This window comes from Eumetopias jubatus, unplaced genomic scaffold (genome assembly GCF_037043125.1).
Source record: "Eumetopias jubatus isolate StellerSeaLion01/CBP00866 unplaced genomic scaffold, mEumJub1_p1.0 scaffold_6, whole genome shotgun sequence".
Taxonomy (NCBI): domain Eukaryota; kingdom Metazoa; phylum Chordata; class Mammalia; order Carnivora; family Otariidae; genus Eumetopias; species Eumetopias jubatus.
This window is the reverse complement of record NW_028274812.1, coordinates 43,696,573-43,840,751: the sequence shown is the minus strand read 5'-3', so window position 1 is coordinate 43,840,751 and position 144,179 is coordinate 43,696,573. Positions and strand designations below refer to the sequence as shown.

At 37.3% G+C, this 144,179-nt stretch overlaps 1 protein-coding gene across 4 annotated transcripts; it reads right to left on the bottom strand.

Annotated features, from left to right (window-relative positions):
• Window positions 1-33,753: 33,753 nt before the first annotated feature.
• On the bottom strand, window positions 33,754-143,819 carry FAM184A (family with sequence similarity 184 member A). Of its 4 annotated transcripts, XM_088024255.1 has the most exons (19): window positions 143,652-143,819; window positions 98,833-99,687; window positions 97,969-98,104; window positions 95,938-96,119; window positions 93,431-93,628; window positions 89,606-89,728; window positions 78,823-78,984; window positions 76,222-76,343; window positions 75,597-75,747; window positions 64,065-64,106; window positions 58,022-58,234; window positions 52,731-52,884; window positions 48,441-48,568; window positions 46,819-47,003; window positions 46,239-46,385; window positions 40,263-40,380; window positions 37,971-38,075; window positions 35,388-35,590; window positions 33,754-33,835 (listed from the first exon to the last, which is right to left on the bottom strand). In XM_088024255.1, the coding sequence occupies exons 1-19, from the start codon at window positions 143,817-143,819 to the stop codon at window positions 33,754-33,756; spliced, it is 3,474 nt and encodes a 1,157-aa protein (XP_087880381.1). The 4 variants fall into 4 exon arrangements, with proteins under 4 accessions (XP_087880381.1, XP_027972896.1, XP_087880382.1 ...); XM_028117095.2 differs by lacking the exon at window positions 64,065-64,106; XM_088024256.1 differs by lacking the exons at window positions 46,239-46,385; window positions 64,065-64,106; window positions 143,652-143,819 and having other exon boundaries at window positions 98,833-99,486.
• Between the last annotated feature and the right edge of the window lie 360 nt (window positions 143,820-144,179).

Sequence of the window (144,179 nt, the reverse complement as noted above, 5' to 3'; positions counted from 1 at the left end):
GGGGTGCTAATATAAATGGTAATATGTTTTTAATTTCAAATTCTACTTGTTCATTGCTTATATATAAGAAAGCAGTTAACTTCCACATATTTGTGTCCTGGAATCTTGCCATAATCACTTATTAGTTCCAGAAGTTTTATATGTAGATTCTTTCAGATTTTCTACATAGATGATCATGTCACCTGCAAATAAATAGTTTTATTTCTTCCTTCCCAATCTCTCTCATTTTTGTTTTCTTTTTTTATTGCATTAACTGGGACTTCTATTATGTTAAAAAGCAGTGATGAAAGGGGACACCCTTGCCTTGTTCCTGATCTTAGTGGGAAAGCAAGTTTCTCACTAATAAATATGTTAGCTGCCAGAATTTTTGGTAGGTGTTCTTTATCAAGTTGAGGAAGTTCTCCTCTATTTCTAGTTTGCTGGGAGTTTTTATCATGAATGAGTGTTAGATTTGTCAAATGCTTTTTCTGCTTCTCTTTATATAATCCCATGATTTTTCCTTCATTAGTCTGTTGATATGATGCATTACAGTAACTGATTTTCAAATGTTGAAACAGTCTTGCCTACCTTGGATAAATCCCACTTGGGTGTGGTGCCTAGTTCTTTTTATATATGATTGGATTCAATTTGCCAATATTTTGTTGAGGATTTTTCCATCTATGTTCATGAAAGATACTGGTCTCTTTTTCTTGTAGTGTCTCTGTCTGATTTTGGCACTAGAGTAATGCTGGCCTGAAAGACTGGGTTAGGAAATATTCCCTCTGCTTCTGTGTTCTAGAAGAGATTGTAGAGAATTGGTATAGTTTCTTTCTTAAATGTTTGGTAGAATTCATAAGTAAACTCAAGAAAGCCTGGTTCTTTCTGTTTTGGAAGCTTATTAATTATTGATTCAATTTCTTTGATATGGACGTATTCAGATTGTCTCTTTCTTCATCTGTGAATTTTGGCAGTTTGTACCTTTCATGGAATTGGTCCATTTCAACTAGGTTATCAAATGTATGGGCATAAAGTTGTTCATAATATTTTACTATTACCCTTTTAATGTCTAGGGGATCCGCAGTGATATCCTCTCTTTCATTTTTTTATATTAGTGATTTATGTCTTCTTTCTTTTTTTCCTTAGTCTGGCTAGAGGCTTATTGATTTTATTAATCTTTTTAAAGAAACAGCGTTTGGTTTTGTTGACTTTATTGTCTTCCTGTTTTTAGTTTCATTGATTTCTGCTCTAATTTTTATTATTTCTTTTCTTTTGTTTACTTTGGATTCAATTTGCTCTTCTTTTCCTGTTTACCTAAGGTTGAAGCTTAGATGATTGATATTAGATCTTTCTTCTTTTCTAATATATGCATTAAGTGCTATAAATTTTGCTATGCTTTTTCTGCTGTGTCCCACAAATTTTGGTAAGTTGTGTTTTCATTTTCACTTAGTTCAAAGTATTTTTTTATAGTTTAAAGTATTTTTAAAATTTCTCTTAAGATTTCTTTTTTGACCCATGTGTCATTTAGAAGTTGCTTGATGTCCAATTATTTTGTGATTTTCCATTCTTTGTTATGAATTTCTAGTTTATTTCATTATATTCTAAGAGCAGACATTGTATGATACCTATTCTTTTAAATGTGTTAAAGTTTGTTTTATGGCTCAGAATGTTCTGTCTTGGTGAACGTTTCATGTAAGTTTGAGAAGAATGTAATCTGCTGCTGGATGAAGTAGTCTATAGCTGTTCATCATATCCATTTGATTGATGGTGTTGTTGAGTTCAACTCTGGCCTTAACTGATTTTCTGCCTGCTGGATCTGTCCATTTCTCTAGAGGGGTGTTGGAGTCTGCAATAGGATACATCTGTTTCTCTTTGCAGTTCTATCAATTTTTGCTTCACATATTCTGAGACCCATCCACATTAAAGATTGTTATGTCTTCTTAGAGGGATGACCCCTTTATCATTATGTAATGCCTCTCTCTGTCCCTGATAACTTCCCTTGCTTTGAAGTCTGCTCTGTCTGAAATTAATATAGTTACTCCTGCTTTCTTCTGCTTAGTGTTTGCATGGTATATCTTTCTCCATCTCTTTACTTTTAATCTTATGTGTCTTTATTTAAAGTAGGTTTCTTATAGATAACATATAGTTGGATCTTTTTTTTCTTAATCTACTCTGACAATCTCTGCCTTTTATTCATGTATTTAGGCCATTGGTGTTCAAAGTGATTATTGATATAATTGGATTAGTATCTACTATATTTGTTAATCTTTTCTGTTTGTAGCCTTTGTTCCTGTTATTGGCTTCTATATTTTTTCTGTCACTTGTGGTTTTAATTGAGAATTTTATATGATTCCATTTTCTTTTCTTTCTTAGCAAATCGATTATGTTTTTTTTTTTTTAACTTTTTTTATTGGTTGCCCTAGGGTTTGCAATATACATTTACGGCTATCCAAGTTCATTTCTAGGGTAGTGCAAGTGCCTTTACAGTGACAAAGTAATCCACATTCTTCCCTCCAATCTCTTGTATCATTGCTAGTCATTCATTTTGCTTATATTAGCTTATAAGACATAAACATACACAAATACATTGTTGCTATTATTATTTTGAACAAACTGTTATCTGTTAGATCAATTAAGAATAAGAAAAATAAAAGTTTTTATTTTACCTTCCTTCAGCCCTTCTTTGGTGCTCTTCCTCTTATAGTTCTGACTTTCTAACCTATATAATTTTCCTTCTTTCTAAAGAACTTTTAACGTTTCTTACAAGATAGGTTGGCTTGCAACATCAACAAATTCCCTTAATTTTTATTTGTCTGAGAAAGTGTTTGTTTCTACTTCACATTAGAAGGATAATTTCTCAAGGTACACAGAATTCTAGGTTGGTTTTTTTCTCAACACCATAAATATTTCACTGCACTCTCTTCTTGCTTGCATGGTTTCTGAGAAGTTGAATTATAATTCTCATCTCTGCTCCTCTCTAGGTGTTTTTCTCCTCTGACTCTTTTCACGAATTTTTCTTTATATTTGATTGTCTACAGTTTGAGAATAGTATGCCTATGTGTAGTTTTTTGACATTTATCCTGGTTACTGTTCTCTGAGCTGTCTGGATCCTTGGTTTAGTGTCTGACATTAATTTGGAGGAAGTTTTCAGTCATTATTGCTTCTAATATTGCTTCTTTTTCTTTCTGTCTTTCTCCTCTTTTTGGTGTTCCCATTACAGGCATGTTACATTTATTGTAGTTGACCTAGGATTCTTGGATATTCTGGGGCTTTTTATTTTTCAGTCTTTTTTGTCTTTTCAGTTTTGGAGTGTCTATTGACATATCCTTAAGTGCAGAGTTTTTTTCCTCAGCTGCATGCCATCTATTGATGAGACCATCAAAGGCCTTCCTCATTTCTGTTAGTGTTTTTAATCTTTAGTGTTTCTTTTTTTGTTCTTATAATTTCAATCTCTCTGCCTATATTTCCTATATGTTCTTGCATGTTATCTATCCATTAGAGCCCTAAGCATATTAATCATAGTTATTTTATATCCCAGTCTGATAACTCAATATCCCTGCCATATCTGAGTCTGGTTTTAATTCTTGTTGTTTTTTTTTTTTTTCAAACTGTGTTTTTTCTTTTAGTATGTTTTCTAATTTCTTGTTGAAAGATGGACATGATGTACTGGGTAAAAGTGCTGTAAGTAGGCTTTAGGAATGTGGTGGTAAGGTGTGGGGGGAGAGGAAGTGTTTTATAGTCCTATGACTAGGTGTCAGGCTCCAGTTAGCTTTTGCCTCTGGACTGTGAACTTCACCTGTTCTCAGTCCCCACCCCCTGTAGGTGGGACAGGATGGTTACAGTGGGTAGGAGTTGTGCATTTCCCTCCCTTCCTCTGAAAGGCTAGAGCCAGCTGGAGTTGAATGTTTTTCTTCCCCCAGAACAAATAGGCTCTGATAAACCCCAGCAGGTTAGGCTCTGCTTAACTAGTTTCACCTGAAGGCAGAACTTTTTGAGAAGAACAAAATGCTCTGGTGTGTTTCAAAATGGTTCCCTTTCCCCAAACCCTGTTGGAAGCACAAAGGGACTTTACTCCAATAGCCACTGTGAGGACCCTGTGAACTCTTAGAGGTAAAACTCTCAGAATTGTGACTGTGCCCCCCTGACATTTTTATCTTTTTGGACTTGCCCACACCAAGCCACCAGTAATTCGTCAATTGCAGTTCAAGTTTACCTACCCTGGCATCCGTTCTTATGGAGGTTTTCAGCTCAGTTTCTGCTCTGGTAAGTTGTGATTCTCTGTATTAGCCTATTATCTCTCCAAGTTGGGGGGCAGTCATTTGCTCTGTGACCTCCCTTCTTTTATTGATCCAAGAAGAGTTGTTGATTTTTTAAGCTTTTCAGGTTCGTTCTTTGTAGGGTGGTGTGGCAACTTTCAGGCTTCCTAAATGCTGACCAGAAACTGGAAGTCTCAATTATCTTTTACTTATTTATTTTTTATTTTTTAAAAGATTTTATTTATTTATTTGACAGAGAGAGACACATCGAGAGAGGAAACACAAGCAGGGGGAGTGGGAGAGGGAGAAACAGGGTTCCCGTGGAGCAGGGAGCCTAATGCAGGGCTGGATCCCGGGATCCTGAGATCTTGACCTGAGCTGAAGGCAGACGCTTAACGACTGAGCCACCCAGGCGCCCCCTCAATTATCTTTTAAAGAGATTTAAATAACCACAAGAAAATAATCATATGTATTTACTCAAGTAGTTGTGATGTCCAGTTCTTCCATTATTTCTTCAAATATGTTCTATACCTCTCCCTTTTGATGACTTTAATTACACATGTATTGTTTTAATGTAATTTTTCTTTTGTCTAATTGTTTGCCATTGATATTTCTTGTAGCACAGGTCTTTTGGTGATGAATGCATACTTTTATATGTCTGAAGATGTTATATATATATTTTTTCTTATTGAGACATAGTTGATATACAGCATTGTATTAGTTCCAAGTATGCTACATAATGATTTGATATTTAGGTATGACATGTATATATTTTTTAATTGAAGCATAGTTGACACAATGTTATATTAGTTCCCGGTGTAAAATATAATGATTCGACAAGGTTATTAATGTTATGCTCACCACAAGTGTAGTTATTGTCACCATACAACACTATTACAATACCATTGACTGTATTCCTTATGCCATACCTTTTATTCTGTGACTCATTCATTCCATAACTGGGAGCCTTTATCTCCCATTCTTCTTCACCCATTTTGTCCATATCCCTCCTCCCTTCCCCATTAGTTTGTTCTCTGTATTTACAGGTCTGTTTCTGCTTTTTGTTTGTTTATTCATTTGTTTTTTTATTCCACATGTAAGTAAAATCATATGGTATTTATCTTTCAGTGACATTTCACTTAGCATAATATCATCTAGGGTTATCCATATTGCTGCAAATGGTAAGATATCATTTTTTCCCTATGGCTGAGTAATATTCCACGGTGTGTGTGTGTGATATATTTATATATATATATCATATCTTTATCCATTTGTCTACCAATGGACACTTAGCTGGCTTCCATGTCTTGGCTATTGTAAATAATGCTGCAATAAACACATGAATGCATGTATCTTTTTGAATTAGTGTTTTTGTTTTCTTTGAGTAAATACTCAGTAGTGGAATTCCTGAATCATATAGCATTTATATTTTTAATTTTTTTTTTTTTAAGTAGGCCCCACACCGAGCGCAGAGCCCAGTGCGGGGCTTGACCTCACGACCCTGAGATCAAGATCTGAATTAAGATCAAGACTCGTTCGCCTGACTGAGACACCCAGGTGCACCTATTTTTAATTTTTTGAGGAACTTCCATACTGTTTTCCATAGTGGCTGCACCCATTTACATTACCATGAACAGTGTATGAGGGTTACTTTTTCTTCACATTTTTACCAACAATTATTTCTTATCTTTCTGATTCTAGCTATTCTGACAGGTGTAAGGTGATATGGCCATGTGGTTTTGATTTGCATTTCCCTGATCATTAGTGATGTTGAGCATATTTTCATGTCTCTGTTGGCCAGCTGTATGTCTTCTTTGGAAAAATGTCTATTCAGGTCCTCTGCCCATTTTCAAATCAGATTATTTGGGGCTTTTTTGCTGTTGAATTGTATAAGTACCATATATATTTTAGTTATTAACTCCCTATCAGATATATCATTTGCAAATATTTTCTCCCATTCAGTAGGTTGCCTTTTCATTTTGTTGATGGTTTCCTTCAATATGTGAAAGCTTTTTATTTTGGTGTAGTCCCAATAGTTTATTTTTCCTTTCATTTTCCTTGCCTGAGGAGACCTATCTAGAAAAAAGTTGCTAAGGATGATGTCAAAGAAGTTACCGCCTATGTTTTCTTTTAGGAATTTTATGGTTTCAGTTTTCACATTTAGGTCTGTAAGCCATTTTGAGTTTATATTTGTGTCTGGTGTGGAAAAAGTGGTCTAGTTTCCTTCTTTTGCATGTAGCTGTCCAGGTTTCCCAGCACGATTTGGGAATATGTATATTTTTGCCTCCTATGTCATAGATTCATTGACTATATAAATTGTGGGTTTATTTCTGGGTTCTCTGTTCTGTTGATCTATGTACTTATTTTTGTGCTGGTACTGTACTGTTTTGATGACCATAGCTTTGTTAGATATAACCTATATTTTTGAAAGATGTTTTTACTGGGCATAAAATTGTAGGTTAACACGTTGTTACTGTTGTTGTTTTTAGTATCTTACCAACCTTGCTTTTTTTATCTTCTGTCTTGCACTATTTCCAGTAAGAGATCTATTGTCATCCTTATTTTGGTTTGTTTATAAATAAGACCCTCCCTCTTGGCTCCTTTAAAACTTTCCTCTTTATCACCTGTTGAGCAGCTTATGATTTGCCTTGATGTATTTTTCTTCATATTTTTTGAACCTTGGATTTGTTGAGTTTCTTAGATCTGTGGGTTTATAGTTTTCATCAAATTTGGAAAATATTTTGGCTTTTATTTCATCTAATATTTTTTTTCTGCCATCCATTCCCCTGTCCTTTGGGAACTCCCAACTATACATATTTTTATGCTATTTGACATTGGCTTACAGAGCTCACTGAGAATTCTGTTAATTTTTTGGACTCTTTTTTCTCTTTCATTTTAAGTAGTTTCTATTTCTGTGTCTACAGATTCACGAATCTTCTGCAATGTTTAATCTGTTAATCCTATTCAATATATTTTACATCTCAGCCATTGTAGTTTTCATCTCTAGAAGTTGAATTTGTGTCTTTAAAAAAATATTTTCTATCATGTCTCTACTTAACGTGTTCCTCTACCACTTGATCCTTCATATTGTTAATTATGTAATTTTGAATCCTTTACCTAGTTTCTGTAAATTTCTAGTCCTGTGGTTGGAAATTACTTTATTACAGTAGATCTTTCTGTTTTTCTATTTTGTATCTTCTTGTATTCCATTTTATCTAATAACTTACATTCTGCTAGAATGTGAGCAGGAATCTTTGTTAGTTTCAAAGCTCTTAAAACACTGTCTTTCACATAGTAGAGACTGAATAATGTTCGTTGTATTGAATTTTTGTCCTAGCACTAAAATATTTGTTTATATAACTTTGCTTTAGCTTTAAATATCTTTTTAAGCTTTTAAAACTTTCATCACTTTATTGTATATCCTACTACTCTCCTCCTCTGCTCACTCCAATATAGCGATAGTGCTGTTCATCAGACATTGGTTCTCTTTTCCCTTAGCACTTTGCATTTGCTGTTACTCCTGCCTGGAATGCTCACCTGCCAATTATCTACCTGGTTCACTCCCTTCATGGCCTACTCCACAGCCCCAGTCCCTGCCTGGTACTCCTTTCTACCCTTCTTTATTTTGCTCCATTGTACTTATTACTTATAATCTGACAATATACATCCATGCTTTTTACTTATTTTTATCTATTATATGTATAAATGTGTATAACATTTTTACACATATGCACACACTCCCACAGCAATATAAGCTAGTGCTTATATGCCCCCCACCCCCACTGGTATATCCCTAATCCTAAAACAGTCCTTGACACATTGTATGTGGGCAGTAAATCATGGAAATTTTACTGTCTTTATCTGACTTTAATATTTTTAACAATTTACTTCACCTTTGACTTTTAGTTTTTATAGTTTTTATTGTGAGACTAGTTCACAAGACCTCTTTTCAATGTTTTCTGCTCTGTCAACTCTATGCTACCTAATAGATTCTAGCTGCCTCCTCAGAAAAGGACAGAACTCTATTTTTTTTAAAGTTTTAATTTTAATTACTGTTAATTAACATACAGTGTTATATTAGTTTCAGGTGTACAATATAGTGATTCAATGTAGTGAACATCACTTGATGCTCATCTTAGCAAGCCCATGCCATAATCCCCATCAGCTATTTAACCCACCCCCCAGCCACCTCCCTTCTGGTAACCATCAGTTTGTTCTCTACAGTTAAGAGTTTGTTTCTTGGTTTGTCTTTCTCTTTTTTCTCCTATGCTCATTGTTTTGTTTCTTAAATTCCACTTATGAGTGAGATCATATGGTGTTTGTCTTTCTCTGATTGACTTGTTTCTCTTAGCATCATATCCTCTAGATCTACCCATGTTGTTGCAAATGGCAAAATTTCATTTTTTTAATGGCTGAGTAATATTCCACTATATATTATGTACCGTCTCTTTTTTATCCATTCATCTATTGGTGGACATTTGGGCTGCTTCCATAATTTGGCTACTGTAAATAATGCTGCAGTAAACTGAGGGGTGCATATATCTTTTTGAATTAGTGTTTTCATTCTTTGGGTAAATACCCAGTAGTGGAATTACTGGGTCATATAATAATTCTACTCTTAATTTTTTGAGGAATCTCCACACTGTTTTCCATAGTGGCTGCACCAGTTTGATTTTCCACCAGCAGTGCTCAAGGGTTCCTTTTTCTCCACATCCTCACCAACATTTGTTGTTTCTTGTGTTTTTGATTTTAGCCATTCTGATAGGTGTTGTCTCATTGTGGTTTTGGTTTGCATTTCCCTGATGATGAGTGATGTTGAACATATTTTCATGTATCTGTTGGCCATCTGTATATCTTTGGAGAAATGTTCATGTCTTCTGCCCATTTTAATCAGATTATTTCCTTTTTGGTGTTGAGTTGGTATAAGTTCTTCATATATTTTGGATGCATGTCAGATATGTCATTTGCAGATATCTTCTATTTAGTAGGTTATCTTTTGTTGATTGATTTTTTGTTTGCTGTGCAGGTTTTATTTTGGTGTGGTATTAATAGTCTATTTTTCTTTTGTTTCTCTTGCCTCCAGAGACATATCTAGAAACATGTTGCTATGGCCCATGTCCAAGAAATTACTGCTTCTCTCTTCTAGGATTTTTATGGCTTCAGGTCTCACACTTGGGTATTTAATCCATTTTGAGTCTATTTTTGTGTATGGTGCAAGTGATCCAGTTCCATTATTTTACATATTGCTGTCCAGTATTCCCAGGGCCATTTATTGAAGAGAATTTTTCCCATTGCATATCCTTTCCTGCTTTGTTGAAAATTAATTGACCATATAATAGTGGGCTTATTTCTGGGCTCTCTATTCTCTGCCATTGATCTATGTGTCTATTGTACTGTTTTGGTTAGTACAGCTTTGTAGTGTAACTTCAAATTTGGAATTGTGATACCTCCAGCTTTATTTTTCTTTCAAGATTGCTTTGGCTATTTAAGAAATTTTATAATTCCATATGCATTTTAGGATTGTTTATTCTAGTTCTGTGAAGAATGCTGTTGGTATTTTGGCAGGAATCGCATTAAATCTGTAGATTGCTTTGGGTAGTATGGACATCTTAGCAAAATTTGTTCCAGTTCATAAGCCTGGAGTATCTTTCCATTTGTTTGTGTTGTCTTCAGTTTCTTTCATCAGTGTTTTATAGTTTTCAGAGTATAGACCTTTTATCTCCTTGGTTAAGTTTATTCCTTGGTGTTTCATTATTTTTGGTGTAATTGTAAATGGGAACTTTTTCTTAAATTCTGCTTCTGTGACTTCATTATTAATGTACAGAAATGCAATAGATTTCTGTACATTGATTTTGTATCTTATGACGTTACTGAATTCACTTATCAATTTAATAGTTTTTAATGGAATCTTTAGGGTTCTCTGTATATTGTATCATGTCATCTGCAAATAGTGAAAGTTTTACCTCTTTCTTACCAGTTTGGATGCGTTTTCTATCTTTTTGTTGTCTGATTGTTGTGGCTAGGACTTCTAATACTGTGGTATGTGGTTTTTGTTCTTTTTTTTTTTAAGATTTTATCAATTCATTTGAGAGAGCGAGCGAGAAAGCAGAAACAGGAGGGAGGGGCAGAGGAAGGGAGAGAAGCAGACTCCCCACTGATCAGGGAGCCTGATACAGGGCTTGATCCCAGGACCCCGGGATCATGACCTGAGCCCAAGGCAGATAGATGCTTAACTGACTGAGCCACCCAGATGCCCCAATACTGTGTTGAATAAAAGTGTTGGGAGTATACATCCAAGTCTTGTTCTTGACCTTAGGAAAAAAGCTCTTTAGTTTTTCACCATTGAATATGATGTTAACTGTGGGTTTTTTCATATATGACCTTTATTATGTTGAGTTATATCCCCTTTAAACCTACTTTGCTGAGGGATTTTTGTCATGGATGGATGTTGTACTTTGTCAAATGTTTTTTCTGCATCTATTGAATTGATAGAATCTTTATCCTTTGCTTTGTTAATGCAGTGTATCCTGTTGATTGATATGCTGTTGAACTGCCCTTGCGTTCCTGGAATAAATCCCACTTAATCATGGTGTATGATTTTTTTTTTTTAAATGTATTGTTGAATTTGGTTTGCTCAAATTTTGTTGAGGATTTTTGCATCTATGTTCATCAGGGATATTAGCCTGTATTTTCCTTTTTTTTTTTTTTTGGTAGTGTCTTTGTCTAGTTTTGGTATCAGGGTAATGCTGGCCTTGTACAATGTATTTGGAAGCTTTTCTTCCTTTTCTAGTTTTTTTGTATTAATTTGTGGAGAATAGGTGTTAACTCTTCTTTAAATGTTTGGTAGAATTCACCTGTGAAGCTGTCTAATCCTGAACTTTTGTTGGGAGCTTTTTGATTACCAATTCAATTTCCTTGTTGGTAATTTGTTCAAATATTCTATTTATTCTTGGTTTAGTTTTGGGCAGTTATATATTTCTAGGAATTTATCCATTTCTTCTAGGTTGTCCAATTTGTTGACATACAATTTTTCATAGTATTCTTATAATCCTTGGTAAGTCTCTGGTGTCTGTTGTTATTTCTCCTCTTTCATTTCTGATTTTGAGTCCTTTCTGTTTTTGATGAATCTGTCTAAACATTTTTCAATTTTTTGATCTTTTCAAAGAACCAGCTCCTGGTTTCATTTATCTGTTCTATTGTTTTTTTTTTTTTTTACACTATTTTATTTCTGTTCTAATCTTTAATTTCCTTCTACTGGTTTTGGAATTTGTTTATTCTTTTTCTAATGCCTTTACATGTAAGTTTAGGTTGTTCATTTGAGATTTTTCTTCTTGAGGTAGGCCTGTATTGCTATAAACTTCTCTCTTAGAACAGCTTTTGCTGCATCCCGGATTTTGGACTGTTGTGTTTTCATTTGTCTGCATGTATTTTTTTTATTTCCTCTTTGATTTAATGGTTGGCCCATTCATTGTAAGTAGTATGTCATTTAACCTCTATGTATTTGTGTTCTTTTCAGATTTTTTCTTGTGGTTGATTCCATGGCTGGAAAAGATGCATGGTATAACTTCAGTCTTCTTCAATTTGTTGAGACTTACTTTGTGGACTAACATGTGATCTCTTCTGGTGAATGTTCCCTGTGCACTTGAAAAGAATCTGTATTCCACTCTTTTTGGATGGAATGTTCTGAATATATCTTTTTAGATCCGTTTGGCCCAATGTGTCATTCAAAGCCACTGTTTCCTTGTTGATTTTCTGTTTGGATGATCTATCCATTGGTGTTAAAGTCCCCTACTATTGTATTACTGTTAACTATGTTCTTTATATTTGTTATGAGCTGCTTTATGTATTAGGGTACTCCCATGTTGAGTGCATAAATATTTACAATTGTATCTTTTTGTCAGATTGTTCCCTTTACAATTATACAGTGTCCTTTTTGTCTCTTGTTGGTCTTCATTTAAAGTCTATTTGTCTGATATAAGTATTACTACCCCAGCTTTCTTTTCACTTCCATTTGCATGATAAATTATTTTCCATCCCTTCACTTTCAATTTGCATATGCCTTTAGGTCTGAAATGAGTCCTTTGTAGGCAGCATATAGATGGGTCTTGCTTTTTATCCCTTCTGTCACACTATGTCTTTTGATTGGAGCTTTTAGTCCATTTACATCCAAAGTAATTATTCATAGATATGTACTTATTGCCATTTTGTCGTTTGTATTCTGGTTGTTTTTGTAGTTCTTCTTTGTACCTTTCTTCTCTTTCTCTGTGTTCTTATGGTTTATTGACTTTCTTTAGTGATATACTTGGATTCCTTTCTCTTTGTTTTTTGCATGTCACTGGTTTTTGATTTGTGGTTACCATTAGGTTCATATGTAGCATCTTATGCAAAGGCACTCTATACTAAGTTTAGTTCATTTAAGTTTGAACCCATTCTTTGCTCCTTCCCACCCCCATACGTTTTAGGTATATGCTGTCATACTTTACATACTTTTATTTTGTAAATTCCTTGACTGATTTTTTTATAGATATATTTAATTTTACTGCTTTTGTCCTTCCTACTTTTCTTACTCTTACTTATGGTCTTTCCACCCAGAGAGTTCCCTTTAATAGTTCTTTTGGACTGGTTTAGTGATGAATTCCTTTAACTTTTGTTTGAGAAACTCTTTATCTCTCCTTCTATTCTGAATGATAGCCTTGCTGGATAGAGTATTCTTGGTTGTAGATTTTTTCCTTTCTGTGCTCTGAATATGTTATGCCACTCTCTTTTGGCCTGCAAACTTTCTGCTAAAATATCCACTGATAGCCTTCTAGGGTTTTCTTTATAGAGAACTGTTTACTTTTTTCTTGCTGCTTTTAAAGTTCTCTCTTTATCCACCACTTTTTGCCAACCTTCTTGGGTTGATTTTTAGGGGTTCTCTGTGTTTTCTGGGCCTGGATTTCTGTTTCGTCCCCCAGGCTCAGGAAGTTTTCGGCTTTTATTCCTTCTGACCCTTTCCTCTCTCTTCTCCTTCTGAAATTTCTATAATGGGAATGTTATTACATTTGATGCTGCCACTGAGTTCCCTAACTCTATTATTTTTTTTTCTCTCTCTTGTTCAGCTTGATTTCTTCTGTTACTTTGTCCTCCAGGTCACCAATCTGTTCAGCTTCCTCTAGTCTATTCCATAGAGTCCATTTTTAGTTTTAGTTATTGAGTTCTTCATCTCTGATTGGTTCTTTTTTATGTTTTCTATATCTTTGTTGAGGGTCTCACTGAGCTCCTCTACTCTTTTCCAGTGCTGTTTTATGAGCATTACTTTAAATTCTCTACAAGACATATTATTTCTGTTTCATTTAGCTCTCTTGCTGTGATTTTGTTCCATTCTTTCATTTGGGACATGTTCCTCTGCCTCCTCATTTTGTCCTAACTCTCCATGTCTGTTTCTCTGTGTTAGGAAATTCAGCTATGTCTCTTGCTTTTGAGGGTAATGACCTTATGAAGAAAAGGTCCTGTAGTGCCTTGCAGTGCAGTGTCCCCTGTTTACCAGAACCTGGTGCTCCAGGGGTGTCTCCTATGTGTGTTCCTTGTGTCCTACTGTTGTGGCTTTGCCACATTTGCCTTCAGTTCAGTCATCTGTGGTGGCTCTCTTTGCCTGTTGTGAGCAGGGTTTGATCCCTGTGTTGGTAGTGGGCCAGTGTGGGTCAGACCAAGTGTTTTCCAGAGATGTTGTAGCAGTGTACTGCAGGGTGCTTTCCCTGTGTTGTTCTCTGAAAAGCTTCCACTGGTGGGTGAGGCCAGTAGTCAGCCTAGATGTCTGTCCTCAACTCACTGCTGGGGCCACAGTCAGGCTGTTGTGTGTGGTTGACTTTCCCTCTCCCCAGGCAGGAGTCACTTTGGAGTGGTGCTGGTCCTTGTCAGGGCTCCTTGCACACTGCCAGGCTTGTGGCTCCACTTTGGATGTGCTCTGGTGAAGGGTTTATTGGAGGGGGCAGGTGTGTAGGAGAATGTGGGGTGGGGACACAGTTCTAGCAAGCTCCATGCTGGTCTTCTGTGGCAGGAAACATGTAGCCCCCTGGGAAAACTGTGGAGGCCAGCTAGGTTGGAGGGGGCAGATCTGCGGAAGCCATGGAGTAGTGTATGCTATTAACCAGTTAAGTGGATGGTGTTGTGCTGCACTGGTTCCTTCAGGTCTCCGTGTTTCTAGGTTGGGGGCTGAGAGAGGGAAATGGCAGTGCCTGCTTTTGTGTTCTTGAAGAGGTGTCTCAATGATCCCCACCCTTCTGGCTGAGGCTCGGAGATTAGTAAGCAATTCTCCTTCCATATACCCCAGGTATTTGTTAAACTGTTATTTCTATGCTGTATCTCCGCTGTGCTGTCTCCTTAAGGGTGGGGAATCTGCCCTTCTGGCTCTCCTAGAGCTGAGCCTGCTGATTTTTAAATTTCCAGGTGTTAAGCCCCACTGATTGTTAGGCCCTTCTGGTTTTCAGGGCCAAATGTTATGGGATTCATTTCCCCACGCCTGGGATGCTGGGTGTGCCAATCTGCTCCTCTCCCCTCTCTGCACTGACTGGTCCCTCTTTCTCACAGAGAGTCCCGTGGGTCCTTTTAGTTCCTGACTGCCTCTCTGACCCTCCTACCCTCTTGGCTGTGGCCTCTTGTTTACATTTAACTATGGAGAGTCTGTTCTGCCAGCCTTTGGCTCATTTTCTGGGTTATTTACACTGACGTGGGTGTTGTATCCATGGGACAAGGTGAGCTTAGGATCCTTCTCCTCTGCCATCTAACATGAAAGTCTCCCTGATCTAAAAAAAAAAAAAAAAAAAGTCCCATTTTTAAATTATCAGGAAAACGTAACTCAACATCAACAGAAATATATTTTGAACAGTAACTAGCACAGAAAGGTTATTCAGGAAATTTATTAACTGAAAAATAAAATCAGTGACTTTTGCACAATAGGTAATTGGTTTCTAGCATTGCCACCCAGCAAATTGAATTTTAGTTTTCTAGAAAGACATTTTGTAGTTAAATTATACACCAGGAAGTCATGCAGCTCTAAGCAGATGCTTCAGGGATTCATGACTGAGGCTATTCTTTGGCTATTGTGGACAATGTCAACAGCTGCTTTGAAAGTGTTCCAGTCAAAATTATTTCAGCTGTACTTTACAACAACATGGAGCTCTGGAATTCCAGTAAAAAAGTGATTTTTAAGAACTAAGATAGATTCAATTAAAAGCAGCTTATTGAGGAAAATTTTTATTTTGCTTGAAATGAAATGGTCAGAGGAGGCAGCCGTAACACAGGTTATCTCAGATTTCATGATTTGATGTCAATTCTGCCATTTCCAAAGCATATGGTTCTATCATCACTTAGAAATATAAACTAGCAGCATTCCAAGTCTTGTCATTAGTAATTGTCACATTATAACTTCTTCCTGCTAGCCAAGAGCCTCGCTGAGAGAAATGGTATTTGAGGAACATTGTCTGAGGGACTTTTCACTCTTACATTCTCAATTCTATCCAAGGATCAAGTTATACACTAGAAAGCTATTTAGTCTGGTATTTTTGTGGAATTTCTTACATTGAGTTATTTTTTAAATACTATAATTTTCCTTTTTATCAAAGTTTACTTAAAACAGCTTTGTGAAATTTACTTGTTTTATTGTAATAATAATAAATTCCATTTCCTGCTTTATCCAGTTGTCTCTTACAATGAAGTTCTGTGAAAATTCCTTCTACAGTTCAGAGTTATGAAAACTTTTTCTCCTCCCTAAAAGCCTTCCTCTTTTCTGATAATAAGAATCAAGTAACCATATATCTTTTCAGTCTAGTTTAAAGATGCATCAGGCAGGCACTGAAGTTTAAGGCATTATGTTGGTCTTCAATTACATGTTTCTATTCTTCTTTCAGTTAGTCCTGATTTTCTACAATTTAATTAGTAACTTTAGGTATCTCTCTATCATCTATCGAGAGAGAGAGAGAGAGAGAGAGAAAGAGGAAAAGCACAAGCAGAGGGTGGGGAGAGGGAGAGAGAGAATCTTAAGCAGGATCCCTGACAGGGGCCTCGATCTCACACCCCTGAGATCATGACCTGAGCCAAAATCAAGAGTCAGACACTTAACCAGCTGAGCCATTCTGGTGCCCTTAATTAGAAAATTTAATAGAGAATAAATATTTTAATTGTATGTCTCCTTTAAAAAAATATTTTATTGGGGGGAGAGAGAGGCACAAGCGGGGGGATGTGGGGGCCGAGGGAGAAGCAGACTCCCTACTGAGCAGGGAGCCCAATGTGGGGCTCAATACCAGGACCCTGGGATCATGACCTAAGCCAAAGGCAGACCCTTAACCGACTGAGCTGCCCAGGTGCCCCTGTATGTCGTCTTTGTAGTCGCTTTTAATCTTTTTTAAATGAAGCAGTGTGTGTATATATATTTAATGTATATATAAATGAAATATAAAATAGCAATGAATTTAGAATGTAAAGAATTTCTGTGTATGTACAACCACATGTGTGTGAACATGTGGACACACACAGAGTCAGTTTCTTTTAAAGATAAAGACCTATTTCACTTAATTCATTTTATAACCTACCAGGAGTTTGGCATTGTACCAGAAAGGAAAGCCCAAAAATAAATTACATGGTAATAGACTTTAAGACCATCTGGGGAGACAGAAAACATATCTTTGCTCTTATATCACCTTTTAATGGGGCTAATCTGGACTATTCTGTCTAATACTGCACCATGCCCACCTTTTCTCACCCCCTGCACTGATACCCTACCATCCTTTTTTCTATATCACTTACCACTTTCTAACATTCAGTGGATTTATTATGTTTATTGTTCATTGTCCATTTCCCCTGATTCTAATCTAAGTTCCATGAGGACAGGGATATTTGTACATTTTGTTCAATGACCTATTCCAACAGCCTTAGGGAATGCCTGGCACATAGTAGCACGTAATAAATATTTGAATAATGGTAATATAAGTGCTAAGCACAAAGAAAAGAATGCATAGCTCATTGTGAGGGCATGAAAAAAACTTCCATAGAAGAAGTGAAAACAGAGTTCTGTAGGTGGCAACAGAAAGGTATTTCAGGCACAAGCCCAGAAAACTCAGGGATAAGAAGGGCCAGTAACCTTGGTAATACTGAAGGTAGAACCCATGGGTTGGTTGGCACATGACCTTCTACCATCTTAAGTAATCTTCAGTCCTTCCTCTCCACTTCTCTGACGGTATATTCCAAGCAGCTTCAGTTTAAATGCTGAGACTGAAGCCTATGCGGAGGCACCAAAGGGCACAATATTCATGTAGAAAATGGTATGTAGAAAAAAAGGAAAAGGAATGAATTTTTAAATATTTTTATTCGGAAAACAATGCAGAGTCACTGGGATAGTACTATACTACTTAGTTTTAAAAAAAAATTATTTGATTGAGGGGCACCTGGGTGGCTCAGTCAGTTAAGCGTCCAACTCTTGGTTTCAGCTCAGGTCGTGATCTCACGGGTAGTGAGATCGAGCCCCGCATCTGGGCTCTGCTCAGCAGGGAGTCCGCTTGGGGCTTCTCTCCCTCTGCCCTTCCCTCACTCGTGTACGTGCTCGCTCGCTTGCTCGCTCGCTCTCTCAAATAAAATAAATCTAAAAAATTGAAGTATAATTTTCATATAACATTAGTTTCAGGCATACAACGTCAAGGGTTTGATATTGTGAAATGATCACCACAGTAAGTCTAATATCTGTCATCTTACATAGCTACAAAAATTTATTTTCTTAGAGTTTTATTTACTTTTTTTCAGTTTTTAATTTAAATTCTAGTTAATTAACATATGGTAAAATTGGTTTCAGGTGTAGAACTTAAGTGATTCATCACTTACATATTACACCCAGTGCTTAACACAAGTGACCCTCCTTAATACCTATCACCCATGAAGCCCATCCCCTGCCCACCTCCCCTACAGCAACCCTTAGTTTGTTCTCCATAGTTAAGAGTCTCTTATGGTTTGCTTCCCTCTCTTTTTTTTCCCCTTCCCTATGTTCATCTGTTTTGTTTCTTATATTCCACATGTGAGTGAAATCATATGGTATTTGTCTTTCTCTGACTTATTTCAATTAGCGCGATAAACTCTAGCTCCATCCATGTCATTGCAAATGGCAAGACTTCATTCTTTTTGATGGCTGAGTAATATTGCTGATATTACATATACATATATACATACACAGCACCTCTTCTTTATCCATTCATCAATCGATGGACATTTGGGTTCTTTGCATAGTTTGGCTATTGTGGATAGTGCTGCTATAAACATTGGGGTGCATGTGCCCCTTCAAATCAGTATTTTTGTGTCCTATGGGTAAATACCTAGTAGTGCAATTGCTAGGCCATAGGGTAGCTCTATTTTCAACTTTTTGAGGAAACTCCATCCTGTTTTCCAGGGTGGCCGCACCAGTTTGCGTTCCCACCAACAGTGTAGGAGGGTTCCCCTTATCTCCACATTCTTGCCAACATCTGTTTTATGTGTTGTTAATTTTAGCCATTCTGACAGGTATGAGGTGGTATCTCATTGTGGTTTTGATTTGTATTTCCCTGATGATGAGTGATGTTGAGCATCTTTTCATGTGTCTGTTAGCCATCTCTGTGTCTTCTTTGGAAAAATATCTGTTCATGTATTCTGCCTATTTCTTAATTGGATAATTTATTTTTGGGATGTCAAGTTTGCTAAGTTCTTTACAGATTTTGGATATTAACCCTTTATCAGATATGTCATTTGCAAATATCTTCTCCCATTCCATAGGTTGTGTTTTAGTTTTGTTGATTGTTTCCTTTGCTGTTTAGAAGCTTTTTATCTTGATGAAGTCCCAATAGTTTTTTTGCTTTTGTTTCCTTGTCTGTGGCAATGTGTCTAGTAAGAAGTTGCTTCAGCTGAGATCAGAGAGGTTGCTGCCTCTGTTCTTCTCTAGGATTTTGATAGTTTCATCTCTCGCATTTAGGTCTTTCATCCATTTTGAATTTATTTTTGTGTATGGTGTAAGAAAGTGTTCTAGTCTGTCTTCTATATGTTGCTTTCTGATTTGTTGAAGAGACTGTCTTTTATCCATTGGATATTCTTTCCTGCTTTGTCAAAGGTTAGTTGACCATATAGTTGTAGGTCCCTTTCTGGGTTTTCTCTTCTGTTGCATTGATCTACGTGTCTGTTTTGGTGCCAGTACCATACTGTGTTGGTAACTACAGATTTGTAATATAGCTTGAAGTCCGGAATTGTGATGTATCTTGCTTTGCTTTTCTTTTTCAAAATTGCTTTGGCTGTTTGGGGTCTTTTGTGGTCCCATACAAATTTTAGGACTGTTTGTTCTAACTCTGTGAAAAATACTGGTGATATATTTTTTAAGATTTTATTTATTTATTTCAGAGAGAGAGAGAGCAGGGGGAGGGGCAGAGGGAGAGAATCTCAAGCACTCCACACTGAGCGTGGAGCCAGATGTGGGACTCAGTCTCACAACTCTGAGATCGTGACATGAGCCGAAATCAAGAGTCAGATGCTTAACTGACTGAGCCACCCAGGTGCCCCAAATGCTGGTGGTATTTTGGTAAGGATTGCATGAAATGTGTAGCTTGTTTTGGGCAGTATAGATATTTTAACAATATTTGCTTCCAACCCATGAGCATGGAATGCTTTTCCATTTCTTTGTGTCCTCTTCAATTTCTTTCATCAGTGTTCTACAGTTTTCAGAGGACAGATCCTTTACCTCTTTGGCTAGGTTTATTCCTAGATATTTTAGCGTTTTTGGTGCAGTTGTAAATGGGATCGATTCCTTGATTTTTCTTTACGCTGCTTCATTTTTGGTGTGTAGAAATGCAACAGATTTCAGTACACTGATTTTTTATATCCTGCGACTTAGCTGAGTTTGTGTATTCTAGTAATTTTTTGGTGGAGTCTTTTGGGTTTTCTTTTTTTTTTTTAAGATTTTATTTATTTATTTGACAGAGAGAGACACAGCGAGAGAGGGAACACAAGCAGGGGGAGTGGGAGAGGGAGAAGCAGGCTCCCCGCGGAGCAGGGAGCCCGATGTGGGGCTCGATCCCAGGACCCAAGGATCATGACCTGAGCCGAAGGCAGACACTCAACCAGCTGAGCCACCCAGGCACCCCTCTTTTGGGTTTTCTACATAAAGTATCATGTCATCTGTGAATAGTGAAAGTTTGAATTCTTCCTTGCCAATTTGGATGCCTTTTTGTTGTTTTTGTTGTCTGATTGCTGAGGCTAGGACTTCCAGTACTATGTTAAATAGCTATGGTGAGAGTGGACATCCCTGTCTTATTCCTGACCATAGAGGAGAAACTTGATTTTTCCCCATTGAGGATGATTAGCTCTGGGTCTTTTGAATATGGCCTTTACAATGTTGAGGTTATGTTCCCTCTACCTCTACTTTGTTGAGGGTTTTTATCAAGAATCAATGCTGTATTTTGTCAAATGCTTTCCCTGCATCTGTTGAGAGGATCTGGTTCTTATCCTTTCTTTTATTAATATGGTGTATTACGTTGATTGATTTGCAAATGTTGAATCACCCCTGCTGCCCAGGAATAAATTCCACTTGATCATGGTGAATAATTCTCAAGTTCCAAAAAATAGAAATGGAAGTAAAATTCCCAAACTCCTTCTCTGGGGGCAACATTACCTTGATTCCAAAACCAGACAAAGACCCCACTAAAAAGGAGAATTACAGGCCAATTTTCCCCTGATGAACATGAATGCAGAAATTCTTAACAAGATACTAGAATCAAATATTATGTAACTTTTAAGATCTACTCTCAGCAACATTAAAATATGCAAATAGTATAATTAACTACAGTCCCCGTGCTGTACATTACATCCCCATGACTTACTTATTTTATAACGATGTTCTCACCTTTTAAGCTCCTTCACCCATTTCTCTCCCTCCACACCCCCTTCTCCACCTTTCTGCCTCTTGCAACCACCAGTCTGTTTTCTGTATCTATGAACTGGGTTTTGTTTTTTGTTTTTGCTATTTTAGATTCCATATATAAGTGAGATCATGTGGTATTTGTCTTTCCCTATCCAACTTATTTCACTTAGCATAATGCCTTGGAGGTCCATCTGTGTTGTGACAAATGGCAAGATTTCATTCTTTTTTATGGTTGAATAATATTCTGTTGTATAGTGTGTGTGTGTTGTGTGTATGTACACACAACATTTTCTTTATCCATTCACCCATGGATGGAGAGTTAGGTTGTTTCCATGTCTTGACTACTGTAAATAATGCTACAGTGAACATGGGGGGTGCATATATATTTTTGACTTCATGTTTTTATTTCTTTTGGATAAATACCTAAGTGGAATTGTTAGATTATATGATAGTCCTATTTTCCATTTTTTTGAGGAACCTCTCTACTGTTTCCATAGTGGCTGCTCCAATTTACATTCCTACCAACAGTGCACGAGGGTTCCCTTTTCTCCACATCCATGCCAGCACTTTCTATTTGTCTTGTTGATACTAGCCACTCTGACTTGTGTGAGGTGTTATCTCCTTGTTGTTTTGATTTGCCTATCCCTGATTATTGGTGTTGTTGAACATCTTTTCCTGTGTTTTGGCCATTTGAATGTCTTTGGAAAAATGTCTATTCAGATTCTCAGCCCATTTTTCAGATTGTTCACTTTTTTTTTGCTATTGAGTTGTATGAATTCTTTATATATTTTGACTATTAGCCCCTTATCAACTATATGATTTCCATATATTTTCTCCCATTCAGTAGGTTGCCTTTTTGTTTTGTTGATGGGTCTCCTTTGTTGTGCAGAAGCTTTTTAGTTTGATATAGTCCACTTTTTTTGCTTTTATTGCTTTTTTAAAAAATGTGATAAAACATATATATAACATATATAACATTTTCTTTTTAATGAGTGTACAATTCATTGGTATTAAGTATATTCACAGTGTTATGCAACCATCACCACTATTGATATCTGGAATTTTTTACCTCAAGCAGAGTCTGTACCCATTAAACAGTAACTCTCTTTTACCTACCTTCCTTTTATTCCTGGCAACCTCTGATCTTCTTTCTGTCATTATGAATTTGTTCTAGGTTATTCACATAAGTGGAATCATACAATATTTGTTCTTTTGTCTGGCTTATTTCACCTAGCATGTTTTCAGGGTTCATCTGTGTTGTAGCATATGTCAGATTTTCACTCCTATTTAAGGCTGAATAATATTCCATTATATGTATATAGCACATTTTGTTATTGTAAGATAATGGAAAAAAATATATATATATTGGTCTCTGCCCCAAATTCCTGGGCACAAAGCTCCTAAAACCCTTGTAATTTCCTAAATTATAAGAACACTAGGGGCAATCTTGTTGTTGTTTTAAGATTTTATTTATTTATTTTACAGAGTGAGTACAAGCAGGGGGAGTGGTAGGGAGAGGGAGAAACAGGCTCCCGCTGAGCAGAGAGCCCAACATGGGGCTCGATCCCAGGACCTTGGGATCATGACCTGAGCCGAAGGCAGATGCTTAACCAACTAAGCCACCCAGGCACCCCAAGGGGCAATCTTGTTTTAATATTTGGTTTTTGACCCCATCCCTTACACAGGGCTCCTAAAACTCTTCTGAATTCCTCAGTGATAAGAGCACTAGGAGCATCTTTTGTTCTAGTGAGGTACCTCTAGGAAGGCTCCTGGGTAGGGACTGGTCACCAGAAAGACAAAGCCACGATTAGAGGCTTAGAATTTTCAGCCTTACCTCTGTCCTCCAGAGAGGCGAAAGGGGCTAGAAATGACATTAATAATTGATCATGCCTATGTGAGGAAGCCTCCATAAAATCCCAAAAGTATAGGGTTCAGAGAGCTTCCAGGTTTGTGAACACATCCATACTGAGAGGATGATGCTTCCCAACTCCATGGGGACAAAAGCTCCTTCATTCAGGAACATCTGAGATCTTACCTTACACATCTCTTCATCTGGCTGTTTACCCATTATCATACCCATCCATAATCTGGTAGATGTGTTTCCCTGAGTTCAGTTAGCCACTTTGGCAAATTAACTGAACCCAGGGTCATTAGAACCTCCAATCTATAGTTGGTTGGTCGGAAGCACAGGTGATAACCTGGACCTGCAGCTGGCTTCTGAAATGTGCGTATATGTGGGGGGCAGTGGGTGGGAACAGAGAGAGATAGAGCAGGAACACAAGCAGGGGGAGTGGGAGAGGGAGAAGCAGGCTCCCCGCTGAGCAGGGAGCCCGATGTGGGGCTCAATCCCAGGACCCTGGGATCATGACCTAAGCCAAAGGCAGATGCTTAACGACTGAGCCACCCAGGCGCCCCTAGTAGGTTGTCTTTTAGTATCATTAGTTGTTTCCTTTGCTGTGCAGAAGCTTTTTATTTTGATGTAATCCCGGTAGTTTATTTTTGCTTTTGTTTCCTTTGCCTAAGGAGACGTAGCTAGAAAAATGTTACCCCTGATGTCAGAGAAATTACTGCTTGTATTCTTTTCTAGGATTTTTATGACTTCAGGTCTCATATTTAGGTCCTTAATCCATTTTGAATTCGTTTTCATATATGATGTAATAAAATGGTCCAGTTTCATTGTTTTGCATGTAGTGGTTTGGTTTTCCCAACACCATTTGTTGAAGAGACTGTTTTTTTCCCATTGCATATTCTTTTCTGCTTTGTCAAAGATTAATTGACCATATAAGTGTGGGTTTATTTTTGGGCTCTCTATTCTGTACCATTGATCTATGTGTCTATTTTTGTGCCAGTACCATACTGTTTTGATTACTGAACCTTTGTAGTGTAACTTGAAATCCGGAATTGTGATACCTACAGCTTTGTTGTTTTTTTGTTTTCAAGTTTGCTTTGGGTGTTTGGGGTCTTTTGTGATTCCATACAAATTGTAGGATTGTTCTAGTTCTGTTAAGAATGCTGTTGGTATTTTGATAGGAATTGCATTAAATCTGTCGATTGGGTAATATGGATATTTTAATAATATTTGTTCCTCCAATCCATGAATATGGACTATATTTCCATTTGTTTGTGGCCCTCCCACGTTTTTAAAATAAGTCATCCTAATGGGTGTGAAGTGGTATCTCATTGTGGTTTTAACTTGACATTTCTAATGACTAATGATGTTGAGCATCTTCATGTATTTATTGGCCATTTGTATAATATTCTTTGGAGAAATGTTTAAGTCCCTTACCCATTTTTGAATTGGGTTTTTTGTTGTTGTTGCGAGTCTTAGTTTATTTATATGTTCTTGCTATTAATCCCTTATTACAAATATGCTTTGTGAATTTTTTTCCCATTTTGGGGGATTGCCCTTTCACTTTGTTCATAATGTCTTTTGATGCACAAAGGCTTTGAATATTGATGAAGTGTCCAGTTTATTTGTGCTTTTGTTACTTATGGTTTTGGTGTCATAGCCAAGAAATCCTTGCCCAATCTAATGTCATGAAGGTTTACCCTATGTTTTCTTCTAAGAGTCGTATAGTTTTAGCTCTTAAATTTGTCTTTGATCCACATTTGAGTCTTTGATCCACTTTGTGTTAGTTTTTGTATATGGTATAAGGTAATCGTCCATCTTCATTTTTTTTTTCTTGTTGATATCTGGTTTTCCCAGTGCCATTTGTTGAAAAAACTGTCCTTTTCCCACTGAATAGTCTTGGCACCCTTGTCAAAAATCATTTGACTATATGTGTAAGAGTTTTCTTCTGGACTATTTTATCTCAAACAGATTTTGACTACTAATTATAAATTATAATTGTAAAATTATAAAATTAAATATGATTAAAATTATATTGTTAAATATAACTACATTCAGAAAATTAGATATTATATTCCAGGGATTAACAGATGTGGTTGATATGTAGTAATCTTCCAAACCAAAATTAATATGGTATAATCCATTTTCACAGTGGTATCTTGTAATAGGCAATGTTAGAAAGTTTGTGATAACATGAAGTTATGCATATCATTATGTTCAAAGAATATGTCTGTGGCAAAATGTGCTATTCAATTTGTTTTGTTAGATAAAATAAGTTCTCCACTTCATATACAAAAATAATACTTGAGACTTCTACGGATAATTTTTACTTGGGTCTAAAGTAAGATACTGCTCTTGGGGTGCCTGGGTGGCTCAGTCGTTAAGCGTCTGCCTTTGGCTCAGGTTGTGAACCTAGGGTCCTGGGATCGAGCCCCATGTCGGGCTCCCTGCTCTGCGGGAACCTGCTTCTCCCTCTCCTGCTCCGCCTGATTGTGTTCCCTCTCTCGCTGTGTCGCTCTCTGTCAAATAAATAAATAAAAATCTTTAAAAAAAAATTTAAAAAGGTAAGATACTGCTCTCAATATTTTTATATGCTTTTATCATTAATATATTCTTAGACTCTGAATACTTAACTCAGAAACTTGTTTGTGATATATTTCCAAATATCTATTTATTGTTTTTCTTACAGAATTTTGCATATGGTTTCTGTGGACATGAATAAAGTCTTTCCAACCATGTTATATTATACATTTTTCTTTTTCCATCCCCCAGTCCTATGTATGGTCTTTGTGATTCTCCTCTCAGGGCCTCTTCATTCTAGATTTAAAATTAGAGTGTTGGGGAAAAGCTAAAAGCTGGAAACTCACTGTTTGATGATGAAAAGGCTTAAGTAAATATGTGAAGATATGGCATTAGGAACAAAAACAAGAGTTTTAATCATACCTACATACGGATTGGTTATGAAGGAGGTGACTGAATGAGATAAAAACTAAATATTTCAACCTGTACTTAAAAATCAGCTTGACATCTTCCAAAGTAAAACTGATATTGTGATTTATAATAAGAAATACATATTGACCTTTGTCCCATTTCTGACACAGAGCTCCTACAACCACTGGAATTTCCTGAGTGCTCAAGGTGTCTATTGTTATGTAATTCAGCTGATTTTTGGACCCCACCTGAGGATTTGTGCCCTGCCAGGGAGGCCAACCCTGTGATTAGAGGGTTGAAACCCCTGGGTCTCCAGGGAAGGAAGAGGGACTTAGAGATTGGGGTCAAGAACTAGTGGCCACTGAATTTAATTAGTTTTGCCTGTGTAATGATGCCTCCTTAAAAATGCAAAAGGACAGGGTTCAGAGAGCTTTTGGGTTGGGGAACCAGAACACTTCCATGTGCCACTGTGCCAGGCCCCCAACTCCAGAAGGATAGAAGCTCCTTTGTTTGGGATCTTGCCCTATGTATCTTTTCATCATGTTCATCTGTACCCTTAATATCCTATGTAATAAACCAGCAAGCTAATGTGTAAACAGGTTTCCTGAGTTCTGTGAGTGGCTCTAGCAAATTAATTGAACCCAAGGAGGGGATTGTGGGAATCTGTGATTTATAGCCAGGTGTTCGAAAGCACAGGTAACAACCTAGGCTTGGGATTGGGGTGTAAAGTGGAGAGCAATCTTGTAGAGTGAGCGCTTAACTGTGGGATCTGATGCCATCTCCAGGTAGTGTCAGAATTGAGTTGAATTGTAGGACACACTGCTGGTGTTGGAAAATTGCTAGGATATATGGGACAGTCCCACTTTCATCCCTGACACATTGGAAATTGGTGATCAGTGCCATTAGTAAGGTAATTGATGGTATACGTCCACTATGGTTTTACTTCTAAATTCCTAGCATAAAAATAATTATGTTAAAGATAAATAGCGTTTTAATCATTGTTATCATGTCTCTGCAAATACTCTCACTTTTCTGACCTCCCTCCTTTTGTTGTACTTACCTAACAAAATCCTAAACCTGGTGAAGTATAACTACCCATTGATATAACCTGTATCTAAGCTGAAGATTGGCAAAGAGCACAATCAGGCTGATGGGGTTCAATATAAATATATAGCCTCCGATCTCAATCACTGCCTGATAATCCTTTTACTCTTCTGTAATAAATTTGCTCTTCTACTTTCCAGGACAGCTATAGTAATTTATATCTTTCCCAAAATATCTCATTTTATCTTTGTAGGAAGGTAGGGTAGAAGGTATCATTTTATTATACATACCTGGAGACTGAGTCACAAGAGGTTAAGATATTTGTTGGTGGCAGAGCCAGGTCTAGGGAGCCTCAGAGGAAGTGAGCTTCCTATCACTGGAGTATCCACGTTCAGTCAGGGATGTTCCAGGGGAGATTAAAGCATTCTGTGGGAGGTTAGAAGAGATGGCTTTTTTTTTTTTTTTTTTAAGATTTTCTATATGATCCATTTGAGAGAGAGCACACGAGTGGCAGGGAGGGGCAGAGGCAGAGGGAGAAGCAGGCTCCCTGCTGATTGGGGAGCTGGATGTGGGGCTTGATCCCAGTAACCTGGGATCATGACCTGAGCCAAAGGCAGATGCTTAACCTACTGAGCCACTCAGACACCCCTAGAAGGGATGGCTTTTAAGGATTGTTCTAACTCCAAGATTCTAGGATTCCATGTTGCTTTTTCTATCAAAATAAATGTTTTGCTGAAACTATTTTTCTTCAGTTACAGTGTTAACCATTTATATGACTACTTTGACCGTGTGTGTGTGTGTGTGTGTGTGTGTGTGTGTGTGTGTGTGTGTGAGAGAGAGAGAGAGAGAGAGAGAGAGAGATTGAGAAAGAGAGGGAGAGAAGGGTAGAAAGGCTTTAGTCTCATCCTAGGGTCCTATCACCCCAAAGGCCTCAGAAAGGGAGGGCAAATCCAAACTCTATGTAGGACCTCTTTGGCAGAGCATCATGGTGGCATAGAGAAAGGCTCTAGGTATAGGATCAGCAAGAACATTCTCACTGCAGATACCTCAGGCAGTTCAGCTGAGGTTTCCTGAAGCTGCAGTCTTATTTTTTATTTTTATTGTTTTCCGTGGAAAGTATTTGTTTTTTATTGATGTACAGTTGACACACAATGTTACGTTAGTTTCAGGGGTACAAGACTGTGATTCAACAAGTCTGTATGTTATGCTGTGCTCACAAGTGTAGCTGCCATCTGTCATACAACATTATTACAGTACCATTGACTGCATTCCCTATCTGGTACCTGTCATCTCCATGACTTATTCATTCTACAACCAGAAAACAGTCCCCCCTCCCATTCACCATTTTGTGCAACCCCCCACCCATATCTCCCCTCTGGCAGCCATCTCTGTACTTATGGGTCTGTTTCTGCCTTATGTTTGCTTATTCATTTTGTTAGATTCCACATATAAGTGAAATCATATATTTGTCTGACTTATTTCACTCAGCATAATACCCTCTAGGTCCATCCATGTTGTCTTCAGGTCTTACATTTAGGTCGTAAATGCATTTTGAGTTTATTTTTGTATATGGTGTAAAAAAGTGGTGCAGTTTCATTCTTTTGTATGTATGTAGCTGTCCAGTTTCCCCAGCACCATTTATTGAAGAAGCTATCTTTTCCCCATTGTATATTCTTGCCTCCTTTGTCAGATTAATTGATCATAGCACATGGATTTATTTCTGGGCTCTCTAGTCTGTTCCATTGATCTATGTGTCTGTTTCCATGCTGGTACCATACTGTTTAGATTACTACAGCTTTGGAGTTTATCTTGAAGTGTGGGATTGTGATACCTCTACCTTTCTTGTTCTTTTTCCAAGATTGCTTTGCCTATTTGGGGTCTTTTGTGATTCCATACAAATTTTAGTATTGTATGTTCGAGGTCTATGAAAAGTGCTGTTGCTATTTTGATAGGGCTTGCATTAAATCTGTAATTGCTTTTGGTAGTATAGACATTTAAACAATATTTTCTAATTCACGAACATGGAATATCTTTCCATTTATTTGTGTTGTCTTCAATTTCTTTCATCAGTATTTTACAGAGTTGTTTCACCTCTTTGGTTCAGTTTATTCTTAGGTATTTTATTCTTTTTTTTTTTTAAGTAATCTCTATACCCAACATGGGGCTCACCCCCAACCCCAAGATCAAGGGTCACATGATCTACCAACTGAGCCAGCCAGGCACCCCTATTTTATTCTTTTGGTTGCTATTGTAAATGGGATTTTTAAAAATTCTGTTTCTGCTACTTATAAGTGTGTAGAAACACAACTGATTTCTTTGTATTGATTTTTCTATCCTGCAAATTTGCTGAATTCAATTATTCTAACTTTTTGGGGGGTCTTTAGAATTTTCTATATATAACATCATGTCATGTGCAAATGGTGAATTTTATTTATCAATTTGGATGCCTTTTATTACTTGTTTGATTGCTGTGGCTAGGACTTCTAATAGTATATTAGTAAATGTGGCAAAAGTGGACATCCTTGTCTTATATGATGAATATGTTAACTGTGGGTTTTTCATATATGGCCTTTATTATGTTGAGGTATGTTCCCTCTAAACCTACTTTCTTGAGGGGTTTTGTTATGAATGGATGTTGTACTTTGTCAAATGCTTTTTCTGCATCTATTTGCTTTGTTAATGCAGTATATCATGTTGATTGGTTTGCTATTTTTTTTTTTTTTTAAGATTCTACTTATTTATTTGACAGAGAGAGAACACAGCAGGGGGAGTGGCAGGCAGAGGGAGAGGGAGAAGCGACATGGGGCTCGATCCCGGGACCCTGGGATCATGACCTGAGCCAAAGGCAGACGCTTAACCAACTGAGCCACCCAGGTGCCCCATGATTTGCTAATGTTGAACTACCCTTACATTCCTGGAATAAATCCCACTTAATCATGGTGTATGATTTTTTTTTAATGTATTGTTGAATTTGGTTTGCTCAAATTTTGTTGAGGATTTTTGCATCTATGTTCATCAGGGATATTGGCCTGTATTTTCCTTTTTTTTGGTAGTGTCTTTGTCTGGTTTTGGTATCAGGGTAATGCTGGCTTTGTACAATGTATTTGGAAGCTTTTCTTCTTTTTCTAGTTTTTGTAGTAGGACCAAACATTCTTTAAATGTTTGGTAGAATTCACCTGTGAAGCTGTCTGATCCTGGCCTTTTGTTTGTTGGGAATTTTTTGGTACTGAGTCAATTTTGTTACTAGCAATTGATCTGTTCAGATTTATTATTTATTCCTGGTTAAGTTTTGAAAGATTGTGTGTTTCCAGGAATTCATTTCTCCTAGGTTGTCTAATTTGTTGGCATAGAATTTTTTACATTATTTGCTTACTACTCTTTGTATTTCTGTGGTGTCAGTTCTTTCTCCTTTTTTGTTTCTTATTGGATGTGTGTTCTTTTTTTCTTGAGGAATCTGGCTAAAGATTTATCAGTTTTGTTTTTTTCAGAGAACCAGCTTTTGGTTTCATTGATCTTTTCTGTTGTGGGTATGTGGGAGTGTGTGTGTCTATTTCATTTATTTGTGCTGTGGTTTTTATTATTTCCTTCCTTCTAAGCTTGGGCTTTTTTTTTTTTCTTTTTCTAGTTCCTTTAGGTATAAGTTTAGATTGTTTGAAAAATTTTTTTTTTCATTTAAGCCTGTATTGCTCTAAATTTCCCTTTTGGAACTGCTTTTGCTGCATCCCAAAGATTTTGGACCATTGTATCTTCATTTGTCCCTATGTATTTTTTGATTTCCGCTTTGGGTTTCTTTATTGATCCATTGGTTGTTCAGTACCATGTTATTTAGCATCCATGTGTTTGTGGTATTTTTTTTCTAGTTTTTTTTTTTTTTTCTTGTGATTGATTTCTAGTTCCATACTGTTGTGGCCAGAAAAGGTGCATGATACGATTCTACTCTTAAATTTATGTGATTTGTTTTATGGTCTAACATGTGATCTGTCCTGGAGAATGTTCCAAGCACACTTGAAAAGAATGTGTATTCTGTTTTTGGATGGAATATTCTGTAAGTATCTGATACGTCCATCTTGTCTAATGTGTCATTCAAAGGCACTGTTTCCTTATTGATTTTCTGCCTGATCTATTTATTGATATGAGTGGGGTGTTAAATTCCCCTACTATAATTGTAATACTTTCAGTTTCATCCCTTTATGTCTGTTAATATTTACTTTATGGTTTAAAGGCTCCAATGTTGGGTGCATAGATATTTACAGTTATTCTATGTTTTGTTGGAGTATCATTATGTAATGTCCTTTTTTTATTATCTCATTATAGTCTTTGTTTTAATATTTAAAACATATTGTCTGATATATGTATTGCTACCCTGGTCTGTTTTGTGTTGTTGTTTCTTCCATTTGCATGGAATATCTTTTTCCATCCTTTCACTTTCAATGTCTATATGTGTCTTTAGGTCTAAAGTGAGTCTCTTATAGGCAGCATATAAGTAGGTCTTTGTTTTTTTTCCAGCCACTATGGTGATTTAAAAATTTTAAATCTAATCATGCTATTACTTGCTCAAAATTCTACAGGATCAAGTTGAATTCCTTACTAAGCATTTCAGGCCCTTTGTAGCATAACAGAGCATAGGTTTTAACCTTTACTACTTGTACATTTGTATTCTTCATCTGAGTTGTTAATGAGTTAAAAATGTTAAATTCTAAAAGCTAGGTGCTCAAGGAATGGTTGCTGTTTCATGCCATATTCTTTAGCCCTACACATTGATCCCATAGGATTGCACTTAATTTAGTAGATGTAGCTGGCCTGTTTTGTGTTGTTTTTTTTTTAAGATTTTATTTTTTTGACAGAGAGAGAGAGACAGGGAGAGAGGGAACACAAGCAGGGGAGTGGGAGAGGGAGAAGCAGGCCTCCTGCCGAGCAGGGAGCCCGATGCGGGGCTCGATCCCAGAACCCTGGGATCATGACCTGAGGCGAAGGCAGACACCCAATGACTGAGCCACCCAGGCGCCCCGGCCTGTTCTTTTTTTTTTTTTAAAGATTTATTTATTTATTTATTTATTTATTTATTTGAGAGAGAGAGAGAGAGAATGACAGAAAGCATGAGAGGGAAGAGGGTCAGAGGGAGAAGCAGACTCCGTGCTGAGCAGGAAGCCCAATGTGGGACTCAATCCCGGGACTCCAGGATCATGACCCGAGCCGAAGGCAGTCGCTTAACCAACTGAGCCACCCAGGCGCCCTGGCCTGTTCTTTCTTGATACTTGTTCCAGTTTGTGCCTCAAACAGCCCTGTCCCTGGTCTGGTTAATTCCTACCCATCTTTCAAAATTATAATTGGGTACCGGGGCGCCTGGGTGGCTCAGTTGGTTAAGCGACTGCCTTCAGCTCAGGTCATGATCCCGGGGTCCTGGGATCGAGTTCCACATCGGGCTCCCCCTGCTCTGCAGGGAGCCTGCTTCTCCCTCTGCCTCTGCCTGCCACTCCCCCTGCTTGTGCTCTCTCTCTCTTTGTCAAATGTAAACTTTTTTTTCCCCAGGATAACTTAAAAGAACATGCCAACTGGGGCACCTGGGTGGCTCAGTCATTGGGCGTCTGCCTTCAGCTCAGGTCATGATCTCAGGGTCCTGGGATCGAGCCCCGCATCGGGCTCCCTGCTCGGCGGGAGGCCTGCTTCTCCCTCTCCCGCTCCCCCTGCTTGTGTTTTCTCTCTCTCTCTCTGTCAAATAAATAAATAAAATCTTAAAAAAAAAAAAAAAAAGAACATGCCAACTGTGCAAATGCATATACAATGGTTTGTTTCGTGAAGATTAAATAATCTTTCTAATGCCCCTCAGCACAGTTACACATAGTAACCACTAAAAAACCCGGTCTTTATTGTTGGTACAATCATTCATAGATCAGGTATTTGTATTCATCTTGTTCCCCCAGATTCTTCTAAAATCTACATTGCTTAGGCAACTAAATTTGGCACTCTAGTTGTTGAACACTAACTAGTTGAGTTGATATATCAGTAATAAACTTTTTTTCTAAATTTTAATTTAGATTTAATTAACATATAGTGCATTAGTTTCAGAGGTAGAGTTTAGTGATTCATCAGTTGCATATAACACCCTGTGCTTTATGGTGCCCTCCTTAATATCCATCACCCACTAACTGTCTCTTTACCAAATAACTTTTGGCCATAAATCATATTAATCATAGATACTAACTATATTAGACGTTCTAGATCCTCAACTATCAGAATAATAAAATACACTATAAGTCAGCAGTACTTTTATAGCTGAAAGTTTATCATTTCCATGAGTGTTTTCATTATAGTCTTATAAATTTAGAGAACACAGTTTATAGTTATACATGGTGATGGAACAAATTAGTAGGTTATAATGTATTTATCCTGATTTTGTTATGATTATTAAAGTCAAATAATTTGATATTTTATTATGCAGTAAAACTTCTTAGAAAACACCCTTTCCGTAAGTCTTATTTAGAATTAAAAAATATTTAAAAAGTCTAACAAGCTTACTAGAAAAAAATGAAAAGCACTGTTTGTTCTAACAAAATTTATTATGCAGTAATTACAAAGGTTAAAGACTCTTCCATCTCAAATAAAAATAACTGTTATAATTACACACATAATATAGTAGAGTGATTCCAATAAATATCACAGGAAATAGTGTATTTTCAAATTGGAGAGACAAATACTTTCTCATTCACAGTGTCTGACCTAGGAAAGCCTGTTCACATAATGGTCTGTATAAGGTCATGCTCTTAGTCCACACAGAGCTAGCTGTTGCCAACATAATTCTTTCAGAATGTGAAGTACCGGGCAAACCACTCCTGGCGCTGGGGATCTGGAGAAGCCACCGGGGAAGCTTCACTCTGAGGAGGACTGAATTCATAAAAAAAGAGAGACATGTAACCCAGCATTAAGCTGTTTTGCAAAACGAAGAGAAAAGCACAAAAAACATCAGTGTAGATGACCACAACTGGTTCTGTGTTAGATGTGTTTTGTAGATCCCTCTACACTAGATTGGTTTCTCCACTCCATGAGAGCACGAGAGTGCATCAGCAGCTCAGATGAAGTCAGTTAAGGAGGAGCCACATCAAAACAATTACAAAAAATTACAAAAAGACAAAAATCAGACAGCTGAGAAAAATGTCACCTTCTTTGAATAAAAAAATTCGGGAGGAATTGTCAGAAATGAGAACAAGATAACATTCCTCTTTTTCAGCACCTTTTTACTTAACATTTCAGAATCTGACACAAGCATTTGATTTTTACAGATGTGTCCTCAAATATAGCTAAGTAACTAAGCCATGGCATAGTATTTTTACGACATGTATATTCATATTAAACTTTCATAATTCCATAAACAAATAGTCTAGGGGGAAAGGAATACAATTAAGAAGCCCATTTCCCCTCCATCTTCAAAGTTATATCATTTATACTTAATTCTAACTAACAATTCTTTGGGCTAGTTGAGAAAATAAAAGAATCCCTACCGTCTTTCTTTGGGGGAAATTACAAGGCACGCAACAATGTGTAATGGAAACTCCAGTAGTCAAGTTCCTTGAGCTCATGCACATGCATCTTACTGATACCTGAACATACCCATGCACAAGGGAAAATAAGCAACACAAAATATTTAGCAGGAGGCACATTCAAAAGTGTATGTGACTATTTTTATTCTTGCTACTTTTTTCTATTTAAAATAGTCTTTATGTCATCACTTACCCTAGAAAAAGGTCGTCTACCTGTAAGACTATTACTAGTGACACTGCTGAGATTTAGGAATAAGTTAAAAAAATAAATTTAAAGCAGCACAGACTCAGTAAGGTAAACCTAAACAACAATACTTTCTGACGTTATTTAATGGATAAACAATTGGGTTTCATTTAAATTCTCCTTGTTAATACATTTAATCAAGTCTGAGGTTAACTTCAAATTGGAGTATCAGTTGTAAAATTTTTTTCCTAAATTTACTTTTTGCTTTTGTGTATCATTAAATTCCCAAAGCTTACATATTTTTTATTTTGGCAGTAAGCATATATATTTGTAAATAAGCCTGGTAAGCAAGAAAGTGAAAAAGAAAATATAAGAAAAAAAATTTTTAAGTTCTGTAATAAAGATGGATTATTAGGGAAAAATTTGCTACAATACTCAAAATGAAGCAAATATCCATAAATATTAAAATTCTAAGCATACAAATTACATTAGCACCTCTTTCAGCATATAGAAAAATTGGCAAGAAATTAAAAAAAAATCTTAAGAGCCAAAAAGGAGTTCTCTAGAGAAGTGATAAATATATTGTGAAAATCTTTCACAGTAATATTTCTTTTCCTAGACTGGTCTTAAAGTAGTGAATTTCTGCAATGTAAGAAGGTAAATTTTTCAAGTTAAAAAGGAAAAGAAAAAAAATCACTGGTGAGACGGGGCTCACCTCAAAAATGTCTTGGGCTCTTTAGGTGGCACTGGCTGAGGAAGTGGTTTGCTGCTGTTGAACTCAACATCGTGGACTGGAGAATTAGGAATGGGGTCCAGGCGGTTAGGATGTCCATTGCCCACTCCACCAGATTCCAGAGCACTGAGATTGGGAACACTCACAAACCTGTTTGTTGGTGACTTATCATTCTTCTTCTTTTGCTGCATTAAAAATAATACATGTAAGGATAGTCCCTGCATAAGGACAAATGAGAAAATAGGAAGAGTAGAAGATATAAATTTGGCATGGGAAGATTTTGGAAGCTTTATGTTAAATTAGGATGTTAAAATGAACCAGTGTTACCCAAAGTGTGGTCTGGGGATCCTTGGAAGTGTTCTTTACCTACATGGAATCCTTAGGGACAGACATGCTGCTGGGCCAGAAAGAATGAGGAAGAAACACGAACTGGTGTTCATGGGGAGGGGAGGAGATGGAAAGAATGTCAAAGGGTAAAGACTACGAGGGGAAAGGGAGGAGGAGATCTTGCAGATACCACGAGGTTAAACAGAGTTGGGCTAAAATTAGGAGAAGGTTATAAAGTTAAACAGTTTTAAAAGGGAGGTCCATGAACTTTAGCCTTCCGTCAAAGGGAGGCAGTCCTTGCCTGGAAAAAAAAAAAATGGGAATGGAAAAATGCTTGGCAAAGTAGTTTGAAACACATCCCACATTCCTACTTAAGAGCTAAAGCTGACTCGAGTAACTGGTTTTAAATTCACTGCACTTTTTGAAGAGAGAAAATTAAATCTGCATAATTAAGTCTCATTTCCCAATTGGTGGTATCAATAATTGGCTCATAATCTTTTAAAAACATTAAAAGGTTATAAAACAAAGTGATCCATTTATTAAATTTTTTAGTTGGTCTTTAAAATTAACAGGAAGAGGAACACCTTCAGACTATCAAAACCTATCAGCTTGCAAATCTATTTTATTCACACCTCTAGAATCAATGAGCATCATCTTGCTGTACACAGTAAAATTTAACATTTTGCAAGATATTTTTGACACCATCTTTTTACAAGTTAAATCTGTGCTAATTGAATTTATGAAATATTTTTCTGCAAAATGATTCAAGTGTTTAAAAAAAAACCAGCCTAATTGGCCTTTTTCCTTTATTTACAAAGTAATGATCTTACTATCTAGACCTTGCCCTCCTCTGTCATATTCTGTGAATCATGGAGTCTCTGACAGAGTCTACTTTGCATAACTGAAAAGAGGAAGAATAATAATGTCTTCTAGAATCACAACTATTAAAGCTGAAATCACTCAAAAGTGAACAAAGATGTATCTTTTGCATTTTCTTATTCTAGTCACCAGAGGGCATAAATAAACCTACTATAGGTTTCTATTTGAAGAGATCAAAAGTATCATTGGTAAAGTTCTACAGTAACCGTTTTGTACCTAAAAATGTAATTCCAAAAAATATATTAGAAATATTCTCATTTTATTGTTTCAACAAGTCTCATAATCTTGCTTTGTTGTATTTCACCTTAAATTATGAACTTAAAAACTAAAACTAACTATATTAATTAATTCACCAATTATGAGAGCCTTCGATGTGCCAGGCAGTATTTTAGGCTCTGTAGATAGAGCTATAGGCATCCCTGCTTTAGTCATTCTGTTTCATAAAACATTTAAGTCATTCTATGTTAAAGGCTTAAAGTTTGAAGCACTCTAACTTGTGAAGGAAAGGTAGAGTCCATGTTCTTAACAAAGTTATGAGCATTGAGAGAAAAAATTTCTGGCTAAGGGCCTAACAGAAATTAGGCATAATGGGCAAATTAAATCTGAATCAAAAAATAACTTTCGCACTAGTACTTTATTTCTACTACTGATTTCTGCCAAAAGCTACGTAATCCCTATGAAGCCAATACACATAATTAATTCTTCCTTATATGCTTTATTCACTCATTTGTGGCCACTTACAGAAAATGTGATGATTTGCAACTGAATACCTACTATACCCAAAGCACTATGAGGGGAGCCATAGGAAGCTGGGGTACAAAGATGTGTAAGACTTGGCCATGTCCATTTCACTTGTCTACAAGGCTCTTCTAAGCTCCTAAGAGAGTAACAAAGTATCAGAATAGGCCATCTTCAATTTTAAGTGTCAAGAAAGATCCTAAGACTGAGAGAAGTCAAGCCCTTCTCCAAAGACTGGTAAGCAACAAGGTTCATTAACATGGCAGGCCTCAGGCCTTAAGTTAGGGAGAGCTGTTGTGTATACAGGGCTGGAGTACCTTTCAGGACCCCATAGAGGATAGTGAACACCAAGAAAATGATGTTAGTTTTCTTTGGAGATATGAAAAACAAAATGACAGAAACCAAGGTTTTACAATAATGTCTTAAGGAGTACGAATTCTCAACAAAAATATTAGTCTCATTCTGTGAAAATGTATACATAAAGAATTCATAGATTTTAATCCTAAATATTAAATTTAAGAAAACACTATTTGGAAGGTTTATCCTATGCTGCTCTAAATATTAAAAACTTTAAGCAAGTTTTAAACTACATCCCTATTTTAGAGTGTTTACCGCACATACCTTAGTCAATGGATTAATAACACCAACAGTAGGGCTTGAGTTAAACACTTTGTTGAAGTTAGTTTCTCGATTGACTAATTCCAGCTGATAAAACTTATTATCCTCCTACGCAAAAGAATTATAAACATCACTTAGACATTTTCTGTTGAAAATTTAAAACTGTTTAAATGCCATTTCATTCAAAATTTACTATAAAACATGAGTGAGGACTTACATACTTCGTTCATCAAAGATTTTGAGATCTGACTGCCAGTGTCTTAATGACTGCTGGTGGGAAGGTTTTCAAAACTTTTCAAAATCCTATGCTTTGGGGCTCTTCTCTACCCTTTAATAACTTTTTTCTCCAAGACTGGATTGAAATGTTTTATTTCGTCCCATCTCTATTCCAAAGGGCTGACTGTGCAGTTCGAGCAGTTTAACTTACATTCATGGAGTTGTATGCATGGTTATGTTGTTTCTATAAAGGTGACACTGATATATCATTATTTTTCAGTACTGGAAATAAATTTGATCTTGCCTAATCTCCTCTCTGAGACCTCAGTGTTCAGGTGACTTTTGAACAACACAGGTTTGATCTGCATGGGTCCACTTACATGCTGATTTTTTAATTTTTTTTAATGAATACAGTACTATAAATGTTATTTTCTTTTCATTATGATTTTCTTAGTAACATTTTTCTCTCCAGCTTATCAGAATACAGTATATAATATACAAAATAGGTGTTAATTGACTTTGTTACCGGTAAGGCTTCCGGACAACAGTTTATTAGTAATCCAGTTTTCGGGGAGACAAGTTATATGCGGATTTTCGACTGTGCAGGGAGTTGGTGCCGCATGCACTATTCAAGGGTCGACTGTATTACAGCAGTGCTAATCACTGACCAAAGAAAAAGTGACCTACATACAGATAAATCCTTTGCCTTTCACTTCACCACCACGTGTCAAGTGAACAAAGTGTAGGAAGTAAACACATGAGTCTGAAATGCAGGACTGCGCTCGAGTAGAACTAGATTCTTCATCCCCTTCTTAGATACCACTGTTATTCGCACCAGTCTCAGCCCATGTGCTTCAGAGTCCACAGAATTGGTATGCAGTGGCAAGAGTGTAGAACAACCCTTAGCTGGATTCCTAGCAACTAGCTATATTGCTTTGTGTTTGCTTTATTCTTTGAAGTCTAATACCTATCCTGTTGCGAGGATAAAATACAACTATGTCTTTAACATCTGTTAGCTAAGAACTGGAAAAGCTATTTCTACCATAGACGAAATAAATATACTTAATTCCTTTGCTAACTTCATGTGCGGAATAGAAGGTAATCAGAGGAATCTATGAGGCCTCTGCTCATGTTCACAATGCCTGGAAAATCTTGCCAATGTCTGCTCCTGGGTTCCATAATGAACCCCAATCTATAACCTTCTGCTTTTAGCAGGAACTTGTAGTCCCAGCCAACAGGATGACTTTCCTAAATGCCAACAAAGAGAGGTTAAAGAAAAAGGACTTCAGAAATAAATGCTTCTAGGCTCTCTTTGCATGCTAACATCCATAGTTTTCAGTTGAAGAGATCAATGAACCAATAGAGTGATTAGAATTCTATTTTTAGTTTTGACTCTGAAAGATTTTTCTTTTTTTGTGACCATAAAAAACAATTAATTATTGATCAGGATATATAATTTTGGAAGACTCTAAAATGTTTTATGAATTAAGACATTTGCGTATTATTCTTGAAGAATAATAGCTTTAATGAAGGCAGTTTTTTTATTGTTAAAACTGTATTTCCTTCCCTGATGGACTGCTCAGAGACCCTTACACCTCAGTCTGGACCAAGACTCTTAAGAGAGAGCCTATAACTTTTCTTAGTTAGAACCCTAAGAAAATGGAACCCTTTTCCCATGAGTATCTATTTGGATCAGGGTAAGTTAACATGACTAACTGGAAGTACACAGTGCAGCCTAATGCATGCGTTGATTCTTTCCTATCCCATTCTAATTCTACATGAACAATACACACCTTCAATAACGTATTAACTATATGTTGGCAATGACATTATTAAACAAAAATAAGTACTGAAGACTTTTAAAAAAATACTGAAAAGAGGCACAATCCCCTTACCTAATACCAAATTTAAAAATTTGTTTCTTATCCTTATTCATGAACAATTTTAATAAACTTTTAATCACAATGCACATATTTTATACTTTCAATTTTCATTTAGCATTACTTAATACTTAACCAACAGACTGTTGATTGGCAAACATGGTAACTAACATGGTTATATCCCCCCCCAAAATCTTACAATTAATTTCTTTATGACTTGGTCTCTTTCTGTAAGCATGGCTTTTAATTCTGTAATCATCTGTATATCTTCTGGTTTTGATTCTCTCATTAGATATTTTTCTTCTATTTCTTCTAGTCTGAAAACAAGAAACCTTTTAGTTCATTGACAGGACTCAGACACATTCTTCTGTAATACCTACATTTTTCAAATTAGTCCAGTTGAACACATACAAAATTTAAAACCAATTTTTTTTCCTTAAAACTTTTCAGAATAACATGACTGCCTCAAATAGCTCTAGTGTTATTAAAGGCTCTAAGGGGGTAGATGATGTTATTAAAGACTTTACAGATTACTTTTGGAAGAATTCACTGATTGTAAATCATTCAGCAGTGTGTGGGGATGAGGTGAGGTAAGCTCTGTAGAAGAAATGATATAATGAATAATACTAACCTCTAAATATAGGTCTGATGCTGGAATTGTTGTCTCCCTATCAGGAGAACTTACCAAAAATACACTCCTGTGGGATGACATAAGGCTTGGTAACATATAGAAAAGGGACAAGAAAAGATACAGAGGAAAGGGAAACAAAGGACACATACATGACATCATTCCTTCCTGGTTTATGGGAAACACAATTTAAAAATTCTGTATTATCAGCTAATACATACACACTGTAAAAAGGCTCATCAGATAAGATAATTTTCTAGGCTGCTTCTGCCCCAAATGAGATGAAAAGGCAACAGGCCTGAATGCCACTGAAGACTCTAGAATAGAGGCCACCTTTTATGAGCAGAGGCACCATAGACCCTGCAGAGTCTAAAAATATAGGACAGGGCAGAATGAAGAGGATGCAAATGGAAACTGCCAGCTCAGTTGGGAGTGTGGGGGAGAAACAATTTCAGTTTTAGAAACTTTACATAATTATAGCAATTTAAAAACTTACTGTTTTCAAAGTAAAAGGGTAGAATGTAAGCTCAAAATCATGGTGAATGAAGATGCACAGAGAAATTTATTCAACAAATACTGAGTAACATCTATCTTCTAGGAATCACAAGAATCTCTGTATATTTTAGGAATTTTAGTAAAAAACTCCACTAACTCAGCCCATCCTAAAGTTCTAATCTGGAGGGTTCAGGAAGATATGTGGGTAAAGACAAGTGTGGGGTTAGGAAGTCAATGTCTCAGGATCAGAGGGGACTTTGTCAATTCAGTTTGAGGTTAGTTTCACTCTCTTTTATTCTTTTGTGACGATGCAGACTGAGTAAAAAATGTGCTTCACTGGGCTCACATAGAGGGACCTTGTATTTTGTCATGATATGGCATTTTATGGGCAAAAAAAAAAAAAAGCTTGAGAAACAATGATCTAGTCAAGGAAAAAGGCATTGGGTTTAATACCAGAGTAGCCACAAGATGTCTCCGTGGTACTTTATCATTAAAAGCAAAATAGAAGACTTTTGAACTAGCTGAACAAGAATACTTGGCAGTAAATGGTCGCTAAAAAACTCAATTTAATGCCCTATTTAAAACTATTATTAAACAAAATAAAAAATAAAACTATTATTTCTACTGTTTTGTTCTAGTACAATAAGTTAAAGTGAGTCTAAAACAATCACTTAAAATCCCTGAACCACCTTTTTCCGCTCTGAGCCTCAATTCTAGTGTATGTTTTCATTTAAACATGCTTTACCTACAAAATTATTATCAATTAATATCACCAAAAAAACTTTAAAAAGATACCTTGATATTAAAAAGGGAAAAAATAATTGATTAAATTGAAGAAACAATTCATATAAACACAAATTGGAAAGCATTAAAGGAGAGAACAAGTAATATGATCTAGATTTAACTTGCAAATATACTTCCAGAATTACTAAGTCTTTCAGAATTCTAACAGGAAAAACACCTGGTATTACTCTGATCCATTTCAAGCCAACACTGGTCAACAGTCTCCCTTTCTTCAGCTGCCCCGTCAGTTCTCTAGGCCAGCACAGTTTCCCAAAGACTAGGTGTGTGAACAACTGGTGGTACAAGGAATGATCTTACTTTGTTCTCCTTTAATCTTTCTGGTCACAAGAAGGAAACAGTCTTGGTGTGGTCCTATGTATCTTAAATGGCCTTCGCAACATAAGCTTATGACCCTATTTCACCGGGCTCAGACTGGCCTGCAGTAGCAATAGCTAGCTAGAATCTCATCACACGGTTTTATTTTCACAGACTTTACATATTTATAAGTATAGCCTGGCCTCTATTTAGAAAAATGGATACAATTTTTCAGTAGTGATAATGGTTTTACTGCAGAAATAATCAAGTCTTCCTGTTAAATTTTTAAGTTACAGTGAATCAATTAAAAATATGAAAACAGTTTCAAAGGTAGCCAGAAATGACCAAATTCTGAAAGATTAAAGCCTGGGAAACACTGTGTTGAGGGAAACATACAAGTTTATATAGTCTTTTACTCAAAATATAGGATTTCCATTAAGAGAAAACAGAAGTAAAACATATATAATTACTAATTAGGTCACTGTTGGATTCTCCCCAGGCATGCATGCCCTGGTTTTTTTTTTGGCTCTGACTATATAGGTCAATGTCTAGGGTTCGTGGACAACACAAACCAAAAATATATGAATACCTAAAAAAGCTGTATAAAATGCGTAAAAATGTTTTCAAGGTAGCAGTTCTCCTGGGTTTTAAAAAAATAACTGACAAAGTCAGTAAATTGAGATTCTAGGCCAAACAACAGTATTGGCACACATGTGCTTTAGACTCTTAATTGTATAAGGATAAACTCTATTATACCATCCTCTCTATGGAGTTTAAGAAATATATAATTGAAGAAGTTTAATGTTGAGCCTTTCTTTCCCCATAATTTATGGGCATGGATCTGATGCATGACAACAGAAATACTTTTTCCTTACCTCACAAAGCTTATGAACACAACCAGAATGGTAATTTAAAAATCAAACAACAACAAAGAATGATCAGAGTATTATAGATAAAAGAACTCAAACAACTTTTAAAGAGTAAGTAATTCTGGCATGGTGGAGTGTTTCTTTTCAATTAGGGATTACTGACCTACTTAACAGCCCCGTACAGAAAACTCAATGCTTCCCCCAAGAAGAAACTATCTTTTTGTTTCAGTACAGTGAGAAGTTAATGTAAACTTAGACAATCAATAATAATCTCTGAACCCCCTTTTCTGCATAATAAAGATCTATAATGATCCCAAGTTCTACATATGTTTAGATTTAGATTAAAGTTCTTTAAAACAGTTCATTCTCTCATTTGTTTCTCAAACAAAAACTGTGACATATTAGACACAAGGTTTTTACTACTATATCACTCAGAAAAATAAAACCATTTCTATAGAATATCCAAAAATCTAAGACTTTAGTACCCAGCACTAGAAAAGGGGTTTTTTAGTAATCATTCCATAAGAGCTACAGAACTCATTACCATTTCTACAATGTTTAGAGGGTATTTTCTGTTCTTTAAATTTCTAGTCCCCTCTTCCCTGGTGTCCAAACAGGATTTGGGGTGGGAACAGAAGCAAGAAGCTTCCAGCAGCTCCAGAGGTCCCTCCCCTCCAGGATTCAGCCTGACCCATGTTCCTCCAGGCCTCCCACTACCACCCACTTCTAGATATCCACCGGGTTTTTCCAATTTCAAAGAGTTAAAGTCAGCATGCAGTTGGTTAGTAACTTCAGTAAGGTGCCCTTGGTCCTTTGCAACAGGCAGAGAAAATTCACATGTCCCCCAGCTCCTTAAGCTGGAATGCACTCTCCTTGCTCACCACCTCTGACTACATCTAAGCTGTTCAGCAGATCCAAGCACACTGCATTTAAGGAGATAGAACAGAAATATCCAGTTGTATAAAACTGTGCTTTCCAATATGGTAGCCACTAGTCCATATGTGGCTATTTACATTTGAATTAATTAAAATTGAATTAAAAATTCAACTCCTTGGTTGTACTAACCACAATTCAAATGCTCAACCGCCATTTTGTGAGACTGGTAACAACTGTACTGGACAGAGCACATATAGGACATTTTCGTTACCACAGAAAACCTACTGGACAGCGCTGGTCTAAATACATTTGTAGGTATGTTTGGTTTCAACTAAAAGAATAAATAAGCTAGAGACTAATTATATGATAGTGGTAGTTTTCTGTTGAAAGAAATATAGTTGGTTAGCATGGACCTATACTAACCTAGTATAAAACAAATGGTAGATCTAGAAAAGCAGATAAAATATTTGACTCATGAGTAATACTAATTCTTTCATCATTAAAAATTAGCATAATATAAAAAACTAATTTATCTACTGAAAATTCATAATGTGTAAAACCACATAAAACAGAATAAAGTAGAAACGAGCCTTTAATCTTTGTAAATTAACACTCCTAAGGAGACAGGACACACGGACAGACAGGTTATCCTTTTTGTGAGCATGTTTTTTCAGACTGTGAAGAAGGGGATGCCAGGACTTCAGCCTCTGTCCAGTGAGGCCAAGAAAAGGAAAAGTAAACAGTAGAATTTACTGTAACTAATTTTTGCAAAATGCCTATGATTATGAGCTCTTACTGTGGCTCAAAAGGATTTAAAAATTACCTCCCACAACAGCAAACACTAAAAAATCACTGTGACTGGGAAAATGATCTCATGAGTCTCCTCACCATTTCAAGTGTAACTTCATGAAGTGGTAAATGTTATAGGGAATCCTCAAAAAAATTCATTCAGGAAACATTTGAGTGCCTATTAATGTGAAAATTCTGTGTGTGTCCAGGAGAGGGTACCTCACCTCAGGAGCTGCTGAAGTAAATGCCAACCACTGTGGGGGGGTGGTGGTGTCTGTTTTTGTTTCAGCTTGAGTGAATGTGGGTATATATATTACATATATGTAACAATATTTACTATGAGGCTTAGTTAGTTAAATGGGTAAAATGTGAGATGAGTTTTAGATTGGGGGAAGGTAATCAGGTAGTAATAACGTAGGAGATTACTCTAGACTGTAAACACAGGAGAATCTTAGAAGGAAACTGAGGTTGGTGTGGCTGACACAGGAAGGTAAGGTGTACCTGAGACTAAGGTTAATGGGATTAGTCACTATTTTGACTTTACTAAAGTATGTGGAGATATCTATATATTTTTATGCAGGTTTTTTAATTGGTTAGAAGAAGAGAGACTAAAGGTGAATAAACCATTTGCAGCAGCAGCTTAGAATAGATTAATTCTGAGATAATTTAAGTTGAACTAGAGTTTAGGCCTCAGACACGGGAGTGAATGCTATTTGCACATTGGCTCTAACAGTTTATAAGTGTGTAGGAAAGAGAGGGGCTATTAAATACTTCCTTAAAACATTAAACAATAATTAGAGATCTTGGTTTTTAACAATATTGGAATTACTATATATGAGTAGTAACTATTTCTGATGTTTTACTTTCATTAATTTTTTAAAATCAAAATTAAATGCTTGTTTGTAGGAACTCGAACAATATCTATGTAGAGTATAAAAAATAAAAAGGAAGATTTTACTCTTCCCCACCTCCAGTACCCTGTAATCCACTCCCTAGAGGGGAGTCCTGTCATTAAAATTTTGTATTTGTTTTTTAAGCTCTTTTGATATTTGTATATAAAACACGTATTATTAGTGTATGGGTAGGATAATATTCCTAATGGCCACCAATATGCTCTTTTTACTTAACATTATATAATGGACATCTTTAGAGTTTTCACCATGGCCTGACAGTTCATGATTCTGAGGCACGGGCTTTCGGCAAGGACCGTCCTAGTGGATCTGTAGCTGTGGCAGCTGATAATCACTCAATTGCCTTCTTGTTACTGAAAATATCACATTGCAATTACCATCTGTAATATAGTACTTACGTGTTCTTTTTTAAGTATCAATTAGATTTAAAAGAGTAGCTAATCTGAGGTTAGACAGTCTCCTCAGTTTATTTCCCACATATGAATTTTCTTTAATATAATATGACTTACGACACTTGTAAAGCTGCATTTATTTCCTTGAGTAGCTCGTTAGTCTTATTAAAATCTGCCCGCATGATATTTTTCTCTCTGAGGTGGTCTGCTGTCATGATATCCAGCTCTTTTTCAAGTCTCTTGTTTAAATCTTGTTCATGCAACCTGTTTGATTTATTTTTAGTTAAGAATACGTTATTCTGAGGTCAAGCTTTCAAAACTTTCTATACTCTACCAGATTTGAAATGGTTTTAGGTATAATATATAGAAAATTAATGGAAACAGCCTAAAATAAGTTACTTACTTTGCTCTAATCTTCTAGCTTGTTAAAGTTGTCTCCTTTAATGCTTTTTAAATTCTATTTTATAAAGATTTTAGTTAATTATACAATTTCCAAAGTTATTGAATGCATACATATTATTCAAAATACAAACACTTCATCTATGTTCTAAATTATAGCAGTCAACAAATAAAGAAGTGGTCTTCAATATCTACTAGAAGGCAGTCTAGCCATAAAAATAGGCATGTATTGCTAACTACTATACAACAGTCTTTTAGATAACACTGTATATTCCTTCTTTTGTAATTAATGGCATACCTCATCTGTTGGTTAGATTCACTTCGTATTCTGAGAATTTCTTTCCCCTTAAATTCCAATTCTTTGGTTAGGGCACTTATATTTTCATGAAGGTGCTGTACCTCCTTATCCAAGTCTGAGATGTGATGCTCTCTGTGCCTTAATTCCTCTTGTAGATCTGTTATTCTACACATATGTTCCTTACTCTGCAAAGTACAAAAAAGTTTTTTTTAAGTAACCTCTGTGCAGGGCTTGAACTCATGACCCTGAGGTCAAGAGCCACATGCTCTACTGACAGAGCAAGCTAGATACCCTACAAATAATTCTTAAAAGTTTTCTAGTATTTGCTTTCTGCATTTATCTAAGGGAAAGAAAATGACACAGTAGAATGTCCAATTTGATGACATTGCTTGCAAACTGCTGAAATAAAACCTAAAGGCCTCTTCCCTTTCCATCTGTAAGAAGTGTTTATATGGATAATATCAGGGTGACAAGAGGCCCAAAAGACCATAAAAGCACATCTCCCACACACTTTACAGATGAGGAAACCAATACCCAAGAGATACCTGTCCAAGGATGATTTATATAAACAGCAGAGCTGAGATTAGAATGCAGGGCTCCTACATACTCACCAAGTTATATGGGCTTACAATAAAATTCTGGCACCATTGTCCTTTCATTTAAAAAGGCCCTGCATCTAGGGAGGCTATCCCAGCAGGCGAGGGCACATGCACGCGCACACACACCCACCCTATGGCTTAGAAAGCAGACTGTCCGCTTAGTGTTGATATGGCAGTTACAGTTGTCTGAAAGATAAGCTCCCTTCCATTTTCCTAGAAGTCACTGTTTTCTACCACATCTATCTACACATTGTCAATTTCAGCATCAGCCTAGTTAGAAGAAAACATAATTTCCCTCCATGGTTATAAAGTGACTCATTTAAAACTTCATAGCAATGAAGAGAAAATTTGAGCTGATCATTTAACATAGCTAAAGTCTAACAAATGATGGCCTTCATGCACTATGTCTAGAAATCCATCCATCCAGACATTTTAGATCATAAACTAATTGAAGGAAGCATACTTGTCCAAAGAGCAAAGTTTAAAAAGCATAAGTAGTAGCTATGCTAGAGTGATGTGCAAATATCAGTTATCTTTTTTCTTGAGCACCTGCTACTTCTATAGTATGCTATCCAGTATGACTATTTAAATTCAAGTTTAAATTATTTAAAATTAAGCAAACCAGACACATAGTCACACTAGACTAAGGCCATGTGGCCAGTGACTACCATAGTGGATAGCACAGATATAGAACAGGTCCATCATCTTGGAAAGTTCTACAGACCGTGCTGTTTCATAGTATTCTGCCTTCACTCTTCGTGTTATTTATATTTCACTGTTCACCTTCTCAAGATGCAAGTAAAATTCAAAATATTCAATTAAAAATTCATAAAATGTAATTTTATGACCAATATGCTAGAGTCAAGTTACCTATTTCCCTTTAAAAATAAGACTCTTAAATATAGATGGTAAGTAATAACTAGTGAAAATACTAGTTATTACAAAATAATTTTCAGGAAACGGTCAACATTCAAATCTATTCACATTTAAGGAATCGTCACGTAACAGAATATTCTTCTTTACCTGTCTTCTGCTGATGTCTATGCTTCGCTCTAATTCCATTTTAGCAGCTGCCAATTCTTGATGATGACTATGCCGTAACAAATCAATTGCAGCTGCATGTTGATGGTTTAGTTCTGAGCGTAAGGAAGCTAGAATACAAGGGGAAAAAAATACCTTTCGTGTATTTTAGAAATATTATTGATACTTTACATAAAAATTATAAAAGTCACAGAATAGTATTTTTTTAAATTAGGACACTTGTGTATGCCCATTAAAATATCCTAGACTATCATAGAACATCATGAATTTAGAGGTCCTCTAGCTTTGTAAGGATAAGAAAATTTTCATCTGCTCAGATGGATCAAGGTATTTCCATATATGCTTTTGGTTTGCCAGTAAGGTGCGAATGGAGACAAAATGTTTTTTAACTTTTCTAATTCGCTATTGGAATAGTAACATTTTAGAACTGAACAGTACCATAACATTTTCATTTAGGAAGCAACTTCCCACCTAGGTAAGAATTCTTCCACAGTAGTTCTGAAAGATGTTAAACACTGGCTGGTGAATGCTTTGATTTTTAAGTCATGATTTTTATTTGAATCTGAGATTATTTGACACAAACCACATTTATTGAATGCCAGGTACTACACTAAGGGAGAACAAAATATGACCCTGTTCTAATAACCACACAGGCTAGAGGGAAACGCATCAAGCCAGGGAATTAAGTGGGATAGCAGAGATGAATTGAAAACACAGTGGTGGAAGCACCCAAATTTCCTAGAAGGAAACTGGGAATGCTATCACAAAGGAACTGTCACAATAACTCAGTCTAACGCACTGAGTAAGGGTTCTCCCAAGTGGAGAAAGAGAAAAGCATTAATGAGGAAGGGATAACATGCAAAAGCAGAAAGAACCAAATCTATCAGGTAAACTGTAAGAAGACTGGTGTGGTGGGTGCCCACAGAGCATGTGGTCATAGTGGAAAGAAAATGGAGCCCAGTCTGAGAAACTTTTAGCACAAAATGCTTTTTACTTTACGTTTGGGTTCATGGTTCTCAATCTGGGATATGTGTGGCAGTATGTCTGAGGGACTTTTAGAGTACACATGATCATCTTCTGAAACATGAATTGTACTTGAAGATTTTGGGGAAAGCCATTAATTTCATGTTAATACAAAGGAGATATGAGTAAAATGCAAATTGTACATTTTAAAGATAAAACATGAGACAACTTCAAAGAAATGCTGTGCTTGTAACTAGTCATTTTAGGCTCTTCCTGAGACCTCCATGTAGGGGGCGTAAGTTCAGTCTCCCTGTGGTAAGGCTACTTCTGTGGAAAAACTTGACAGGCACTGAGGTAGGACATGGGAGTCACTGAAGGATTTAAAGTTGGGAAGTTCCATGGTGAGATTTGAGTCTTACAAAGATTAGCCAGACTGGAGTCTGGAGGGTGAACTGCAGGAAAAAGATCAACGAGAAGGTTATGGCAATAACCCAGGTGAAAAATGACATGACCCTGAACCGAATATGACAAAAGGACTAAAGAAGAGGGAACAGATGTAGGAAATATTTAAGTGAAGGAACTAACAGGATGTGGAAGTAAAAGAAAAAAAGTTAAATGCATCTTCTACCTTCCTGGCTTGGGCAACTGGGTAAACAGTAATACTCTCAATTAAAATGGGAGGTACAGGAATGGCAACACATTTTGGACCTGAGGGAGATGGTGAGCTAATATTTAAAAATATAGAGTATAAGTTAGAATATCTAACTTTCTAATATGCAGTAAAAAATAGAAATCTAATTCACAAGGAAAGCAGTTTGGTCTAGAAATAAGTATTTGGCGTCACTAGCATAATAGATGGTAGTTGAAGTCATAGTTGTGAATCCAATCAACCAGGAAAAGCCTGAAGACCAAAAAATGGACCAGAGGGCTGGGGACTAAATCCTGGGAAAACAGCAATATTTAACAGTTGCATGGGAAACAGGACTAGCACATGAGATTAAAGAGCAGGGATCAGAAAAGTGGGAGTGCAGTGGAATTTCAAAGTTCAATGGTGACCTCAGGGAGAGTAATTTCAATGGAATAATGGGGGCAAAATGTAGACAAAGGACTAAGTATCTCGAATACATGAAGAACTCTCAAAACTCAACAGTAAAAATACAAGCAATCCAGTTAGAAAATATATACAGATAGCAGATGAACACATGAAAACATGTTGAACATCATTAGCCATTAGAGAAATGCAGAGTAAAATTCACAATGAGATAATACCACACTCCTATCTGAATGACTAAACTACAACACCGTGACATCAAATGCTGGTAAGGATGTGGCAGAAAACTGTCACCCACTCATTGCTGGTGAGGATATAAAATGGTACAGCCATTCTAGAAAACAGTTGGGCAGTTTCTTAAAAGAAAACTAAACCTACAATCATTATATGACCTGGCAACTCCACTCCCAGGCATTTATCCCAGAGAAATGAAAATTTACACTTACACAGAACTGAAAACACCAGATGTCCTTCAGTGGGTGAAGGACAACAACTGACCTTCAGCAATAAAAAGGGACAAACTACTAATACATACAACAACCTGGATGACTCTAGAGAATTATGAGGGGTGAAAAAAAGCAATCCCCAAAAGGTTACACGTTATTACATTTATAACATTTTTTAAATGACAAAGTTATAGAAATGGGTAACAGATTAATGGTTACCAGGAATTAAAGGTGGGGAGGAAAGGGAAGTAGGTGTTGCTATAAAATGGGCAACAAGGGATCCACATGGTAATGGGAGTGTTCTAGGTCTTGACAGTGTCAATGTCAATATCCTGGTTGTAGTATGAACTGTAGTTTTGGGGAAAATGGATAAAGGGTTCAGAGGATCTCTCTGTATTATTTCTTTTTCTTTTTTTTTAAAGGTTTTATTTACTTATTTGAGAGAGAGAGAGAGAGAGAGAAACAGCATGAGAGGGGAGAAGGTCAGAGGGAGAAGCAGACTCGCTGCTGAGCAGGGAGCCCGATGCGGGACTCGATCCCGGGACTCCAGGATCATGACCTGAGCCGAAGGCAGTTGCCTAACCAACTGAGCCACCCAGGCGCCCTCTCTGTATTATTTCTTACAAGCTCATATGAATCTACGACTATCTCAGAATAAAAAAGTTTAATTAAAAAAATCACTAAAAGTCCTTTTTGCCAATAAAGAGGTATTGAAATCAAGTTTCAACGGACTAAACAATAGTGCTAACACTTGGCCTGTTTTTACTTCTCCTCACACAGCTGGGGAAAGTCTGTGGTCCCTTGGACCAGAATTTTACAGACTACCTCTGCATTTGACTATAAGCTCCTTCTATATAAATACAGAGCAACAATTCTCCTTGCTGAGCAGTTTCTGTAGCATGTAAAGAGGTATCCCACAAATGTCTGATATATAGTCTCACTATGATTTTCACCCTAGCTATCACAGTGGCTGGTAAAGGAGGAAGAGGAGAGAGTTCTGATGACTTGGCCTAGGGCTCCCAGCAATAGTAGAGACAATGAACTGTGTCAGATGGCTTTGCCTTTGGGGCCCAGAGTATCCACAACACTTTGGTCTTCTTTGTTCCTAATTCCTACTTGGAAAGGGTATACCCCTGAAATGTGACAACATACAATAAAAACTCTGGAGAGAATTAGGGGGGAAAAAAAACAAACAAAAGGAAAATGAGATGGTAGGAATAAAAAGTTATTGAACAACACCAAAAAAAAACCTCCAAACACTCTTTAAATACATATACAGTTTTTCTTTAAACCTCAACTGATCTCCTTATAAAAAGGGCAGTAATTTGAATACTTCAAAGATTAAAATCCTATTAAAGAAATATCTGAAAAATACCTAGACAAAAAGTCAGACCTAAACATGAGTTTTCTCCTAAAAACAAAATCCTGAAGTGGAAAATAAACATATGACTGTCAAGTCTAAGGACATGTTGGCTCCATGCCTATCTACTTCTTTCAGTCACTGGAGAGTGGAAAGTCTGAATGTCCTGACTCCATTTAGTCCCTTAGTGGGACTTAGTGGTAGGTAGCAGCACCAGTGAGTGTTGCTTACATAGCCAGAGTATGGAGAAAGGTGAGGGGACCTCACCTCACTGTTTCTGTTCTACCCATTCTACTCCTCCATCCTCACCTCTTCATTTGGTAACTTCAAATATACAAAACACTTATTCGTTTTGGTGTTTCAAAAATTAAAAATAAAGCTGTGATTTCCTATTGAATTTTAAAGTAGAACATACAGATAAATATGACAATATTGTAATCCTTTCAAAATACCAAGCATAGCCTTTCCTTCATCTTCTAATTCAAACCGAAGAGTCTGAAGTTCCTGTTCCATTTCTATCCGGAAGCCCTCCATTGACTCTCTGTGTGCATCTTTTAATGACTGAAGCTCCGCAGAATGTTTTTGTTGTAAATGATTTTCAAGAGCCTAAAACAGGAGAAACATACTCAAATTATTATGCTAGAATACAGGAAGGAAAATGCAAATAAAATAAAAAATTACTAAAACTCAGTTATTTAAGAAAAACAAGGCATTTGTAATTCATTTTCAAGAAAATTATAAGATAATGACCTTTAGAAAATAAATTAGTAGGGTCACTTCAGTAGAACAATCCTTTTGAAATCAGTTTGATTCAATATAGTGTGTCTGAATTGGGATATGGGTGGGCCCTTTATCTAAGGTAGTTTTCAAAAAAAGTCCTTGTCAAGTTGCTGAGGGGGGTAAGCCACCTAAATTAATGCATAATTTCCCTGTGTGCACAAATTTAGGAAAGAGAAGAGAGGAGAGGGGCATTAACAAGAAAAGATCTTCTGATCAGAAAGAGATGATGATGGCTTTTACAACTCCAACCTTATCAAATATTTTGTTGCAACTTTCTGTAGGCATTTTCAACAGAAGTAAAAGTGTGAGAGTAGGTAAGTGGAAAAGTAAACAAACCTCTCATGTGATTAGTTCTAAAAGCCTGACCTGAGAAAATGGACTACATGTGGCTGAGACTAAGAGAAGCTAAGGGAAAAAAGAGAGCTCAGGGTACTTCAAGTTTAGAGACTGAACTGTGCCAGGATGGGTTTTCCTCGGCATAATCTGCAACATGAAGGGTTTCTGAGAAAGATACCATGTTGTAATTAGGTTTATATTTCTTTAACCATTACTCTAAAATACAGTTTTTATAAATTAATATTTGGCTACTTATGGTCACTGTTTCTAAAGTGTTTTATTTCTGCGGCGCCTGGGTGGCTCAGTCATTAAGCGTCTGCCTTCGGCTTGGGTCATGATCCCAGGGTCCTGGGATCAAGCCCTGCATGGGGCTCCCTGCTCAGCGGGGAGCCTGCTTCTCCCTCTCCCACTCCCCCTGCTTGTTTTCCCTCTGTCACTGTGTCTCTCTCTGTCAAAGAAATAAAATCTTTTTAAAAAAAGCCAGAGGTTTCTTTAAATATAACAATATAAAGGACTTTTAGTTTAGACATTAGTTATATAGATAGCTTGGCTACCTAATGACAACAATAAAATTGCATGCTCTGATTTCTTCTGAACAGGATTCAGGTTTCAAAGAAACTGTGTAAAATTAAAGTACTGATACAAGAGCTTATGTGTTCTAATTCACAAATGATTTCAATGAATAGGTTATTTACCAATCAGGCCTCATTGTGTGTTTATGGGCTGTATTGAAGTACAGTTGACATACAATATTAGGTTCAGGTGTACAACACAGTGGTTCAACACTGATGAACGCTAGGAAATGACCACCATGGTAATTCTAGTTACCATCCGTCACCAAAGTTATTACAATATTACTGACTACATCTCCATATCTTGTCTTATAACTGGAAGTTTGTACCTCTTAATCCCTGTCACCTATTTTGCCCATCCCCCTACCTCCTCCTCTCTGGCAACCACCTGTTTGTTCTATTTATAAGTCGGTTTAGGTTTTATTTGTTCATTTGTTTTGCTTTTAAAATTTTCTATGTGTAAGTGAAATCATGCAGTATTTGCCTTTCTCTAACTTATTTTACTTAATATAATAGCCCCTAGGTCCATCCATGTTGTCACAAATGACAGATTTCATTTCTTTTTAACGGCTGAGTAATATCCCATTACTCAGATGCCACATCTTCATTATCCATTCATCTATCGATAGACACTTAGGCTGCTTCCATATCTTGGCTGTTTTAAATAATGCTGTTACAAACATAGGGCTGCATGTATCCCTTTGAATTAGTTTTTGTATTCTTAGGGTAAATACCCAGTAGTGTAACTGCTGGATTGTAGAGTAGTTCTGTTTTTAACTTTTTGAGGAACCTCCATACCGTTTTCCATAGTGGCTGTACCAGTTTGCATTCCCACCAACAGTATAAGAGGGTTCCCCTTTCTCTACATCCTTGCCAACATTTGTTGTTTCCTGTCTTGGTAATTTTAGCCATTCTGATAGGTGTGAGGTGATACCTCCTTGTAGTTTTGGTTTGCTTTCCCTGATAAGTGATGTTGAGAATCTTTCCATGGGTCTGTTGGCCATCTGTGTGTCATCTCTGGTGAAATGTCTGTGCATGTCTCCTACCCATTTTTAATTGGATTATGTGTTTTTGGGATGTTGATGTATATAAGTTCTTTATATATTTTGAATATTCACCTTTTATCAGATATGTGACTTGCAGATATCTTCTCCTATTCAGTGTTTCCTTCATTGTGCAGAAGCTTCCTTTTTTGATGTAGTCTCAAGAGTTTATTTTTGCTTTTGTATCCCTTGCCTCAAGGAACCTATCTAGAAAAATTTGCTACAGCTATTGTCAGAGAAATTACTGCTTGTGCTCTCTTTTAGGATTTTTATGGTTTCAGATCTCACATTTAGGTCTTTAATCCACTTTGAATTTATTTTTGTGTAAGGTGTAAGAAAGTGGTCCAGTTTTCCCAACACCATTTGTTGCAGAGACGTTTTCCCATCAGATGTTCTTTTCTGCTTTGTCAAAGATTAATTGACCATATAATTGTGGATTTATTTCTGGATTTTCTATTCTGTTCCATTCATCTGTGTGTCTATTTTTGTGCCAGTACTAAAATGTTCCGATCACTATAGCTTTGTAACATAACTTAAAGTCTGGAATTGTGATGCCTCCAGCTTTTTTTTTTTTTTTTTTCCTTCAAGATTGCTTTGGCTCTTTGGGGTCTTCTGTGGTTCCATACAAATTTTAGGATTGTTTGTTCTAGCTCTGTGAAAAACGCTGTTGGTATTTTGATAGGGATTGCATGAAGTGTGTAGCTTGTTTTGGGCAGTATAGATATTTTAACAATATTTGCTTCCAACCCATGAGCATGGGATGCTTTTCCATTTCTTTGTGTCCTCTTCCATTTCTTTCATCAGTGTTTTAATGTTTTCAAAGTATAGGTCTTTCACCTCTTTGGTTAGGTTTATTCCTAGGTATCTTATTATTTTTGGTACAATTACAAATGGGATTGTTTTCTTAATTTCACTTTCTGCTGTTTCATTATTAGTGTATAGAAATGCAAGAGATTTCTGCACATTAATTTTGTATCCTGTGACTTCACTGAATTCATTTACCAGTTCTAGCAGTTTTTTGGTGGAGTCATTCAGGTTTTCTCTATACAGTATCGGATGTATTTTATCATATCATCTGCAAATAGTGAAAGTTTTATTTCTTCCTTCCCGATTTGGATGCCTTTTATTTCTTTTTGTTGTCTGACTGCTGTGGCTAGGACTTCCAGTACTATGCTGAATAAAAGTGGTGAGAGCAGAGATCCTTGTCTTATTCCTGACCTTAGGGGAAAGGCTCTGTTTTTCCCCATTTTGGATGATGTTAGCTGTGGGTTTTTCACATATAGCCTTTATTATGTTGAGGTAGGTTTCCCCTACACCAACTTTGTTGAAGGTTTTTATTGTAAATCAGTGTTGTACTCTGTCAAATGCTTTTCCTGAATCTACTGAAATGATCATACAGTTCTTATCTTTTCTCTTAATATGATGGGTTTTCTGTATAAAGTATCATGTCATCTGCAAATAGTGATAGTTCTACATTTTCTTTATCAATTTGGATGCCATTTATTTCTTTTCCTTGTCCAACTGCTGTGGCTAGGACTTCCAATACTACACTGAATACAAGTGGCGAGAGCAGGCTTCCTTGTCTTGTTCTTGGTCTTAGAGGAAAAGCTTTTAGCTTTTCACTGTCAAGTATGAGGTTAACTGTGGGTTTGTCACATATGGCCTTTATTACATTAAGGCATATTCTATCTGTACTCACTTTGTTGAGAGTTTTTATCATAAACGAATGTTGAATTTTGTCAAGTGCTTTTCCTGCATCTATTGAGATGATCATGTGATTTTTATCCTTCATTTATTAATGTAGCAACTACACTGATTTGCAGATATTGAACCATCCTTGTATCCCTGGAAAAAAAACCCATGTGATCATGGTGGACAGATGTTTTCAGTGTATTGTTGAATTTGGTTCACTGATACTTTGTTAACAGTTTCTGTAACTATACTCATCAGGGATAATGGAAATAAGGCCTAATTTTTGACCAAAGAAACTTTCTTAACTTTCTGGACAAGATCAAGAGACTAAAGTAAAAAAAAAAAAAAAAAAGAAGAGACTACAACTTATTGTATAGGCAAGTTAATGGTTTTTAAAGGAATATGACTTTTTTGTTTTAACAATTTCTTTATGGCCTACCAGTTCTTAAAATAGTTGTCCATACCCAAATAAAAGATTGAAGCAACCTATATCAGTAATAACTATATATGGTGAAAATCATTGTTAGTAAAACTGCATTTTTCTATCAAATCTTTACCTTAATTATCATAAGGTCCTTAGAAGAAATTGAAAAATATGGTGTAAAGAAATAAATTGAACCAAAATTAATTACACTAAGACTATGTCAAACTAGTGTTTTCACAGAGAAGGAAGTATTGGATATGGGGAGATTCTGGCATACAATTTGATTAACCCAATAATGTATCTATTTGATTGAAATCTCTTCTACATGATCTGTCTGTATCACTACTTTTCACATAGCTTTTGGGGCTGTATATAGGGAAAGGTACTATTTTAAAATTGTCTCCAAATTTCATTTCATTGTGAACTTTGTATATAAGGGGGAAAAAGTGTAAGTTAAAAAATGTGGGATAAAAAAAATATAAATCCCTTGGATATATATGTGTCTTTTTTAGATCCAGCCGAAAGAGAAAAATTAAAAATTTGATGAAAGACTATTATAAAAGTTCAAAATTGTACTAATTACAGTGGTTACAGCTTAGTAGGACCATGCTAAATTTATTTAACCACTGTTAAATATATGACAAACCAGATGGTGTATTAGTCTCATCATGAACTCAGCATTATGTCGGGAAACAGAAAAAAAATGTTGGTCTTAATCTGTGTAACTGGTGTGTATGTTTAGTCATTCTGACCCCCACAAGAAGGCAGATTCTAGAAAACACAATGAAATGAAGCAGTATATAACTTGGAGGCAAAAAATGAATTCTTAAGAATTTGAAGGCTAATAATTATTAGGCTATTGGATTACCTTTGAACATATATCACATTAAACTTACTCTTTGTTCCTTTTCTTTTTCTTCTTCCATAGTTTGAAATGCAAGGACATGTGCTTCTTTTAAAGATTTATGTCTCTGTTGATGTTGTTCCTCTAATTCTTCAAGCTCTTGGGTAAGTCGTTGTCGTTCTTGTGTAAACTGGGCTTGCAGTTGCTGCAGAGAAGTCTGAGATTGGGAAAGTTGCATCTCCAGATTCTGTTTCAGCAAGGAAATCTATGCCACAGAATGTTACAATGAAGAATAAGTACAAGGCATATTTCACAGATTGCCAATCTAAGGGAAAAAAAGCGTGTCAACAATATTAACTATAGTAAACTAATTGCCTTAACTAAGTATCCACTTAAAATGTTTTACAATATATCACAGATTATTTAATATTTAGGTATTACCACTTTTAATTCTAATTTTAGTAATTATCCTAAAAAATAGACTGTTTTAGTGGTATTAAGTTTGTGTGGACTCTCTAAAGCACACTGTAGCCCATGTTTAGAAATACACCTATTTGTTATAATGAACACCTATGTTACATTGCAATAAAAATTTATAATATGAAATAAGAACAGGGCAACTAATGTTAATGTATTTATTAGGTTATGGTCACCTCAAGGAGATAGTATAAAAAGTTAAACTGCTTATTTGTAAGGTGGTAAAGTTGAGTAGTTAAGAATTGTGGGCTCTGAGTTAAAATCCTAGGTCTGCCACTTGCTATATTAGTACTTCACCAGGCTGTGTGAGTTGAAGAGTGTTACTACACATAATTCACTTAGAACAGCCCCTGGCATGTAGTAAGTGCTCAATAAATATCAACTAAGATTATTTGAGAATTGAAAAAATTACTCTTTAACAGATTTATCTATTCATAACTTAAAATCCTTATGTAAATAAAAAGGATTTTCACTTTTGAATTTTGATTTAATTCAAAGGATTTACAAAACTTCAAGCTTTTTTAAAAACCACAAACATCCTGCAATCCTCTATTTATATCCTCACAATGACAGGTACTTTTCTTTAACTATGGAAAACTGATCTGTTATTCCTTTTGTACACAGACGTCACCATTAACATGTCTGCATTGTTTCTGGGTGTTTTAAAATACTTAAAATTAAGTCCTTTTTAAGGAATAAAAGCACAAAACACATGTATATGTATATATATGTTCACATATACATTTGATATAACCATTTAATTTGATCTATTTCTGTTTTCATAAACAAGAAACTGTAACTTGGAACTTATCTGTATTCTAGTAGAAGTCTGAAGCTAAAAAGAACATAGGGAGAAGCAGATAAAAGTTGTCAAATGTGTTCCAGTAAGTAATTTAAGATGCTATATGTGTTTATATACAAGTAAAACAGTTTCTGTGGCCTAGAAGGCTAAGCTAAGGGAGAGAAGACACTGTAAAGTGAGTTTTTGTAAATGGGAAAAGATTTTCTTTTGATTGATGGAAGGCAGATGTAGGATGCCTCAAATGTCTCACAAGGAGAAGGGACCTGGGAAAGAAAAAGGGTGGAAAATCACCAGAGATGCAAAAAATAAGAAGGAAAAATAAGGACAATGTTATAGCAACAGTTAAGGCCATACTTGTAGAGTAGGAAGACTAAGACAAATTATACTATATGACTTCTTACCATTTTATGCAAAGAAAATCAGGATGAAATAAATATTAAGGACAACCCAGAAAGGAAAAGTAAATCATAAAAGGGTAAAAGGCAACAAAAATGTGTGTTTGTGAACACTAACGTGTAATTGGTAGAGTCATTTTCTTCCCAGCTAGCTGGTCCTTGAAATAGAAAAGGCACCTGTCTAACTACTCTCTTCCCAAGTTCAACCTTGTCGCAGACCCAGCATGGGGACCCACGTGACTGCCTTGTCTCTGGTGACAACTTGTTAGAACATCTATAAGAACATTAGGAAACGACTATGTTACATGTAGAATAATGACTGATGTATTATAATGATTGATATCAAAGCTATTAATTGACCCCTGGACAAGTAAGGACTAAAATCCATCCAGTGAACACAGTGATCACAAATCTGCCTGCCTTGATATGCGTCTGCATCAACTCAAAGAAAAGGGTCATGTTTTTCCAATTTGCACACAGGTACCATATGTGCTAGTAGTAGCCCTGGGTCCAGTACCCCAGGTAAGGGTGCACTGAGGGATAACCCAGTCAGTTCATAGCAGTGTATCTGATTTTCTGCAATACCCACTTCAAAAATTCACTGCATCAAAAAAAGCTCTTTCACGTTAATTTGACTACAACGACTCACACTTTAACTATTTAAGGATGAAACTTATGAAGAAATACAACATTTAAAATGAGGTACCACAGTAGTATAATAGTTACATATTTAAAACCTAAGCACACTTTCAAAACTCTCTAGTTTAAATAAAATACACTTAAATATTTGACTTAATACTTTACACTTATTATACTTTACCGTGAAAGAATTCTAAAGTATTTTTCATTTTAGGATATAAGATTAATCTTTGTAACTATGCTGGATAAAATACACGCAAAAAAGACATTATCATGCAATGTAGTGTTCAAATATACTTAGGTTAGATATTCTGTATTCTTAACTTTGAACGCACACCAAAATAATATTAAGGCTATCTAAAATCTCTGGATTCATGCTCAAGACCATAACATGAATTATATGCAGAAAGCCTTTATCATGCAATGCAGCATCAAAACTTACTTTGTTGATTTTATAAATAAATTAGTAGCACTGCATTAAATTGTCAGCCTTTATTCAACATGAAAATTACATGGCACTTTAAAACACAGAAATAATGAGCAAAGCAATGTAAAATGAACTAATGTTTTATAGCTATAATTTAAGCAGTTGAGTTTAGTATACTTTATGGAAATACATATTAATATAAAACTTCATTAATTCAAAATAAAAGAGAACAAAGATAGACTTTGTGTCAAATAGTTTGGGCAATCCTGGTCAGAACTTTTATTACAAAATTATAGAAAGGCATTTGTTGGATAAATGAATGAAAATGGTTGTTCAAATAATATGTTCAAAATATGTAGTATAGGTATTAGTTTCTATACATTTGTTCTAATTTTAAATTTTAATGCTTTTTATTTTGTTGTCTTTAAATAAACCAGAAGAATCCTTATTTCAAAAAAGAATTTTAGTCTTCATTTAAAAAATTCTTACCACAGGTGTTTGGTATGAATTATATAACGTATTCTACTGATCAACAGGTATGAGATACTTTGTAAACAATTTTAAAGGCCAATAGTAATTGCTACTCTCTGATCTCTACCACTTAATACACTGATGTCTTTTTGAAAATAAAGTGTAAAATTTTCAAAAAGATGAAAATTAAAATTAAAAGCATATGGATACATTTTTCTGTAGAAAGGAAAGCTTTACCTATTTCCTCCAGGGCAGTTTCACAAGGATTCTGTCCCTTTACAGTGGTGCATGAAAAAACACCCTCAAATAGAAAATGAATCAAATCTGAGGTACTGGATCTGATAGTATGTCAACATGGGACATGGAATTATGTTAAGCCAAAATATTTATCAATTTTGACAAGAAAGGTCAACGCAAATTCTTAGAAAGTCTAAACCGTGTGATACTCAGTTCAGTACTTCCAAATATATAAGGCAATATTAAAAACTGCTAACAAAGGCTTGGAGGACAGTAAGGATAATTTTTTACTATGTCAACAACTTATATAAATGTTCATGTAGGGGCGCCTGGGTGGCTCAGTTAGTGAAGCATCTGCCTTCGGCTCGGGTCATGATCCCAGGGTCCTGGGATCAAGACCCGCACTGGGCTCCCTGCTCAGCAGGAAGCCTGCTTCTCCCTCTCCCACTCCCCTGGTATGTGTTCCCTCTCTTGCTGTCTCTCTCTGTCAAATAAATAAAATCTTTAAAAAAAATAAAAAAAATAATTGTTCATGTAAAATGTTTGAAGGTCCCTGAATATTTTAATTCCTTTTTCCCCCTTTTTAACCACTAATTTGCTATTTTTGAAGAGTCTAGCTAAGAAAATAAATTTAAGCTTAGGGAAATTATGACCATTCTGAGAAAATTCTGAATTGTTCATAATTTCTTGGTATTTTTCTAAGAAAACCTATAAACTGAATTTATCAATTAAGAATCACGAAAATGCCTACTTAATGTCCTTAAGCTATTTCTATAATATGTTCCCAATCACCCTCTCATTCTTCGTTGAAAAAAACTAGAGAGCTTTTATAAAGGACAAAGGTATCCATAACCACTTGTTTTTTAGAACAAGACAGTATATAGCAGAAAACTTGCATGGAAGGCTGGGGAAGAATGTGTGTGGAGGGGGTGGGTAGATGCTCACCCTGCTCAACAACACTGACAAGGCAATATTTTGTTTGGATGATGACAGAATGGAAGAACTGATCCTCAAAGACTATAATGTTACAAAAGGAAATTAATTAATGGGGATTTCATTGTGTCACCAACCCCTTTTACTTTTTTTGTAGGAGATGAATCAAGGCGTTCCCATTTTAGTTACTAATAGATTTAACTTCAATTTAAGGTTGTTTTTTTCATTTATAACTATTCATTTATAACTAAGAAAAGGTAACTATGTTGTCACAAGTATTCTGAAGTTCAATTAATTCTGATAATCATCCTATTTGGGTTCTTACTCCTACTCCAATTAGTATATATGGTTTATATATAGTGGTTCTGGTTTAATATAGTGATCATGCCCAAATTCTTACTATGTTATATGTAAATTTTTTTTAAATATGTGAATTGCTAAATGGAGCCTTATTTCACCAACATTGAGAGAAATATCTTTGTTGCTTATTTTTTAAATATATTTTTAAATGGTGTTAAATGTATTCATGTATTTATTTTTTAAAGATTTTATTTTTAAGTAATCTCTCCACCCAATGTGGGGCTCTAACTCACCACCTCAAGGATCAAGAATCCCATGCTCCACTGACTGAGCCAGCCAGGTGCCCCTTTCTTCATGTATTTCTAATTACTTTTTACATAGAAAACAAAGTTTAGTATTAAAAGTAGATAAAATGTTCTTTTCTTGTATAGTAGAAAGAATTTAGAAAGCTATGAGGAAATAGTTTCCCTCCAGAAGTATCAAAATTTCACAGAACATCTCTTGACTCAAGCCTTGATTCCCCTAAGACAGGAGTTGGCAAACTGCAGTCTTTTTTTGTAACTTAAGTTCTACTGGAACATGGCCACCCAGATTCACTCACATGTTGTCTATGGCGCTTTCATCCTACAATAGCAAAGTCCAATAGCTGCCAGAGAAACTGCACGGCCCCCAAGGCCAAAAGTATGTACCATCTGGCCCTTTACAGAAAATGTTTGAGGACCTCTGCCCTCGGATATCTAAGAAAAATATTCAAGGATGTTCAGCTCTGTTATTTTAAACAACATTGGGTATGATAAAAATAAATCTCATTTTTTTCTCTTCATATTATGAAAAATTTTTAAATGAGTGTTTACATTGGAATACTACTTTGAAGCTTAATTTCTAAATATTTAAGTAAGAACAATAGCTTTGCCAATTCTTAGAAAAGGGATTTACTTCATTTCACTTAAATCTCATAATAATTACAACATCAAAATGTAAACTATGTTCTGAATCTCATGAACTTCACAATTATCTAACACTTGTTTATTGACACTATTTTCTCAAAAAATAGTTTAACAAAAGAAAAGCAAATTTACATTTATTTGCATTCTTACAACAGTCAACTAGTTAATAGTTTTCAAAAAGTATTTTTCAAAGTAAACATTTAAATAATGAATTTTATGCCTGAGAGGTAAAATCTTGTTTGGCTTTATAATAAAAATATGCTCATTAATACAATGTGGTAGATGTATGCGCATACACAAACAAATGGCTGAAAGCTTTTGTTACCCATATATAAAACATAACTTATTGAATGCCGAAGTGTATTTTTTATATCGTAAGTTAAAAGCTTTAAAGCAGTGATGATATTTATGCAAAATTAAAAGTGCAACATGCCCTTCTGTACAAATTGTAAGTGCCGCTCACTTACATTGTTGATAGATTTATGCAAAGCTTCACCCAGAGAGTGCCGCTAGGAAGAAGAAAAATCAAAGGAATAAAGGGAAACATTCAGAAATCAACTAAGTGAAAGAAAGAGGGATATAAACGGTAGAGTAAAACACAGGACATTAATTATAATATGCTCAAGAAAAAATAAGTTGAAAACAGTTCTGAGAAAGGAATTAGACAAAAAAATTTAAGACACAATCTAAATTATCTGTAGTCCCTTAAAACAGTATCTGATGTTTGTGGGAATGGCAGACTTACCTATGCAAAATACTGAAGGCCAGTACATATAAATCAGAGTTCACTTGAAAAGATAATGGTTATTGAAGGACCTAGAAGAAATATTACTGTTCTAAGTTCCTCCCAGAAATCTAAAATATAATGCTTTAAAGCATTATACTCAGTACTGGTATAGTATGCTCATGACAGATTTCTCAAGAGAAATGAGCAGATGAGAACTGAAACACTAACTTGATTGTCTGCATAATTTGGAGGCCAAAAATAAATGAGTTAATCATTAAAAATGTGAACATTTAATAATAATCTGATTTTATACTTGGGGGAAAGAAGAGATGCATTTATATCTTTTCAATCCTATTTTCTAGGATATATTTGGCAAAATTACGATCTGGGTTTATTTTTCAGAAGTTCATTCCAATTTTGAATGACATAAAACAACTGGAAAAACCCACACCCTCTCTTTCCCCAAATATGGGGGAAAATATGATTTCATTTTCAATTGCCTCATTTTTTTTTCTTTCCAAAAATACAAAATAGTATTTTGAAGTTATATTAGTATTTTTTTTAAAAAGATTTTATTTATTTGACAGAGAGAGAGAGACAGTGAGAGAGGGAACACAAGCAGGGGGAGTGGGAGAGGGAGAAGCAGGCTTCCCGCTGAGCAGGGAGCCCGGTGTGGGGCTCAATCCCAGGACGGGGATGACCTGAATCAAAGGCAGATGCTCAACCGACTGAGCCACCCAGGCGCCCCAGTTATATTAGTAATTTAAGTAGAAAAGTTCCTGTGAAATAGTTTTTACTTTGGACATTAATCAAATTTTCAGACAGAACATAATTTTTTTTCATAATGTGATTACTCCTTGGTGTGTCATAAACTAAAACTTGTTTTTATCTGGTAAATAATTTTTTACTAATAATTTAGACTAATATGAGATATAATTTAGGATATAGTATAGTTATAAAAATAAGTTGAGAAAAAAGATTAACCTCTATCTGGTTATTCTATAAGTGCTCAATGTAATGTTTCTCATATATATATAATACATAAAATTATATATGTAATACATAATATACATTTTATATATACATACACAATTTTTCTTTTATATAAGTTGTGTTAATTTTATTTACTTTCTCTTTATGCTTTTTCATACTCAGTATTCTTTATACACTAATAAGACACTTCTCCAGACTTGGCAAAATTTATGAAAAGCTGAGGGATTTTTAGTTGTGTTTTTTTGTTTTTGTTTTACCTCTTTGTATTTCTCAGAACTGATGTCCTAGTACTAGAAGTTAATTTGAAATGTATGGCATTTACTTATGAAGTAGATTTTATTTTTCATTCTTTAAGCTATCATCAGACAAAAATATGTATGTTACTTAGGATTCCTGAACTAACTGATAAAACTAGGCTAATATGACAGATCATAAAGTGGCATGCCAGTTTAGAATTCCCTTAGGAATTCCAGATTTTGGATTTTATACAACAGAAGTATATTAGAACACTTGGAATCTAAACTCACAGGGGCACTGTCTCTGTCAACACAGTTAGTTATAAGCCATGGAAACAGCTAAACCAAAAGGCATGGTCTTTGAACTGTGACCTGGGGTGACTCACATCACAGACCTGGCTGTGGCAATGGGGAAATGCACTCATGCTATTGGGTCACAACCCTTATTGGTTAATACGTAAATGAAGTAAGATTTTTTTCATTTAGAAAGATCTTTATTGGAGTATTATTAAATTCCAGGAAATATCTTAAGTAGAGAGTGATACAGAGAGTTGAATAAGACAAAACAAATATACAAAAAAAAAAAAAATAGTTGATGATAAAAGCTATGATAAAAAAAAGATTGCTGTGATAGAAAATGACTAGAAGTGATACTGGGTTGATCGTAAGAAAACATCTGTTGAAAGAAGTGACATTTTAACTCGGAATCAGTGAAAAAGCCAGCCACGAAATGCGATGATTTGCCCGGAAAGTGTACCCGGGCAAATGGATTAGCCAGCGCAAAGACCCTGAGGGGGAAGTGAGCTGGGAGTGACTGGATGTACATGTGTGTATGTGTGTTGGGGGGGAAGGTTTGTGAGAATGACATGAGATGGGTGATTTTTTGCAGGGCCAGATGGCTTATGGTCTTGTAGGGCCATAAAAACAAAGAGCCTTAATTCAGTGAAGTACCTTGAGAGAATTTTAAAAGGAGGGGAATGGTAAGATCTGATTACATCATAAAAGATTACTTCGAGCGCTATGAAGAAAAGTGAAGTTGGGAAGACTGGATAGGAGGCTATTACAATGGTGACTTGGCCTAGTGTTTACTAGGGGTGATGGAAGCAGACAGAGCTGGGGTGTTTTGGAGGTGGAATGAATGGGACTGACAGATTACATGAGAGATAAAGGAAAGAAAGAAATCAAGGATGATGCTTCAGGTTTTGTTTTGAGCAACAAGCAGTGCCAAGAAGTAAAGATGATGGGTTGGGGGATGGTGACTGGGAATCAGTATTTCAGAGTCAGACATGTGAAATTTGAGATGCCTGTTAGCCAACCATGTGATTCTGAGTTCAGGTGAAGAGGTCAAGGCTAGAGATTTAACTTTGCAAGTCACTGACATATAGATGGTATTTATGCCACAACACTAGATGAGATTCCCCCAAGTTAAGTGTCTTCTTGAAAGAATATTCCATGGGGGTGCCTAGATGGCTTGGTCGTTGAGCATCTGCCTTCGGCTTGGGTCACGATCCCAGGGTCCTGGTATGCCCCACATCGGGCTCCCTGCTCCACGGGAAGCCTGTTTCTCCCTCTCCCACTCTCCCTGCTTGTGTTCCCTCTCCCACTGTCTCTCTCTCTCTGTCAAATAAATAAGTGAAAAAAAAAAAAAAGAATAGTGGATGAACTAAAAATCTGTACGCAAAAATATTATTTGGCAAGCATTCTATATAAGCAAGATCCATGTTAATAAAAAATAATACCCTATATAATAGTCAATTTGTTTTAAAACATCTTAAGCTTGTCAGTTTTTGAGATGAGTGAAAAGGGCCTCAGCACATCCTCTTCAATAGATAGCACTCATACCTCAACATAGAAGGCTTACTGAATGTGTTTCAGGATTTCTTTTCTTGAAGGACGAATATAATCAGACTTTCAGATAAGTGAGAAAGCTAAAAATAAGTTAAAAAGTTGCTGCACTTAATTAGAAATTTAAAGCTTCGTTTGTAAGAAATTATGCTCTCAGGAGTCATCTCATTGTTCTAAACCTGAGTTTATTCATTTAGAAAATAGCACAGGGTTTTACATGTTTGCCATCTGTAAATATATTAGTATATACATATTGAAATCCACTGAATTACCAGCTTTTGAAGGACAAAGATTATGTCTTATTCAGAGTTTGTATCCAAAGTGCCTAATGGTATGTGACAAAAAGTAAATAGGTCAATAAATACTTATTTCAAGACTAAATGAATGATACAGACTTTTATTTAGTTTTTGCACTCCCTACCTTACTTTTCCTCTCCCCCATAATAACAGAAGCAGTAAAGAGAAAATTTCAGTTAAAAAGAAAAAATTTAGAAAAAATACATACATTGGTATCATGCAGAAATCCTGTAGTCAAGACTTAGAAATGTATCCTCAGAGAAATGAACTAATGAGTATATCAAGTATACTAAATATTTGTCCAGAAAATATTAATCCAAACAAAGAAAGATTGCCAAGAGGGAGAGATATTCATTGAATGGCACCTAACTTGTCCCGCTGTAGTCTATTCTCCATACTGTAGCCAGAGTTTTGAAATTATAACATTTGAATATTTCACACTACTGATTAAAATCTTTCAACAGCTCCTCATTGTCCTTTAGACAGAGTCCCAACAAAACCCCAAATGATCCAACCTGCCTACCTACCTCCCCAGCCTCTGGTCTCCAAGGAAAGGTATATGGGGGCTGCCTGAGGGCCGTTGCACATATGTCCCCTTCTGCTCAGAATGCTGTCTCCTTCTCCTCTTGGCCTGATTCCTTCTCTTTCAGGTCCTAGGTAAATGATCCCACAGTCAAAGGAACCTTCCCCAAGTTCCCAGACTATGTTAGGTCCCCAGGGTACACACGCTGTGTATCACAACTGTAATGAGTTAATGTGTCAGACTGTTATTTCTCTTTGCCTTCCTTTCTAGATTATAAGCAACGGGAAGGCAGAGTTCATTATGACTCCATTATGAGTCTAGCACACTACATGGCCTATCAGAAACACTAAATTCTTGACAAATGTCAAAATGCCATCCAATGTCCACAGAATAAAATTCTCATTACTAATACAAGAAATGTCATTTATCAAATTTTTAATTTCCTTGAAATAATATGTACACTGATCTTACACTGCAATTCAAGTAAAATGTTAAAGCTTAATAAAATGTTCTAAAATTCAATATTTAATATATAATATGGTAATTTCTTAAAGCAAATTATGTAGTCTTTTTCTAATATTAATTTCAAGGTTTACTACAGAAAAGTAACCAACAAACCTAAGTTTTAGAAGTGACAATCACAATTTTAATAATTCTCCTAAAGCAAAAAAAAAGAAAAATTCATGAACAAGTGTTCAGTATTTAAACTAAAGTTGTAGTAACAGGCATATAAAAAATGAAATTAAGGTGAAGACAAACTAATATGTTAGATAATTCTTAATGCTTTTCTCAGATTATCTTAAATAACTTTATAATCATATACCCATTGAACCCTTTCAGATCCCCAATGCTTTTTTTTTAGTATTTTGTCATTTGAAATTAGGAATATGCTAAGTTTGTTACTACAATGCTATCTAAATGTTCGTAAATATTTTTCAGGTGTGAAGGCACAAACTGTTCTGCATTTCATCACAGGTCTTACTATAGTATTTTGCAGAACAGATATATACTTAGTACACAATAATTTCCCAGTATTTTAAAGCATCTCTTTTTAAAGCCAGGTGTAGATATCACTGTTCTATCTCTTCACTCTCTTCTCCTAAATGTACCAATTTAAGAACTGGATAAACTTATTCTAAAAAGGGAGTTTTTGGTAGGGAAAAGAAAATTAAACATTTTTAGATTTGCAAATTAATTCAGAAAACAATTTAGTACTGTTAATCTTGAGAAAAAAGTCTCAAGAGGAAGAACACTAACAACACTAAGTCGGATAAAAGAGGATAAAATACAGTTAAAGTAAAATAATATCATCAATTTTTTGACTGAAGAGAACTTAGAAACAAGCTTCCATATTTACTAAGGAAAATACTGCATACTAACTTTGAATCCAGGAACTGAAGTATGAAGAATAATGGATGTTGGCTGGTTTTTGGTAGACTTTAATTCCATTCCACATTTTCTGAGGCCCTACCTGCTATTCACATTCTCTGTTCTATCTGGTTTCTCTCTTTCTCCATATGTTCTTTCCCTTCACTCTTTCTGCTGTTTTTTTCTTTGACTTCCCTTTTCCTTACTCATCTCTTTTCCTAGGGCTGAGGCTGGATCTCTGATGTTTGTTCTACATAGCTTCCTCCTCTCCTAATTTCTACAAAGAGGATTTAGAACCTTCCGGGTCAGCTTCATTGATCTCCTATCACTGCTCGGGGCTCTGTCAAGGTCTTTGAGTTAGCTGGGAGGAGCTGATTATTCAGCTCCCTTTCTAATATCTCTACCTCAGAATCCATCTATTCTTCCATTAAAAGGTATTACTGTTATTCTTTTAAAACAAACATAAAAACTGATATAAATATAAATATATTTTTTCAGTAGGCAGAAATGCAATTTCTAAAGAGAATGCCTTCCTTCCTAACATCAAACTTAAGAGTTAAGAGATGGAGCTAGCAGAATGAGCACTAAGCTAAATTTACTCCAAATTTTTGTGATCTAAATAGTACAGACCAGTGCTATCGAATAGAATTGTAATTGAGAGCCACGTGTGTAATCTAAAAAGTTTTTAGTAGCCATATTTTTAGAAAAGTAGATTTTTAGTCATATATTTAACCCAATATATCCAAAACATCATCTCAACATGTAATTATAGCTTATAAAAATATTAGTGAGACATTCCATCCACTTTTTGTACTAAGTATCTGATACCCAGCATACATTCTACAGTGACATCTCAATTTGGATGAACCTCACTTCAGGTGCTCTAGCAGTCGTATGTGGCTAGTAGCAACCATCTTGGCCAGCACTGGTCTAGAAATCAGAACATGGTCTGTAGCAGCCTGAAGAGACTGGCTTCTCCATTGCTCTCGATCAACATCACTTATTTTAATGCTCTATTTCTTATTCATGTCATTGCCCTTTCCAACTGAGTGTGAAAAATTCTAAAATTTCCTGTGATGTAGAATCAATATGTCTAAAACCAAACTTACCATCTCACCACCCCACTTCCCCCCAGTTAAGTAGTTCATGACCTCCCTGTCTCAGATGCTCTTCTTCTGGTTATCCTGGCTTTATTTTTTTTTAATTTTTTTATTGTTTTGTTAATTACCATACATTACATCATTAGTTCTTGATGTAGTGTTCCATGATTCATTGTTTGTGCATAACACCCAGTGCTCCACGCAGTTATCCTGGCTTTAAATCCTCAGTCAACTTTAACATTTCCTTCTCCTTTAGCAAAGTATTCCATCAAATTTCATGATTTGTTCCTCTATAGTTTCTCTTGTATTCTCAGTGAAACAGGTCCTAAATGGTTAGAATTATTCATATATTTGACAACTTCCTCTTCAGTCGCTATGCCTCAGTTTTTGTTCATTCCATTCAACAACTATTGAGTGCCTACTATATGCCAGGCAGTTTAAACAGCTGGATATGCAACTGTGAACAGTACAAAGATCCAGCTTTCATGGAACCACATTCTAATAGGGAAAAGAATCAATATGGGGCTATGTAGTAGTACATGTTCTGAAGAAAGACAAAGCAGAGTACGAGGACATAGAGTGATGGAGGGTGCTATTTTAGAGGAGGTGGCTAGGGAAGATCTTTTTGAAGACTCAGGATTGAGCAGAGAATTGAACAAAGTAAAAGAACAAGCCATGAAGATCTGGGGAAAGTGGGTTCCATGTGGAGGGACTGGCAGGTGCAAAGGCCCCGCAATGGATTAAACGTGTGTGTGTGTGCGTGTGCGTGTGTGTGTGTGTGTGTGTGTGTGTGTTCGTTCCAGGAACTCCAAGTCTTCCAGTAGGACTACAGAAAAGGAAGGGAGTGGCAAGAGATGATGTTGGCAGGGAACAAATCATAAGGCTACTACAGGCCACAGTAAAAGTGTGGATTGTAATCTAAACGTAGAAGATTTGAAGCAGGAGAGTAACATGATCCAACTTAATATTTTAAGAGCATCACTCTGGATGGTTGAGAAATAATAGGTAGGTGGGCAAGAGAAGAAGCAGGAAGACCAAATGTAGGTTCCATTCACAGTGTAGGAGAGAACTGCAAGTAGCTTGGACTAGGGTGGTAGTGGAGGAAGTGCTGGAAATGGGCAGATCCTGGGTGTACTTTGAAGGCAGAGCAGCAGGAACTGCTGATGGATTGGGTGCACGGTGTGACAGAGAGGAGTCAAAGATGGCTGAGCAGTAGACGGATGGCAGTGTCTAGGAGGAGCAGTCTGGCTTAGGTTGAGGGGTGATGGTTGGGTACATGATGTGTATTCAAGAGTTCTGTTCAGACATTTTGGATTATCTATATTGAGATGTCTCCATTTCCTCCTCATTTCAATATCACAGCCACATTAAGCTCCCTAAAATAAAAATTTCAACATGTTATTCTCCTATCCATAAACCTTCGACAGAATCCTATAGCCTACTGAGTGAACTCTGAACTCCTATGACTGGAAGTCAAAATTTTTCACAATGACCTATCTCCCCAACTGTCCCCACCTCATTTTTCTGTATTCCTCATAGTGCCTGGAAAATAAGAGTATATTCAATAAAATGTCAAATGAATAAAAATATTTGGTTCATCCTTTACCCTATTTGAAAGTCACACTTAAAGCTGACCTCTTTAATGAAATTTTTCCCAATCACATTGGCTATGTCACTCTCTATTCTATACTCCCACCCAGTGGTTAAGTTGGTAAGTATGTAATAGCTCTCTGAAAAATAAAGCCCTGATGTGTAGCACGTGCTGGTACTGTGTTGTAAATACTCCCACCATCGATGACTGCTAGCCACCAATATGTCCCGGAATATGAAGTTAAGAAGGCCTGCACACAGTCAGGGCTATGTGAGCTGGGAGGAGCCAGATCCAGCACATCACTGCTCCTAGAGTACAAACTGTCCAGACCATTTATGGTCACTCACTGCAGTGACTTTTACTGTAGGTAAAATGCTATCAGATTGGAGGTATGTGGAGGCTAAAAACTGTGTCAGACACATGGTGGCTATAACCCCCGAAATAACCTTGGGCTTCAAAGCTCAAAATGAAGTCAGACCCACACTACAAAGTCCCACAGTTCTATGTCTGAATGATTGTCTCACAAATTTCTCAGTCCATGGATCTGAATGAGGGAATTGGAATATTAAGTCATCATACTGGACCTAAAATAAAATTTGCCCTGAAAAAGGTGAAATAAAGGAATATATGATGACATTTTAGGATCACAAACAGAAAATATGATCACAGAGCACTCTCTATGCTCACTATTTTTTAGACAGAGTTGAAGAGTAAAAATGTAGTTCTTTTGCTTTAAAGGAATTCAAATGCACACTGATTAGCCCAGGAAGTATACCTAGTTTTTGGACTAAGGGGTAATCAATGGAAAGAAAAAAAGAACACAATGAAACATTAAAAAACTAAAAATATGAAGTTAGACTCTGATCAGAGCACAGAATAAAAATAATAGCTTTGGGAAATTTTGATAAAGAACATCTGACTGAAGAACAGTGAAACTCTTATGCCTTTCTTTGTCCATTTCTTGATAGGTAAGTTTAAATCAAATTTAACTCTCAAGAGATTAAGTTCAACATGAAAGATAAATTATTTCTTCTTGGCTCTATGCAGAATGAAATACAGGTAAACCAAGGCACAAAAATAGACTTGTGTTCAGTTCACTCAGAAATAGTTAAAATATGTGAAAACACAGATCCTCTGATACTTTTCACAATGTATGTTTCTGCCTAAGGTCTGGCTCTTCCAGTTCTGTTCTCCATTCTTACTCCTTAAAGGTCCCAAAGCCCAAGCCAGATCTGGTTTCCCGAAGTGCAGAAGGGTGCTGGCAGTGCTAGGAACAAGGGGATGAGTGAGGCCAGTAGTAATAAGTAGAGTGAGATGGTTGTAGGGCTCGGAGCTGGGGGCGGACAGTATGAGGACCAGGGTTCAGAAGGAATCAGGCAAGTGGAAAGTAGGAGAGCAGGCACACCACACTGGCTCTAGGAATCCATCCACAATAATCAAGAGAACAAGATCCAAAGGGCCAAGGAGGGAGGGGTCCTTTGTCCATAACAAAGTTGTATTAAAAAAGACTGCTGGTCCTGCTAGAAGTTTCTGTCCTCTGACATACTTGGAAAGAGTGCAACTTTGATAACATAATACCCACTTTCACTTCAGTGTGGAATCGTCTGTTCAACTGTTTTCCTAACTTTCTTCACGTACATAAAATCCCAAAGATGTAACAGCTATTTTCCAGTTTATCTACGGGAATGTGTATGCCCTCTAGATTTTAGAAGTGGGGAGAGGGGAAGATATTATCATTTTGGAAATAGGACTGATGGCATAGAGCAGCACAGAACAGCTTCATCTTTGGAGGCAATTAATTCCTGGTTATATTGATATTTATGGTTAATCTGATCAAAAAATTATTTCTGTAAAGTTGGCAAAATTGGAGCCATTATGTAATAAATTACTTCACGACACAGAACTAAAATAATAGGCAAAACATTATGTCCTCTCAGGAATAATCAATGCAGAACAGATATTGGTAAAAGAAAAAAAAAAGAAAAAATATCAGAGAAGCATGGATGAAATCTGACAATTTATTTTAAGAGAGATTACATGAGTAATGAAATAATCTAAGAGAAAACAGGTGGGAGAAGTGGTAGGTCCTCTTTACAGTGCCAAGTTCAGCCAAAAAATGTCTGGGTCAATACTTTGTGATTAAAAAACAGGCAGACTCTCAGGGGTATTTTTCATTTTTATCATACAATTGAACTAATCTTTTTAAGTATAGAACATCATAGAAGAGTAGTACCACTCTACCCAGGAAAACTGTCCTTCTAGGTCTCTAAATAGGAATGAAAATAAGTATACAGAAGGTAACCAATAAACAATGCTAACCTGGTGCCCAACTTCTAGTGAGAGTTGTTTTCTTTTTGTCTGAATTTCAAAGATTTCAAATTTATTCACAAAAATTCATATATATATATATATATATATATATATACACACACACACACACACTTCCTTTTCAGGGTAACATTATTAACTATTATGAAAGATCAGACACAAATCGGCAGGCGCCAAGTACTCTTGAAAGATACTGCATGTATGTATCCTCTGTAATAAGTTATCTTCCAGAAAGCCTATCCTGTTTATTTTGAAATTCATCATGATCACAAATAGAAAGATAATAGTAGATTTCTAGCACTAAATTATGGAGCTGCTTCTTGTCCAAGTTCTGTACTTGCTTATCAACTAGTGACTCATGCAGTCAGTCTTATTTAATAACAGGCTTTGCAGGAGAGTGCTAAGAATTCATAAATTTAGAAGTTGTGTAAATGAGTGAAAATTCATTTAATTATAGTTATAAATGGAAATAAGTGAACCTAACATAAGAAGATAGATTTAGGACATAAGATAGACTTAGGGATATCACTACCTTTTGTTGATAACATTTTGAAGTGTAACAGGCAACATCCTTCTGCTGAGAAAGAAGTAAACTGCTCACTTCTGGTACGGCTTTAGGCACTCAGGATGCATTTAATAAATTTTACCTTCTGGGGCCCAAGTGATAGCTAATGGCTTGAAAAAAGATTTTATACTTTCAAAATATGGGTAACTTTTCCATTTAAAAGTCTCTAATGTGGTCAGTTCAAATATTAAGCCAAAACCTGTAAATTCTTCTCAGAATTTAGGACTGCATTGGTAACATTATTTAGTAGAATGTTTTCACAAGTTAATAAATATATCTCCTTGATTTATACATTTTTAAAATTTTAAATTTGCTGTATGAAAAATAACAAAATACAGTAAATTAACATATAATGTTTTATAATGTTTTCCTGCCTAGAGAATGTCAAGGAAAATGAACCTTCAGAATGTAGAGACTATTAATTACCTGGTTTAAGAGATCTTCTACTTTCTTCTGCCATGAATCCCTGGCTGCATTTTTTTCTCGCTCCTTTAACTGCAAAAGTTGAGACATGGCTGACTTCTTATCCTCTTCATGTTGAAGTCTTAACTCTTCACGAAGTTTAGAACACTCCTGTCTAAAATAAAACGAATGCCTTTATTTTTAAAGAGAATTATTCCTCTCAGTAGCTATAGTATAGTTGTTCACGGTTTTTTTTAAGTAATTAATCCTCAAAAGTCAACTCAGAATAAAAGCGGTTATTTTTTAGTCAGGCTTACAGGACTGTAAGGTAAACTGGTAACTTACCTAAGATTATTAGTTCATCAGCTATTAATGGCAGAATAGGTATTAGAATAAATAATTTATTTATTTAATATAATATATTAGAATAAATAACCTCTGACCTGAGGTTAGTATTTTGTAAAGAAAATAAAATCAGAAAAAGTATTCAGCCAGAAAAGGAGAATAACAATTTCTCTACATCAGGAAAAAAATTCATTAAAAATACTGTCACTATGATTTTAACAATAAGACAACATAAGCCATATAACAGGAAAACATTTTTGCACATCTGTATTGATAAGATTACATTACAGAGTAAAAAATGTACCTAAGGTTTTCAGTCCATTTTATTTCTAAGTCATGGGCCATTCTGTCCACTCTGAGCTTCTCTTCCTCTTTCATGGCAGCAAGGGTTTCTTCATGCTGTTGCCTTGCTTGTTCTAGCTCACCCTGAAGAATAAAAACTTTTCAATGAAAACAAGTCTTCAAAAGCAAAGTCATTGCTGGTTATTTCAAATAAGCAGAGCACTTGCATTATAACTTAAATTCCTACAGCACAATAAGTGATAGTGCTATCTGTAACGATTACTGGAAATTTTCAGATAATATATGGCACATATATTTTAAATGTCCTTGTGCAAACTATATTTCATTAAGGCTTATACTTTTACAAATCATCTTGAATAGTTTAAAGCTAGCATAATAAATAATCTTAACTTTCCATATCATGGGTATCTATTATCTTCATATAAAAATATACACATTACATAGATATGGTATTCAAATTCATTTTTATATTCAAAAGTCTGCTGTTTATTGAAAACTGAAGCATTATAGCTCTACCTCACTGACACAATTAAAATAAGTGATAATACTATATAGATGAAATACCTGTGGCTCTCTGGAGCCCAGTGCTAGAGGTGACCTGTTTGGACAACACGGCAACCCTGGGGCCCTGCCGGCCGTGGAGCTGCTCTTCGGCTACAACAGATGAGGAACAGATGATGGTGCTTCCTTCTGTTGTAACAATGACCCTTTCTGGATCATCCACTTACTAAGAGCATGTGTCAGAGCATTGCTGAAGGGCATATCCAGATTAATGGGAGAGAAGAACATCATTGTTGAAGCTGCCATTCTCCATTGCTTACCTGGCTATAAACAGTAAACTCTGGGAAAACTGGATCTGGCCATCTTAGCCAATGGTCCTTTTCACTAAGTATTCTGCCTCTAGGAACTACTACTTTTTCCATCACAGGCAGCATTAAATGGGGTAGAATACTTAAAAAGTATTTCTTTTATTGAATGCAAAGTACTTTATTAGACATCAGTGGGTTAAGGAAAGAGATAAAGAAAATACTTGCTCTTTTTTTTTCAAGTGTTCCATATCCATCACCTCCTGGGATCCTCATAACAACATGGGGAGGTGATAGTGAGGAAACGGGAGCCTCAGCAAGGTTTAGTAATGCCAGAAACTATAAACTCCACACTACAGATTTGCAACTGTTAAACTAATATTATTATTATTGTCATCAGTATCTTACCCCTTATTTACCAACCATGGCCTAAGGTGTCTTAAGGGGAGAGTCGCCTTACCTGTGACTGGATCCCCCACAGGTACCAACAAACAAGTTGACATATAGTCAGGGACCAATATTCACTTGATGATGGGTTCAGTTTTATAATACACAACAGAAACTCAGCAGGGAGGAGGGGGAAAAAACTCCCATCCAGACAGAACACCTGTTAAGGAGCCTTCCTAAAGTTGTGGTAAACTGTGATGCAGCACCTACATTTTCTTGATTAAAGTTGTCCAGCAGAAGAAAAGATGAACAGTTGCTAAGGTTTTGCTTACAGTTTTTATTAAGTTCTACTACTTGATAGAAGAGCAATGTAAATATGTGCAAGGACCTTAAAGAAATGAAACTGATTCAAATTCCAAGCTAAAAAATTTAAATTTGAAATATTAATAAAAGGCAACATTTCCTGAGTGCTTACTATTTTACTAAGCACTGTGCTGTAAATGGTTTACCTCATTTAATTCTTACAATAGTGGCATGAGGTGTATTACTATCCCCCGCCACTCCTGCATTGTGCAGGTGAGTAAATTGAGGATTAGAATAAATAACTTGTCTGAAGTGACTAAGTGGTGGATCAAGAATTCACACCCAGCCAATCTGACGTCAGGGCCCACACTCTCAGTCACCTCTCTGAAGGAAAAGTAAGAACTCTCTGGATACTATCCTCTTAGTTCTTATGGATGCTTTTCTCTACTTTCTGAGGCAATGTAAATATTTGCTCTGCTCCCTGAGAATGGAAGGCCACAAAATTTCAAAATTTGTAGGTCATAGAGAATTGCTTTGTTGCTATACATGAGAGTTCGGACTCTTACCAATAAAAGACTTGTGCATCCTAATTGTTATGGTTTGAATTGTGATCCCAAAGAGATATATGGAAGTCCTAACCTCCATGTACCTCAGAATGTGAATGTATTTGGAAATAGGGTCAGTGAAGATGTAATTAGTTAAGAGGAGGTCTTACTGGAGTAGGGTGAGCCCCTAGTCCTAGGTGAAGGGTATCCTCCTAAGAAGACAAGGTGAGGACACAGGAAGAATGCCACTGACCACTGAGGAGGAAACTGAAATGTGCCACCAACCAAGGAAGGCCTGGGGCTACGAGGGGCTGGAAAAGGTGAGGAAGGATTCGCCCTCCTAGGCTGAAAAGGGAGAATGGCCCTGACAACACCTTGATTTTGGACTTTCAGCCTCCAGACTGTGAGAAAGTAAATTCCTGTTGTTTTAAGCCACTTAGTTTTAGTACTTTGGTAGGAAAGCCCTGTAAAACTAATACACTCCATACAATGTGATATTTAAGCAAAGTAAATATTTTTACCTTGCTAATGTTTAGATTATAGCAGGTATTATAAAATTACCTCAACATTTAATAGATCATCTTTGGTCTCCTTCAGCCTGCCTTTAGTCAAGTCGAGCTCATTCTGAAGTCTCTCCTGGGAGTCCTGAAGACTAGCAATGAGGCCTTCTGCAGAGCCAAGACCTTGTTCACTTTTCTTCACCAGATCTTGGAGGCGGCCAATCTGCAAGTACACACAGTACTTTTAATATACTTCATTGTTATTGACCAGCAAAACAGCCAAGTTTTTTTTCTTAAAGTCTTTTCTTTAGTGGTAATTTTACTGAATGGATCTTTTTTGATGAATTTGGAAGAAGCACTCAAATAATCAGGATAGCTTTCATCTGTTGTTGTTGTTGTGTGTGTGGTTTTTTTTTTTTGTTTTTTGCAAAGACCTCCATATTTATGATTTCCCTCTTTCATGACAACCATGTGAATAAGTGGATAACTCAAGTCCCCATTTTAACAAAGAGAATTCCTGGTTCTATCAAATAATCAAATCCCTCCAAAATGGAACTGGAACAAGATGAAGATTATATCAAAGACAGAGGGAAAAAAGTATTTTTTTAAATAAAAATATTTTTAAAACTGCTCTTTAAAATGGAATCACTTATACTTCCTTTGAGCCCACTTCTCCTGCTGGTTATAAAAGTGACTGATTTAGGTCAATACTGACGAGCTGCGAAATGCATATTAGAATAAGTTGTGATTTCTTTGTTTCCATACAAAATTTCCTCATGAAGTTAAGAGTTGAATTTATACACTCTTGAAATTAGGGGCTAATAAGACAATTTGTTGATTAGGCAGACCCATATCTTCAAGTTATGAGCACTAAAACCAATAAATGAAATACTTTATCTAGGAAAGTGTTATGAAGTAAAAATCTCCTTTTTATAAAACAGCCAATCTTATCAAAACTCTATAGGAATGAAAACTGCTAATTTTAAAATAACACCTGAAAATTCCCCTTGTAAATACAGGCATCACAAGGAAAACTGCAAACATTCTCTTTCAGCCTCCTCTCAATTCACCACCCCTCTTCCTGTTCCCTTTCCATGCAGATGTTTATATACTGAACAATTCTGGTGAAGGCAACATTTTATCTTGTTATTATCTTTAAAGGGATGCCTACCTTATACAATGAGCTGGGAAGCTTCCATTTTTTCTGGGCTCTGAAATATTTTCACAGTTACAATTTATCTGTTTCTTAAAATTTTAATAAAATTCACTCATTAAAATCCTCTGGGCCTAGTGCCTCTCTAGATACATGTTGGGAGTATTTATTTCATGGTTATAATTGGTTCCATCAGATTGATCAACTGTTTCAAGTCACTTTAGAAATTTAAAATATTATACAAAGACATCTTTTTTTCTGATTTAAAAAATGTAATAGCATATTTGCATATAATATTCATTTACCATGTTTAAGAATTTTCTTTGTCCCTGAATTTATGCCCCCTTTCTCTAGTCTATCTGGCTTATTTGTATCTTCCCTGCTTTTTATGTTGCTCTGGCTTGCCATAAATGTGTTAAAGGGTGAATGAATAATATAAGGTGTAACAGAGTTAAACAGTATTGAACCTGGGGCATCTGCTAGCTCAGTCTGAACCCTTGGGGTTGTGAGTTTGAGCCCTACCTTGGGGGTAGAGTTTACTTTAAAAAAAAAAAAAGAGTATTGAACTTAGTAAAAAATCTAGTTTCAAGTTCTTGGTCTGCTACTATAAAATAAGAATAACAATACCTACCTCACAGTTATTATAATATTTAAATTCAAGGATATACAGGAAAAGATTCTTTAATTAGAAAGCAACATACAAGTATCCGGTACCAATCAGTAAGGAGGGGACGGCCAAATTTATCAACATGGAGAAAAATTTTGTTCCACAATCCAGATAATTTTCAAATGAATAAGATTACATGTACAAATAGAATACATGAAAAAACTTATAGAGAACAGTATTCTAGTTATTACACAAAGAATTAAAAGAGAAAGTCTGTTCAAGAAACTAAGTAATTAGAGACAGAATGAACTTTTAAATGGACAAAAACTTTAAAATGCTGCACAATTAAACATAAGCAAGTAATAAGTAACGAACACAACTAATTAAATTTTGTTTTCATATAATATAATAAAAGTGGATATGTAAGGAACACATCTATTGTCTCCCAATATCAAAATCTCTTTTTGTCATGTGGGGCATCTACCTTTCTTCCCTATGGGTCCATGTCAACCCAAACCCAGGAATGAACCTGGCACTCCCTTGAAGCATAAACCAGTTAGGTAGTCTCATTCTGTTGGCCATGGGGACTGGTTCAGAGGCAGGCACAGTGATCTCCGGACTTTTACAGGAGTTCCTAAAAAAGGTCTTTTTCCAGTAGCACATATAACCTGAGAGAATGTATTGAGAATGTATGACAAATCCAATTTGAGAAAAAGAGAAGCCGAGTTCCAGCGTAAACAATTTCAGTTCTGAATCTGGTCATGCCTGATGCTAACATTCCCCTGGACTTTTCCAGTCAACATGATTCAGTAAATGTCCATAGGCTGGTTTGAGCTGGGATTTCTGTCACTTGCAGTAGAGATCAATCCTCTGATTCCTCTTGAACATTGAGGGAATAGAAATCTCTTCCCTGGAATATTCACTCATGCATGCTCTTCTCTGATCCAATCTCCTTGCATTGCCTGTGTCAGTTTTTTATAAATTACAAATATGGACATGAGTATAAGCCCTGAGACCAAGCAAGCATCCACTTATTTGTACTCAGTGTCTTCCAAATGCTTCGTGTTCCTCTTAAGATAACATCCAAAATCTTTCAAGGGCTTACAAGGCCTCCAAGGCCAAGCCCCTGCCTCACTCTCCAGCCTCGGCTTGGCAGCTCCCCTCCTCAGTCTTTACGCTCCTTGGGAAAAGTAGCACTGCAGTTAAGAACTGAATTCTGAAATCCACTGCCAGGATTGGAATTCTGGTTTTACCCACTTACTATGTGACTGGGCAAGCTCCACAGCTTTTTTGTAACTTGATAACTAGTAATTAGAGTATGGAGTTATTGAGAGAATTAAAGGAAAAAAACAGTATAAAGGAGAGACTATATAAAACAATGCCTGGGACATGGTAAGAACTAAGTAAATATGAATTATTATGATAGTTGCAATCACAGTTCCACCCACAATGACATCCTTCAATTCCCAGAAAATTCTTGTGCCTCAGGGCCTTTGCAGAACCTTTCCTCAGTTCATTCTTGTGGCAAAGCCCTGTTAATCACCACCATTTTGCAATATTTGTCAGACTTGTTCTTGTTTCTAAATTTCTTCTATAAACAGTGCTGAAATTTTGTCAGTAGTATTTAATTATTTGCTTCTGTTAAATACACTGAAATGCAGGAGTCAAAGGGCATGCCCATCTTTAAGGCTTTTAATAGTGCTAAATTCTTTCCAGGAAAATTATACAATTTTATATTCCCATTAGCAGCTTTTTGTGCTTATTTCTTTACCCTTATCAACACTTCATGGTCTCAATTTTTATCATTGTTAATTTTATGGTAATGGGAATGGCATCTCATTAGTTTCATTTCCAGTTTTTAAATTGTAGCAGTTAAAATTATTTTTTTTCATGTTCTCCTTTAGCTCATTAAAAAAATTAGGGTAGCTGTATTTTTTAATATTTTGTATACATCTTTAAGGTGTTAAAGACATGAATTTTGTTACTCATACACCTTGCCAATCACTTATTCCACCCCTCCCTAATTTTTCCTCTCTCATAATTTTACTTATGGTGTGTCTCGATATACAAAAATTGTAGCTTTAACTGTACAAATATTGTGTTTTTAGTTCCTAACATTGCCGTCATGTGTCAAAAGGCCTTCCTTGTCCTAAGGTTTGTCACTTGCACTTTCATATTTTATTTATATTCAGGATATTACATTTCAACCTGAGCCCATCCAGAACATCTCTGGTATAAGGTTGAAGAAGAACTTCATTTTTCTCTCTTCTTCCATTGATGTAGTCTTAAAAGAACAGTTTCAGATTAAACCTGTTAAATCTAACGTCTGTCCCACTCTTCCACTGACCTCGTAGGAAGCTCCTTAGAGAACCCTTGATGGCGTGACCTCTCCAGGTCTCGTACTTCGGCTTCTAATCATTGTGTGACAGTGTGAGGCACTAGGCACTTCCAACTCTTGAAAGTATCTGTTCTCATATTTTTCTCATTCCCATTAGTTCTCATTCTCACGCTTCTGATTTCTCCTTCTCCACCTTTTTCCCTGGCTCTGTTAACTCAGTACTGGTGCTACTGGTGCTCCTCTTTGTTACCAGCAATCTTCTGGTGAGCTCTTCGGTGTTAATGGCTTCAGTGACTGCCTAATCTTTAGCTCTAAGCCCGAACTCTCTATTTAGTTCCAGCCTAGATGTCTTACAATCCCCTTAGGTCCAAACAACTCAGTGTCTTGCCATGCCTATGGATCTGTCCTCCTGTAATACCCAGCTTCCCAGAATGGCATAATTACCTCTCCAAACACCTGAGCTAGACACCTGAGGCTTTTTCTACCACTTACCACATCAAGTCCTATAAATTTTATTTTTTAATAATCTTCTCCACTCCCAGGTTTTGCCTTCCTAGTCAAGAAGCTAATCAACTCTTGCCCAGACTATAGCATCTTAAGTCATCTACCCAACTCTAATTACCAGTCCCCTCCCATACAACTCATCCCCCTACCGCCACCAGGATTCTTTTCCTGGGACCATCTGAGAGCGGCAGCTGCTGCCCTGCTGCTAGCACTCGATCATCAGGATAAATTCTGAAGTCTTTGCTACGGCACAAGAGTCACTCATAGTTTAGCTTCAGCTTCCCTTTCGATCACAGTTCCTGACAAGTGCCATATCATCAAGTACACTAATTCTCAACCACGGTCACTTCTGCCCCCAAGGACTGTGTCTGGTTGTTACAACCGAAGGGGAACGGTTGTGGCACACACTACTAGTATTTAGTATGTAGAGACCGGGGATAATACTAAACATCCTAAAGAATGATCTGCCCAATCAGTAGTGCTGGGGTTGAGAGACTATAGTGTAAGGACACTGAACTGTCTGTCTATGGCTCACCAGGGTGAGTACCTACATGACCATACTTACACCGTTCTTTGTACCCGTACTGTCTTCATCACTCATACGTCTGCAAATTTACATTTACCTTTCAAAGGCCACCTCCCATACCACATTTAAAAATTCTCCAATATCACATTCTCCAGAGCTTTTATGAATACTTATGGTAGAGAATCACTCCCTCCTCTGGAATTTAAAAATACATTGTATTTATCACCAGTCATAACAGCCCCTTGAAGCTATGAGTTCCTTGACATTTTGTCAAAGTATCCCTACCACCTAGAAGATAGCATGCAGTCAATAAATGTTTCCTAAATCATAAAAGATATGCAAATATTACTGATGTTACTGGACTCTAGTTCCAATTTTTCTGGAGACCACTTTAGTAATAAGATACGAGACCTGTAACATCATTCCTACTCTTTGGCCCAGTAATTTCATTTAGGGCAAGAGCTAGACAAAAAGGAAATAATTTTTAAAAATGAACAAAAGTATTAATAAAAGGTCATATATTGACTTACCAGTAAAAATAAGACCCTGATAAACAGGGCTGAGAGAAGTCCTCTCTAATATCCCATGCTCCTCAGGGTCTCAGGGCTCATGGCTAAAATATGCCTTGGTTGGTCACTGATAAGGACACGGAACTGCCCTTAGCACAACCCAATCTTGCTATTCTGGCTCTGGCCTTGCATGACAATCCTCCCCGCTCAAGTAAGAGGGGGCAACTCCTTAAAATTATTACTATTTATAATAAAATATTTAAAACATTAAATGTTCAACAAAGAAAATGTTTAAGCAACTATGGTAAAGATATATAATGGAACACTATATGAATATTTTAAATGAGTAACATGTAGACAAAAGTGGAAATATTTATATGGAATAAAGTTTTATAAATCAAGTACACAAAGCATTTGTGAATATAGATTGTAACCATATTAAAATGCACATATACATATTAAATACCATTAGAAAATCTGAAATTCTGAAAACATTCCTCAGGTTATTTATTTATTTATTTATTTTGGTAAAACTGCTTAAGTTCATAAAGAGCACTACTCAAAATTTTAGCACCTATCAATCAGTGTCTCTGAATGGTATATATTATAGATATTCCAGAACAGAGTTTAGAAACTCAATCCTTGGGGTGTCTGGGTGGCTCAGTCGGTTAAGTGTCCAACTCTTGATTTTGGCTTAGGTCAGTCTCAGGGTCGTTAGATTGAGCCCCATGTTGGGCTCTGTGCTGGGTGCCTGGCTTACGATTCTCTCTCTCTCCCCCTCTACCTCTATCCCTCCCCGCCACTTAAAAAAAAAAAAAAAAAAGGAAGAAACTCAATCCTTGTTCTCTAAATCACAGCAATAAATATCCTGTTTGTCCTCTATTACCTAAATGCTAGTGTGCCCACTACAGGAGCCAGAGAAATGAGTTATTTGTGTGTTGCAGTAGGCTGAATTCTAACATGACCCCTCTCTGACTCTCACTTTCCCCAGAATCTATGCATAAATAATGGGATATCACTCCCATAACTGTATTATGTTATTTAGCAAAAGGTATCTTGCAGATATAACTAAGATCCTTAAATTGACTTTAAGGTCATCAAAAGAAAGACTATTCTAGTTGGGCCTGACATAATCAGGTGAGCCTTAGAAGAAGTCAGAGTAGTTCGAAGCCACAGAGGTTTTCCTGCTAGCCTTGAAGGAATAAACTGCTATGTTAAGAAAGGAGGCAGCCAGGTTGAGGGGGGTTTTAGAAGTTGAGAGCAATTTCTGGCCAACAGCTAGCAAGAAAATGGGGATGTCAGTCATACAGCCAAAAAGAAATTAATTGAAAAAGGACCCTGTGCCTCACATGGGACTGCAGTGTGGCTGTCACTTTGATTTCAACCTTGTGAGATCCTGAGCAGAGGACCCAGCTAACCTATACTTGGACTCCTGACCCATAACTAAGTCGACTTAGTTTACAATGATGAGTTTTACTCATTCGACAAATATTTCATTTACAAATAATGATCTCCTACTATGTGTTAGGCAGTATATCAACTGTGATATAACATTTTATAACAAATCCAAATGATTTTTAACAAAATACTGAACTATATATACGCTTAAAAAACTTACATCCAGAAGAAAATCTACAACTTAAATGTTATAAGACATTTAAAAAGACCATAATAGTTAGATTTATTGACCATTCAGCCTAGTATTTTGTCCTCAAAAGGTGATCCCAAATAACATTTGATGGGATAACAGGATTATCCTCCACCTGAGATTTTAGATTCATTAGCTTCCCTTAATATCCTAATATGATTCTGGCATTCATGAACTGATCACTGAAATCCACAGCTGACCTATTTATGTTTTTGGTTTTTATCATTTGTAAGAGTATCAAGATCCATCTTATGAAGATAATACATTCTTTTTTTTTAAAACAAGCACTTTAGTCTTTATGAAGTACCCCCTAATTCTTTCCTCCTGTCTTTCCATAGATATACCTACTTTCCACCCAATAAATATAAATGGAATAAACTCAATTTAAAAGGTAAAAACTTAAAGTGCGCCTGAGTGGCTCAAGCAGTTGGGCGTCCAACTCTTGGTTTCGACTCAGATCATGACCTCAGGGGCTCTGTGCTTGGTGCAGAGTCTGCTGAAGATTCTCTCCCTGCCCCTCTCTTCCCTCTCTGCTCCTCCCACTTGCGCTCTCTCTCTTTCTCTCTCTCTCAATAAATAAATAAATAAATAAATAAATAATAAATAGTGAAACCTTCAGACTAGATAAAATGCAGCTACATGTGTTTGGCAAGAGGCCAAACATAAGGTTGCAGAACAACGAAAGGTCAGCAGATGGAAAAAGATATACCAGTCATATCAAACTAAAAGAAAGCTAGTTATACAGTATCAAACAAAACAGACTAAATGAAAAGGTCTGATTCATTATGTGGCTAAACAGTTTTATGTTTGTATGCACATACAAAGCTTCTAAATATTCAAAGCAAAAATTGACAGAATGTAAGAAGAAATAAACAAATCCACGATAGAATCAGTTTTTAGTAAATGATGAATCAAAAAGATAAAAGTCAAAAAGAATACAGAATATTTGAAGAAAATAACTTAAAATTTTGATTTAATGGACCAGCATACAAGACTACACTGAACAACTGAACACGCCCAGAGTATTACATTTCTTTCATGTGTCACACTAGACTTAAGGTTCAAAAACTGTTTTCATACAAACCACAATTTTTAATCATGATGCAGTTAAGGTTAAAAAACCATGTCAATCTCACACAACTCTCCCAGTGTACAGAGAAGGAAATAAGTCTTTTTCACTGTGTGAGGCTAGTAGGACCTTGATTCCAAAACTAGAAAAGCATGATACAAAAAGGGAAAGGTACAAAGCAATCTTACTGAACCCAGGCTCAAAACTCCCAAAATGAATATTAGGAAACTGAATCTAGTTATTATATAAAAAAGATATATATAATCTATCATGACTAACTAGAACCTTCTTTAGAAATCCAAAGTTGATTTAATATTAGAAAACTCATATAAGGTACCACATTAACAAATTAAAAAGTATGATCTCAATATATGCAGAAAAATCAACATCAATTTGTGATTTTTAACTTAAGAAACCTGAATTATAAGGGAATTTCCTAAACTTGTTAAAGAGCATTTACAAAATAAAACTTTAGAGAAGCATAATATTTAACTGTAAAATGTTGACATCCTTCACTTTAAGAGCAGGAAACAAAACAAGAAATCTTATCTCTAGAGATCCTATCTAGCAAAGTAGGACAAGTAAAAAGATGTCCAGGTTGAAGGGAAGGGCAGGTGCATGTGGAGGGATGAGCGTTCTAATATGGCACTAAAACATCACCAAGGTGCTAAAGCATAATTGAGAATGTATCTAAAAGGAAAATCAATTACATGTTTATTAGAACTTCTCTCAGTGAAATTACAGTGTGTAGACTGGAGAAATACTTAAACCATTTTGAACTGAGAGTAGACCCTCGGGGACCTTCCTGAGAAACACAGATGGTCACTAAACTGCCTTCTGATGAGAGTGGGACACCATAACTACAAGGATCACATTCTGCTGAGAGAGGTATGCAAATCTGGGGCCAGCAGTGAATTATCTTGGACAAGAGGAGAGAGGCTGAACTAATACAAATATAGGTACATCCCCTGCTTTTTCAAAGTTCATGTTATGGCACTTCACTTTCATAAAAGACCTACCACAGTACTTTCTGCTAACCAAAAGTAATCCGGAGAGATTTTTCACTTTTAACAGAAAAAGGCAAAAAGTAAAACAGCGTTCAGCATTTGCTTTGCAGTGAGCCCTTCTAGAGGCAGCGTGCATCCCAAGCAATGAGAGCGGCCCCGCCAAGTCCCTGTCCTGGAACCACACTCAGCATCTCAGTATCATGCCACCATAGTTTTGAGTTGTGAGCATCTGTGCATCTGTTAGCAAGATGGATCCTAAAGTATCAGAAAAGCCTAAGAGAGGTTAGTTTTGGGGTCTTGGAGTGCTCAAAAATTTTTCTGTATAAATTAATGGTAACTGCTTATTCTCTTTACACCATTTCAGCTTACAAAAGATTTCACAGGATGCTCTACTTACAGATAAGCAGGGGAAACCCGCAACAATCTTAATTCTATCATTCCCAAACGTGGTGATTGGTGCCTTCTCTGGATAAATGTTTAAAGATAATTAAAGAAGACGGAGTGCAAATTATTAGCATGCCCTGGGGCACTCATGTTTTGGCGTGGTTTCTGTGAGCAGAAGCAGAGTGATGAGAAAGTAGGAGTTAAAGACTCTTGGGAGAGATGACGCTAGTAAGGAAGGAACAGCTGACAAGATAAGAAATGTCCAGACACAGACTTGTTTTCGGAAGACCACTCTACAAGACAAGACTGTCCACATGAAGGATCTGGAACGGAAGGACAAGATGACAACAGGGAGGCTATTCTAGGGCATAGGTGAACCTGGGCAATAGAGAGAAAGGAACAGAACAAACAGTATTACAGTTTTTAAATTGTCTTTACGTTTATTTTATTCACAACTTCTTGATTTATGACATTCTTATTATACTCTATTCTTAGTCTTTCCTAACAATACTATTTTCTTATGGCATTTAAAAATTATTTTAGATGTCACTCTAGAACTTATAAAGCCTCTCACTTTTTATTTTTAAGATTTTATTTATCTGACAGAGAGAGACACAGCGAGAGAGGGAACACAAGCAGGGGGAGTGGGAGAGGGAGAAGCAGGCTTCCCGCTGAGCAGGGAGCCCGATGCGGGGCTCGATCCCAGGACCCTGGGATCATGACCTGAGCTGAAGGCAGACGCTTAAGGACTGAGCCACCCAGGCGCCCCTTTTTAAAACAGAGATACAGTGTAGAGAAGAGTAAGTCACTGTTTTACAAAAGGTAGACAACCTCTTCTGTTTTCTTTCTTACAAGGTGATATTATCCTTTGTTTTGCTTTTTCCCACAAAGGCACCTTGGTCTGATGTTTTGGGTAGTAAATTTTTACCTGGTGAGATATAACCAATGTATTATGAAAAACTCAGCATCAGTGAAAGCGTGTGATTATTTTTACTGTAGATATTTTACCATCAGTGAGGCTCACCTACATATACGACGTTACCAAATAAGATGTTACCAATAAGACATAACACAGATGACAAGCCTAAAGAATTCTTGCCTCTTGATTGGCTGTATTTAGCTTGTCTTCCAGCTCTTCCTTCAGGTTTTCCAGCTCTTGTTGAAGTTGACTTTTATCCTCTTCCAGGTTTAGTTTCTCCTTTTTATATTGTTCCTCCAATTCCTTAGGAAAAGACATTTTTAAAAATTAACAAAATTGTCAATATTATATACCTCAAAGACTCCAAGAAAAAGGCCATTCTGTTTTATATTTTGATACTTAGCTTTTGAAATTAGCTTTATCCTTAAACAATAATACTGGAGTTATTAGTCTAATTCTACGGGCTTAGATTCTATCATTCTGAATCACTTAGGATGTGGTTAAATAATTATTTTAAATGGTAAGAATATTTGGTCTAGATCAAGCTAAGCCAACAACAGAAAAGTATGATATAAGTGATAATTTGGGGAGATAAAGAAAAAATTCTAACTATCTCTTGAATACAGAATTCTTTTATATTTACATAAAAAAAAACCCAAAATCCAGGAACAATTCTGGAACACTGGAACATAGTCAAGAATTACTAAGTACAAAATTAAGGCATCAAAAGAAGCAATACCAGTAAAATTGATATTTACTGAAGAACGCCTACTATTTGTCATGCTACTTAATAATACTTGTGGGATACACAGGCAGTAAGACATGGGGTCTGCCCTTAACAAGCTAAAGGTCAACAAGCAATTAAAGAATATATGATGAAAATTAAAATGACCATAGGGACTACAGGGATATGTGGATGGAGAACTGATAAGTTCTAGCCTGGTGAGGAAACCTGCACAGAGAACACAATTCCTAAGTCAAGTCTGAAGGAGTGCATCAGTAAGAAAAGGTGATGAAGAAAGAGGGAAATAGAAGACAGAAGAAACCTGTGCAAAAACCACGGCGGTGCAAAGAGCCTGGTATGTTACAAGCAATTCAATGTTTCTATAGTGTAAGATAGGAAGAGGAATAAACAGGGTTCTATGGAACTCCCAAGGCAAAGTCCAGGTTTGATGATTTGCTGGGACGACGCACAGGATTCAGCATCTACTCATACTCACAGCTATAATTTATGATACAGCAAAAGGATACTAAGCAAAGGGAAAAGGTGTAGGGGGCGAAGTCTGCAGGAAACCAGGCACAAGTTTTCAAGAGTCCTCTCACACAGGACTCTCCAGAAAGTTGTGACAATGATGTGAAATGCTGTCTACCAGGAAAATTCATGAGTGACTCAGTGCCCATGTTTTTCATTGGGAGCTAATGACGTAGGTACCCTCTGACTAGCATGTGCCAAACTTCCAGACTTCAAGAAGGAAAGTAGATGTTCAGCACAAACCATATTGTTTGCATAAACCCTTTAGGCACATGAGCCATTCTTATTAGGGAATGGTGGAAACCTTCCTGAAATTTAAGTTCCCAGATACTAGCAAGGGCCAACCTTGCCCCCTGCCTTTCTAAGGACAGCAGCTTCAAGCCTGCTATGTTAACTCTTTTCTGCATGGATTCTCTATATATTCACTTCCAAATACGGTGGGTAAACTAGATTTATGGAAGAAAATATAATCCCTTTTGATAACTAATAAGGAATGGAGAAGTCACCTTTCGGTAAATATTCTTTAAAAGATAATTTGAGGGGCACCTGGGTGGCTCAGTGGTTGGGCGTCTGCCTTTGGCTCAGGTCATGATCCCAGGGTCCTGGGATCGAGCCCCACATCGGGCTCCCTGCTCGGCGGGAAGCCTGCTTCTCCCTCTCCCACTCCCCCTGCTTGTGTTCCCTCTCCCGCTGTGTCTCTTCCTCTGTCAAATAAATAAATAAATAAAATCTTTAAAAAAAAAGATAATTTGACATTGGAGAAAGACTATTCTAAAAGGAGGGTGGTTTGAGCTCAGGCTCAGACATGAGCTAGCTAGGCAAGAGAGGAATGAAGCAGCAAGTGCTAAGTTATTTTGAGAGAAGAGAAGGGTACAGATAAAGCTATCATGCGTTTTGACTATGTTCACACACAGGAAATTCACGTCAGCTGTTTTATAGCAAGCACATTTTAAAGAAAGATTGCAAGAAATGTAAACGGCGTAAAGCAGATTTTTAGGTGGCTCAGAAATTGAAATTCAACAGGCAGGGGGATCATTAGGAGGGAAGTAAGGAGGCAAAAATGATATTGATGAAAGATGACTTGATTCTAGTACTTAGAACTTAATACAGAGGAATAAAGAGAGACAAAAGGCAGAACACCTGCAAGTTAAATACTACGAAAAGAGAGGAAAAGGCTAAGATGAATAAGGGATGTAGAAATGAAAAAATAGTAACAAAAAATAGCTATGGAAGAGCTAACTGAAGCAGTAGTTACCACTAAATACTTCCCTCTAAATCCCTGAGCTCTTGGCACATACGCATAGTCGGTAAGCACGCACATGTACCACATAATTAAAGCTGTACAAATTTGTTCTGGAATAGTGAGTTGGCACAGAGAAACCAACAACCACAATTTTGAGAAATAACATGTCATTAAGGTTTGTCTCCAGGTACATAAACATAAAATAGTAAGTTTAGATAGAAATAACACTCTAACTGGAAGTTTTATTTGAATTTTTAATTAAGTTCAGGTGTTGAATATTTTTTCCAACTAGTTTTCACAAAAGGAAGAGACATAGAGGCAAAGGTCTCAATTCAGATACAACCTCTTCTATTTACTAGGTTAGTGGTACTGAATAAATCATTTAGGTTTACTAAACCTATTTCACCATCTATATAATAAAATGACATTAATCTCCAAGTCTTAAGTAATAAAGAATATACAAGAATGCTTAGTAAACTGTAAAATGCTATTACATAAAACATATAACCACCATCATGAATACATGCCTATGTGTGGTGGTTAAATGTCTTAGGATTTGATATCTGAGACCTGAGTTCAAGACCTGACTGATTCTTACTAGCTGCATGTGTTTGTGCAAGTGTTTAACTTCTCTGTCCTCCATCATCTACCCTCCTTCAGGAAGAAGGGTATAGCAATTAAACCTATGAGAGTGTTGTGAGGATTAAATAAAACAGAAGGAAAACATCACTGCAGTGCCTGGCACACAGTAAGAAATACTAGTAACTAACACTTATTTATTTATTTTTTAAAGGTTTTATTTATTTGAGAGAGAGAGAGCGCAAGCAGGGAGAGCAGCAGAGGGAGAGGGAGAAGCAGGCTCCCTACTGAGCAGGGAGCCTGATATGGGACTCGATCCCAGGACCCTGGGATCATGACCCGAGCCGAAGGCAGACACTTAACTGACTGAGCCACCCAGGTGCCCCAATAACTAACATTTATTTATCAGTATAAGCTAGGACATGTCTGAGTTCTCAACATTTTATCTCACTTAACCCTCACAGGAACATTACAAGATGGATTTTATCTTCCTCTGTCAGATGAGGAGCTTGAGGTGTGGCTTTTGAGAGCCAAGAGTAGGCAGCTAGTAAGCAAAGGGCCCAGTTGTAGGGCCCACATCTTTCAGACACCTTACTTTTTCTACATCTACAGGAGAAAGTGCTTCAACTAGTTGAGGCTTCCTGAGGAGCACATCTAAGATGCTGTCTCATGAAGAGACAGCTCAAGATCAAGAGAGTGTTTCTACTATGGCTTATACAAAGTAGGAATGCTTCATATCAATTTAACAAACTACATCTCTTGTCAACAGTTTTTAAGTATGTTACTCTTTGAATCATGATTTACAGAGTGATTATGAGACAGCAGCCATCAGAATGAAGCAACTCATTTACTCTACAATATGGGTCACCCTGGATCATTACAGAAACCCCTCCAGTTTAACAATGCAAGGCTACGTTGAATTTGTACTCACCACTTGCAGTTTTTTCTTATCCCTAATTGCATTACTGTGGACAGCCTCAATTGCCACATGGTGCTTCCAAGCTAATTCTTCCAAAGTCTTAGAATGAGCCTCATTTAATTGAGCTACCTCCCCTTCCAATCTATTTTGCAGGTTTTTTAGCTCCATCTCATAATATTCTTGCTGCGTTTTCTTTGCTTCATTTACTTTCTAAAATTAAAGCAAATAAAGATCAATAATTGTGCCTGCTTTTTTCATTACTGATATTAGTATTTTGAATACTCAAATGCATAAACTTGAATGAACTGAGCACTACGGGATTTACACCTTGGACATGAGATTACATCATTGGTGTTCTCAGAAAATGACACGGTAGCACAGGCAAAATGAATACTTTTAACACAAGTGATAAAATAGAGTATTATTAGGTTAGAACCAAGTGCAAGTTAGCACGTCTGTGAACTTACGAGAAAGGCTTCCTGTGTGTCAAAGCTGTACACAAAATGGCTTACCAACTTACCCGCTCAGATGATATAATTCAATCCAGTTTTATTGAGTGCCAGTTATATGCCTTTTAAGCAGTCCCAGTTTAATGATGGGAAAAAGGCAAAAGACAGTGGCAATATAATTTTATAAATTCTATGAAAGGAGTGTACATCATGTGTTGTAAGAGTATACAGTAAAGGAGTCTAACCTGGAACAGGTGGGAAAGGGTGTGTGTGTGTGTGTGTGTGTGAGAGAGAGAGAGAGAGAGAGAGAGAGAGAGAGAGAGAGAGAGAGAGACACCCACACCCACACATACATACATATATACATCAGGGAAAGCTTTCCAGAAGAAAAAACATGTGAGCTGCTGATGACACATTCTCTCATTTAATTCTCAAAAGCCCATCAGGAAATGAGAGATGAGAATATTTCAAACCTAGATTTGATGTCAAAAGCCTGAATTCACAACCATTTCCAGCATTTTGAAAGATGAGGGGTAGTCCGCGGTGGTGAAGTTCAGGTAAGACAGGAAGACCATGCAGCTGAGCAGTATGGACAGAACAGAAGATCCAAGGTTGACAGCGGTGAGGGATAAGGCTCGGCAGGAGGCAGGAGTCGAATGATGAGAAAGGGTCTTTTATGCTAAGGACTCTGGATTTCATTATGACAGGAATGAGAAATCATTGCAATTACATAACTGACATATTTTTAACAACAATCACGTTGGCATTAGGCTGGTGAGTTGACTGAGGCTGGGGGAGTGTTTAGGAAATTGTAACTGAAATCCAGGCCACAATGACCTAAACCTAAACCTAGAATCTGTGAAAGGGTATGAAAACAGACGATGAAATAAAACATACATTAAGGGAGCAGAAAACCAATAGGACTTGGTAACAGATAAAAGGGTTAAGGAAATAGTCAATAGTGACTGATTTACCAAACTAGATGGACTGTAGTGCTACTGGTTGAAAAAAGGAGTAAAAAAAAAATACAGTACTTTTGAGGGGAAAAAGTTCTAGTATACTGATTCGAAATGTTTGTGAGAAACCAATCTATCCTGTGGGAGTTAGAGACACAGGACTCAACGTTAGGGAAAAGATGGGGCCTAAACCATCAGATTTGGGAGTGATCACTGAACAAGTTTTATGCTACTAGAATGGATGAGCCTGTAGAATGAGGTGAAAATGCTGGGGAGCATCAAGGATAGGGAACAGATTGAAGAAGGAAGCTCTGAAATAAGACTGCAAGGCTGGGGAGACAGGAGGAAAACGTGCGAGAATGTGAAACACCAAAACAGAGATGCTGCAAATCAGAGAGGAGCAAGTACCACAGCTGGACAAGATTCACCAGGTCCAGCAACCAGAATGTCACTGGAGGCTGGGACAAACACAGATTCTGTGGAGTGGTGCTAAGAGAAACCACATGACATTGGGTAAGGAGTGAATGGGAGGTGAGCAAGGGGCAAGGTTTTGAATATGCTTGGTTCTTGAGGGAAAGAAAAAGAAGTATCCAAAACTCCCACTCAGTATTGTGAATATCTGAAAAATCGCAATAAATATTTAGCAATTACTCTACAAATGATAGGTCTTATTTTTTTAATCTAGAAATTCAATATGTTGGTATATGAATTTTCAGATCTTGATACTTGTTCTTTTTAGTTTTATAGAAATTTCCTAGGTGTATATGCAATAATATATTTCATTAAAACAAAAACATATACGATTAACCACAAATGTACATTCCACCGGAGTAAAAGTTTATTCAGTTTCTGGTTGAAATAGGTTGAAATATCTTAAGTTTCTACATTATAAATTGTTAGTAATATTCTGAACATATACACAATATGGGATAGTCCAGCTATATACCATTTTTCCTCAAAAAACAAAAACTTACAAGAATTAAGAGATAGACTGTTACCATGAAGTAGAAGTAAACACTTTAAATCAAATTTGAAAAAGACGAAAACTGAACTTTTTTTTCTTTTCCTTTCTTTGGTGGCGGGGAGAGGGGACATGGATTCCACTGCTTTTTACCTTCTCCAGTTCCAAAATCTGCTGCTTCTGCTCTTCATCCAGACTCTGAGTTTTGCTTTGCAAAAAAGCTCTTTCTTCTTCAAGCAGAGATAATCTCTCATTGGCCCTTGATTTTTCTGATTCTAGATCTTTAATTGTAACCTCCTGGGTCATTTGAGTTGCCTGAAGCATTCCAATATGACCTATGCTCCAAAAAGAAAACCTTCACTTTAAAATCTGTTGCATTGTGGTATAAAACAGTTTATATTTAATGACACAATTGTACTTACTACCTGAGTGAAATAAATAGTCTGCATGTACAAATAGTACTTTGATTTCTTCAGAAATCTGTATAAAATAGAAATACCATGGGAATATTTATCCAAGTAGAATAATTTAAACTAGAAAGAAGTCCATTTTTCCCATATAATGTATTATTTGTTCCAGAAGTACAGGTCTGTGATTCAACAGTCTTACACAATTCACAGCGCTCACCATAGCACATACCCTCCCCAAGGGGGGGAAATTGGAGGGGTAACAAACCATGAAAGACTATGGACTCTGAGAAACAAACTGAGGGTTCTAGAGGGGAGGAAGGTGGGGGGATGGGTTAGCCTGGTGATGGGTATTAAAGAGGACATGTTCTGCATGGAGTACTGGGTCTTATACACAAACAATGAATTATGGAACACTACATCAAAAACTAATGATGTACAAAAACTAATGATGTAATGTATGGTGATTAACATAACATAATAAAAAAAACTAATGATGTAATGTATGGTGATTAACATAATAAAATTAAAAAAACCATATGGTTAAAAAAAAATAAAGTTGAAAGAACCTAAAAAAAAAAGAAGTCCATTTTCACATCACTGATGTTGCCCCAATACCCAGGAATCTTTTTTTTTTTTTTAAGATTTTCAACTAAACAAGTTGAAGTAGAAGCAACTCCTCAGGGATGTATATAAAATCCTTGGGAGTAAAACAGAGGATCTACTGACTAGTACTATGGCACCAAAATGAGTTATCTGTTCTTTTCTAATTTCTTCTTTTTTCAAATTTTCATAAAAGACAAAGAAATCTGTATGTAGGCAGTAAATATGGCAGGCAGCTATTTGGCTGAAACTGAATTTGTTTTAGACAAGAGATGTGATAAAGAACGAAGGTGGATTAAGACACAGTCCTAAGGACAGCGAGGTTATCAAAGAAAAACTAAATGACAACAACAAAAAAGGGAAGGGGCGATGAGAGAGAAAGAGAGATGAACAATGAGTATGAGAAAAAGGGTCTCAGAAAGCTTGTGTTAGGGCAGTGATTCTCAATGTGCTCTGGACCAGGAGACCTGGAGCCCTCACTGGCAATGAAGAACATCCCAGACCTACTGTCTCAGAAGCTCTGAAGCTGGAGCCCAGCACCTGTGGTTGCGCAAGCCCTTTTGGGTGATTTTCATACACGTTAAAGTTGAAAAACTCCTACTTAGGGGAAAGGTTATATGGGATTCGCTGATGAGCCAATCAAATGACATCCTCAGAGAACGAGTTCGAATGGCTTTAAGCCTGGCACAATAAACACTTGGGTATATGACATGGGTCACCACCTCCTCTAGTATGGGCTATGAAATGAGCACATCAGCCATAGTAGGATGGGCAATTCACCTTTAGTGTGTAAAATGATCCCTATTAATAAACCAAATGAAATGAAAAATTGTAATTCACATAAAGTTCCACCAATTTAAATACTTTAAAACATATGGGTTTTTTTAAACATGTTTTTTAAAGAACAAAAAACCTCTTAGAAAGAATGCTTCATTGTTCTTTTAGTGAATTATTTATTGCTGTTAACTCTTAATTTTTCTATAAATATATATTCCTAAAAATAAGTTATCATTTGCTTATCTAACTTATGATTAAGAAGAAATTAGAGTCCTTTAACATGTTTAGAGTCTAAATAATTTTAAAGTATGAGAAGAAAAGGCAAATTTTGTCTTGAATTGACATTTTAGTGTTGGTTTTAGCTGAGGAATAAACCAAGAACTGTGGTCACACATACTAGCTTTGAGGACAAGTTCTGAAGCTTGTTGTTGTAAACGTTCTCTGGCTGCGGCTAGCTCACTCTCCACTTCCTTGTGCTTGCTCAACAAGGCCATCTCTCCCTCCTTGGCATCATCAAGCTGTTTCTGAAGAACCTAAGAATGATCAAATAACCATTATTAAAATGCAAGAATGATGCTGAGCTAATTAGCTAAGCTAATGATGCTAATTCACTTAAATTACAAGCATCAACTTTCTCTTATTCAAAAGTCACAGTTAATAATACCTACTTTTAAATCTGTTTTGATAACACTTATAGCTTATCTTCACAAATCGTATGACTCAATCATGAAAGACTATTCTACCCCTTCTAATCCCCTCAATACTACACAGATATTAAAAACAGCCTTGAAATTTTCTATGCCAATAAAACAAAATTTGTAGGGACTTCCTGGCTTTTTTTTTTTTTTTTCAAACATGTGCCATATGCCTATTTAATTCAGGTTTATAAAGCAATCAATTTTTGTTCATTGTCTGGGCAGATCATTATTAATGAAGTTAAAGGAGAAAACACAATTAAACCCAAAGCCCAATATTTTAACTCTCCCAAGCCACTTGTGAAAAATATTAACATGTTATTTCAATAAAATCCTTTCATGATCAGTAAGATTTTAAGTTATCTTTATGGGCCTTTAATATCTGAAGTTAGAGTTGGAAATAATAACTACAGAGTAGTAAAAATTACCCCTTTATGGATTTTCTCACAAAGGCAAAGTAGGAGAAAGCAAAATGGAAAAAAAAAAAGTTAAAGTAGTCTAATTGGAAAGAGAAAGACAAAACTGGGGGAAAAATCTGTATGTTGAATGTGACATTCTTTACTTACCTGAACACTGTTCTCTGCTGTAACAAGTGCTATCTGAAGCTTTTGGCATTTGTCACGAAGACTTCCAGCTTCATCCTGTACCATCTGTAACTCTGTCTTTAATTTTCCTATGGTTTTTCGTAAAATTGCTTCTTGTCCCTGAAATTCCTTTCTAAGATCAGCTTCCTTTTCTTTGCTAGCCTGTAGGCTTTCTGCTGTAAAAAGCTGTGACCTTTTCAAAGTATCAAGCTCATGCTCATAAAAGGACTGAGCTTTATTCAACTTGCCTTCATAATCCTCAATGAGCTTTTTCTGTTCAAGTCTTAGCTCTTCCAGGGTTTGGTTTAAAGCCTCCACCTCCATCCTGTGCAGCTCCTCCGCCTTCCCCTGCCCTCCACTGACCGAGGCACTGTGACCCTGCTGCGACTTCAACAGCTCTTGGATCTCCCGTCTGTGAGCAGTTCGCAAATCTTCCAATGCCAAGCGTTTGTCTTTTTCGAACTGTACCTGGAGTTGTCCAAAACTCCGTAATCTTTCCTCAAATTTCCTTCTAATCTCTTCAACCTCTCTAGACATGGTTACTATGCGCTGGACATGCTGGGCTTCTGCACAAAGTTGCATGTCCTCAACTCTGTGCTTATAAGCTTCAAATTCTGTCAAAGCCTGCTGCTTCATTTTTATGTGATCTTCTAATGATGCTTCTAAAACCTGAATCTTTCTCTTAAGGTCTAACTCCTCTGTTACTTTGCTTTTATACTGCAGTATTTTTTCTCTTGTTTCTGCAAGAATCTGTTGGATTTCTTCTTCATGAGCATCTCTGAGGGCTTGGATTGCAGATTCATGCTCATCATTTTTAGTGTTTAAAGCATATATTACCTGCATGGTTTTGAGAAAGGGAGAAGCAATTCAGCAAACCACGTTCTTTTCTTACTAGAAGTTAATTCTTTCATTTGGACTGATATTATTCAACACACATAATATTGGCTATGGTAAATACTAAATATCGAAGCTTCATGCATTGTTTTGGATTCATAGATTGATTTACTTGGCTAGTTTTACCTTAGTCCAACCTTAAAAGTTGCACCAGAAGACTTCACTACAAATGAGACAGTGAGGAGAAAAGAGAAAAAGGAGGCCCCGTGGCCTAGAAGGAGTTTTCCATATGGCCCAGTCTAGCTTGGGGGTGAGGGTCAGGAGAAAAGCTTCAGAGTAAGTATCTGCTCTACATGACTGTCCCAGAGGAAGAGACGCTTTGCATCTAGGCCCTAACTCTTCCTAAAGGCCTCTTTCAACTGTTTAATGTCTAGTAGGTTCTAAATTTAGAGATTTTCTTTTCTAATTCCCCTATGGTCTGTTTTTAAGGCTAATCCTCTTCTCTTCAAGTTCCTAGTCATCTCCTTACAAAATCCAATTCATACTTTTCTGCTCACAAATCAAACACTGTAGTTTTACTCACTCCCTAATTTTTCCTGTCTCGAGGCAAGCCAGGTCCCTAGAGCCACAGTGTCCTGGGTACAGGTATTTATTTTCATTTTAGTCCTTGGATTTTAGTGATTCCATTAAGATTTCCCCAACCTTAATTCCAAATGACAACACAGTCCCTTTATAGTAATGCTCCCATTCTTGCCTGTTCTTTGATACCCTCCATCATACCACTGTGGTCAAATAGTACAATATTCATGACTATTACTTAAAGCTTAGAGATGCACCCACTTTCTTCTGAAGTAAAAAGAAATGAACACTATACAATCCAACTATCCAGAAGCTAAAAATCAGTGTCCTGGAGCTTTGCTCATTTTAATGTGATCTTATTCTGGCTTTAGAAATGAATTCCAGCACCAAGAGCCAGAATCGGCCATGAAGACACACAAGCATTGCCATTTGTGTAGAGAACTTGTTTACGTAGCCTGAGGCAATGGAGACAGACTCCCTGGCGCTTCACATACTCTGATAAGGCTAGGTCCCACTGTTAAATCGAGGCAGGCACCTGCCTGGCTTATAGCTGTACTTGGGCAAGGAGAAGACACACTGGAGCCAACTTACCCCCACTGCAGGGGCTTCACTCTTTCCACACAGGGCCCTGTCTTCCAGAATCAATTCCCTACCCATATATTCACTTGGTCTTCTCTATTTTGAGAGATGTAATCATAACAAAGGCAAAAAGACTGAGAGATCACAAGACCCCATTATTCTTGCCAGCTACTTCTCCTGCTAGCTACCTCCAAAGGAAAATATGTGCAACAGAGGGAAATAAATGCTTATAACCCAAGAAAGTTGGTGGTCTCCTACAACCCTCCCCGAGGGTCATACCTGCCTAGCATGTGGATGCCCAGAAAAGGCTAAAAGAGGCACTAAGGAAAAACACACCAACGAGCTGGCAAGAAGTCCATTTGCTAGAGTGCTACAGGCCACAGGTCTCAGGCCTTCCCAGGGCAGTCTGTGTGCATCCCTTATCTATCATATGAAGCACGTGGAAGGAAGAGAGATAATGCAAAGAGAAGGAATCCCTAGAGAAAAACAAGCCACACTTTCATCATTTTATCCCAGGAAATGATCTTGAAAAGGACCACTGTTGGTGGGATTCCACATAACTGGGGATGAAACTCCCTCAGCCTACCACTCACCCCCTGCTTGTGTGCTCTGTCAAATGAATAAATAAAATCTTCTAAAAATATAATAAACTTAAAAAAAGATTTTATTTATTTATTTATCTATCTATTTATTTATAGAAAGTGAGAGAGAGAGTGAGAGCACAAGCAGGGAGGGAGGAAGAGGGAGAAGCAGGCTTCCCGCTGAGCAGGGAGCCTGATGCGGGACTCGATCCCAGGACCCTGGGACCACGACCTGAGCCGAAGGCAGATGCTTAACTGACTGAGCCACCCACGTGCCTCTAACTACTCTTCTCTTTTTTCTAATACTTCATTTCCTTGCAGTCTTTGAAGGGTCAGCTAAAGTCCTGTATCCTTTAATAAGTCTTCCAAGACCACCCAAATCCATGGGAGTCTGTCCCTCTTTAAATCCAGTACCTCCATTTCCTTACCACCACTCAGTCCTGGAACTCAGTAAATGTTCAACTGATTAAATTTGGGGGTCTTGACAACAGTGTTGGAAAGCTGTGCGAGGATGTTAGAGAGCCTAGAAAAGTAGCTGATAATATAAAAGCACAGTAGCATACAAAATGAAAGCATTAAGTTAAAGAATAGAATTTAAGTAAATAAAACAGCTAACAAATAATAGGGAAATAGTATGGTGAAGGGCTCTATTTCACTTGATATTCTAATCCAGGGGTCAGCAAACTGGGACCTGCAGGCCCAATATGGCTGTTGCCTGTCTCTAGTTTTCTCGGGGCACAGCTATTCCCCTTTGCATATGGATAGCCTACAGTTGCTATCCCACTACAACAGCAAAGTTGAGTAGTTGTAAAAAAGAGACCCTGCTACTGACTCCTGTTCTGATGATATACACATGCCATCTTATCAGCCAAAAATAAAAAATACCTGAATTTGCGGTAGCTTTGTTTAGACTCAAATAGTCCAGGGTTCCAACCACAACAACTCACACATTAAGAAAACCAATTATTTGATTCTGAAACTATATTATATAAAAGAAATACAATATTCTACTGGCCATATAACAATATCCTCAGGACAACAATGTTAAAGTTTCTAAAAACTTAAAAAGGAACAATAAAAGGATGCCAAGCATAATAACAAATTAATAGTGCTTTTATTTTTTTAAAAAGATTTTATTTATTTATTTGAAAGAGAGAGAACACAAGAGGAGGAGAGGGAGAAGCAGGCTTCCCGTGGAGCAGGGAGCCCAATGCGGGGCTCGGTCCCAGGACCCTGGGATCATGACCTGAGCCAAAGGCAGACACTTAACTGACTGAGCCACCCAGGGGCCCCAGTAGTGCTCTTAAATGACCATTTAAAATACACCACTATTTAATGATATTATTTTTAAATGAGAATGCTATATATGAATTTTCGAGTTGACATTAACAAGATGTACTATCCTCTAACTGTTCACTTTTCTACATAATTACAAAGGTAACCATTTTAAAGTATCTTTCTCCGATTAATTACTATTTCTCAGACCAAAGAAATAGAAATGTTGTAGATTCTTTGAACACATAGAAGATATGACTTGAAGTAACAGAATTGATCCAAACCGGATTTTTGACCGTAGGTAAGATAATTTCTCCAAGCTTCAAGTTTCTCAAATATTAGAGATATGTATTCTATTCTAGTGACATTGTTATAAGATCAATCTATCACTGACATTTAAAAAATGTTATACAAAGATTTTTCAAAAAATATAAAGCACTATAAGATGGTACATGTTTTTTATTAGTAGTATCATTTATGGACAGAATGAGACTAATTTTAGAAGAAACTTCGGTAAGTGATAATAATCACCCATAAAATTGGCTATTATTTTCCACACAGGAAAAGGAAACTCTCTAATGTCCCTTTTCATAAACTATTTTAAAAGACATTAAGAGCCACTTGCGGTTTTTCTGGAACTATGAACATTCAGAGAATGGGACAGTACAATCATTTCAGCAATTTCATGTAATTTCACAGTGCCATTTTATGCCAATAATGCATAATTTAACTCTATATTCCATGATGAACAAGGAATAGTTAGAATTTTTACTTTTTCTATGAAGATTTTCAGATAATCTTACCCATGGACAAAATGAAAACAATTCTATGTCCTAGTTTTTAAAATGCTACTTAGGGAACAACAAATTGTTTCTGAAATAGTTCTCACTGTTGACTGCTATGGACCGAATTGTGTCCATCTCCCTCCCCGAACAAAATTCATCTATTGAAGCCCGAGCTGCCAATATGACAGTATTTGGAGATGGGGCCTTTGGGACATAATTAAATTTAGACAAGATTGTAAGGGTGGTGCCCTCATGATGGGATCAGTGCCTTCTTAAGAGACACTGGAGAGCTTGCTTCCTTTCTCTTTCAGCCATGTGAAGATACAGTGGGAAGGTTTATGGTTCTTTGTCATGGAGACTGAACTAATACATTGGCAATATATAAATATGTTCCCACTAAAATCTAACTCATTAGTAATAAAGTACTTTCATTGAAAAGTATGTGTATATTAGCTTAAAATGTTAAGCCAAATTGTTGCATGTTATACCAACAGTTTTAACACTGTTAAAGTAACAGACTCATTGAATAAATGATGGTAAATTCATACAATGTAATATCGTGAAGCCATTAAAATGCACATCTTATTTAGAAGAATATTTCATAATATAAGAAAAAGCCTATAAGAGACCATAATGCTGTATCAATAAGATCCAATCTGATAGAGGGGAAAAATGTGTGTGTGTGTGTGCAGATACATATTAAAGGTATGTAAAGAAATAAACCAAATTTTAATTGGAGATATTCAGTACTTCTGAACCTTCAATAATGAATATATGTTACTATTATAGTTAGAAAACATTAAACCCTTTTAAAAGATTAACATTAATTATGCTAAAATAATAATCAATACTCAAAATGCTTTCATTTTAGAAAAACCTAACAATCAAACTGAAAGGGAAAATTAAAGAAACATTCATTAATTACCAACAGATACCCTGAAAATTTCCTTAAAAATCACCCACTGAAATAAAACATTTATAAAAGTCATTCTAAGTTTTTTAAAGAATACTGAATGTTAATCATTTTACTTAGGAAAAAGAACGTGTATTTTGAGAAAATTTTTAAAAATACAATTACCTAGTTAAAATTTGATAACTACTGGCAAATCTTTAACGGTCAATTCCTACTTCATTTATTCTTCCCTTCAGCAAAAATATATTGCCCACCTGCTATGTGCCAAGACCTATAACTGGCACAGTAAACACAACTGTGAACTGAATGCACGTACATGGTATTTGTTCTCATGCAGCTTGGTAGAGAACCTTAAAGAAATATTTACTCCATTAGTCAAAGTAAAATTTCAGTAAGTTATACAAAGGAGAAGAAATACAAAATGAGTCTTTGCAAGGGGTGGGAGTGACAATGGTAATGTAGGAGTTTTCCCTTATTCTGAGTGAAATGCTTACTTTATCCTAACCAGGATCTCTTCATTTAGTCAGAATATTAAGCGGGAAGCTATAGAGAGAGAATCCTGGACCAAAGGCTCAGTAAGAGCAGAAGGCACAGAGATAGAAAAAGCGCAGGACTCTGTGAAGGGAAAAATGGGTTCCAGAGCTGGAAAGTAGACCTCACACTGCAGAGGTACTTGTAGCTGTTGGGCTGAATGGGATCCAGAGGGGAGAAACTACTGAGAAAGAGTGAAAAAGACTGAGGACCAGGCCTTGGACAGGGTTCAGGGGTGGCAGGGAGGATGGGGACCCACAGACAGAGGCAGCGTCCTGGAGAGATGAGGACCTTTAGATGGAGGACCAAGGTCTAAGAAGCAAGGGATGGACAGTAGATCTTGTCGAAGGCTGCACAAAAATCAAGAAAAATGAGGACTCAAAGCCCCTGTGTTCAGAACCTAAATCTCAGAAGTAGGTCTTTGAGAGCACATTTGGTAGAATGGGGCGGGAAGGCTGGAGGATAAGTGGCAAAAGTGGGTGAGTGGATGGTAAGTGAATGGAGGCAGTCCACTGGTAGAGAAAAAACTCCAAGAAATTGCAGGTAAGAGAAACAACTAGGGACAACCAGGATGATAGCTCAGGAGGCAGCAGAATCCAGGGAGAGTGCTTTTTTTAAAAGAGGGACTGAAAATGTGAACCAGGAAGGGTCAACTATGGAACTGAATTCATGGAGAAAGGCTGAGGTCAGGCTTCCCCAGCACAGGTGCAAAGACTGGTGTTGGCTCAGAGTAGGAAAAAGTCCTCCCAAGAGAGCAAGGCTGAAGACTGAGGTTTTAGGTAGAGAGAGCGGGAAGATGGACAACCACTTTCTGATGGCTTCACACTCCTCCGTAACTGGGAGATGAAATCATCCTCATAGAGCACGGGAGCCGTCAGCACCTTCTCCCCACTGGCCGTAGACGATGCTACTGATGTTAGCCAGTGAGGCCAGTCCCAGTCTTCCCAGTACGTCTCACTGAAGACAGACTCAGATGCATAGCAACCATGAGCAGATCCTCCTCCTCACTGCTCCTCCAGATATTTTCCTGCCAGTCTCAATCTTGATTTTTTGCTTATTGGAAAATTCTGGAAACTTGTTCACTTTCCCTTTCTTATCAATGTCAGAGACAGAAAACATACCAACAGGAGAGAGAGAGAGAGAGAGAGAGAAGGAGGGAGGGAGGAAGGATTTACCCTCAAGTACATAAGCACTATATGAGGCACAAGGAAACTTAGGCAGTAATAAAAGAGCAAGCTCAGATTAATTAAAAAAAGATCCTGTACATTTTAAACAAATGAAGAATATGCTTTTATTATTAAACACTTGGTTCTTCTAATTGAGCTACTCACCAAAAAGTTACTTGGAGCCTCAAGAAAACTTCTCAAGAATAATGGATTCTTAAACTCTGCCATGCAGCTTCTATCCTATCTGTTCCAGAGCAGTAACACCGACCATTGCTCTATAGCACAGTTAATATTCAAAAGTACTCCCAGACCAGCTGTATAAGTAAAATTTTCACAAATTATCAAGTATTACCGATGAACTCTATGTGGCTTATTAGGGAATCTAATGTTTCTATGAAATGTTTCATCCTTTGAAGCTGGCATATTATGAGCATACTTAGCTATATAAGGGCATGTTAATAAAACGTGTTTAAGACTTCTTCTCAGGGTCTTGAGCTCACCTTCTCCCATGGACACTCTGATGTAACGACTACATATATGCAACTAACTCTGAAAATGACCTGAAGACTGGCAGAACAGACTTTCCACAACTAATCGTAGAGAGGAAGCCACATCGAAAAGGGTAGGAGGGGCATAGACGTGACTGAGAACCAAACCCCTCTGTGAAACTAACCATAAACAGGAGGGACACCACAAGCACAAAGAAGTGAGAGGATCAGACCCCACACCAGGCACTCTAGGCACTAGGGACCCGTACTAGGAATACGAGTCCCTATAACACCTGGCTTTGAAAACCAATGAGCCTTAACTCTTGGGAGTCTTAAAATTCAGTGAGCTAAGCATGGCTCAGTTGGTTGAGCACTGGCTCTTGGTTTTGACACAGATCATGATCTTGTGGTTATGGGATCAAGCCCTGCGTCAGGCCCTGCGCCTAGTGGTCTGCTTCAGATTCTCTCTCCCTTTCCCTCCTGCTCTCTCTCTAATAAATGAATAAAATCTTAGGAAAAAAGGAAAAAAGAAAAAAAAATCAGCAGGCTTAACTCCAGGAGAGCTGAAGGGCAATAGGAAACTGAGTCCCCATCCTTAAAGCGCCAGTATAATAACTAACTCAACCAGAGACACAGCACCTATGGTATACATGAAGATTTATTTACTAATCTCAGAACGGGCACTGGAGGGGCAGGGATGTTCAGATTTCTCCAGGAATAATAGTGCTGACAGGCATCATTTCTCTTCCCCTCCCCCAGTCGAGATAGCTGGACACTTGCTGGAGCCAAAGCTAACACTCTCCATCGATGTTGCTAGCACTGTGTTCCCTGGGAAGCCACCTCAGCAGGCATCCTCCAAAGTAGCTTCTGCCCCATCACTCCCTACAAGCAGCCCTAGCAGGGACATGTGCCACTCTAAAGTGACTCCTACTCAGGGAAGAGGGGGAGATGGAACCCGACACACCAGCATGTCCACAGATCCAGCAGCTGAGCCTCTTAGCTGCCCACACAGGGAAAAAGCCCTGTTATCCTATATGCCTCTAGTTATGGCAGAGAGGCTAACTGTAGATAAATAGCCTGACCCCAACCTCACCCACCAATGAGCTCTAGGCAACCTGAGAGAGGCCCTTCAACTCTGTGGGGACCAAGCCCTGCCCAATATGCCCAAGTAGGAAAAGCAGGTCAGTGAAGCCATCTGGGCTGCAGGCAAACACGGCTCAGTCACAACAGTAGGGGACACACAGCTCACACAGGAGACACTCAGTGGAAAACCTGATTCTGGTACCAGGGGGTACTGCATTACAGGACACCACAGATCTCTTTTACCCAAAGTCACTACTTTCAAAACCAGGAGACATAGCTGACCTCCCTAATACACAGAAACAAACACAGAGAGTTAGACAAAATGAGAAGACAGAGGAATACTTCCCAAATAAATGAGACAAAACCACAGTAAAAGAGCTACGTGAAATGGAGATAAGCAATATGACTGATAAAGAATTCCGAGTAATGGTCATAAAGATACTCAGTGGACTTGAGAAAAGAGTGGAGGGTCTCAGTGAGAAATTCAACAAAGAGATAGAAAATATAAAAAGGAACCAGTCAGAGAAGAAGTATTCAGTTACTGAAAAAAATCACTGGAGAATGAACAGCAGACTAGAAGAAGCACAAGAATGGATCCACACTCTGGAAGACAGTGTATAGGAAATAACCAAGTTGAACAGCAAAAACAAAAAAGAATAATAAAGAATGAAAACAGGTTAAAGCAACTGAGTGACAACATCAAGCATAATAGCATTCACTTTACAGGAATCCCAAAAGGAGAAGAGAGAAAGAAGAGGGCAAAAAACGTATTTGAAGAAACAGCAGCTGAAAATTTCCCTAATCTGGGGAAGGAAACAGACATTCAGGTCCAGGAAGTACAGACAGCCCCTAATAAGATGAATCCAAGGAGGTCCACTCAAAGACACATAATAATTAAAATGGCAACCTGTAATGATAAAGAAAATTTTAAAACAACAAAAGATAACAATTACATACAAGAGAAACCCCATAAGGCTACCAGTTGATTTTTCAGCAGAAATTTTGCAGGCCAGGAAGGAGTAGGATATTCAAAGTACTGAAGAGAAAAACCTGCAACCAAGAATACTCTACCCAGCAAGGTTAAATATAAATAGAGGAAATGCTCCAAAAGACACAGAGTGACTGAATGGATTAAAAAAAAAAAAAAAAAGGACCCATCTATATGCTGCCTACAAGAGACTTATTTCAGACCTGAAGAAACAGACTAAAAGTGAAGAGATAGAAAAATGGAAGCAAAAAAAACCCAACACACAAAAAAACACAAAAGTCAGGGTGGTAATATTTATATCAGATAAAATAGACTTTAAGACAAAGACTGTAAGCCAGAGACAAAGAGAGGCACTACATAATGATAAAGGGATCAATCTAACAAAAGGATATGGCAACTGTAAATGTCTATGGACCCAAGATAGGAGTACCTAAATAGAAAACAATTAACAGACATAAAAGGAGAAATTGACAGCAATAAAATAATAATACGGGGTGGTACACTTACATCAACGGATAGATCATCTAGACAGAAAATCAATAAGGAAACAGTGCTTTTGAATGATACATTACACCAGATGGACCTAACAGATACATACAGAACTTTCCATCCCCAAACAGAATACACATTCTTTTCAAGTGTGCATGGAATATTCTCCACGTTAGGCAACAAAACAAGGTTCAATAAATTTAAGAAGACTGAAATCATATCAAGCATCTTTTCCAACTACAAAAGTATGAAACTAGAAATCACTTACCAAAAACAAAACAAAACAAAACAAAAAAAACCTGGAAAGAACACAAACACATGAAGGCTAAACAACATGTTACTAAACAACCAATGAGTCAACCAACAAATCAAAGAGGAGACCAAAATTACATGGAAACAGATGAAAATGAAAACACAATGGTCCAAAATCTTTGGGATGCAGCAAAAGCAGTTCTAAGAGGGAAGTTTATAACATGACAGGCCTACCTCAAGAAACAAATCTCAAATAACCTAACCTTACACCTGAAGTAGCAAGAAAAAGAAGAAAAACAAAGCCCAAAGGTAGTAGAAAGAAGGAAATAATAAAGATTAAATCAGAAATAAATGGAATAGAGACTACAAAAACAACTGAAAAGATCAATGAAACCAAGAGCCAGTTCTTCAAAAAGATCAACAAAATTGATAAACCTGTGGCCAGCCTCATCAAGAAAAAAAGATAAATAGATAAATAAATCAGATACAAAAGAGGAAACTGACACCACAGAAATACAAAGGATAGTAAAAGAATATTATAAAAAAAGTATATGCCAAGAAACTGGACAATCTAGAAGAAATGGATAAATTCCTAGAAACATACAATCTTCCAAAACCGAATAAGAAAGAGAAAATCTGAACAGACCAATTACTTTTAACAAAATTGACTTGGTAATTAAAAAATTCCCAACAAACAAAAGTCCAGGACCAAATGGCTTCAGAGGTAAATTCTACCAAACATTTATGGAAGAGTTAATACCTATTCTTCTCAAACTACTCCAAAAAAATAGAAAAGGACAGAAAAGTTCCAAATTATTCTAAGAAGACCACATTATTCTGATAGCAACACCAGACAGACACTACAAAAGAAGAGAACTACAGGCCAATATATCTGATGAACACAGATGCAAATATCCCCAAGAAAGTATTAGCAAATCACATTTGCAACGACGTGGATGGAACTGGAGGGTATTATGCTGAGCGAAATAAGTCAATCAGAGAAAGACATGTATCATATGACCTCGCTGATATGAGGAATTCTTAATCTCAGGAAACAAACTGAGGTTTGCTGGAGTGGTGGGGGGTGGGAGGAATGGGGTGGCTGGGTGATAGACATTGGGGAGGGTATGTGCTATGGTGAGCGCTGTGAAGTGTGCAAGACTGTTGAATCACAGATCTGTACCTCTGAAGCAAATAATACATTATATGTTAAAAAAGAAGAAGAAGAAGAAGATAGCAGGAGGGGAAGAATGAATGGGGGGAAATCAGAGGGGGAGACAAACCATGAGAGATGATGGACTCTGAAAAACAAACTGAGGGTTCTAGAGGGGAGGGGGTGGGGGATGGGTGAGCCCGGTGATGGGTATTAAAGAGGGCACATTCTGCATGGAGCACTGGGTGTTATATGCAAACAATGAATCATGGAACACTACATCAAAAACTACTGATGTAATGTATGGTGATTAACATAATAAAAAAAGAAAGTATTAGCAAATCATATTCAACAATACACTAAAAAAAAAAAATCATACACCATGATCAAGTGGGATTTATTCCAGGGATGTAAGAGTGGTTCAGTATTTGCAAAATCAATGTTATATATCATATTAACATGAAGAAGGACAAAAATCTCAATAGATGCATCTCAACTGATGCAGAAAAAGCATTTAACAAAATTTAACACCCATTCATGATTAAAAAAAAAAAAAACTCTCAACAAAGCAGGCTTAGAGGGAATATACCTCAATAGAATAAAGCCCACATATGACATCTACAGCTAACATCATACTCAATGGTGAAAAACTGAAAACTTTTCCTCCAAGATCAGTAACAAGACATGGATGTCCACTCTCACTGCTTTTATTCAACATAGTACTAGAAGTCCTAGTCACAGCAATCAGATGAGAAAAAGAAGTAAAAGGAATCCCGAATGATAAGGAAGAAATAAAACTGTCACTGTCTGCCGATGACATACTATATATAGAAGGCCCTAGAGGCTCCACCAAAAACCTATTAGAACAAATATAGGCCTTCAGTAAAGTTGTTGGCTACAAAATTAATACACAAAAATCTGTTGCATTTCTACATACTAAAAACAAAGTAGCTGAAACAGAAATTAAGAAAAGAATCCCATTTACAACTGTGCCAACAAGAATAAAATATCTAGGAGTAAATTTAACCAAGGAGGTAAAAGACCTATACTCTGAAAACTGTAAGACACTGATGAATAAAAATGAAGATGATACAAATGGGAAGGTATACTATGCTCATAGACTGGAAGATTATCATTAAAATGTCCATCGTACCCAAAACAATCCACAGATTCAATGCAACCCCTATCAAAATACCAGTAAGTATTTTCACAGAATCAGAACAAATACTACTAAAATTTGTAAAGAACAACAAAAGATCCCAAATAGCCAGGGCAATCTTGAGAATGAAGAACAAAGTTGGAGGTCTCACAATCCCAGATTTCATGATACATTCAAAGCTACAATAATCAAACTAGTATGGTACTGGCACAAAAACAGACACACGGAATAATGGTACAGGAGAGAGAGCCAAGAAATAAACCCATACCTATATGATCAATTAGTATAGGACAAAGGAGGCAAAAATATACAAAGGGAAAAGACAGTCTCTTCAATAAATGGTGCTAGGAAAACTGGACAGTCATATGTAAAAGAATGAAATGAGACCACTTTCTTACATCATATACAAAAATAAACTCAAAATGGATTAAAGAGTTAAATATAAGACTGAAACCATAACACTCCTAAAAGTAAACAGGCAGTAATCTCTTGGACATTGACCTTAGCAATGTATTTATAGATATGTCTCCTTAGGTAAGGGAAACAAAAGCAAAAATAAACGATTGGGATTACACCAAAATTAACAACTTTTGCACAGCAAAGGAAACCATAAAACGAAAAGGCAACCCAGTGACTGGGAGAAGATATTTGCAAATGACATATCCCATAAGGGGTTAATAACCAAAATATATAAAGAATTCATACAATTCAGCAACAACAAAAACGAACAATCCAATTAAAAAATGATCAGAGGACCTGAATAGACATTTCTCCAAATAAGACATACAGATGCCCAACAGACACAGGAAAAGATGCTCAACATCACTAATCACCAGGAAAATGCAAATCAAACCACTATGAGATATCCAGTCAGACTGACTAGTATTAAAAAGACAAGAAATAAGTGTCGGTGAGGATGTGAAAAAAGAATCTTTGTGCACTGTTGGTGGGAATATAAATTGGTGCAGCCACTGTGGAAAACAATATAGAGGTGCCTTAAAAATTTAAAAATAGGAGGTGGGGGGGATGAGGTAACTGGGTGATGGGCATTAAGGAGGGCACTTGATGGAATGAGCGCTGGGTGTTATATGCAACTGATAAATCACTAAATTCTACCTCTGAAACTAATAATATACTATATGTTAATTAAATTGAATTTAAATTAAAAATTAAAAAAATGAAAAATAGAACTATCATACAATCTTTTAATTCCACTACTGGGTATTTACCTGAAGAAAACAAAAACACGAATTCAAAAAGATATATGTACCCCTATGTATATCGCAGCATTATTTACAATAGCCAACATATAGAAGCAACCCAAGTATCCACGATAGATGAATGGATAAATAAGATGTGATACATACAATGGAATATTACTCAGCCATAAAAACAAATGAGATCTGAGAAACAAACTGAGAGTTCTAGAGGGGACGAGGGTGGGGGGATGGTTAGCCTGGTGATGGGTATTAAAGAGGGCACATACTGCATGGAGCACTGGGTGCTGTACGCAAACAATGAATCATGGAACACTACATCAAAAACTAATGATGTAATGTATGGTGATTAACACAACATAATAATAAAAAAATTAAACAAAACAAAACAAAACAAAAAAACAAATGAGATCTTGCCATCTGTCACACAAATGGACCTAATGGGTATTATGGTAAGCAAAATAAGTCTGACAGAAAAAGACAAATACCATATGATTTCACTTAAATGTGCAATCTAAAAAACAAAACAAATGGAGGCACCTGGCTGGTTCAGCTGGTAGAGCATGCGACTCTTGATCTTGGGTTGTGGGTTCGAGCTCCACATTGGGTGTAGAGATCCCTTAAAAAAATAAAATCTTAAAAAATAATTTAAAAAAATAAAAAACAAATGAATGAACAAACACACAAAAACAGACTCTTGGGGTGCCTGGGTGGCTCAGTCGGGTGAGCGACGAACCCTGATTGCGATCTCAGGGTCATGAGATGGAGCCCCACGTTGGGCTCTGCGCTGAGTGTGGGGTCTGCTAGAGATTCTCTCCCTCTTCCTCCCTCCCTTGCCCCACTCACACACATGCTCTCATGCTGTATCTCTAAAATAAATAAGTAAAATCTTAAGAAGAAAAAAAAAACAGATTTTTAATACAGAGAACAAGCTGGTGGCTGCCAGAGGGTAGAGTATTAGGCGGGTGGGCAAAATAAAGGGGATTAAGAGGTACAAACTTACACTTATAAAATAAATAAGCCCTAGAGATGTAAAGTAAAGGGAATACAGTCAGTAATATAAAAACACTGTATGGTAACAGACGGTAACTACACTTGTGTGAGCATTGAGTAATGTACAGAATTGTCAAATCGTTTGTATACCTGTCACTAATTAACATATTAATTATACTTCAATTTTAAAAACACTTTCTTTTAGGGGCACCCGAGTGGCTCAGTCAGTTAAGCGTCTGCCTTCAGAATCGAGTCCCACATCGGGGTCCCTGCTCAGTGGGGAGTTTCCTTCTCTCTCTCCCTCTGCCCCTCCTTCCTGCTTGTATTCTCTCTCTCCCAAATAAATAAAATCTTTAAAACAAAAAACTTTTTCTTTTAGAGGTGATGAAATTGCACAAATCCCTCCATATTTTCTTACCTATTCTATTGGTAATAATAGCATGTATTTTCGTAGCCTAGATTACAGGCTTAATCATTGCAATGTAAGAAAAGAAACAGTTTAAAAATAAACTATAGGTTTATAGAACTCAATTCAAGAACTAGTCCCAAGTAGGGGCGCCTGGGTGGCTCAGTCATTAAGCGTCTGCCTTTGGCTCAGGTCATGATCCCAGGGTCCTGGGATCGAGCCCCGCATTGGGTTCCCTGCTCCACAGGAAGCCTGCTTCCCCGTCTCCCACTCCCCCTGCTTATGTTCCTGCTCTCGCTGTGTCTTTCTCTGTCAAATAAATAAATAAAATCTTAAAAAAAACCAAAAAATACTAGTCCCAAGTAGCCCATGTAGCAGAATGGATACAAGGAAAAAATAAAAACTAGAAGTCACAAAGGAGCATGCATCCTAAAGAAAAAAAAGCAAGAAGCAAAACACACAGAACATCACTTAGTGTAAAATAAATGTCTGAAAGAGAAAACCCGTAACTCAGCACCAAGCATGTGCACTCACATGCGTGTGTATGCATGCAGCGCACACGCACACACACACACACACACACCACACATTTTCTTTGTCTGAACCATCTCAAAATAAGTTGCAGATATCAGGACTAATCACCTCTAAGTACTTTAGTATGTATTTCCCAAGATCAAAGACTACTGCATTATCGCACCCAAGAAATTGAACCCAATGGAGTATTATCTAATACACAGCCTGTATTCAAGTTTACAAATTATTCCAATAGTGAAATTTATAGCAGCTTTTCTCTACTGATGCAAATTCAACCAAGGATCCCATATTGTACTGAGCTGTCATATTACTTCAGTCTCCTTTACTGTACTGAAGACAAGAAGCAAAACTAAGCCTTTTTTCCATGACACTGACTTTTTTTTTTAACAACCAGGCTAAGGTTGTCTTGTAGAATGCATATGATAAAGATTTTTATAGAATTATGTCAAGTTCCTCTTTGTGGAAATTTTATGTTGTGTTTTTTCAACCCATTCTATTAGTTTTTGGGGTAACTAATACCACAATATGAGGGCACATTTATCAGTCTGCTTTTCCAGTATAACTCTCCCCCCAACTCTGCCCTCTTCCAACCCACTGTCCCTTCTTTATGATGCCCTACTCAGTTTAAAGCCATTTAGAAATGGGGACAAAAATTACAAAATGAATTTAATTTTGTTTACAAAAAGTTTAGTCCCTAAGATAAAGCGTCCTACCTATGTGTGGCAAGCTCTTCAAGAGGGATTGTCTGAATGATGATCATTCCTGTGGGCTACTTGTCCTTTCTTTTCCTGAGTGGAGTTTGTAAGCCAAAGGCCAGGCTTGAACTGCTGGTAACTATGGAGGGGTTTTTCTAAGAGTCTTTGAGAGTGGTGAGGAGACAAGCAGGCTGGGTATTTAGAGAGGATCCTAACACTCCTTTATAATATGATGTGAGATGTAAACCCTCTTACCCCATATTCTCACAAAATATTCAGTCACATAGCATTGTCCCTAATGACTGCAGAACTAGGGAGATACACTGAAGATCTGGAGTTTAAGGTGAGTAGAAAGGGAACAATAGAGTAGTTTAGTCCTGGCAATGAATCACTTCCATATTTTTTCTTTTCTTAGTCCAGCTTCTTTTGTTTTAAGTTAGATAGAAAAATAAAAAAAGGCTGTTCTTCATACATTATGTAATCAAATTAATTCCTTCAATAGATTCATGTCCAAGTGAAACATTTACAAGGCAGTTAACACAAAAAGCTCATTTGGATTCATTTAAGCCAAGGACACTATAAAACCCTAATTTAAAAAGAGCTTTAAAGCTCAACTGCTTTGATAAAGAATTACCTTTAGACATATGTTTGTTCTCTATGATATCTATAATTATTGTTGGAAAAGTCTTTTGAAAAATATTCATAAAATCTAGAAACACTGGACGTATCTTCCTCTATGGTAATGTAGAATACATCTGTTTCCCCAGAAGATTTAACTTGATTTCTGAAATAGCAAACAAAAATCCTATTATAAGGTTTATTATTTAGGGTTGGAGCAACAGGATCTGTGCTACTGAACTTTAACCAAAAAAACTTAAAAATCAACAGACTTTTACTGAATACCATCCTACGTGCTCAGTACATTTTTATATGCATACTGGCAAAGAAAAGTATACATGTTCCTACTTAATCTTACTTAAATAGAACTACTTAAAAACATACATAAAATAATGGCAGACAATTTTAGATAATATATATTCAGTGTCAAGCTACAGAGCACAAAACACCACATACAGCATGAGAAGTTTTCAGTGGAGGAGTTTCACTAGATGAAGACTGCAGTAACTGTGAAGAAAGCAGCCCGAGTTAAGGTATAAGACAGGAATGATTCTGGTGGTTGGTATGGTCAGATAATCCTGAACAGACAGAATGGTGAGTGCTAGGGTAAGTCAGTTAAAGTTAAAAATAAAAAGTTCCCAGTAATTAAATTTGTCACTGTAATTTAATTGGGAAACAGGTCTCTCCAGTAATTTTAGATTTAGATCTATACATACTTTCCTGTTTGTATGCTTACTATGGTATTGGACAATGATTCTTTTTTTTTAAGATGTTACTTATTTGAGTGAGAGAGAGCGAGAGCGAGCACACGAGCAGGGGCAGAGGGAGAAGCAGACTCCCCTGCTGAGCAGGGAGCCCGATGCGGGACTCAATCCCAGGACCCTGGGATTGTGACCAGGGCCAAAGGCAGATGTTTAACTGACTAAGCTACCTAAGCACTCCTGGACAATGATTCTAAGACGTACTTTGTTTTTTTCCACACTTAAACATCTCTTAAATTTGGATGAATCTTGCAATAAATTGTGTATCATATTTGGACAGCAACTTCTCCCCCTTAGTGGTACATAAAACAATGATGCATCTTAAAATTCAACCACTATGAATCAAGAGTGCTATGAAGTCATGAGGAAGAGTAGATGAGGGAAAAAAGTGTTTTATGTTTAAAGTAGAACACAGTCAATTTGTAACTCTCCAAAAAACTTCCTGAACCTCTTGCTCACAAGAAACAGAAATGATCAGATGGTCTACAGCAGGAAGGGGCAGGAATACATCGAAATTGAGTCCTCACAGAAAGTGAAGAGTTGAGACCAGAGGATAGAAAGCAGACGTGGAAATGGTAAATTATTTTTCAGAGTAGAAGTTGTAAAACCTGAGTTGAGGGAGAGATATGCCATTTCCAGCAGAGCTCTGGAAAGCAGGGGTTAAAATCAGGGTATGACGATAGGGAGGTTGTTCCCAAGTTTGTCAAGAGCAGTTAAGCTCCCAAGTTTGTCAAAAGCAGTCAAGCCCCGAAGTCATCTCTTGGATCAAGCAGACAAACAGTTAAGTCTTCTCTACACCAGCAAAAATTAGAAGGGAAGTGAACTGGGAAAAGTCAGCTGTAACATCTTCAGGCTGGATAACACTGGGCACAAACGGGGGCAAAGGAATGAGGCATGGGACTAGGAGCAGAGGGTTTGCTGAAAAATCTAACAAGCCGCCAATGGGGGGACAATATTTGCAAAAGACATACCTGATAAAGGATGGTTATCTAAAATATACAAAGAACTCAAACAATAAGAAAATGAATAACCTGATTTAAAAAACGGGCAAAAGATCTGAACAGACACCTCAGCAAAGAAGATAGGAGGGAAATAAATAAGCATATGAAAAGATGCTCAACAGCACATGACATTTGGCAACTGCAAATTAAACAAGGAGGTATCACGACACACCTGTTAAAAGGCCAAAATCCAGAACACCAATTACACCAAATGCTGGTGAGAATGAGGATCAACAGAACTCTTATTCATTGCTGGTAGGAATGCAATATGGAACAGCTACTTTATAGGCAGTATAGACTTAGTAAACACTTAGTGTAAACTTAATATAGCTTACTATAAACTTAGTATAACTAAGTTTAGTATAGACCTGTGGAAATCACTATGTTGCACACCTGAAACTAATATAACATTGTATGTCAACTATATTTTTAAAAAGTTCAGCAGTTTCTCAAAAAACTAAATGTGCTCTTACCATATGATCCAGCAACTTGCTCTTCAGTATTTACCCAAATGAGTTGAAAATATGTCCACACAAAAACCTGCATACATTATGTTTACAGCAGCTTTATTCATAACTGCCAAAACTTGGAAGCAATCAAGTTATACTGCTGTAGGTAAAGGGATAAACTGTATTACATCTAGACAGTGGGATACTACTCAGTGTTAAAAGGAATGAGCTATACCTACAAAACTGTAAGTTTTCTTGAACTTTTCAGAGAGCTGAGGTCACTCTAACAATGCTCCAATAGTTTTTCATCACACAAATACAAAAAAAAAAAATCTTTTTTGTGACCTTCAAAATTGTACCTGATCTGGTCCCCGCTCCTGACCTAAGCCATTTTCCCCAAATGAATCAACAAACATAACACCAGAGACAAGGGAGGAAGCAGCACTAGCTGAGAGAGACCAGTACCACACAGGCTGTGTTGAGAAGCAATGTGTGCAAAACTCATGAGGAACTTGAATTTCTATATACTGAGTTTTCTTAAAGAAAGTACTCCAATATAATGAATCAATCAAAAGTCAAGGTGCCAGCACCTTTTAAGAAATTCAATAAATACACCTTTTTTTTTTATAAGTAATGGGAGAATCAGTGAGGGGTTTTAAGCAGAAAAATACCTTGATCTGACTTGCATTTTAGAAAGTAAATTCTGACAGCACTGTGGAGGATACATTAGATGGGGTAAGACTAAAAAACAATCAAAATGCATTAAATTAACTCAGGAAACCTCGTGAGGTTCCTAACACGAACCCTTGGCAGGGAAAGATGATACCTGATTGTTGAGAGCTATTTAGGAAGTCATACACAGCAAGGGAATCAAAGTGGGAGGAGAGAGAGCTTCTCCCGGTTGTTCGGTCTGTCAGGGAGGTTATGTACCTCTACAAATTTCATTCTATCTTCAACCAGGGCTCATGCCTGATGAGTTACAGGGGACTTGTTCAGCGCCTACTAAATGATATTACTCACATGTCCCACCCCTCTGCCACCCACCCCCACCTCCAGAGTGTCTTTGTTCAGACAGACCTGGGCTGGAATGGGACAGAACTCAGGAGCCTCTGGCTCCCAGGTCTACAGTTCTATCTTTAGCTTCTACCTTCTCAGCAGAGCAGGCACTTGTAAAAGCACAGCATCCCAAATTTCTCTAGCCTTTTCTAAGGCTACTTGTCCTTAACCATTTTTCTGCTCAACAACCAAGGGGATACTTCACTCCCATTAAACTTTTGATCATTGTGGCAGACATTCTTACTTTGATCTAGGGATAGGTTGCAGTATAAGAATCACCAAGTGGCCTTTTAAAACTACACACTCATTCCCCTCTCCCTTTCTGATGGCTACCAATACACCCACAGAGGGAAGGGATTAAAGTGGAAAAAAGACTGAGAACCACCTACTGCTTTACTAACCTATTTTATAAGAATAAGAATTCAGATATGTAACAGCAGTGTTCCAAATTGAATTCTAAGAGAAGCTACTGTGTATTTTTGATATATTTTTTCTGTTGTTTCCTATGGCGATAAACATTTTCAGGTCTCAATATACTTCTCAGCGGGAACTACACATAGTTTAACGAGACCAATATTATGATGCTCTCCCTACTGAGAAAATTTCAGTACCATTCTGAAAGGATGTGAAGTTAAGAAAGGTAATGAAATTCTAGGAGAGAGCTTTAAAGTTGTCAATATTCAAATTCTTTACAGAAAAAAATTCGTATTTAATTTGGTGACCCAAAACAAACAAACAAAACACATATTCCTTTACTGACTCATCTCTACTTTTCAACAGAATTTTTTTTAAAGATTTTATTTATTTGAGAGACAGAGAAGAGTACAAGCAGGGGGAGCAGCAGAGGGAGAGGGAGAAGTAGGCTCCCTGCTGAGCAGGGAGCTCAGGTGAGGCTCAATCCCAGGACCCTGGGATCATGACCTGAGCAGAAGGCAGACGCTTAACTGACTGAGCCACCCAGGCGCCCCTTTAACAGAATTTTTTTAAAGAAAATACTGTATGTAACTCTGAAAGGGAAGCTAAGGTAAATGAATGAATTACAATAAAATAAAGCATGCTAGCTTGGCAACTGTGTGCAATGATCCAGATTTTCCCAAAGTGTGGCACAGGAGATGACTTCAAGGAATCAATACATTTACCTTAACGGTCACTAAAATAACACAAGTAGCTCATCTAATCTGTGAAATCATCCATTATTTTTTAGGGAAAGATGAAAGCAGGGGAAATTCACAGATTTCTTATCTTATAGGCCCTATGCTCAAAAAATGCTTTTGTTGAGCCTTAAACATTGCTATTTTTTTTTAAATAACAGTTTTGAGATACAATTCACATACCATAAAATTCACCCTTTTAAAGTATGCAATTCAATTGTTTTGAGTAAATTCACAAGGTTGTACGACCATTACCACTATCTAATTCCAGAAGATCTTCATCACCCTAAAAGAAACTATAACCATTAGTAGTTACTCCCATTCCCCTCTAACCCCTGGCATTAGCTAATCTACTTTCTGTCTCTATGGATTTGCCCATTCTGGACACTTGAGAGAGATGAAATCAACAACATATGGCTGCTTTCACTTAACTGTTTTCAAGGTTCATCTGTGTTTTAGCATGGATCAGTATTTCCCTCCTTTTAATTACCAAATAATATTCCATTATATGGACATGCCACATTTTGTTCACCCACATCAGTTGATGGACATTTGGGCTGTTTCCACTTTTTAGCTATTATAAGTAATGCTGCTATGAACATCCATGTACAAGTCTTTGTGTGGACATATTTTCAATTTTCTTGTGTATATACCTAAGAATAGAACTGATGGGTCATGTGGTAACTCTACGTTACCTCTGAAAAACTATTTTCTAAAGTGGTTGCATCATCTTTCAATCCCATAAAGCAATATACAAGGTTCCAATTTCTCCACATCTTTGCCAACACTTTACTATTTTTTAAAAATTGTTATACCTGTCTTAGTGGGTGATCTCATTGTAGTTTTGATTTGCATTTCCCTAATGACTAGTGATGGCAACTAATTCTTTGTATGTCTTGGTTACCTCCCCAAAAGCCATGCTCCTTGTCTATTAGCCTACTCTCTTCTTCCTCCTGCAAAGCCTGAAGTCTCCACTTCATCTCTGAGGCCTACTCCCCATCATGTTCCTGCTCCCACCTGGACAACCCATACTGAGCTTTCCTTCATACAGCCTTGCCCTCATCCCGGCAGCCTCTCTCAGGCCGACCTCTGTAGACCTTAACTTTTCCCTTTCTCTCAATTCCCTCTTCTGCTTCCCAGTCTCATGTTCCACATTTCCAAAGTCCTTCTTAATTTTTCCACATTCTCAACCACCTCTCCCTTTGACTCCATGCTCCTCTCTCCCTCCACGTCCTTCCTTCTTAATATGTACAGGCGACAAGCCCTACAGACTTAGTCCTTCACCTACCCTTTGTCCTTGGTACTATTAAATGTTATCCCATTCTCTTTCTCTATTCCCGTTTCTCACTAGTCTGCAGTCTGTCTGCCATTTGATTTGTGAGTAAAAGCAATGATGGAGGAAAACCTTTCCAACTGAAGAGCTGTGATGGTGAATTTTGTGTGTCAACTTGACTGGAACATGGGGTTCCCAGGTATATGGTCAAACATTATTCTGGGTGTGTCTATGAGGATGTTTCTGCATGAGATTAACATTTGAATTCATAGGCTGGGTAAAGCAGATTGCCTCATCAATCAAAACAGGCTACTGGTCTATTTGACCCAAATAGAACAAAAAAGGCTAAGAGGTAACTAACTTCTTTGTCCTGTTTGAGCTGGATATTGGTTTCTCCTGCCCTGGAACTAGAACTATATCATCAACTCCCCTGAGTCTCCAGCTTGTGGAGTACAGATCTTGGAACTTCTCAGCCTCCATAATCATGTGAACCAATACTTCATAATAAATCATATTTATATTTCCTAACACATATTGCTAAAAGATAAGCTGAGGCATATTTAAAATTTGAAGTTTATTTGAGCAAAACTCAATTCAAATTGGGCGGTACCAAACCAAAAGTGATTAGGAACATTCCACTGACAGGAGCTAGGGGAGAGACTTTTATAGTGAAGAGGTGGAAGCAAAGCAAGGAAATTATCTGATTGGCTATAGCATAAACCCTAGTTGGCTCTCTGTGATTGGTTATCCTTAGGGTTAGATTTCATAAGCTTGAGACAGTTACAGGCTCAGATTTTGATTTGCTTACACAGGGCATATACACATACACATACTCTTTTGGCTCTGTTTCTCTGGAGAACCCTGACTAATACAGGTGCTTGAGCCTTAGGAGCCCCTTACCCCACAAGAAAATAAGCAAAATTCACGCAGAGGAATTTAGATTTGGTCCAGTGAACAAAAAAAGAGACAATGAGTACTTGTGTAGGGGTTACGTTTATTAATAGTACAATATCACTAAGCAAGACAAATTGAAATAGGGAGAGTACAAAAGTCAGGAGACTACAAAAACAAGGCCTATGTGGATTCCTGCCTGGGGCAAATGCAAATGAAACTGAAAATCTAAAAAAAGTATCAGAGAAACAAAAATGCAAGAAAAAAGAAGAAAATTTAATTCCAAAATTCCACTCTAAAAGGAGAGTAGGGTCAGAAAGAAATGCTACAGTTGAGAAAGGAAACTAGGTTTTTTGGTTTATTTTTTTTATTCTTTGGCATATGCGAGAGGTCTGATGGAGAAGATGATTAATTCAATTTTGGACATGTGGCATTTGAGGTGATGGCAGACACCCAGGTACAGATGACGGTCTTAAAAGATGAAATGGACAGAAGCTTCCTAAAATTAATTTAGGGTTCTACTATCCCACAGCAACATTTTATGCTCACCAGAATGTATCCCTTGTCTTACTAAAGGGCATCACTTGGCATTGGGCATCAAAGTAACTAGCTACTGAACCAGGGTTCTACTGTGCAGTTAGTTTATCAGCTGCATCACTAATCTTCAAACGTCTCCCAAACTGATGCTATTCATATGATCTACTAAGAACTTCCTTTCCAAAGCGATGTAAACTTGGGCACTCACACATGCTGAGCATTTATTTACACAGTGATAAAAGGAAACCAAGAAACAAGAATTATCGTAAATATTCAGCATTCAAACCACAAGATCACTAACCCTCTTAAGTCCTCCTAGATAGGACTATGTCCTGTGTAACTCTGGTCTGGGAGGCCCTCACCAGTGTGCTACAGATTTGGCTTTCTTTCTTCCTGACACAGCCACTACTTGTGTCACCATCTGCCCCCTTCTCAAAGGGGCTAGGAGGATAGAAAAAAGAGCTTAGTCAGATTGAGAACTTCATTCCATAATATGGTTAAAAATTAACGTAGCATAACTTGAAACTAGTAAAGGCTGCTGCCCAAATACATACACATGCACTATTACCAGAGGCAAAGATCCAAAATCTCAAAGATCACAAGTCCAACATCTCAAAAAGTCTTCAAATTATGGTCCTCTTGCTTACTGTCCCAATAGGTAGAAAACTGACAAGTGGTTAAGGAGTGACAATACCCAAAGTGCACGCAATTATATAGTGTAAGCTCTAACTCTCTGCTATGCTTATAATAAAAAGTCTTTCTTTTTCCATATATTATCATAAATCTAATAATGCCTTTTTAAAATGCTGCCGGAAAGTGTCTCTGCTAATCTAAGGATTCTATATTTGTGTTCAAATGGCAGGAAGAGCTTTTTCCTAATAATTTATATTAGGTTACCATCTCTCTTATTTTTTTATTCTCTTAAAAGTCTAGGCTAGGGGCACCTGGGTGGCTCAGATGTTAAGCGTCTGCCTTTGGTTCGGGTTGTGATCTCAGCGTCCTGGGATTGAGCCCCATGTCGGGCTCCCTCCTCGGCAGGGACTCTGCTTCTCCCTCTGCCTCTGCTGCTCCCCTTGCTCATGCTCTCTCTGTCTCTCCTTCTCAAGTGAATAAATGAAATCTTCAAAAAAAAAAAAGTCTGTGGCTAATCACTGAAAAAGCTATAAATGTGGGTTAATTTTTCCCCCATTCCCAGAAAGTATACATTTTAGCAGACTGTGTTTTCCCCAAAAGGGTCACAATATTTGCCCTCCCACATGCTCTTCTGCAATATGACCTTGCCAATCCCCCGACAAGGAGTACAAGTCTCTCAACTCTAGGCTGGCCTTAATGATTCACTTGTAGCCAACAAAACGTGGCAAAAGTGATATTGAATGATTTCTGAGCCCAGATCGTAGAAGTCTTGCCGCTTCCTTCTCAGTCTCTGGAAGACTCAGTCTCCAGATGCTGCCATGCTGTGAAAGACGAAAGCTCCAGGAGAGGACAAGAGGTCCTCCAGTCAACTGCCCCAGCTGAGCCCTGCCTTCAAGTCACCAGAGGAAGAAAGAAGTCATCTTGCAAGTAGATTCTCCAAACCCCAGTTGTTTCAACTGCCCGCGGAGCAAATCACACCCATCCATTCCAGTCTTCCCATCTGAAAACCCAGACATCATTGAGCAGACAAACCAGCCCCTCTGTCTCTGAATTCTTGACCCAAGAATTTGTGAGAATAAAGTGGTGGCTGTTTTTGCAAGACTTTTGGGTGGTATGAAGGCAGCACTGGAAAACGAGAGCAGCAACAGCTAACTGGAATGTGTATGGTGGGTAACACGTCCGTCCCCACTCACTTTAGTGACTGAATTTCACATTTTTCTTCCCCTTCACTTTACTGAAACTTTCATTCCCAAAGAAATTCTTCTTTGCCAGTTTTGTTAATTTCTCCATTTATTTTGACAGTTCAACTTTAGAAACCATCATATCCAATAAAATCATTTCCTAGGGTTTGATTTCCAGCTTATTTGTTTTAAAAGCTTGTTTCTAACATTCTCTCCATTTATTGGAATTATTTCAGTCTTTTTCACCCTTTTATTGTAATCTATGTTTGAATTAGGTCATGACTAAAGACATAATTACTTGAAGCAAGATGTTGTGCACCCAACTATAACCATGATAAGTAAACAATCTGTCAGGCATAAGAATTATTCAGCACTTATCGTAAACAAAGCACTATACCAGTACTTCACATTTTATCATTATAAATGCTTTATTATTGAGTTAGCTATATTGAATTCTATATATCTACTCTCATCACAAGTCATATTTTGCCAGAAAAAGTTCACTTTACTGTTTAACGAAAAGGCTATTCTTGTTTCATATGTAATCTTAATATAAACTCTTCAAACCATTGCATTTTTATAAATAGTCTATTTTATAACTTGCTATTATATTTAATAAGGACAGATTGGTCACTCACAAATCATAGCATAAAAAATCAAGCTCTTCTTTTTCCTGAGAGAACTTCATTTTCTTTATGAATCTTTGTAACTACTTGGCAGAGAAAAACTTAGTCCTGTTCTTTCTCTAAGTGTTTAGTCACTTCCAATTAAAGTTTAGACTTTTCAAAAGATATTCAGTTAAAACCAGGTGTTATCATCCCAGTTACATCCCAGCCCTAGAACTCACTCACTTCCAAGCACCCCTACCAGTGTCCCTTCTGCTTTCACCCCACTCAGCTGGGCCCTTCTAGAGGTGTCTGTGAGGACATTACGCTGTCTTACTGACATATGCTAGGGTAAACAAGCTGTACATCTGGCCAATATCATCCTCTTGCTGGTTTGGAAAGTGCCCTGGAAAAACACTGGGCATGACAGTGGCTGCAGTAATAGTGCAAGCAGTCTAGGACAGATGAACGAAGTGAGGAAAGGAAGGGCTCATGAATAGGAAGAAAAAGAACCAGAGGGGCTGGAGAATGGGTAAAATGTGAAAAAGGAAGGGAGAAGTTCATTGATTTAATCCACAGATATTTAGAGTATCTTCTATATGTGGGTATTCTGGAGTTTAAGATTGAGAGGAAAATGTGTACGAGTAGCTTGAGTAAAGGTAAAGATCACAGAATCTGCAAAGGTCAAGAACCGTGAGACTGGGATGTTAGATGGGCCACCCATAGACGGCAACTCTCTGCTGAGCATGGGAAGCAACAAAGAGAGAGGTGCAGGAGGAAGAGACAGTTGACCTAAATCTCAAGAACTGTATTTACAGAAGAGTCTAGAAGTAATGGTTTACAGGTTGCAATGAGAGCTAGAAGAAAAATGTTGTCTCCAGGACCTTTGATTGATGCAATGTGTGAAAATGAGTAGTGGTCACCTACAAAGGCAGCAGAAAAAGCAGTAACCTGGGGAGAGAGCAGGTTTTCAATTACAATAAGCAGATAGAGTATTTGATGAAGAGATGTGGCTGCAGAGAAGTCTGTTCAGCAGGGAGCAAGAGTTCTAGAGAGCAAGTATGAAAAACCCAAGCACACAGGGAAAGGAAGGAAGCCTGAGGATAAGCTAGATGACCCAGGGACCTGCATTTGCAGCCAGGGCCCAGGGACGGAGATATGAGGTAGGACAGATAGATAGAATGAGCTGGCTTGAAGCTTCCAGATGTACTCTGGTCTTATTCTGAACATAGTAGGCTATGGATTTTACAGAGAATTCCAAGTATGTTAGAGACAGGTGATCAAAGTTATCCTTACTCACAACTGTGTAATTGTGAGAACGTTACTTTAAACATCGCTAAACCTTGGGGGTTTTTTTCTGTAAAGTGAAGAGAATAATATCTAGTTTATGAGGTTATGATGGTGAAGCAACATAATGTATGTAAAGTGCTTAACACAGTGTCCAACACACAGTACTGCACAATACACTTTTTGATTTGTTTTTGCTTATTGATATGGTCCTTCCAAGAAACTGTAACCACATATGCATGAGACAAGCCTACTGTAAACCCTCAGCCTCCGGGCATTACCTGCATTCACACCAATGGTCCTCTCTCTCAGTTCCTCTCTCCCATCTTACGGTAGAAGCAGTTGTGCTCAGCAGAGGAAATGAAAGGACTCAGAAGGCTCTTACTGATCGGGCCAGAGTTTCACTCAGGTAATATAAAACATTAAGAGCATCGCCAAATGTTGCTTTGTCTCAGGTATGTTCTGTCTTGTACATCTGTTAAATTGCAAGCTCCTGAAGGATGAGCTCCAGGACTTATTTTTTCACCACCACCCCCCACTCCGGGTGTCTAGCATTTATTAGACGCTTAAAATGGCTACCGAATGACTATCCATATAGGAATAAAGTAAAACAGGCAAAGTTCCATACCTCAGACATGTTAATTCCAGAGGTTATATTTGGCACAATACCTCTTCTTTTGTTAAACAGCTTCTGTGCTAGTTTTCTAAAAGATGTTTAGATTTTATAAAATGTGACTTTCAGATTTAAGTATCAACCAACAAAAGGTAAAACCTAAAAATATACCCATATATCTATAAATAGAATATTGGTATATTTATTCATGCTATTATTTTAAGGATGACAAACTACACAGAAATTTTATATAAACATTAATAATCAAGTTAGAAAAGACCATTTGATCAAATAATTCACAAATATATCACATTTTTCTTAAAAATTCTAAAACATTAATCAGTTAGAAAAGACAGTTTGATCAAATAATTCACAAGTACATGTTTTTCTTAAAAATTCTATTCTTTTTTTTAAGATTTTATTTATTTTTGAGAGAAAGAGAGAGAGAGATATCCCAAGTAGGCAGAGCGGCAGGCAGAGGGAGAGTGAGAAGCAGGCTCCCCACTGAGCAGGGAGCCTGATGCAGGACTCAAGCCCAGGTCCCTAGGATCATGACCTGAGCCGAAGGCAGACGCTTAACTGAGCCACCCAGGCGCCCCGTAGTTTGTTTAAGATGAATTGAAGACTTATGATTTTCTAGTTGCTAATTAAAAAAAACTTAAGCAAAATAAGATTCTGCATTTTAAGACAATATATTCCACCTTACTTAGCCATAGGACTGCAGAACGGCTGCAAGCTAAATTCTGGTATCCATCTTCATCCCCTGGTTCCTCCACCACTGGTCCCCCACCTTCTTCTTATTGTACTCTTTGCAATCTCTGAGCCAATATTTAAATATTAGATCAAACACCCACCACCCACCCACATAAATAAAACTAACTTCTTACATCTTCAGAACCTCATTTTTGCCCCTCTCAGCCAAAGACACAGATTCTCTTCCACCAGAAGCCATACTCTATGTTGAACCTAACTCATCATGGGATTTGGAAGCAACTTGGGCATTTACCTAGCTACCCAGGGCTGTCCTCTAAAAGGCACAACATGGCATAGTTAGACAAATCGTTCTATTATTTAGCTTTATCACTCCACCTGCCTCATGATAGTAATAAACCAGACTCAATCTTTTTTTTTTCTTTTTGGCTATAGGGCATTTATTACAAACAGAATATCTGAGGTATAAGAAGCTGACCTGGAACCCACGCCTGCCCTGGCTACAATGGGGCAGTCTCACTCACCCCAGGCCAGGCCCCTGGCACTATGGATGCAAAGCAGCCCGCCAAGGGCAGGGTCCCACGCACTGAGGTAGCTGCATCTTAAGCCCACACAAGTACAACTCCCCAGGCTTGTCCAACTCTCACACAGATCCAGGCCTGGGGGGGGGGGGAGCGGGGGGTGTAAGGCAGGCCCCCGACAAACACTGCCGCCTCTGAGGAAAGGCACCTTCCTGTCTGCCCATCCCAGGGACAGCCCAGCCGGCAGCATGGGGAGAGGGCGGCTGGTTGCCAGCAGGAGGCAGGTGGAGATGGGGCTGGTCAGGCTGGGGGTCACTGCTGCTCCAGGCAGTCCTCGGTCACCCCCGGGCACCAGCTCTGCCAGCACATTCTGCAGGTAGTTGGGGTCAGGGTAGCCATGGCCTGTCACATTGCCTACATCCAGTGTAAACCTAGGCACTGGGACTCACAAATTTCCCTCCTATCCCAACCATCATTACCTTTGGAGATTTCAAAAATGCATGTAGAATCTAAAAGACCAGATTTACAGTTCTTTGGGATTCCTAACTCCAACAACTGTCACTCCCCTATAAACATTCTCAAGCCTGTACCCTGCATCTCATTTTAACTTACTCCACCTCAGAAACAGCCCCCTCTCATGTTAACAACTCCTTGCTGTAAACCCTCAGCCTCTGGGCATTATCTACACCCACACCAATGGTCCTCTCAGTTCCTAAAGTTTCCGTAATCTGTCAGCTCTCTCCTAACCTCACTTCCTTCCCCATGCAGCCTAAGGGTAGATTAACAGAACTGTCTATCAAAGTTCTTTAGCTCTCTTATCCCAGTCCTTCTGCTATACTCATCAGGCAAAACTCAGACTCTGGAATAATCCTTTAATAACTGCCCTCTTCTCTCCTACATTTGGTGAACAATGATCCTCTCCATAGGACTTTCCAGAAAACTGTGAAGCATTTAAATTAAGACCAAATATCACATCTAATTTCCTCTTGGGACAACAACACATCTCCCTGGATCTTTTCTTCGAAAAGATCTGGCCACTGATTTTCTCTTCTTTCACCTAGCAACTATACTAAATAATTTCTACTCTGTTTGAGGCCCCAGCCACTCATGATTTTAATTATCACTTATATGCTAATTACTTTAAAATTTTTATTTCTAGTATTGATCTCTCCTTTTGAGTTAAAATGAATATCCAAATGTTTGCTAACCATTTCTACCTGGATATACACAGCCATCTCGGACTCTGAACTCATTCTCTCTCTCCCATTAATTCTGCTTCTCTCTTGGGATAACCAGCCTCTAAAATGGCCTCCACTGATTTTCATCTCTTGAGAGTCAAATCTTTGTGTAGCCGCTACCTCTAGTATCCCATGGTTGGTTTGTGTAAGAATATGGCGAAGGTGATAATATGTCACTCTACGGTCGTATTACAAAAAGACCACAGCTTCCATTTTGGTCTCTTTCTCCCCCATCCCCTAGGATCACTTGATGCAGAGAGAGGTCCATGTGGTGAAGGACTAAAGTCTCCTGCTAACAGCAGAGGAGTTAACTAAAAAAAAAATGGAGCGTCCAGAGCCAGTCAAATCTTCAGCTTGACTGTAACCTCATGAGAAACCCTGGGCCAAAACCACCAAGCTAAGTGACATTCCTGAACCTCAGAAATAGTGAGATAATAAATGTTTGTTGTATTAACCTGCTAAATTTGGAAGTAACTTAAACAGAAATAGATGTCCTTCCTATATTCCTATCTCAGTTGACATTAATATCCATCTAGTCACTCATCCATTAACATTCATTCATGAGGGGGTGCCTGGGTGGCTCAGTCAGTTGAGCGGCTGCCTTTGGCTCAGGTCATGATCCTGGAGTCCTGGGATCGAGTCCCACATCAGGCTCCCTGCTCAGCAGGGAGTCTGCTTCTCTCTCTGACCCTCCCCCCTCTCATGTGCTCTCTCTCTCTCTCTCAAATAAATAAAAATCTTTAAAAAAAAATTCATTCATGAGTATCTACCATGTGACAAAAGACCTATTATCCTCAATCTTCCACTACAACAGGTTGTCACAAAGACCTGACAAGTTTACTTCCTAAATGTTTCTCAAATCTGCCCCTCAAGATTTCCCAAATCTCTCTCTCTCTCTCCTACCAGAGTCCTAATCTACGCCCTCATAATCTCTCATCAATACTGTATTCCAATACCCTCCCAATTAGTTTCCTTGATTCCCATCTGTCCCTGCCAAGAGTGAGCTATTTAAGACATAGAGAAGCAGCATATACATAAGAATTAAGGTGGCAGGACCAGGAGAAAGTTCTCGAATGACCCCAGTATCTTTGTAGACAAGTAACTGAAGCTTGATAGTCTTGACAGTTTTAGTAAAATAGAAAGCAGCTTATCTACATGATGTGTATGAGAGGAAGCAACAGGAAGCAATTCAGAGACAGCAACATTATGCACCAACACTACGCGATCAGGCAGAACTGGGTCACATGATGTTGTAGAGACCTATCAGTGTCCAAGCATTAGTTTCCTCTTGCTGCTGTAAAAATCTGTCACGAAGCTAGCGCTGTAAAGCAACACAGATTTATTAATCTTACAATTCTGGAGGTCTCAAACGACTTTAACTGGGCTAAAATCTGGAGGCTCTTGGGGAGAATTCATTTCCTTGCCTTTTCCAGTTCCTAGAGGCCACCTACATTCCTTGGCTCATGGCCACAATCCATCTTCAAAGTCATTAATGGCTAGTCAAGTCCTTCTCACATCCCATCACTCTGGCACTGACTTAACCTTCCTCCCTTCCTCCCTCTTTCACTTAGGAGGATTCTTGTAATTACACTGGCCCCATCCAAATAATTAAGAATAATCTCTCCATCTCAAAATCCTTCACTTAGTCATATTTGCAAATGTAAGGTAACATATTCAAAGATTCCAGGGATTGGGATGTAGACACCTTTGGGGGTAAGGAAGTGAGGGGTAGCATTTTTCTGCCAGAGTCCAGTTCCATAATTTTCTCTGACAATGCTCCACAATCCAGAAACAGAAAAAATAAATAGCAAGAGAGACTCAGGATTGAAATTAAAGATATGCAGGGTCCTAAAGACAGCAATATCAAAGTGACAGGCTTGGCTTCAGATCAAAGTCTTTTTCTAGGCCAGTTAACCTTACAAACTCCTTGAAGACCACAGAGTACTCTTATCCAGGCTCCTTTTCACCGGCATTTTCTGATAATCACCAGGGGACTGGGCTAAGAAGGTACTGACAGATATGAACATTCTCTACTATTAACAACATTGAAAATACACATTCTTCTAGGTCATTTAAAAAAGGTATAGGTGAGGTCTAATTATCTGCCAAAATATTCTCTATTTAAATATTTTTTTAAAATATTTATTTATTCATGAGAGACAGCCCGATGCGGGACTCGATCCCAGGACCCTGGGATCATGACCTAAGCCGAAGGCAGAGGCTTAACCATCTGAGCCACCCAGGCTCTATTTAAATATTTTAAGTTTCCTGTATGTTGCATAAAGTTACTGCAGAGACTTCCAACCAAATGCGCCGAACCCCAGAGAGTATAAGATTCCTAGTTATCTTTAGATACCTAGACAAAGGCTTTTAACAAAAACAACTCCCACACTGACAGTTTGTATTGGGAAGGAACCACAAACATATTTTAAGCAACTGATGTATATAAAAAAATAAGACTTTATTTAAATTAAGTCAACATTATACTTCCAAAGGTTTCACTCCATGTTGTGGAATAATTTATATATTTTATTCCTTCTGACCTAGGGCAATGTGGTAGATTCAAGGTCAGATTATGAAGATCACAGTTTATACACAAGGAGAGAATCGTGTAATTTTGTCCCATGTTTATGGTTGTAGGGTAGCTGCTTGGTGACTGGCAACTCACACAAAAGATGAGTATTCCTGCCCCCACTACCCCTTCCACCCCTTTCATCTGTGGGAGCTTAGCAAGATAATAAGAGTCAGTCACACTCATGTGAGGGTGTTCGGGGTATTAATAAGAGTCACAGTCACAGTCACACAGGTCCATGGCAACGGCTGAAAAACCAGAGCAGGGGCTAAGTAAACAGCAGATGCAAAGTTCTGTATCCATTTTTAGATATGGTAGATCCTCATTATTGTGGATTCCATATTTCCAAGTTTGCCTACTTGCTAAAATTTATATATAACCTCACAATCTAACACACAATGTTAGATTAGCTTCATTCACGCATGAGCTATAATGCTGTTGCCTATAAGTTTACTTTTTTAAGATTTTATTTATTTATTTATTTGACAGAGAGGGTGCATGCAAGCACAAGCAGAGGGAGAGGGAGAAGCAGGCTCCCTGCACAGCAGGGCGCTTGATGCAGGGACTGATCCCAGGACTCTGGGATCATGACCTCAGCTGAAGGCAGATGCTCAACCGACTGAGCCACCCAGGTGCCCTCTATGAGTTCACTCTTAATGAATAGATAATATGTATTAAATAAGGTGCCATTAAACAGAAACACACATAAAACAAGGTTATATATTTACTGGTTGATGAAAATGTGACCAGAGGGTGTAAGGAACACGACCCTATATTTCCCCTAGAACATAACTTGATAGAATATAACCATCTCAGTGAGAATCAACAGTATTTTATTTGCTGTTAAACCTTTACTTTTTATAGCTGTGGTCCCTAATAATATAGAATATATCTCCATCAAAAGAGAAAATATATAAACATACTGGTTTGATTGATTGATTGATTGATTTGAGAGAGAGTGAGAAAGAAAATGTGCATGAGCAGGGGGAGGGGCAGACGGGGGGAGAGAAAGAGAGAGAGAGAGAGAGGGTAAGCTGACTCCCTGCTGAGCACGGAGCCTGACATGGGCTCGATTCCAGGACCCCAAGACCATGACCTGAGCCGAAACCAAGAGTCGGGCACTCAACTGACTGAGCCACACAGGCACCCCAACATACTTAACTGCTAAAGACTGTTAACTGTTAAAGGCTGAACCAAGGGGTAGGGGCCCGGAAAATGGGTAGAAATTGACATTTACTGACCTTCTTTCCTATACAAATTATCTTATTTAATCTCTACAATAATTCTATGAGTTAGGCTTTGCTATTCTCATTTTATAGATGAGAAGACTGAGGCTCTCACAGGTTAAAATTTATTAAAGGTCAAACACTAATAAGTGGTGAACCTGAAATTCAAACTGGGGTCTGTCTAACCCACTGAACCCATACCTCTGACCTACATGATAGATACTGCTGCCTCACTGGGCCATATGGCTCTGGGACTGTGGCTCTCTGGCCTGCCCATGAGACACCTAAACCTAATACAGACCCATTAACTCCTAGGTTTCAGGAGACTGAAGTTTCCCTTACCTCCTTTATCCCCTGGACAGATATGTTACAGATTTGTAACCAGAGAATGTGTCAACCTTATTCTTTAAATTATTATCAAAAACTTTATTGAAAAGGACACCAGAAGGCACTAACTTCGTTATCTAAGAAAATCAGATATATAAATCCTACCCAAAACCAACCAAAAAGTTGCCAATTAAGCATTTAAAATTTGTCAGATTAGGGGCACCTGGGTGGCTCAGTAAGTTAAGCGTCTGCCTTCGGCTCAGGTCATGATCTCATGGTCCTAGGATTGAGCCCTGCGTCTGGGGCCTTGCTCAGCGGGGAGTCTGCTTCTCCCTCTCCCCGCTGCTCCCCCTGCTTGTGCTCTCTCTCTCTCTTAATAAAATCTTTAAAAAATTTTTTGTCAGATTAATCTGTTGATTAAAATGTTCACCTGCTTTATTCTGATATTTTCTCACAAGTCTACTGAAAAAAATGAAAAATATATATAGTCCAGGAGTGGAATGATAAATTACTAGTATTAAATAATCAATAGTGCCTAACACAGCATCTCTCATGGACTAGGCAGGCATTCAACAAAAGTTTACCAACCATATGGATCTATATGCTCTATTTTAATCATATTTAAGTATACCTTCTTTTGTTACTCTGGGTAGACTAGTATATCAAACACACGTACATACATGTGCACACACACACACACACACACACACCTTCCCCTCAAAATTACATGCATTTTGGTACTATTTAGGGTTTCAGTTATGAAATGTTTTCTGAGAGAGATGAAATTCTGTTATGAAGTGTTTCAGAAGGAACAGGATGAAAAATGCAAATACCTGTGAGCACACAGACACACATTCAGCAGAATAAATCTTCCCAACCAGAAGTCAATGTCTAGAATTTGTGCATATTCAAACTTTGCACTTCACTTTAAAAGAGAGACAGGGCAAATAAAAATAGAAGTAACAGAATTTATTCAGACATAAAATTTCAGCATTTCCCATAGGATTAATAGAAGTTTGGCCTAATCTTTGATGCATATACTGATGATTTTAACAATGATCCAGAGATAATAAAGGACTCCATGTAACTTATGAATGGTATGGTTTAAATGTAAGTATATTATTTTGGAAGGTAGAAAATTATCAGTACTTATGGTAATTTCTAATCAACTAAAATAACTCATTCTCCAATAATTTTGAATAGGGTTTATCCTAATATTTTACTAAAATCGTCAATTTGAGATAACTTAATATTAGCAATGTATTTTGTAAACCAAATTTTCATTTTCAAACCTTTTTAAACCTCAAAGTAGAGGTGGTACCTATAAATTAGAAAATACAGATTCATAATTTTTAGAAGTCATTAAAAATATTATCTCCCTTGTAATAAATTAGGTGGCAAATTAGGACCTGAGTCTAAACTGTCCGAATCCCAAGTATTCTGGTTGATCACTAAACCTTTTGCTTTTCCATCTACTATAGGTCCTTTGGTAGTTTTAACCTCCCTTTACATCTCAAGATGAAGGTAAAAGATGTAGGACAAAAAATGTACATATTCAACTTCACTAATTTTGTACATTTTGTTAAAGCTTTAGTAGGAAAGAAAGATGTAATCAATAATGAAGCTTGAGACCTACAAATGACAGCACACACTGTTGTAGTTTAATAGAAAGCTAACAATAAAAGCTTATCTTCTAAAATATTTGCTTTGGTCTCAAATGTTAAGTATACCAAAATACTGACTATAAGTGGCAATCCCCAACCTGCAAAGACTGGTGTTCCCAAAACTCACTTTTGTATATTAACTGATTGGCAGTCAGAAGCTTTTTTCCAATAATACTTAAATAACTGTACGTTTCCAGGTCAATCTAAAAAAGCCTTTGTGGCTCAGGTTACACTTGCAATACAAAATAAAACTTGATAGTAATATATCCCCCACATCAAACTACCGTTTATAACATCATTTTTATTTACCAAAAAAAAAAAAAATTCTGAATTCAGTTAGCAATTGTCTCCCAACTTTCCTCAGGTGTGTATCTCCAAAAAGGACTGGGGAGCAACAATTCTGACAGACTTACTTAATGTCCTTCTCAGCCATAAGTGGCCTACAAGATAGAAATTTCCCGTAGTGAAAAAACAAGTATGGCTTTAACAAATTTCCATTACTCACATCAGTCCCATTTCATGGCATAATATCCAAGTTTATCTGAATGCTCAAGGATTAGAAACTCTTTAGATCTCATAAGATAAACTGAAAGGACAGAATATCACTTTTTAGATTCCTCCTCCCCTCTCTACCCAATTACTTCCTGTTGCCGTTCAGAATTGAAGTGACCAGGTTGCAGGGTGCCTGGGTGGCTCAGCCAGTCGAGTGGCTGACTTGATTTCGGCTCAGGTGATGATCTCCAGGTCCTGGGACAGAACCCCAAGGTCAGGCTCCTCGCACAGCAGGGAGTCTGCTTGAAGATTCTCTCTCCCCTTCTCCCTTTGCCCCTCCCCATGCACACATGCGCGCGCGCTCTCTCTCAAATAAATAAATCTTAAAAAAATTTCCCAGATTGCTTCACTCGCATTTTGCTGAACCTTTATCCTTCATAACCACTTTTTAAGAGGTTGGCAGTTAGAAGACCGCAAAGGATTTTCATGAACGACACAGAGAGAGGGACGGAAGGAGAAAAACAGGAAAACTCCCAATTTCCTGCCTTTGGGAATGAGACCTAAGCAATAATCCAATTAAGCAAGCAAGCAGTCAAAGGAAAAATATTTAAAATTCCATCCAGTAGTAACTTTGACACCAAGCATGACAGTCTCTAAATCAAAGTAATTAAAACATTTTTTTAAGTCTGGAATGACTAAAGCTGTTAATAAAAACATAAAAATATTATGACATTTATCTGAGAATACATAAAAATAGCTGTTACAAATTTACCAAAGCCACAGTTACATATTGTACAACCTATAAATCCAGAGGTTGTTCAGTGTATGGGAGGGGCGGCACATGGGTTCACTGTCACCAGAAGTCTGTGATTCAGATAGTAAACAAAACATGGTTCCAGTGTGAGAAAACCACCACCAAGACAACTCTGGCTTCTTAGGAAATGAATGAGTAGTATTAGAAAGAAGGCAGACACACAGAAAAGAGACCGGCTCACACAGCTGCCCTTCTCTTAGACCAATCCAGAGACGTGGGTTTGTGTTCAGGTTCTGCTAGTGACAAACTGTGTAATCTTCCAATGACTCTGGGCCCTCAACTTCCACACCTATAAAACCAGAGGGTTATGCTGGTCAGAGTCTGTGGTTTCTTCCAGCTCTAAACCTTTTAACTCTAAAGGGAGTTGCTTTATAAGCATTTGGACAATTGATAAACCATATATCACATTTTTGTGCCCATTGGTAAAATATAAGAAATTAATTCAAACCACTCAACTATGACTAAAAGATTACGTCCAAGCTACTACATAAGAGAATGGCAAAGCTGCAGTGAAACAAAGGAGGGGAAAAAAGATGCAGTATCTGATATGTGCTAAACCGAAACAACCCAGGTCATAACTAAAACTGAACAGTATGATCAAACAATATCTAGGTAATTCAAACTAGTGAAAAATGGGTTGTATTTAATGAACAGAAAACACAATTGTTTGAAAATTTCACTAGTATATTAACATAGTCTGATTTGGGATATAGTAAAAGCAGTTAGTATTAAATGACTGATCATAAGACTATTTTTTTTTATTTGCTAAGAATCTGGTATCAATTACCTAACTTTTGCAATGACAGATATTTATATTTTAAACACAGTGCTTTATATTTTTTATTTTTGCATCAAAAATATTAAGTATATTATGAAATAATATAGCTTCTGAAACAGTTTAAGAGGAAACCAATAAATATTTAAATATTTAAAAGTAATTTAATTCAGCTGAAATGATCTAACATTAACCCAGAAGAATAGCAGATATGGTCCTCAGAAATATTTACTAACCTACTGTATAACAAAATTACTTGGTACAGCATCATTACCATCAACATCACCACCATCACCTTCAATAAATATTAAGCGTTTATACTACGTGCAAAGTATTCATATTAAAGTTACATGAAAAATAGTCTCTATAGCTGAGGAAATTACATTCAAATTACAGAAACAAGATATATTTATAAACAAAATAAACATTTCACAAATCTGTATTAAGTACCAACAAGTACAACAGACAATAAATGTTATAGTAATTCAGAGTAAGGCAAGCCTAACAAGGCCTAGGTTGGGCAGGGCAGTTTTCAGGAGGGGTGGGGTGGGGGTTGGGGGGGGGGAGACATAAGCTGGGTATCAAAAGAAGACTTTTAAGAAGAATTGATGCTAAGCACAGAGAACACAAAGAAACTACTCCTGCTCTTTGGAACCATATGCCCTACCTTATACTAGTTATGTCAGTTAGTGATACTTAGACTGAACTGTATTAAAAGTGCAGTCAACTAAGGAGGAACTTATGAGCAGCTAACATAACAAGATATTAAAAGGGAAGTTTCTATTTAGAACCAAAGGCAACTGACATGTCAAAGCAGGTGACAGAATATTCTCAAAATTAAAAAAAAAAGGCAGTCTAAAGAGAGCAGTCTGGAGATGTGCTACCTCCTACACCCAACATTAATGAGAAAAGCCTCAAAGAGGTTACAAAGCAGGGTTTTGGAGAAGGTTTCCTTGAGGGAGAGCTACAGGAACAAGTGTCCTTGCCTTCAAGAGAAAGGATGGATGCTTGTCACTCACCTAAAGCCTAGAGGAAAAGGCTTTGTTGGGACCACTTGAAGATCTTAATATGTGTCTCAAGCACTTAGAAGAGCATACTGAAGTGGCACCTGATTCATTCTTGGAAAATCGAAAGGATGAGAAACTGGATGAAGAGGTATGTGAGACTGAATGAGAGATGCTGAATTGAGACCACTATCAGAGTCTGTCTGGATATAGAATGAATGGTCCCTATGGACCAAGATGGGCCCTATGGGAAAGAAACAGAGTAAGCTGGGGTGGGGTCATCCGGGTCTATCCAAGAGGGTTACCTGAAGCTTGAGCAGACCTTGGCAAAATAAACATGAAGGTCCTGCCAGATCTAAGAGGCTGAGGAAGGAGTAAGCAACCAGCCAGAATACACATGCATTCTCACAGTCAAGCAACCTGAGCTGAGGAATCCTGAGCAACGGAGGTAGGAGGTGGAAGATGCAGGAGTGAAAGAATGAGCTTTAAATGTGTGTCAAGTCTACAACAGCACTGAAGCTAGATTACCATGAACTATTCAAATAAATCTTACTGCTAGTCTTTCCTCTCTTCCCTTCTTTGCCCAGTGGGGGAGGGGAGGGTGTTAAACTAGGACTGGCAAGACAAAGCAAGACGAATAGAAAAGCCGAGTCAGAAGAAAAAAGTCAATGATGTTCCCCTTCCCCGATTATTGGCTGGGAATGGGCATGGGGGAGAAGCTTCATCCTTAATTTAGGTTTGGTTTAGGGTTTTTATTTGTTGGCACTGGACATTTTATTTTTATTTTTTTAAAGATTTTTTTTTTTTTATTTTTAAGTAATCTCTACACCCAACATGGGGCTCGAACTCACAACCCCAAGATCAAGAGTCACATGCTCTTCCAACAGAGCCAGCCAGGTGCCTGGACATTTTAATAATCAAATTGAGACTTCTGCAATTTAGTTACTGATGGACAATTTATATAATCTAAAAGCAACCGGAAAAGCCAAGTTTATCTATGGGCAGAGGATGAGCCAGCCTCAGAGAGTAAACTGAAAGGGACAGTGAGTAACACAAAAAAAGCTGTTTTACAATTACTTTCCACAAGTCTTGCTTTTCACCCTAATGCACTAAAGAGGCAACACAGTGGAGAGTAGAAAAGTACACAAATGTGATCCTACTAAACACAATTCAGCCCATCCAGCGTCTCTGCCTATCCTGAGATGGTTCAGCCATTAACAGTCCCAGAAATTTGCCATTACATGACTCAAAAATCTAACAGTAATTCTTAAAATTTACTAAGAGTAGCCTAAATATAATAGATTCTCTTTAAAGGCAGAGACTGTGTCTTGCTCCCTACTGTATCTCTAACACTTAGCAAAGTGTCCCTTACATAAAAAGATGCTTTAAAAACTACTGTTCTCGGGCGCCTGGGTGGCTCAGTTGGTTGAGCGAATGCCTTCGGCTCAGGTCATGGTCCTGGAGTCCCGGAATCGAGGCCCGCATCGGGCTCCCTGCTCGGCGGGGAGTCTGCTTCTCCCTCTGACCCTTCCCCCATCTCATGTGCTTTCTCTCTCATTCTGTCTCTCAAATAAATAAATAAAATCTAAAAAAAAAAAAAAAAACTACTGTTCTCCTTTCTAAGAGATGGCTATGTTAGGTTCTAAGGAAATAGAATCGGAACAAATATGTCTGCAGCTGAATGGCTTTTTAGTTAAACATCTATTGAGTCTTACTATGTACAAAACTGTAATACAGATTACTTTCACCCTTATCCTTTCATAGCCAGCCAAGTATCTGGAAAATGCATATATTTTCAATACTGTACTATAACAATGCAGGATACATGTGAAAAATTTAAACTTTGCTATTCAAATAGAACAATTACCGTATATATTTTTAAGAGTTTCACAGAAAACTCTCAAAAGAAATACAGTAACAATTGTATTAAATGCAGACTAGTTTAAAAAGAGAGGAACATTTAAAAAATATATTATCCAGTATTTTACTAATACTTTGTTGGCACAGATTCTCTCTTCTCAGTGACAGCCTGAATTAAGAGCCTACTATCTTAGTTGTAGTATCATCACCCCTCTTTTAAAGATTAGGAAACAGAGGCTCAGAATTTAGTGACTTGCCTGAAGTCGTATTACTAGTAAGCAGTAGACCAGGAGTTTTAAATCAAGACAGTCAGATTCCCAAGCCATGCTAACTATAATGCTGAAGAGTTGAGTGTTACTGACTCATTACCAAAAGAAATAAAATCCTATTTTAATGATTATAATGTCTAATTTTGAAATATAAGCTAAGCTTCCAACCTACCTCTACTGATGTGAATTCATTAATAAACTCTTAATGAATGAAAATTCTATATAGTAGATACCAGTAAAGTTTCTAACAGTTGAAATATTATTCATGATATCATTTTTATGGTATAGTATTTACAAGAAGTATATGTGACTGTAAAATTTGAGTTTCCAAAATGATACATAAGGGAAGCATGTCGTATTTTATGTTTCAGAAACTAAAGGGTGTTGGCTGCAACAGAGTCCTATTATCTGATTATTTCATTCTCACATCTTATCTTAGTAATAAATGCAAGAGAAATCCTAGATATTCCAGTATAAGTCAGTGCTTCTCAACACGGGATGAGCCCTCACACCTCCCAGGGAACATATGGCCATGTCTAGAACCATGTTTATTGTCATGATGGTGTGTCATGCAGGTGTGGGGTGCCACTGGAATCTGCTAGGTAGCACCAGGAATCCAGGAATGCTGTTAAACATCCTATAATGCAAAGGACAGCTCTGCCTGCTTCCAACAAGGAATTAGCCAAATCAAAATCCTCAAGTGCTAAGGCTGAGAAACTCTAGTATATGGGATTAAATGTCTGAGGCACTTAGCAGAGGAGGCAGCATGAGTGTTTAGAGACTGTAACTATAAACACTAAATCAGAGAGTCCAGATAGCACTCAAGCCTTGAGGAGCACTGGTATGGGGGCAGCTTCCTGCCTCATTAGATTTAAAGTGGGTAAAGAGAATGTGATAGCAGCTTCTATCAATACTCTCACCTTTAACAGTTGTGAATTTTTTTTTCTGATAAAAGAACAGATAATTGAAAAAGCATAAGTAAAAAGAAAAGTTTTTTGGAGATATGAGAAATCTCATTAAACTGCACACAGTTCCACTACCAACTTACTGGGTGTTTCTATTACTTACAGTAGGAACCTAGAGGGTTATAATCTAAAATCAGAACAATGGGTGTTGTGGACACACCATAAGAAAGTCAGAATACATAAACATCCATGTGCTTCATTCTGAACATCATTATTCTGAAGAACAAACATGATTTCAGGAAAACTGGCTTTGAGCTCCCAAATGTATAAATGCCCTGATGATATACTATTGTTTCTTCTTGGGCCTCCCTTCCTCTGAATATGGGGACTGTCTGTCAGAAGAGGAAACAGTAAAAACCGGGCACAGAGCAAACTCTGAGACAGCACGGACCTAAAACAAAAATCAGAAAACAAAATTTCCCCCAGTGTTGCCTTGCTCTGCATGGCTGAGTTTTAACTCTTAGGTACTTGTTCCTTTTCCTTTACTTTTCTGTTGGAGCCCTCACTCTTCAGTCCTTTCATGTTACTTTTCTTTCTACCGTCAATCATATTTCTTCACCAAAATCTTTTTACCCTCTTTTGATCCCCATTTTCACTCCCATTTCCTTTTTTCCAACTCTGTTTTCCTTTACCCTCTCAATAGTGTCAACTAGCACTGGAATTATATAATGGGAATTTTGGAGTTGAAAACAGACTTCAGGGCTTACCTATTAGTAAACGCCCAGGATGCCCACCTCTCTTCATCATACCCACGCCACTAACAAGTGGTTAGCTGACTCAGCTTAAACACATTAAGATCACCTCTATTAACTTTCAGACACCAGGAATCACCTGTTCCCAACTAAGAGGTATTGAAAGACTGTTGGTGAGATCGAAACAGAGCAACAGAATCAACCGATCTGAATGCTCCTGCTTCACAGATACCAACTACTTATCATCATCAACATTAAATAGAAAAAAGCTCACCATCCTAAACTACAGTTGACCAAATCTGCAGGCTTAAGCTCTTTGAAAATTTATCTTTTGATAGACTGAAATATCTATGTGCAGACACGATTCATCTAAGAAGCCTTGTTTGACATTTTGACAGAATAAGGAATGACTCATTAAATCCCCCAAACGGCACGCAAAGTATGTTTTACCCTCCTACATTGCTTAGGTTTGTTCTCCCCTTAAGTACATAAACAATAGAAGATACTGATTAATTGAGAGGATCCCGGATCATGTTGGGTAAATACGGTACTGTACTTCATACAGTAAAGGCTCGTGGGGTCTGGGCAGATGCATGAGCCCAAAACTAAAGTGATTTATTATCGTGCAATAAAGGAAGTAGATCCTAATTTGTTCTGTGCCGGCCTCCCCCTAAAGGGCAGCGGGGTGCAAGTCCCATAAACCCAGTCGTGCCGTTGTCTAGTTTAAATGAACATCTCCAGCGTTCCACCGAAGTTTGAACGGTTCCTGGAGCTTCGTCTCCGGCTGTTGCTTCCCCAGAGAAGCCCCCTTCAACTCGCCCCGGGCGGAGGGCGCGCAGTCTCCCAGCCCGGCCGCTGAGCCCGGCGGGCCCGCACGGGGTCCTCGCCGTGTCGACCCCGCCGCCGCGCCCTTACCTTGGTGAGCTGGGCGATTTTCTTGCTCATTTTCAGGTGCAGGTCCTGGCTATAGTCCATGCTGTGCCCCGCCTGCTGCGCGGCGGCCGGCGAGGGCGCGAATTTGGACGCTCCGGCCGCCGAGCCGCCGTAATAGTGCTGCTGCCAGCTCGTGCCCGGGGTCGCCATCTTCCCGACAGACCCCGGCCGGGGCACCTGTCCTCGCGCTACGGGGGTGGCCCGCGGAGCAACGGCGTCTGGGAGGCAAAAGCCGGGGCGGCCGTTTCCGGACCTGACCCCCGGTGTCTGTCAGGTGCGGCCGCAGGCGCCCTCCGGTCCACGACCCTCCAGTCACTCCCGTCCAGGGACGGGGCAGCCCCGCCGGATCGAGGCCGCAGGCGACACCCACGCAGGGCAGACGCCCGGGGTCCAGCAGCGCGGTCCCGGGCCCAGCCCGCTCTCTCCCGCTCTTCAGGTGACGTCTGGCGGAGGCGTCGTGGGCAGCGTGGCCCCGCAGGTCCCGCTCCCACCCGGCACCAGGGACCTAGC

Bases quoted from the DNA above. Each gene is read 5' to 3' on its own strand.
- FAM184A (XM_088024255.1), bottom strand. From the start codon at position 143,819: ATGGCGACCCCGGGCACGAGCTGGCAGCAGCACTATTACGGCGGCTCG. The intron at 52,885-58,021 runs GTAAGTTTAATG...CTCCTGTTTTAG, and splicing joins AAAAAGAAAAGGAACAAAGA to GCTCTTGAAAATCATTTACA. The intron at 38,076-40,262 runs GTAAGATTTTGG...TCTTTTGCGTAG, and splicing joins AAGTCATAAAGAAATTAATT to GAGGATAATAAGTTTTATCA.